The 144,179-nt window shown below is 47.7% G+C and overlaps 1 protein-coding gene and 1 non-coding gene across 37 annotated transcripts; one reads left to right on the plus strand and one right to left on the minus strand.

Moving 5' to 3' along the window:
* Positions 1-1,688: 1,688 nt before the first annotated feature.
* On the minus strand, positions 1,689-106,877 carry Zmynd8 (zinc finger MYND-type containing 8). 36 transcript variants are annotated; one of them, XM_074074916.1, is made up of 25 exons: positions 100,432-101,114; positions 99,981-100,024; positions 98,362-98,577; positions 97,303-97,373; positions 74,733-74,881; positions 66,648-66,866; positions 63,657-63,770; positions 60,728-60,820; positions 59,586-59,673; positions 56,955-57,010; positions 54,814-54,891; positions 53,739-53,854; positions 48,626-49,107; positions 37,251-37,394; positions 28,975-29,127; positions 26,030-26,539; positions 21,536-21,898; positions 19,378-19,568; positions 15,497-15,577; positions 13,591-13,669; positions 11,561-11,800; positions 11,211-11,371; positions 10,573-10,639; positions 4,656-4,739; positions 1,689-3,116 (listed from the first exon to the last, which is right to left on the minus strand). In XM_074074916.1, the coding sequence occupies exons 3-25, from the start codon at positions 98,385-98,387 to the stop codon at positions 2,977-2,979; spliced, it is 3,705 nt and encodes a 1,234-aa protein (XP_073931017.1). In that variant the 5' UTR covers positions 98,388-98,577; positions 99,981-100,024; positions 100,432-101,114; the 3' UTR covers positions 1,689-2,976. The 36 variants fall into 36 exon arrangements, with proteins under 36 accessions (XP_073931017.1, XP_073931018.1, XP_073931022.1 ...); XM_074074917.1 differs by having other exon boundaries at positions 100,422-101,114; XM_074074921.1 differs by lacking the exons at positions 99,981-100,024; positions 100,432-101,114 and adding an exon at positions 105,939-106,877.
* On the plus strand, positions 46,049-46,153 carry LOC141423566 (U6 spliceosomal RNA). Its single transcript, XR_012448411.1, has one exon. It is a non-coding gene; the product is annotated as a U6 spliceosomal RNA (small nuclear RNA).
* Positions 106,878-144,179: the final 37,302 nt, after the last annotated feature.

The following is a 144,179-nucleotide window of genomic DNA, read 5'->3' on the forward strand; positions in this document are numbered from 1 at the left end:
TCTCCAAGAAAGGCTCTGTGCCAGATGCTGATGGCTCACACTTGTAATCCTAGCTACTTGGGGAGGCTGAAATCGGGAGGGTCACAGGTTGACCCAGCAAACTGTGACCCAGCAAAGAGTTCCCAGATCCCTATCTCTAAAATAACCAGAGCAAAATGGACTGGAAGTATGGTTCAAGCAGTAGAGTGCCTGCTTTGCAAGCGTGAAACCAAGTTCAAACCCCAGGCCCACCAAAAAATAAAGGGGGGAAGGGGGTAAGTATGCACAACTCCAGTGGGAAGTCAACTTCACCTCTTGCTTCTGCTCTAAACCATCCCTATTTTGTCCCCACAGCTCTGGTGAACAAACAGCCGACTCCCCAAATCCAGCCCACCCAGCATAAAAGGTCAAATGAGCTAAAAACACTTTCCTTTCTTAGCTGGTTGGAGAAAAAAAGCCAAATTATTGATAACACAAGAAAATTAACTGACATTCAAAGTTCGTTGTCTGTAAAGCCTTACTGGAAGTAGTCCTCACTCACTTCTGTCCCCTCTGTGGCTGCTTCTGTGTCACCAGGCAGAGGGCACAGTGCAGGGCTCACCCACACAAAGCCAGTACTCCTAGGTTACCATGAGATTTACCACATTGGGTCATCTTGGACGTGTGATTTTTTTTCTTAAATCTGTGGGTATTGTCTCCCCACAAGGGTGGTAAGCCCCACATGGAAGGGCTCCTGGACCTCTTGTTCTCCCCACCCTCAGGTACTGAATTGTTCCTAGCACACAGCAGGTCCCCTAGAATTACTTGCTGAGTGGGGTCAGGAGTGGTGGTACCCACCTGTAATCCCAGCTACTTGGAAAGCAAAAGTAGGATGATTATGGTTTGAGGCTGGCCAGGGCAAAATTAGCACAAGACTACCCAAAAAACAAAAGCAAAAAGGACTGGGGCAGGGCTCAAGTGGTAGAGCACTTGCCTAGAAAGGCATGAGTTCAAACTCCAGTATGGGGGGAAAAAAATCAAGTCACCCCCCAGTAGAATGCAAGCTTGGTTAAAGGTAGGGACAGAATTCCTGATGTCACCACAGCATGCCAGCACCTGGACAGCACCCAACGCAAGGCATACTGGTATCGTTCTAAGGAATTTGGTCTCTGCATTTCCACACTCCACAGGCAGGAGGGTGCTGAGGCAGATCTTTACTAGGAAGCCTCGGCCTCTCAGGTCAGCCCAGTCTTGCAGGCTGGAGCCGAGGATGGGACACACCTGGTGGCTGATTCTGTTGGTGCTGGGTGGCTACTGCCCATGTATGTCCCGATAGCTCAGGCCACCACCACCTCAGCCCTAAGACAGCTCAGAGATGGCCACAGAAGGATGGCTGGCTCCCCACCGCTCTGCTGCTCCTCTATGGCCACTCTACAAACACCTGCGGGGCTGCTATTCTGCAAAGTGCCACCCCTACGGCGTCTTAGCCACTCGGGCCCTCCTATTGAGTTTGGGCCCTACAGACCTGAGAAAGCCACCCCAACCCATGGAAAACTGCAAACTGGAGGACGAGTAAGCCATTTTGCCAAAACAGTTTAATAAAAAAAAAAAAAAAAAAAAAAAAAAGATAAAAGAGTCTGAAAAAAAAAATCCGGGTGGGGTGGGGAGAAGAGAACCCAAAAGGCCATGTGGTGTGAGACCACTGGTTCAGCCACAAAGAAACACCATCATCAAAAAGATATTTAAGTTTAATACAAATTTTATACAAAGAAAATGTGAAAAAATACTTCCATATGCTAAAAGCAATTATGCTTCACAAATAAGGCCAGCTAGGCTATTTTTTTTTTTTTGACAACTGCAATTTTCTTCTAGGACCTCTTCTTATTTCTTCTCTATTGTGGGTAACTAGCTGGAAACTGTACAGTTCGAATCCTCTTATCGACAACGAAGAGAAAGGAAACGAGACGAAAACGTACAACGGAATGTACTGGAATGGTAGCGTACATTAATTTTCTCATATAACAACGTCACCTTTGCTTCGAGAGCAATGCCTTTTGTTTCACGCAATACGAAATGAACCTACGGCACACGTAGTGTAACAGACAGCATGGCGGTCTCGTTTCTCTCATACTGCCTCTGTTTCATGCTTACGTAAAAACGCACAACTCCATCCTATAAATAATACATACATGCTTCGGCCCAGGCTCACACGTGCTCTGCGCGCCTCCCGCCTCCGAGTCCTTGCTTTTGTGTGCGTGAGCACATCTGAAGGACACAGAGGGCCGCAGATTGCTCTCGGCTGCAGCGCTGATCGCCCTCCCACGTGCTTCTCCTTGCGTCTGCAGTTGAGTGGCGCGGGGCTTGTTTCCGTGGGTCTTCTGTAAACAAGGAGGCTGCTTTGTCCTTAGAGGAGTCATTGTTCAGATCACACGAAACACGCACTTTGGCACGCGTTCCTCGGGTCCAGTGAGCTCCAAGCGCCCAGCGTAGTCACGTGGCATCTGCGAGGGACTACAGACTCGGTGTGACATGTGCACAGCAGCACAGCCTACATCCACACTCTGCTCCCAACGTGCCTGCCGCTGTCGCTCGTGTGTGTGACTGCGACGCTGGGCCCCGCCCCCACCACCGTGTGACCATTCCTCCAACACCAACATTCTTTTCATTGTTGGGTTCTGTTTTGTTTTTTAATTTGTTTTTCGTCTTTTTTTTTTTTTTATAAGTTAAAGTCAATACAAATATAAAAAGGGAAGGTTGTTTAGGTCGGCGACATCCACAAAGTGTACATTATTTACACTAAAGCATAGGGCTCGTGTGGGCGAGTGACCACAGCCAGGGCTGCCTCTGGACATCGTGTAGTGTAGGCTGCTCTGACACCAGGTGCCCAGGCTGAGTCAGGGGCTCCAGAATTCCCAAGTCTGAAGGTGGCTGTTCTCCTGTCTTCATGGTTTCCTGTTGTCCTGGTTGTCTGGGTTGCTATCCCCAACAGGGTGGGTGGTTTGGGTCACAATGTACCCCCTAGTCCCAGAAGCTGTCCAGCCGAGACTCTTTGGGGATGAGACTCTTTGAACTGGAGCTGGCGTTGTGCTCGGAGCGCGATGACCCTCGCTTCTCCTCACTGCCACTCCAGGAGCTGGACTTACTACTCCGGGAATGGTCTGGAAAGGAAAGCCAACACACTCAGCACACCTGCCACCTAGCTGAGAGCCACCTCCCCCTCCCTGCTCCCCACGACACCCATGGTTACAACACTGCCACCATCTGGAGAAGTGGCCGGAGCCAGCAGGCCAACAAAGCTCACAGGGAGGGAATAATGGCTAGTGAGAAGCAGTGTGCTGCCGAGGAAGGCACTCCCCTGTGCCCTTCCTGGACCATGTACCCTCATGACATGACTGGCCACCACGCACCCAATGCACTTCAGCCTCTGACGTGAGCCCCTGCAGAAAGGCCCCCAGATCGGGCATGCAGTCTACTTACATCAGCAGAGTCCCTCTTTATTTACAGGCAAGTTGAAAAAGGACTCACAACCAAGGCTGTGTCCACCCAAGGAAAAAGATGGTATGTGCACCGGATGGCTAAGCCCACCTGGACACACAAACCCCGCAGCCCTCAGGAAGGACACACAAAGGGGTCAGTAAGTAGTGCAGAGCCAGATAAGACCTGGGATGGCTTTGAGGACACACAGACACAGAGCTAGGTAGTGGCTGAGGAAGAAAGGAGGAAGCTGAAGGAAGAGTCAAACAAGGTGTCCATGAAGAGCGCTTCAACGGGCAGACTGCCCGGGCCTGCAGAGCACTGCTAGCAGCCAGCCACGGCCCAATGTCTCTTACCAAGTTCACAATGTTTTTTATAACTTTTCTTAAGTAGGGGTGGTCACAGGTGGTAAGAAGAAGTTGAGTGTCAAGCTTAGAGACAGAGTTGGGGGTGGGTGAGGGAGGGACATCCCTGGTTCCCTAACAGGACTGCACTTCTGCCTGTCAGCTCCACTTCTGGACAACAGTGCAGACAATGATAAAAGATGCCCCGGTTCAGGCAGGCACTCAGAAAGACTTCCTGCTTGCATCGGTGGCCAAAGAGGGCAACGTGAAGCCAGCATTACGGACAGCCTCAGTCCCAATCGCCCTCTTCTTGAGCACACCTCTCTACTTGCAGTGACCGCTCTTACGGGTTCTTCTGGAAGCCCCCTGGGGGAGGATGCCTCTGGTCTCACCATTCATGAGAATGTCCCCCATTCCCCAAGAAGGTCATCAAACCACACCAAGTCCTTTCAACTCTGGGGTGGGCCCAGAGCAGCTGGGCTGCTAGAAGACCCGGGAGAGGTGAGCTGAGCTAGTATCTCACACAGGGCCAGGTTGGCTGACTGGCGACTTCAGTGCCTGCACCTCACAAGCACAGAACCCAGGGCACTGGCCGACAGAGCCAAGCACAGCAGACAGGGCAGAACTGGGGTTCATCTAAGATCGTGTGTGAAAGAGCAAGGTTGATCCCCTCAAGAAGACAAACCTCCTCTCTCAGGTAAGAAGATACAATGCAAAGACCCATCCCTTGGAAGGACAGGGGGACACGGCCACGAAGAAACACACACACACACACACACACACACACACACACACACACCACACACACACACACAAAACAAGGCTTCTGCATGCCAGGAAGCGCTCCCAACAGCTTCCGTGACGCAGGGTCATACTTACACTTCTGGACTGGGTAGTTGGGGTGCAGCTGGTGGTCTGTGGTGGTTGGGGTATAGGCAGGTTGCTTGTCACACCTTTTGCTAACTGAAGAGACAGTACAGGTAGCCTCAGAGTCCGTCCGAGAGCTCAAATTCCGCACAACCCCAAGAGCTCACTATCTTGTTTATCAATGGGCTTACTGTTACCAAAGCCAGTTGGCTCCTTCATTTATGTCACTTGCTCCAATAAGACTCACTCACAGGGGACCAAGTCTTTTTACAAACACGCATCATACCAGGAACAGGACCGCTGGACATAGCACGGCTTTACAGGTATGAAATCAGGAGTGAATGACAGTCACACAACTCAACATTTTGTACGCCACAAACTCTCAGGATTTTGAAAGCACAATTCTCAGAACCACGAGCTCTGCTCATAGCCAAATCCAACCAGGAGAAACAGAGGCAGGGGGTAGAGCTACACTAGGGTTGAAGACATAGCCCCAATAACCCAGAGATGGCCATCCTCAACTACAATGGCGGGACACCCACAGACCATCTCTGAAATCCAAGAGCCAAAAACCAGTGAGAGAAGCCAGACGTAGGAGAGCACACCAAAGTCCCAGCCCTTGGGAGACCGAGAAAGAAAGAGTGACAGCTCCAGGCCAGCCAGGGCTACATAGCGAGCCCCCGTCTCCAAAAACATAACTGAAATTGAAAGAAAAATAGGAGAAAAAAAGAACAAGAACTGCAGGAAAAAGTTAAAACTAGATGCAAGACTGAGAACTTCATCGCAGGCCACAGGTGATTTGGCAATGAGTGGCGCTCACTCATTAATTGCATTCCAACTTCCTACCCTCGGACACACAGACGCAAGAAGACGTCATTGGTTACAGACAGAACACACATGTTCTCAGCTGTGACGACAGGCAGGTGACAGAGCAGGGGTGCCTGGATCTGATGGAAGGAGAGAGGAGATGGGCTGCCAAGAAGAAGTGTCAGGAGATACAGCCTGTAAGTGAGCACGGGAGTAAAGGTGAAGGTCTCGGTCACAAGGTAACTCAGAGGGCAGAAAATTAGGGAAAAGGAGAGAAGTCACGTGAATGACTGACTCTCACTGTCTTCAAGCTTGAAGGCTACAGAGAATGTCTAAGGTCAAACTCATGCAACAGAGGTCCAGGGAAGGACACCACTGACAAGTCAGGAGGGCAGGAGCAGACTGACCAGAAAAGCAGTGGAGGGAGACGGGGCCTGGGAAGCGCCACCTGTTCTAGCTTGTTCCCTGAGTTATCACATGTACTGCCCTTATCCACCAGACAAGCAAGAGAGCCAGGCCCACCTACTGAGGAACTGGCAACTCCACTGACTTCTCCTTCCTACAGACTCCCATTTACCATCCTGGGACCAGGGGCCCATAACCATTCAGAAACTCAACGTGTCACACCTCATCTCCCGTGTGGCACTCCATGACTCTAAGAGCAAGTGCTGGCAGAGCTTAAGCTGGACATGTGAGGAGGGTAAGGGTCATGGAAATGATTGAGACTTTCTGCTCTGACATGACCAGCCAGGGCTAATGGCCCTGGTGAGAAGACAGGGAAAATCTTGCAGCCTTTGGACTGTACAGACCAGGTCCTGTGCCCACATACCCCCCTGCCTCCCGGTCACAGCCAGAGCACCAGCCAGGGCTCTTTTCCTTCCCTGCCCACAAGCTCCTGCTCTTCTCAAGAGCCTTGGGGGTTTCTGGTGGTTTGGGTAATTTTTTGGGGGGTGGCGGGGGAGGGCTGAGGTTTGAATTCAGGGCTTCCTTGAGCCCTGCCTCCAAGCCTTTCTAATCTGTTATTTGAGACAGGGTTTTGCTTTTTGCCCACATTATCCTGGATGCATCCTTCCCACCATCTAGGATGACAGATGTGCCACCACACCAGCTTTTTTTCGTTGAGATGGGGTCTCACATATTTTTTTTGGGGGGGGAGGGTGCGCTGGAACCATAATCCTACCAAACTCAGCCTCCCAAGTAGCTAGGAATGACAGACAAGTGCCACTGTGCTCAGATATTAAGATAAGGTCTCGAAAACTTTTTGCCCCAGCTGGCTTCAAACCATGATCCTCCCAAGCTAAGACTCCTAAATAGCTAGGATTACAGGCATGAGCCAGCAGGTTTTTGTTTTACTTTTTAATTCTTTTGCAGGGCTGGGGATGGAACCCAGGGCTTTGAATATGCTAGGCAACTGGTCTACCACTGAGCTCCACCCCAGCCCACTAATATGCCTTTGCCTAGGCTCTTCCAAATTCTCATGACACCCAGTCTCCTAACATGTACTCAGGGATCCACCTCACTCTTTAACCCAAGACCTAGGGGCCAGGTATTCTCTGACATGCAAACCCCAGATTTGCACTAGTCAGATCTTCTTCTGAGAGAAGGTATCAAAACATTTAGAGCTGGACATGGTGGCACATGCCTATAATCCAGCTACTTGGGAGGCAGAGACAGGAGGATCAAGAGTTCAAGGCCAGCCTGGGCAAAGTTAGTAAGATCCTACCCAAAAAACAAACTAAATAAATACAAATGTGCTGGGGTATGGCTCAAGTGGTAGGGCTCTTGCCTAGCATGTGTGAGAACCTGGATTGATTCCAGTACCACAGAAAAACAAAAAACAACCCATAATATTTAGAATTTAAAACAGCCTTACAGGTTAGTGGCTTATGGGTTAACAGTGACTATGGAATCACCCATGGTGAAGTACCAGAATGAAGCCAGCTGGATGAGTTGAAGGGTGTGTGAGAAGGGGAAAATGATGCAGGATAAAATGACAAGAGACATCTAACTGAGCCGGGGAAGAAGAGGGGACAGGTTTCAGGCCATGCTGCTCAGTATGGCAGCCACCAGCCACAAGTTACCATTTAAATTGAGTAGAACAAGGACTCAATAGCCACATGTGGCCTCCAGAGTGGACAGTGTACACCTAAGAACATGGCCCTTGCGACTGGAGGTGTGGCCAGTGGTAGAGCACTGGCCCTGCATGCCACCCCGGGCATAGAAAAAGAACAGGAAGGATGGAGGGAGGGAGAGAAAGAGGGAAGGAAGGAAGGAGGGAGGGAGGGAGAGAAGGGAGGAAGGGAGGGAGGGAGGAAGGGAGGGATGAAGGAAGGAAGGAAGGGAGGGAGGAAGGGAGGGAGGAAGGAGGGAAGGTGGAAGGAGGGAGGGAGGGAGGAAGGAGGGAGGGTAGAAGGAAAGAAGGAAGAAAGGAAGGAAGGGCCCTTCCTGCAGAATACCCCACAGAGAGAACGTGGAAGCACAGAACATATTTAAATGTCTGGGGAAGGCGACAACTGAGAGTGGGGTAGTCTGGCTACCAGAAAGGATAGGAATGGAGAGGTTGGTCAGACCACGAAGGCCTACATGACTGGGAGGGACGAGGAGAGGCCTGAAATGGAGCAGAGAACTTGGGACATGGTGGTGGTGGGGCGGAATCAGAGGCTGGTGGAAGAAATTTGGTCAGGTGACCAGGCAGGTGAGTAAGCTTGCTCCCCAAATTAGCAATGAGAGATTTTTGTGTGTGATAAGAGATGAATTTGTGCATGTAGATAATGTTCCCTAGCTGAGACGAGGCTCAGGTGCAGCTGAGTAAAACGTGGAAAGCTGCAGTTTCCCAAGAGGACGTGTTGAGAGACTGGTCTTAGCAAAGCTATTGCTAAAGGACAGGGCATGGAGACAGCCCAGGGGAGAAGGAAAAAGTAGAAAGAGCATTGGTGGAGTTAGACGGGACAAACCAAGGCCAATCTGCAGGCTGACTCCTCAGAGATCAGCATCCTTGCAGTTGAGCCATAGAAAAGTGCTGTTACACAACTATTTCTGACTTTCATCAACAGTGACTTCCTATGGGCCACTGAGCACACTCATAGCACCGGCTGAAGCACTGGCCCAACAATCGTTCACTGACTGACTTGGGCATCCGAGCCAATAGCTCTGGGCCTCAACCTCATCAGTGTTATGGAAATAGTAAGGACTCTCTCACAGAGGATGGGGACACAGAAGGGTGTGGTACTTCCTACTCTCCTGCATGCCTCTGAAGCACCATGGTATACCTGTCCGGTTCACATAAACTCCCAACCCCACCTCCCACCTACCACCAGTGTCTCCCGGGCTTCTTGCCTCCGCTCTCTAATTACAGCCTTCCTCTTCTCTCCCCTAGGACCCAGGATGCTTTAGGCCAAGAGTCAGCAAACCATGTCCCATGGCCCCACCCAGTGCAGTGGGCCCTTGCACACTTCAAGGTTTAACTGGTACCTGGCCATGCATTTGGCCCTGTGTCAGCTGTGCCTGCCTTCTGCCACAGTGGCACGGCACAGCTGGGCAGGGACCACAAAGCTGGCAGTGCTAAACTCCTATTTGGCCTTTACGAAAGGGTCTCCTGGCCCCTGGTCTAGGTGATGCCTCGTCTACCTCAGAAATGAACCCGGTGCATCTCCCAGCCACCTTGCCAAATACTTGCTGGCTTGAATCACTTCACAGTTTCAAAACTTTCACAGCACCCCAGCTGATAATCTTCTATCTTCTAATGGGTTTTTTGTAATACTGGGATTTGAACTCAGTTCTCCCACTTGCTGAGCAGGTGCTCTACCACTTGAGCCTCTAGTCTGCAAAACAGTAATTTCCATTTCGTACCCATCTCATCCCACTTTTACGACTGTGACACATCCATAATTCTCTCATGTACTGCTTTTTTCTTTTACACTTATTTTCTAACTTAAAAAGTGAACTTTTATCATCACCACCAAAAAGGGGAAGCAATTTACCAAGCCGTAAATAGGAGGCAACTCTTCAAATTAACACAATGAAAAACAAACTGTACTACATCCTATGGGGACCACACGGCTATAATGCAAAGTCTGCGCCATCTTTATTAAAAACAGAACTCTAGCCAGACATGGGGGTTCCAGCACTTGGGAAGTAGAGGCAAGAGAATCAAGAGTTCAAGGCCAGCCTGGGCTACAAAAGCGAGACCCTGTCTAAAAAAAACAGAATTAGAATTGATTCCAGATGCTAACAACATCTGTGTAATGACACCATGCCCGTGCTTAGAGGCCCCAGGTGAAGACAAGGAATGAGGGAACAGCTTTCTTTTTTTTCAATCATACTCAACACCAACTTCATAGTCTCCCTAGAGTCAGCTCATGCCCCTCCCTCTCACCTCCCCCATCTAAGTTCAACCACCCGTCAAGGCCTTGCCCCTCAGGAGACCTTCCCCAGACACCCTACCAACGGACTCCCCTTCTTCCTCTACACACTCACTCTAAGGTGCAGAAGTGAAATTAAACTTTCAGTTTTCGGCTGAAGAGAAGAATTAGGCAGAAGAATCCTGAGGCCAAGGTGACAGGAGGGAGCCTCAACTTAAGCAAGACTGTCCTCAACAAGGAAGGCACATCTCTGAACTTCTCTGGAATGACCCAAGATCAGTTTAGAAGAATGAAGGAAAAAGATCCTTAGGGCTAAGAAAGAAGAGTGGCTCAAAGTCCATGGAAAAAGTCCAGAAGCCTCAGAGAATCCCCGAAATCACCTGTTAGAGAAAAGATTCTCCCAGAAAGATCATCTCTCTAAAGACTCAAGTGCCCGCACGGAGACCGTGGGAATAATTTTATGTGGCTTTGTTTACTGTGGTCATTTCTAGAACCCCATGTTCAAATGAAGTTTTACATGGGCTCCCAGTAAATACAGCCAACATAGGTAAATCCTGAGCAGTGTGGAGCGGTGCCTGAAATCCGCCTTGCCCGGCCACACCCTCACCCGCCATGGACTTGCCCAAGGCAACCCCAAGGATGTGTAATAAGAAACACCACTATAAACCTTTGACCTTCTCCCTGACAAACCAGCTCCCCACCTGCCCACCCTCCTGCCCTCAACCATGAAAACACCTTCCACCCACCAGGGAGCAACATACCAGAGCCTTGGTTAGAACCTAAGAGAATGGAAGAAGGCGTCTCTCTGGAGCCAGAAAGGTCAAGACTCTAGAAGGACAAAAAAGATGGACTCAGGACACTGATGGATGGAACCCCGAAGAGCCCTGCAGATGTCCAAGGTGCTTTCCACAGGGCCTCTCAGTGCCGTGGCTGGTGTGGTCTGGAGGGAGCCAGGGCAGGTACAGCAACCACACACCTTGTGCTCCACCTGCCACAATCAACAGGCTGGTACCACCCACTGAGAAATGAGCAGGTACGACCTTGGTGGTTCAACACGGCAGCACAAGCCGCGAGTGGTTACTTACATCTAAATTCACTAAAACTCATTTTTTTTAATGTCAGATCCTTGTTCAGATCATCCACACTTCGGGTGCATATGGCTAGTGGCTGTCACACTGGACGGAACAGATAGAACATCCACCACCACGGAAAGTTCTATTGGACACAGCACTCTGAGCTTTGAGGGGCCCTGGGATCAGCTGCCAATCCCCCACACACCCCAACTCGGGCACCATGTTCCTGTACGTCCACTGGAATCCCAGGCACTGTGGCCAGAAAGAGTCTTTATTAGGACTCCCAGCACTTGTGGGAGTGGTCCATGACACAAGGGAATTCTCACCGAGCCACTGTCCTTGCTTTTCTCGGCTGATGTGTCCTTCTCTTTGGAGGCGCTGGCCGTTTCCGAAGTGGCGGACTGTGTGCTAGAGGAGCTGCCCTGGGATGACTTATTTCCTGTTTCCGTATTTGCCTCCGCATCAGCTTCCTGCTGAGGGGCAGTGGCTGGGGACAAAGGGGAAGAAGCAGCTGTGTGGAAGCCCAGCAAGCTGCTCCAAGCCCCACATGGAATGCTTCAGTGACTGCACAGGAACCATGGCTCGGGTCTTTGCTACAGGTCTGCAGGCAAGCGTGAGTGCAAGGACCTGGGCAAGGGGCAAGCCTCCCTCATTGCCTCAGCAACCTGAGCGTTACCTGACTGGGTGCAGGATTTCATGTGCTCGGGCCAGTGGGCCTGCTGGCAGGGGTAGTCACAATAGCTGGTGTTCCAGCAGCAATAGAAGATGGCTTCCTTCTTGCAGTTGGCACACCACTGCTTCTTTTTGGTTTCATCCACTGCCTGCTGCTTCTCCAGCTCCAGCTGCTTCTTCACCTCAGCGATGAGCCGGTCCCGCTCCTGCTCCAGGCTCTGCCGCATCTCAGCCATGGTCAGCTCTGGCAAAGGAGGACACGAAGACTGCTCACCTGACCCTGGGCCCAGTGGGCAGGGTCATCAGACCCTCAAGAGTCAGACAGACATAGCAGAACACTGACCAGAAAACGCCACCCACAGCTGTGTGAGCCTAGGCTTGTGACACCAGGTCTTCACCTGTAATGGGGTGTCTGTCCATCATTCAGATGTGAGGCAGCCGCTGCCCTCCAGGTGTGGAGGCTCAGGAGCCCCATGGTGACTCTCAAGTTACATTATGGAAACTCTTCACAACAAATGCCACTAACCCTCACTTTCTGTGTCATTAACATAAACCTTTTTCTCTATCAAATACTCACAGCACCACTATACGCAAGCACGATTCTAGGCACTTTATAAACATTAACTCATGTAAACCTGGTCGTAAGTCTATGGGATAAGTACCACCCATAAACCCCTTTCACAGATGAGGAAGCTGAGGCACAAAGCTAGTTAGGGCAGAGGTAGGCCTAGAACCCAGATGCCCTTCCTAGTAGGCATATCTCATGGTACTGGCTCAAACCTATCAGATGGGACACCCTGGATAGTCCTTATGCTAACAGAACAATAAATCATCCTCCCAGCCTAATGAAATTGCTCTAATTTTACTTCAGACTGTAAGTCCATTTGCAGATCATTTCCAAGTGAACTGCACATAGAAATAAAAGAACTGCTGGAGACATGGCCCAAGTAGTAGAGCACCTGCCTAGCAAGTACAAAGCCCAGGGTTCAAATCCCACTAGCACCAAAAGAAAAAGAAGAAATGGTTCCTCAATTCATTACGTCATGCACTTCCTAAAATTTAAAAAAAATAACACAGAAAATTAAGCCCTGGTCAAGAAGAGAAACACAGTGGCCAGACAGAACCTTCCAGTCACTCTAACACCTCACATTAGGAACCTGCAAACCAAAGGAGGTTCTGGCCAGACCCATGTGCAATCTCTGCAAATGTGTGGCCAATGTCTACACATGCACGCACAGTGCATCGAGCTATGATGCCCAGCCTGTACTAGAAAACAGCAATGACACCAGATCCTCCAGCGTGGCAGCCAGCTGAGGAATACGGGGCTCCTCCCAAGGATCTGCAACTGTCACAGAGACCACAGCTGAGCAGATGGGTACACACAGGTATCTAATCAAAAGAAGACATCCCTGGCTTATGGTGCAAGTGCTCTATGACAGTGGGAAAAGCCTTTGCCAATATCTATGCACAATAGCAGAAAGGTCAAAACATGTTGCACTAATCCAGGGACCAACAAAACATCTTTCTCCACAACACACGCAGGAAGTACCCAAGTATGTGTTAAAATACCAACATTCATGATTAACAAGCAAGGAGAGTCCCCAACTTGAATCACAGCTGTGTGACGTGGACAATTTCCAACATGTCTGTGCTTCAGCTTCCTTACCTGACAACTGGGGGTGTAAAAGAACCCGTTCTCATGAGGGTTTCTGTGAGGATTAAGCTAGTAAGGTCATAGAAAAGAATGCACAAGAGATATGTGGCACACACTTCTACTGAGTGTTATGAATTTTGCACAATCTAAATTCAAAGAGTGTTACAATGAACCATCTTAAGTTGGGGGCCATCTGTATCTTGAGTGAGGAAAGCAGGGCTCCCCCAACACCTCTTTCACACCTGGCTCCTCCAAGCCGGACTCTCTAGGGTTCTGTGCTCTCCCTGGAATCCTACAGCCCACCAGTCTAGTGTTGGTTCCATTCACACATGAGCCGAACCCCAACCTCATTCAGTGCAGACCTAGTGGCTGAGCCTCACCCAGGTTGTGTTTCATCTCAGAGAGCTCCTGCTGGTGCAGCCACTGTAGCTTCTCGATCTCGATCCTCAGCCTGCGGATCTGGAATGAGGAGAGGAGGAGTCTGAAAACACCATCAGTGAGCTGTTTCCCAACAGGGCCCGGGAGCTCAGCATTTGCAGTCAGAAGAAGCGCAGATGTTGCATGGCTGGCTCAGGACACAGGCAGCTTGGCTCTGTGCTTCTCACAGCTCAGTTCCAGGGGAAGAGACAGGAACAGGCCAAATTCACTAGAACACTGGTTCTGAAAACCAGTACAAGCAGGCCAGCTTTTCCAAGAAATACGGCACCAGGAAAAGCCTCTTAAAGTGAAGGCAAGGATGGGTGGAAATCTGATTAGGATTTGAATCTTAAAACAAAAACAAACACCTAAAACAACTGAAGACTGTTGTAACCTATCATGTAAGTGGAGTAGATCACCATCTACCTGAAAACCAAAGGTATCGTGTGAGAGGAATAAACCTGGAGCCAAATCCATTTGGAGGGGGGTAAAACACCCAAGGTGATTCCTTATGAAGCTGCTCACGGTGTTTATCACAGTGGCTCTCAATGAGGACAATGTGCCCACCCGTCACAACACAGTGTCTGGAGTCATTGCTGGCTGGCAAAACTGGGGGCTGCTACTGACATCTGGTGGGGAGAGGCCAGCGGTGCTACTGAACACCCTACAACTCACGGGACAGTGCAAATACCAGTGCTGCTGAGGTAGAGAAACCCACACAGCATGAACAGGGACACTTCACTGCAGAAGTGCTACGTCGTCTTGCAGGGGACTGTGTACTACCGAAGAACTCTGGCCCACATCTGCACCTAGGGTTTCAGGTGAGCCACTGCGGACCTGTGCTTTCAGCCACACGCCAATCCTTAGAGGAGGAGGAAGCACGCTGCGACAGGCTTTTCCTAAAACTCCATGCGCTACTTCAACATCCCCAGTCTAATCAGAAAGAGGGCCATATTTGAACAACAACAACAAAAAAGCAGGGGCGAGGAGGGTTTAGACACATAGCTCAGTGGAGGAGCTCTGGCCTAGCATGTGCAAGGCCCTGGGTTTGATCTTCTGCACCAGAGAAAAATGTATAGATTAATCTCTCTAGGTAAATAAAATGTGTGTGGGTATGGGTGCACGTATACACACACTCGTGCATGCATGCAATACACAGATCTATCTTCAATCTCCATGAATTCCTCGCGGGGCCCGTCTTAATCCCTCACATCTGTGTTGTTTTCTGTTGAAGTGAATGCTCTCTTCCTTCTGGAAGAGAGCCCTGCCACCTCCTCAAAGGTTGATGGCTTCTCATGGGAGCGCCAGTCTCCAGCATCACCTCCAATGATCTCAAGAAACCCCGCCACCTACATTTCACCTGGTGACTGCTTGCATCCACCTACCCTGTGCCATCCTCACAGATACCAGCAGGCGCCCCTCTCCAGCCCAAGAGGGAAATTCAGATAAGTACATTTTGTAACGGGTACTTTGTAAGTGGATGACTTGCTGTTTGAACCTTTCTTTTTTAGGCAAACACGTAATCATGGAGACTACATTACTCAAATGCTTGGACAAGGGCAACTTGTATAGAAAAGTTCAGACTTACAGAGAAGACCAAGGTGCCAATTTTACATGAAACAAAAGAATTGGTTTCCAGTTTTGACAGCCAGTTAGCAGGCATGGCTTTTGGCTGATTAGAAATAAATTTATCACACAAAGCACCGAACTCCCCACAGTCCTGCTGTGTGACCAAACGAAGTGAAACGCCACCAACATGGAAAGACTGCAGAGCAAGCAGACCTTTGCAGGTCACCTTTTTGGTGGCACTACCTGCAGAACAGCCCATAAGCACCCTTGGAAAACAGGAATGCACATGATGTCTCTGACCTCAGCTATCGTGCTTCCGGTAGTGTTTTTGGAAAGATCGTTGTATATTTCTGTCATCGTTCCTTTTATTGCATCCATCATCTGAAAGACAAAACAAACAATTCCAGTGATTGCTCTCTATGGCTCTTCCAGGTAACAGGACTACCCGAGTCACTGTGCCTAAGGTGCTGTTTCTCAATTCTGAGCCACTATGTCCCTCCTGAGGTGCTGGGTGTTTCTAGTTATCATGACAGGTGAGGAAACAGGGAAGGAGGCTACTGGCATCTCAGGGGTGGAGGCCAGTGCACAGGACAACCTTCCCCAGCAAAGCCTGACCTGCCAGCCCAAAATGTCAGTAGTGCCAAAGTGGACAAAGCCTGCTATAAAGCAAGGTGAGACTCACCCATGACTTGTCACACATTGTGGAAGGAGCTCACACCTGCAGTGCGAGTTTCTCCCCGCACCATCCCAGGCTGAAACTTGAGAGGCCAGCTGGCTCACCACGTTCAGTTTAGCCAACAGAGCAGGTGTGAGGCGGTGATCAATTTGTTTTTTTACTGCTGTCGCTTCTTTCCCCTTAAAACATATTTTAACAAGCTATAACTCACACACCATCCAAGTCACCAGTTAAGTGCATGATTCAATGGCCTTCCAGGCAGTCGATGTACCTCCGTGGTGGGGTGTGTGCTTAGGCTCTGCGTTCAAGCATCCCTCCACAAATTTCAATGAATTTTAGTTATGCATCCAGCATGAAAATCAATTGTAAAGCACTTTCACTCATTATCTATTAAATAACACTTTCCTTGTCTTCACACCCCCTCACCCCCACCCCCCAACCCCCTGCCAACATTCCCATTTTCTCCATGGGGTCCCCAACAGCCAGTAATCTGCTTTCAGTCTGAATTTGCTTCTTCTGGACATTTCATATAAACGGATTCATGTGAGTCTTCAAGGCTTATCTGAATCACTTGTGAGCGCCTCGTGTGCATATGGTGGCAGCTTTGTCATTTTAATGCCTTCTGTCTGGGCACTGTCTTTCCAGTTCACCTCCTGTCTTCTTTTTCTTTAACTATCAGATTCTTGAAGAGATCACCAAGTTTGTGAAGTCAGGCAAAGGCCGTGCAGCAGCTATCGGGTCTGTGTTGACCCACTCTATATATCCTTACTGCCTACCAGCTGCACCCCCACCCAGGAGAGAGAAGAGGGAACAGGAGGGTAGACTAGGGCTTAGCCTGCTCTGACTATTGCTGCATCCCCCTGTAGTCCCCAGAACACACCTGATCACCACATCTCTACACATTTGTTCCCACTATTAAACTCTTACGTCCACACTCTCTGAGCCTCAGTTTCCCTGTATAAAAACAAGGATAACAACAGTGCCCTCTTGTGTACAAGGATGGACTGAGATAAAACCACACAAAGACTGGCCCTGGAAGAGATACTCACAGAAATACCTGTTGATCTTGTTTTTACAGAAAAATACATTCATATGCAACGCCTAACACGGCCCGAAAAAGCCACCCCATATTCACCCCAAATGGTAGTCCCGTGAATGAAGTATCTGTTGGGAGGACTTCCCCCACCTGCTGCATGGGCCAGCACAAACACTCCGGCCTTCTCAAGCTGTAGGTGGACATTCTCTAAGAGCCAGGAGAAAAGTTACAATGCAACAGCTTTACAAGAAAACTTGAGAAAGTGGGTGAAATTCAACACATCACTAATGCAAGGCTTGCATTCCATTTTAAAGATATCATGAATTTGTGGACTTTTACTTCCAAATATAGCAAAGAACTGAACACTAATGACTAGCACCCTTCTGCCAAGACACACAAATCTGTGCCTTCAACTCCAGGTCACCTTGGAGAAGGCAAAGTTCATCAGCTCTCCCCAAAATGGCACCATGACCATTTTTTTTTTTAACTGCTAAGAAAATATCCATTCAAATGATCGTTTTTCACTTTTGGTATAAAAGAGGGCTATGGAAGGTGAAGGAATTTCAATGGTTGCCAGAGCTTTAAAAAAAAAAAAAAGGTGGGGGGCTTAATGTCAAGCTAGAACCACTAGGCAGCCCTTAGTTTACCCATTTGTAACTGCTTGGACCAAGTCAATAGAGGGTGACACCAGGAGTAACTGAAGATAGAACAAAAGAGCACCTAGCTAATACCAGATACCTCTTTTAATCAATAATGAAAAAAAATCACCAATTCTATTGTGATTTTATAGAACCCTCCAGTAACAAAGGTCTCAGTGTGGAACAACTGTCTTTACCACATTTGTGATCATTTCCAGGGCTTTTTTGGTTTGTTTCATTGGTGGTACTGGGGTTTGAACTCAGGGCTTTGCATTTGCTAGGCAGGCACTCTATCACTCAAGCCACACCTCCATAATCTCCATTTTTAACAAAAGAAAAATGGATTTAGTCTTCACACTTTGACATGGAAAAGGATATGGTGAGATTAAGCTTCATTTTATCTACATTTCTAAGCTAAGTCAACTTAAATAAATCAAGTTTAAATAAAACTATTAAACCAACTCTAGTTTAGAACAGTGACCACTTGAGCCAGGCATGGTGGAGCATGCCTTTAATTCCAGCACGATGGAAGCTGAGGCAGGAGGATTATAAGTTTGAGGCACAAGGTGGCAATGTCTCACAAAAACCAAAAGAGGACTGATGACATTGCTCAGTCACCACCACAGAACCACCAAAAAAAAAACTTCTAGGCCAGATGAGAAACCCAGCTACTCAAGTAGGAGGTGGAGAACCATGGTTCAAGGCCAGCCCAAGTAAAAGGTAAAAGGTTAGTGAGAGATACTGCTATTACCTCCCTACACATACACCCACATTTCAGCCAATAAACCAGGCATAGAGTGCATGCCTGTCATCCCAGCTACATGGAGACATAGGTATGATGACTGAGTTCTGACACCAGCCTGCGCAAAAGGCACAAGACCCTAACCTTAAAAATAACCTAGAGTAAAAAGCCAGTGGCATTGCTCAAGGGGTAGAACGCTTGCCTATCAAGCACGAAGCCTGGCATTAAAACCCCAGTACTGAAAAAGTAAATAAATACATGTAGCAACAGCCTTTCTTCACTATTTTTACCCATTCCCTCTATAAACACGAATTGTTTACTCAACAGTAACCAACCAGTAATTTCCTCACTAGTTGCTTATGTAGTAATTTACTATATACTTAATAGATTATATCACTTGCTAGCTATTAAGTTATTGATAGTATGCCCAACAAAGAAAGCAAGGCTAAAACATTCACTCAGTAACCATGTAGCAAGCACCTATTACATGACTGCACCATTGGAGTGAGCTCACAAACAAGATCCACACTAATGGAGCCGAAGTTCTAGAGGTCATTACCACTCATGAGCGGCCTTCTGATAAAACACACACCACTACAGAGGACGCTTGCTGGGGACAAGAACTGCAGGTTTCGTTCTCCTAAACCCAATGATGAGCACAAAAGCACTTGGTGGATTAAGAGTGAGCGGTGCTGACAGCATGTGGAATTAGCACACAGTGGGCACCTCAGCTTGCCACGCTCATGGGAAGTCTTTGTGCCTCTGCCCCACGTGCCTTCTGGATGCAAACAACCCCCTGATCAGCTGTTCTCGGAAGAATGCTAAGTTGTCCCAGCACTGAAAGACTGTCCTTAAAGAGCAACTGGACCTCTGAAGTGTAATTCTGATTCTCCACTACTTGCATTTATGGACTGACTTTAGCATCCAACCCCTCTTGGAGGAAGACTCAGGTCACTCCATGTTTCTCTGTTAAGAACCAACCAGACCCAATGTACCACCAGTCTTGTCTCCCAAACCCTCCCAATAGCCATCACGGCTCCCATCGGGAAGCTGGTCCTCTGACCACTCATCAGGTGCCCTCCCACTCACTTTGCTTGTGTACTTGGCAATGTCTGCAGCAACATCAGCTGAGGCTGTGGCGATGGGCAGGTCAGCGTTGACTGCAGATGTGAGGGTGCTCGAGGAACCCGAGCTGCTGATCAGGGATGATGGCTGTGTGCTCGTCACCAAGGTGATGGTGGACGTGGATGGGCTCTGTGTGACCTCCTTCTGCTGGACAGCTAGGAAAGCAAATGGATTCTGGTTACCCCCAGAAGCACAGAAAGGGAGTGTCCCAGCATCAAAGCTGGATGAGGACGTAAACACCTCATGGACAGCCAGTGAGTTTTTCTACTTGCAAGTGACCTGGTCTCACCTTGATCAAACTCCAGCCGGGCTCTTCTGAGCTTTCTTCTCAACTAAGCCCCAACCTTGCACTACAAAGACTTGAACAAGCATGAGCCACCTCTAATAGCTAACAGTCTCACTACAGGATGACCTAGGCCCCCTGAGTACATTCCTGAGAAAACTCCAAGCTGCCCAAAGAGCTTGGGGTTGAATGTAGCCAACACCTGAAAATGGGCCCCATCTTCCATCTCTACGGCAGGGCAGGAGCCTAACCATTAGGCACCTGTCAGCAAACCTAGGTATACTGCACACAGACCACCCCTGCTGCTTTTTTAATGTAACTTTCTTGACTCTCCTGAGCCCCACTCAGCCCACTCGATACTCACTCATTCTACCTTTGAAATGAAAACCACCTCTGCCTAAGTCAGAGGCGAGTTCAGTTTATGCCGGACGCCTTTCCCAAATACAGCAGTGTGCTATTGATTAAAATGTTTTCTACCACTTTAACCAGAGGTGCAATAGTTCATTGCTCATTGAAACTGATCCATTCCATTTTTGGGTTTCTTTTGCAATTTGCTTTTGTAAGGCTAGGGATTACAGTGAGAAAGCCCTGCACACCCCAGACAAGTGCATCCCCAGCCATCCTCACCATTCTAACCAGAGGTGCAACAGTGTTACTACTGATTAAAATCCACCCTTACCAATTTAACTAGGCTTTTCCTTGACAAAGACAATCTGAAAACTGAGGATCATACTGTAAACGAATCTCTTTTGACAATACCTAACCCCCTGGTCAGGGGACTCACACATTTCTTGGGCAAGAAGACAGAAGACTGGTCTGGAGGAACCCTGTATTCAGCAGGATAAACCCAACTCCTTTCCACCTTGCTCCCCCTGTCCTCCAATTGTTAAAGGGCTTCCCTGAGGGCCAGCTCAAGACCTGGTGACCTTTCAGCCTTCTACCCAGAGAGATTCACTCAGGAGCCCCACCGCCAAGGGTCTACATGCAAGTTCCCTGGGTGACCGGAGGGGCCTCAGGTCAGTCTGCCCCTCATGTCACCTGCAGGAAGAGCCTCCTGCAAGACAGTGGGAGTTGAGCACTGCCATTTCATTCATCAAGCAGTTCTTGACAGATGATAAGTCCCTAGTTTTTAAGGTATGCTTTGCTGTCCACTTCTCACACTGTACACTTCCCAAAATACCGCCGAGAGGATCACACGGTGCACAAGAAAACTTACGCCAAGGTATATTCACTGCAGCGCTGCTAACGGGAGGAAAAACCTGGAAGCAACCTAAATGCCCACCAGTAGGGGAACATTTTCAGTAATCTATGGAATACTATGCAGCAGTCCAAAAGAATAAGGCAGAGCTATATACACTCACATAGACGGAACTCCAAAACCTGCTGATGGGTGGGGAAAAAACAAGAATGGTACCATTTTTATATTTAAAAAAAAAAGTATTTTATGGTGTTGCATATATACGTGCAAAAATATATATGCAACCATGCATGGGAAAGGGTTTTACAACAGTTGATTGTGGTTGTTGAGGAAGGGAAGAAAATGAAAAGGAAGGTGAATGGCACAACATTCAACATTCAAGTTTTTATATAAATATTTTGTCCCCTATCTAAGGAGAGAATATACACGTGTCATTGATAAAATGAAAAAGAAAAAATTTAAAGCCAAAAAGCAAACCACAAACTAATTTTAAAAAGTCACGCCAAATGGAGGGTATACGGCCTGCAAGACACGGTGGCCAGGACACACACGGGACGGAGAAAATCAAAGTGGTGATGGCTTTTCTCCTGTGGATGTGGCGAAAAGGGGGGGCGCCACGGCGGCCGGAGGGGAGGCGGTACCTTTGACAGCCTGTCTGGTCTGATATCTCGTCCCCTGGGAAGACTGAGGCTGCTGGCTCTGCTGCTGCTGCCGCTGGATCTTCTGCATGTGCCACTTTTGGGAGGACGTTTGAAACTTACTTGAGGAGTTCCACACGACCCGCTGCACGGCCGGGGCAGTCTCCTTCGGCAAGAGCGGCCTCTGCTTTTTCACCGGGCTTCCTGTGACGGCGGTGGCCGGCGCTGTGACCGTGACCGTGGACGTCGTGCTGGTGGTCGCGGGGACACCAGCCGCAGGGGCCTGGGTGGCAGAGCGGGTGAGCACCGGCGTTTCGGGGGGAGACTGGCTGCCCGCCGCAGTGGATGGTGGCACTTTACCTACAACTACAGCCAGGGCGTGGGAACAAACAGAAACTGGATTGGACTCAGGGTCACCTGCAGGGACTTTTTAGCTGGCGGGGGCTGGGTGAAACCGACCACGGGCAGGAATGCTGGAGGCGCTCAGCACACAGTCCCACTCCACGGAGAAGCCCTCACCCACGCATTCTACATCTTCCCCAGCAGCCTCTACCGCACTTGCTTCACTGAGTACTTGTTCCCGTCTGAGACACCGGTGCGACCTCTGGGGGAAAGAGGTGGGTAAAGCCCAGCCCCACCCTCAACCGTGGACCACCAAAGGAACCTGCGAGGCGCAACCCCAAGAACCAGAAGGCTGAACGACGGAGTAACAGAGAATCCCCCAGAAAGAAAAGTATCCTTTTTGCCTCTTCTAGTGCCCTACAGGACAAAGTCACAGGGTGGTGCTCATGACACCTAACACTGAAAGGAATTCAGCCCCAGGGTCAGACTCTCTTCTGGAATCAAAGTTGCCCTGCTTCAGTTTTGACTGTACTTGTTCTACCACTTTGTTTTGTTTTTTGGATTTTTTTTGGGGGGGGGAGGGGAATGGGGGTGGGCAGCACTGGGGTTTGAATGCGGGGCCTCATGTTTGCTAGCCAGGCTCTCTACCATGTGAGCCATGCCCCAGCCTTTTGCTTTTAGTTTCTTTTCCAGATAGGGTCTTGCACTTTTGCCCAGACTGGCCTTAGACTATGATCTTTCTACCTCTGCTAACAGAGTACTTGGGACCCCAGGTGTGCACAGCTGCACCCAGCAAAAGTATCATGAACACCACTGTATCCTCCTCAAGGCTTCAACATTCACAACATTTTACTCCTTCCCCTACTCTCAGTACTAGGGACTGAGCCTGCAGTCAGCTTTTATACATAGACACAATCCTGGTTTCCTATGGTGTTGATGTCAAGTTGAACTTTACAATGAGTTGCCGTAAATAAAATTAGTAAGCCAAGGGCTGAGGATGTGGTACAGAGGTATAGCACTTGACTAGCATGCAGGAACCCTCAATCCTAACACCACAAATGACAATCACCATGATCACAGTCAGTCAGTAATTATACAACATGGCGGGAGAATGTAGGTAACAGTGGATGTCAAGGACTCAAGAATAGGTCTTCCTGGAGGAGGTGGGCTGGGGACTGGGGCTAGATGTCAACAGGCAGAGGTGAGAATTTGGGGGATTGCATTAATGGGAAGGGGGAGCATTTTGGTAAGCACACAGGCAGTGGAGAGTGGCTGGAAGGCAGGTTACAGGTGGAAACACTGAGTGGTACAGAGGGGTGACCATGTGGGTGCTCAGCATAAAAGGGGGGGCTGGTCATTGCTGCAGAGGTCCCAGTCTTGGGTTAGGTGAGCTCGACCCCCCCCCCAACTGATGCCCAAGGAACACAACCCAAACAACTCTTTAATCAGGATTAAGCCTATCTTTTTAAATTCTATTGCTCAGAGAGGAGGTGAGCTTGATTATTCTACGCAAGATTTGCAGTAAGCTGTGGGTTTTAGGAACCAAAGACAAGGAAGGGAAGCAACAGCTGCCTACTCTGACCCCGGGGCTTAGGCCTGGGGAGCCCATCCACGGCTGAGAAGGAGAGTCCTCCCAAGCTGTGAGTCAGAACCGGGTGGGGCTGGGGGGCTCTTCCAATCTCAAGGAGCCCTGGTTCTTCTGGGAGGCCTGCCCAATACTGGACACAGTCCCTGCCTATTCCAGGTACACAGGCCACCTTGAACTGAGACGTTCTAAGAGCCAGGCCGAGATACAGAGCCCAGCAGGGGTGCCTTCGATGCCTCCCTTTTCTGCCAGTGACAAAAATATAAATTACTGTTGACTGGCTAGCCTGGCTCCCCTTTGGGCAGAAGGCAACCTCACAAAGACCATTTCTCTCACTGATTTGCAAAAGCAAACAGACAACTTTATAGAGGAGCAGATGCTCCATGACAGTCATCCTGACGATTCCTTAAAAAAAAAACAAAAAAAGGTGGAGAGGAGTCATATGTACAGTCTGAAAGATTCCAGGTTCAAAGTACTGTTTGGGGCTACCATTAAGATACTAAAATACGTAAATTGCTAGGGAATTCTGCTGGCTGTGGAGAAGAAAAAAAAAGCCATAGGAAATTTCATTTGTCCACTCCCAGGATCTAATCAAACAGCTACAGCCCAAAAGAAAAGTCAACACCCCAGTAGCTACGCCATGAAATTACTGTATTTATTCCCAATTTGTCACTGGTCACACAGTTTTGCATTTTATAAAGGGGGACTCTGTAAGAATTAGTGTCCCTTTGGGGAAGGATGGGAAGACCACTGTGACAAAATAAGCAGAGTCTCTGAGGGAACCTCCCTCACGTTTGAGAAGGCAGCTATAAAAGCCAGGTAAGTTGTCTCAACATTTACCTGCTGGACTCCAAGCTGAGGTCAGCTGGAATTACACAGCACACCCCAAATGCCCTGCACCCCAACTCGGGCTTATCAACTGGGACGCTTTGAACTTTTTAGAAAGTATGAGAGCTTTTAAGGAAATGTTTCCCTTTTTGCTTTCACTGCTAGGACGCTCAGAGACAAAATGGAAACACAATTTCCCTAACTCTAAAAATTGCAACAGCACATATTTTTGTATAAAACCTTTCCCCAGACCCTTTACTATACTACGTTCATTTCCCTTGTACACTGACTTCTTTATTTTCATCCTGTTTCATGATTAATCTGTTCTAAATCCTTTCTGTAAGAGGAGGGGGATAAAATTAATTAAAAGACTTGGTCCAGAAAGAACGGAAAAGAATCAATGCGTCACAGGAGCACTGCCACCTATGCCCAAATATTCCCAGAACTCTCAGGGAATCAATACTCCTCCTACCGTTCTGTGCAGTAACGAGCAGACTATCTCTCAAACTCAAATCCACACCTATGTGAACTTCTGAGGTCATTTGCAAAGCTGAGAAATGGATGGTGTGACATCTGCCACCTCAACTCCACATAGTTCTCTCTCCCCCTCCATGCACGAGTCAGAGGCAGCCCCAGATAACTGAGCTCAGAGAGCCCAGGGGGCCATGTCACCAGAAAGACCCTTAAGGTGCATCAAGGCCTTGCTCTAAGCCATCAGGCTGCAGAGATCCAGAGGACACAAACCTCTCACTCAAGGGTCTGGATGAGTGAAGAGAAAGGCACGGGGACCTGCTATCCCTCATGCTCCCCACGAAGTGTACACGGCCGTAGGGCTTCTACTTCCACTGTGCCCTCTGCAGGGTTTCTCTCAGGCCCTTATGAGTGTGTCATCGTCTTCCTTGGGCAGCTGGAATCCCCTCCTCACCACCCACCTGCCAAGCCAACTGGAAAACATTCTGATGACCTGGTCAGGGTAAGGACACACAGCACGTCACTCAAGTGCCTTTGAGCCTGGCTGCTGGCTCTGAGCAGAACAATGGCACTGGGCAGTCTGAGGAGACTCACACAGTGGTCCTCAACTGGGAGGCTCTGCTGCCCCGGGGACATCTAACACTGAGTAGACATTTTTGATAAGACACAACTGGGCAGGAGCTGCTGTCACCTAGTGGGTAGAGGCCATGGATGCTCCTAGACAACCCCAAATGTGCAAGACAGAATCCTACAGGGTGCACTCCAATGAAAATAGGATGGGCCGTCCACTCAGGTCCTATGGGCACCACCCTTTCTGGGTCCAGCGCCCCAAGCAGCTCTCAGGATTCTGGTACCACCTGCCCAAATGGCACACCGTTCCAGTAACACACCTGGCAATGCTGGGCAGCAGGATGGGAAAGGGGGGAGTTGGTCACCTGTATTCAGACCTTTGACCTGATGCCTAATAACTGCTGGGTCTGGTCAACCACGTACACATTAACCACCAGGAAAACAAGGGCAAATACTGGAAAAGCACTGACTTAGGCTCAGTGACTCAACTAGAAGCAACCATCGTTTTCCAAGGGACTTGTTTGCCGGGCTCATATCAATCATGTTGGGGATTAAGCAGGTGAAAGCCCGTCTAAGTCTTGGTCTCGTTCTCTAACCAGCTAGGGGACCTTAGGATGATCACAGGCTGCTCAAGGTGTCAGGGCCCATCACTCTGATGCCACAAGGTAAATGAAGAACTGGAAACTGAGCCAGTTACTTACCATCCTGTTTGGGAGACGGCTCTTTGGGTTCCTTCTTATTTTTTCGACCCTCCCTCCCTGAATGCTCTTCTCCTAAATCTATGACAAGTTCACTCTCTGAATCAGAGTCCAGGCCCAAGTGCACCATGGGGGAATCCGTCTCGTCTTTTCCCTTCAGTTTGTCCTTTGTGGGGTGGGATAATGGTTTCACTTTCTCTGTAAAGTCCTTCTCCGGCTCAGGGCTGGCCTTGTCCTTGACAGGCCCTGGGTCTGCTTTCTCGCTGACTGGTGACGTGCTTTGCAGCTCCTCTTTGACCTCCACAGGGTTTGCAGGTTTGAGCTTTTTTTTGATAGCAGATGGCTCTTTGTCCATCCGACTCCCCTCCTTGTCCTCTGGCTCTTCCGGTTCGTGCTTGGACTTCTGCTCGTCGTCACTGATATACTCACTATCACTACTATCTGACTTCTCCGAATCCTCTGAGTCGCTGTGCTCTACGGCCGTGTAAACGTCCTCCGAGATCTCATTGATTCCTAAATTCAAAGAGAAAACCCGGTATGTGGCAGCATAGTCACAAAATAAAGAGCAGGGCCAAAAAATCCAAACATTTGCACACCAAATGCTGGAATAAAAGGACACATTTCAAATCCTATCACATCAGCCAGGTGGGATGGGCAGTGAACTAGAGAGCATCAAATGACCACAGCTGACTGGTGGAAGTTTTGTTGGGACAAGGACAGACCTACCTACTGACATACTGCTAAATTTCTGCAGAGCCAGTCTCTGTCTGCCACACTGGATACTAACGGACCTAAAGAACAAGAGCGCTGGAGGAACAGCAGAGGTAAGCTGTTCAAATGGATCCAATTAACACACGAAAAAACAGAGGCCCAGAGAAGTCACTTGCCTAAGACACAGGAAAACTAAGACAGGCAAATCCAGAAGCTCTGGGTCCTGATTCACCACCAGCGCCTTCCACTCTGTCTAGTGCAGAAAGCCTTCCAGCAGGGGTATAGCCCAGGGGACCAGCCTGCAGACACCTGTCATGTGGGAAGAAATGATTTTTCCCACAGGATATCTGCTGTTTGCTTTAGTTTTTAACTTAGAATTTGTTGCCCCAATTCACAAAGGAGAGATTTTACACAGAAACCAAAGGGAGTGGGCTTCTGTTGACAGAGCAGAGGAGGTGGCCTCTTTGGGGCCCAGGTCTACAAGGCAACAGATAGGTGGGGCACAGAAGGCACTGGCCCCTTTAGGATTGAAGAGCACAGGGGTCAGTGACCCTCCCCTCACCCTTACCCCCTGCACTGGGGGGCCCCCAGCACCCATGCCAAGAATGAACTGCTCCTGTGTTCACATTGTTCTTCCTCTCACAAATGGGCAAGATGAAAGCCATCCCTGTCTGTGTCTATAAAGGAAAAAGGTGAAACAGAAGACGTTTCACTGGCTTACCTGGACAAAAGCATATTCCTAACAATACTGCAAGTCACCCTCTTTATGCTTCCTGCTCCCAAGAAAAGGAGCTGAGGGTCATCAGGTTTTAGGCAAATGAATACAATGGCCTAAAATTTTGTAAAGTAGAAAAAAAAACCCACTTGACTCTGGAATGCCTTTACACTAGATTGATGGCCTCAGCGAGCAAAGGTCTGCCTTCACCGGAACACACCAACTTGGCAGAGGACAAGGGCCATGAAAAACAAAGGGCACAGGAAGCAGAGTCACTGCTGAACTATATTCACCTCCTCTGGGCTCCATCAAAAACACAAGCAGGGTATGGTTTTTAGATCCTAGACATGTGCCTCTAGAAGCTAATGGTGAGACACAAGAAGGACAAGTTCAACGACACAAGTGACAGGAAAAGTTTAGGTACTAAACCAAAAGGGTACGAATTCAGATCCTGCTCCTGTTTGTTTATTACCTGTGTCACTCTGAATAAGTGGCCTACCTGAGCCTCAGCTTCTTCATCTGCATAATGGGAAATCAGCATCTATCTCCCAGGATAATCTACGCACAGTGCTTAGCACAGTGCAGACATAAAGGGAGAAGTCAGTAAGTGGAAATACAAAATTCTCACTAGCAATAATGAGGAAGTTACACAGCTGCATGGAAAGACCCAAGAGGGACATTTAAATGACCTGCCAAGTGTCATCCATGGCACTCAATATCCTAACCAAACAGGCACTCCAACAGGAGGAACAATGTCCTGTAGCCACCCAGGGAACCCGAGCTCCTTTCTCCCTTAAAGACCAAAGGCACCCAGAATGGCCTCTCTCCTGGGGTCCCATGGTCCCTCGCTTCTTTATAAGGCCCTCCTCGATCAACTGATTTATTCAGCAAACACCCCAGGGCATGGACTGTGTGCACAAAACCAAGTACCAGAAAGAGGTACCAGGTTGCCTTGTGAGGCAACCTCCCTGCCCTCACAGAGCTTCCAGTCTAGAAAGGGAGGGAGACATCCACCCCAGGACCACTCATGCTTCTGAGCAAGCAGATAGAAAGGCACACAGGGGAGGCTTCCTGGAGAAGAGGAGGCTTCTGCTCAGCCTGAAGGAAGAGCAGGGGCAGGTAGGCAGTGTGAAGGTGGGCAGCACAGGAGAGGAAGGGAGGCCACAGGACAGAAGCAAGTGCTGAGTGGGGAGTAGCCCAGCCTGCAGGGAGGCTCAGTGTTGGACGCTTTCGGTGCACACTCAAGATGGTTGCTGAGACAGCATGCGTGCTGAGAGGGCGCAGAGGTAAACTGAGAGGAACTTTATGCTTTCCCACCTGAGCTTCTATGCTGCCTTTGCCCAAAAAAAAAAAAAAATCAACTCTGGCAAGTTGAACAAGGAGCTACAAAGTCTAAAACACATTGCACGAGTGGAAATACATCTTAGTTCAACAAATAGGTCAAGGTCAAACAGCCGCTAAGGGCAGCCAGGTTTCCGCCCATACTCTATCCAGGTGGCATCCCTCTAGGTCAAAGACTTACCTAACTGGGCTTTGCAACTCTCTATCGTCTTGTCGAGATTGAGCTGGAAGCGGCTTCGAATCTGCCGTTTAGGGGAGATGAGGGGAACAGGGGCCGACTGCTGCTGCACCGACTCACTCAGCTCCTTCAGGTCCATCTCGGCTTTGCTGCGATCTGGAAGACACCCCCATACCTCATCAGACCAGGTACTTGAGGAATGAACAAACAGTGCTCACCCCTCAGCTTCCTACTGGCAAAGTTTCAGCAAAACAGCCAGCACGGGACCTGAGGGGGAGAAAATGTAAAACGTGTTTTGTAGGACAGGCACAGTGGCTCAAGTGGTACAGCGCCTGCCTAGCAAGTGTAAGACCCTGAGTTCATATCCTAGTAATGCCAAAAAACAAAACAAAATGAAAAAGAAAGTGTGTTTAGTCGTTCACCCCAGCAGCATCAACTGCCCAGTGACATCAGAGACCAGCAGATGAGGCAGGTTTACTCCACCCACTGAACAACAGGCCGCAGTGTTCCAATATTTAAAGTGCACAATCCTAGGCAAATGGTTCTCAGGTAAGAACCGAGTTCCACACTCAAGCTCCCCGTCACAGGCTTGTGCCCCAGGTCCCTCTCCTGTCTGTCAAGGGCTCTGATTATGGACCACCAGATTCCAAAGGATCAGTGAGCTTGTATTTCTTGAATTCCTTTCTCATCCCTTCTGCTGTCTCTTCTAGAGTCCCCAAAACAACCTAAGAGAAAAGGAGAAACTTCAGGTAGCCCCAAAGGTCCAGGAAACAATGGGAGACGCCACAGGTGGGTCATATAGCTTTCTCTTGGCCTGCCACCCTCTGGTATCCTTTCTAACCCGCCCCAGCTGATCCAGGCACAGATGAGAAAACAGGTGGCAGCCAATCAACAGGCACGGAGGAGTACCACCTATGCGTGTCTTCCCTACAGCTCAGCGCTGATTCCCTGCCATCTACCATGCCCAAGGTCACCTAGACCTTGGAGAAAATCTAAGAGCTGGACCGGAACACGGTTCAGGTCAGGCCTTCCACCTGCTCCTTTTGTTTCTCAAGAACCATACCCCTTCCCACCACCCAGTAAGGACACTAGCCAACACTGCACACCCAGGAACTGGCTCCTTTAAAGTGACCAGAAGCGACAAACTGATCCAACTCTATTTGTCACCATAATGATGTCCCACCATGATAAGACCAGGAAGGGCTCTTTCTCCAAAACACACCTGAGGGATGTCCCCAACCTGAGATTCTGAAAGTGAGTGCTCAGAACAAGAGACACCATCCTTATAATTCAAGAAAGGTGCTTCAAAAAGTCCAGATGTGTTTGTGTGTGTGCACAGGTATTGCAAGTGTTCATGTTTGTGCAAGTGTGCAAGCACACTGGTGGGAAACCCTTTCAGAAGCTCTCAGAGACAGGGCTCAGCCTCTGGGAAGGGACAACCTTCATTCAAATTTACTGGAAAAGAACTGGAAGACGATTCACCTATGCCCATCTCTGTACGCAGGGAAATCTGAACTGACAGAGAGTTTCTACAGTGAAACAGCAGGAGAAAGGAAATAGGGAAAAGGAAAATGTGGGGGAAAAGTGAAAGACCAGGGTAAGGAGCAGCCAGCACACGAGGGACCCAAGGGCTGTGCAGCTGAGCTGCAAATGTGATGGCAAGGGGGGCAGGAGAAGAGCATATCACCAAGTTTCTAGTTCCAGAAATGCGGGAGCAACCTGGATTCCAGAGAGAAAAGGCAGCCTGTTCAAACACAAAGTTGGAAAGGAAGCTGTATCATGAAAATATTTGCACAGACAGACAGAGGAAGGTGCTGCCCAAGAGACTTGCTCACCAGTGTCCTCAGTAACATTCCTATGTGTTTACCAGATCCCAGTTACTAAAAGGTTCTAGCATCTCAGAGCTCAACACACTTTTTCTAGAAAAGCCCAGAGAGTAAATATTTTAGGCTCTGCAAGTCAGACAGACTCTGCTGCAAAAGCAGCCATAAAGAATATATACACAAATGGGGGTGTGGCTGTGTTCCAATAAAACTTTATTTACAAACACAGCTGGGAGACCAGAATTGGCCCCAAGGCTATAAAAACCTAGCTATCTCCTATGCAAGTTCAGAGACTGCTCACCCTGCCTGCAAACTCAAAACTCTTGTGCAAGGAGTGTTAAAAAACCCTGAAGTCTGGGCTCCGCCCTGGGAGACTCCTGGCAACTGGCCTCAGGGAGGTATGGACATCAGCCTTGTACAAGTTTCCCAGTGCCTCTTCACTGGCCACTGAGGCAGAGACCCCAGAATCAGACCAATCTTCTATGTGAGTAAAGGAAACTGACCATGTGTATTTAACTCCTGTACTCTGTCACAGCGTCACCCTCCAGGGCTCATAAAAAACTGCCTAAGCAATCTGAGTGCATACATCTACGTGTATGCCTATGGTAAATGCAACCCCTTCATCTTACCCTAAAAAGGCTGAACTGTGGGGTCTGGAGGTGCAGCTCAGTAGTGAGACTGCTTGCCTAGCATGCTCAAGGCCCTGGGTTCAATCTCCAGCACTGCAAAAGGGGAAAAAAAAAAAAAAAAAAAAGACTGAACTCTGGAATATTTATCATCAAGAATGGAAAGCACCTCATTTTACAACTTAAGGTTGTCCAAAGGACAAAGCTACTCTTAGTTTCTTCTTCAGGCCTGGAGTGGAATATACTGATCTGTCTCTGAAGTCTTGGCTGCCTTTGGCTTTCCTGTCCTCTGCAGGAGAAAGGATCAGCTCTGCTCTCTTTTCTTGTCTGGCTCCCAGTGCTTATCAGGACTTCCCACCCCTGCCCTTCTGTACAGGCAATCTCACCAGAAGCCTCCCATGCTGCCAGCATTTTGAACTTTTCAGCTGATATGAAGACAGCTCCAGCTATAAATGGAAAGCAGAGATAAAAAACATCCCTGCTGGAGAAAGAGGCACACTCTCACATTTCTGCGGAGCACGAATCAGAAGAACCACTTTACAGGGCAATTTGGCAATCGCTCTCAAAATGTCAGCAGCACGTGGCGTCTGACCCTCTGTGCCACTTCTAGGAATTTATCCTGTGCCCCACCCCACCACCACATGGACAAAAGGTTCCATACAGCTCTTAGAACAGAAAAAAACAAAAAGACAACCATGCCTGAATGAAGTTTAAATGGAATTGGGATACAATTCCAATTTAAGATACAATGGAGGCAGATTTCTATGTGTTGCACATACTGACTTGAAAAGTCAACCTGTTAAATGAAAAAGCAGCAAATGGTGTGAGGAGAAAAGAAGGAAATGCAGTGGAATATGGATGTATGAGCTGGGTGTGGTGCCCACACCTGTAATCCCAGCACTCTGGAGGCAGACAAAGGAGAGTTGAGTTTGAGGTCAGCCGGGGCTATACAGCAAGACCCTGTTTCAAAAAGAAAGAGTATGGATATATGCTTTCTTAGGGGCCTTGGTTTTGGCACTAGTGACAGGGGGCCCTACAAGCCTTTGTTGTGGAAGAGGGTGCAGTAAAGGGCAGACCTATGCCCTACATGTGGCAGTATCCCTGGCCTCAACCTTGCATTATATCCCAGGTGTGACAAAAAGAATGTCTCCCAGTGCTGCCAAATGTCCCCTGGGAAACAAATCTCAGGCTGAGAATTATGGTCTATAATGCAGAAGAGCCCTCGGAGATCAAAAACAGGTAACCAGGTTACAGACAGACTGGCTTTTAACTTAGTGTCCTTCTACAACTTTGAAATTTCTCTCACCCTGTGCATTCATAACTTACAAAAGCAAAATACACATTTTTTTTCTTTTGGTGGTACTGGGATTTGAACTCAATGCCTTACAAGTGATCTATCACTTGAACCCCAGCCCTCAAAGGACATGTTTTGCCAGGCGCCAGTGGCTCATGCCTATAATTCTAGCTACTTAGGAGGCAAAGATCAGGAGGATTGTGGTTCAAAGCCTATCCGGACAAATAGGTTTGTGAGACCCTATCTCGAAAAAAACCATCACAAAAAATGGAATGGCTCGAGGTGTAGGCCCTGAGTTCAAGTCCCAGTGCCAAAAAAAAAATACACATTATAAAAATAAACAATTAGAACTCTCCCCTGCATGCCAACCACCCCCCACCTCTAGTGCTGGAGATCAAAGCCAGAGCCCCATACATGCCAGGCAGGGCTCTGCCACTGTGCTACACTCCCAGCCCTTAAGCACTTCTTTTTAGTTAAAAAAAAAAAAAAAAAAGAGAGAGAGAGAGAGAAATCTCCTTTGTTCCAAAGCTGTAGTAAACTGCAATGGATGACTCTTGGGAGCCGAAAATGGTGGCTCCTTCTGGGGAACAGAAGACGCTCTCTATCAATCAAAATGCAGCAGAGATATTCCCAACTCCTTCACTGTAAAGGAGGCAAAAAAGAAAAAATTGCAGGTAACATCCAGGTAATCTGGGCCCAGCTCTGTGTCCACTCTCCAGGAATTCCTGATGTCCAACTGCCCACTCTATGCACAAAGAAAGGTGGCCACCTGTCAGCTTCCCATGGCCATAGCATCCTCAGCAGAGCATAAGAACACATGTGTGTCGCTCTCGGGAGTACCAAGCTGTGGCTTTGTTCATGGCCTCTGAGAGATCAGAGCAAGCAAACAGGAGTCTGGGAGACAACAAGAATCGGGTGCCCAGTCTCAGGCAAACACATTTGCGTTCATTATTTATAACCATCCCGAAGTCGCGAGGAACCTGTACACACCGGGCAGGCTCAGCTTCTTGTCTGAAAGAGCGGGATGACCTGAAGACATCAAGTAAAGGGCCAGGGAGGAAGCACGAAGGGTGAGAGCCAGCCTCCACACACACTGGAAGATCATTTACCGTAACTGATTAACATCAAATAAGAGCCAGCTGATAACTCATGGGCTCATCTTTGTGTTTTAAGTGGTATTTGGCCCAAATAGAGTTTGGTTTTTGTTTTTAATACAATTGATAGCCAACTTTGAAAAAACTAGGAAAGTTCACAGAAATATTTGGGTTTCTGTTTTCCTTTAAATTCCAAACCTTTGGACAGCCCAGGATGAACTGGGAGGAGTCATTTCCTCTGGAAAGGCCATTGCCCCCCATGCTGCTATTGATCACAAGTAATCTTCACCTATGCCCTACACCTTGCATCTAGGCTGACTTATCCGCCAGGCACAGGGGACATCTTCTGAGGACACTAAAGTCCTAATGTGGCCTGGTCTAGATAGAAGCACTGCAGCTCAGCTACCTCCTATGTTCAATGGGCCCAGCCCCCAAAACCAAACCTACCACAAGCCACGTGTGATGTTGGGCATCTTTGCTACTCTGTGGCCCAGTCCCCACTTCCATGAAACAGGGCAATTACGGACTGGTTGGTGTAATTTTCTCTTCGGTAGTTTTAATTTAGAGAGTAAAATTCACTTGGGAGGTGGAGGGGTGCAGTACTTTTTTGTTTTGTATGTTTGTTTTGCAGTGCTGGGGAGAGAACCCGGGTAGCACTCTCCCACTAAGCCACAGCCCCTGCCTGCGGAGATCAGATCTGCAAAACAACCACTACAGACCACATGCAGGGTGGTTCCTTTCCCCCAGAACCCTCTTCCAATTCAAAGTCAAGTCCTCCTCTGCAACCAAGGCAAGGCAATCACGATCTGTTTCCCATCTCTGTAACTTTGCCTATTCCATGGTACTTTTTAATGAAATCCTACATTACTAAATAATTTCATTACCATCCCTGACACACTGCATCATCTCTGTCTGGTGAAAGTTGTCCCATGGGTAGACACAGCCAGTCCTTATAGATTCGTTCAGCATCCCCGCCCCCGCCCCTGACTTTTCAATCCACCCACAGCTTGCCCACTCGTTCCTAGCAGATCCTCCTTAGTTAGGGAGTGAAATCCCAGCCAACAAAACCAGCCCCACTCCTGATGCTTTTGTTCCCACTGATGACAATGAAGTATATCCTGGGGACTCGAAGAACTATCAGGGGAGACAGGACAGGAGAACTTCAGCTTCGAGTCACCCACTGCTGTGCCCGCTGTGCCCACGCACCAAGATACATGACAGTATGAAACTTTCACTCCCACAGTGCGTCAAGACAAACCGAAAGACCCACAGTGTCACGAGGCTGCCCAGCGGCCACATGGCTTAGAGAAGGAGCTATTCTTGCCAGGCATGACTGGCAGACAGGAAATGTCACTGTGAGAACACCTCCGCACAGCATTTCTGTTCATTTCTGTTCGGGATTGGATGTGGGAGGCAGTCATGAAAAAGGAAACCACGTCTTTGTGAACTATGAGTGTTCCCAAGGCTGCAAATGGGCCCCCTTTCCTTCAAAAGAGGAACCAGTCATTCTGAACTGGAGCCCCTGGGCAACCACCCTGACCCATCCCACTCCATCCGGGCAGTAATAGGTGACCCAGGATGAAGGAGGTCCATGAGGCTCCAGGGAGGAGCAGGCTGAGCTCTAACCTGGCCCCCTCTGGCCCTGCCATCCTGGCCACCTTGAGCCTCCTCTCCAGACCACCATGCCACCATCAGCCATAGCATGGCAAATCTGAGGTGCCTAGTGGGCACTGTGAATTCACATGCAGTGCCACTAAGTAAAAGTGGCTGTACCCTTCCCTCCCCAAAACACTCTGTCTCGGAGGCACTTCCCTAACTTCCTCTGGACCACCACTGCTTTCTGGACTCTGCTGCCCCCTTCTCCTCCTCTTCCTGGCCTCTACACACTCCAGCACCCCAGGGCCCTGGCTTCTTCTGGAGCACTCACCTTTGGCGGTCATGCCTGTGGTGGGACCCTCCTGTGCTCTACAGAGCATTCAGCTGGCCTCCAACCACCAGCACCCATCCATGCCTCATCCGTGGGAACTAATGCTCTCCCCTTTCCTGTGTCCGCAGATTTGCAACTTGCCCAACCTGGTCTCAGGGTACCCTGACCCTGATTCCTGCCTCCAAATGCCTTTTTTTTGGATGGTACTGGGGTTTGAACCCAGGGCCTCAAGCTTGCTAGGGTGGTGCTCCATCACTGGAGCCACTCTGCCAGCAAAACTGAGGTTAGACCCCACCCCTCAGTAGTGGACTTTGAACTCTGGCCCTTAGCAAGGCTGAAATACCCTCTTGACATCTCCACCTAAGGGTCTAACAGGCACCTCAAACTTACAGAATTCAACCTAAACTCTTGGCTCCTACTTTTCCTGCCAAACATGAAGCTGCCAGCACACTGTGGGACGTTCAACACTAACTAGATGCCAGTGGCACTCCCAACCCCAGGCATGAGAACCACAATGTCTCTAGACATTGCCAGGTGTGGGATGTGGACACAGTGCCTGATAGAGACCATTTGAACACAGCGCCCTCAGACATGAAGTTTACTCCCCTCCCTCCCCTGGGGTCTCTGGGACTCTGACTTCATCTGTTTTCAAACCTTTCAAACCTCTGGTTCCTTCTAGAATGTTCTTCCTCCTAATATTGGAATGTCTAGTTTTCCTTGCCATAAAAATCTCAGCTCAAATCTCACCTCCTCCACGGGGCCCTCCTTCACCCTTCCAGCTCAGTGATCCACTACCTCTGGCTCCAACCTGCCCACCCCTCTCATCCTAGCCACACAACTTTATGTTCAAGCCACCCATTGGGGTGAACTGCCTTGCTTCTGACCTTGACTGGTGCCCCTCCCTCTCTGAAACCTAAGCTGTGAGACCCAGGTCCTTAGCTGACTTCTCAGCACCCTATCTTTGTGCCTGCATCAATAAGAGATGCTCAATAAAGATCAGAACTCACAGTGGTATGGTGCAATTAACTGAAAGCCTCATACTTGGTTGTTTAGCATGTCTGGAGCCAGTTTCTGGCCTAACATAGTGTTTTTAAAACAACCAGCAGAAACTCAATGGGTTAGACATTAATACAAGGGATGAAAAGCAGTACCTTAAAAAACTAGAAGAGAATGAAAGCAACAGTATCCCAAGCACAGTGTGCAGAGGAAAGATAATATTGACTCATGAAACTCATCTGTCACATGAGTGACAGACATATTGGAGACCTGGGTACTAGGAGTCAAGGGCAAATAAGCTTGTTAACAATGGCTGAGGTGCTTCAAGATAAAATAACTGCATGCCAATGAGACCCAGAAAATCCCGAACCAGTTCCTTCTTCGTGATGTCCCCACTTCCATCCTCTATACCTTTTACATTTTCTAAACAAAGAGTTCAAGATTGGAGAACCACACCAAAAGACATTACACCTTGCACAAATAGTCCCAGCAAAGACACTTCCAAAAATGCCAACTGACCCAAGTTAAGATTCAGGATGCTCCCAGTGGTGGAGGTTTTGTCCGTTTTTGTCATGATGGGCACTGACGGTGCTTGGGGAGAGAAAGGTTTTGGGCTATCTGACAGACTCCCCGCTTGTCCAGTCTTCATGGAGGCCGGTGAAGCTGAAAAAAGTATGCCACTGTTAGAAGCCAGCTTTATAAACCAGTAAACAAGTCAAATTCACAGGTGTGGAACTGGGGAGGGGAGAGAAGGTGTGAAGTGGACTTCATTTCAGCATTGTGGAGGGGGTGGGCTAGGGAGAGCCAACCGTTTATCTCCAGCAAAGGGCTTTACCCAATGTTAAACCATTAAAGCCACAAGGAAGTCAGCCTCCCAGCTTTTCTGTTAAACACAAAACTCTAAGACAAATCGTCTAAGCTGCCACTGAAATTGGTTTGGCCCATTCTCAGGCGTAAATCTCAAAATAAACAGTGATTGAACCAGCCCCTTGCACTCACGCTTGCATGTGGCATGGCCAAGGGTGGCTCACACATGGCCTACACCTGCTGGTGACCAACCCAGCCACAGGGGAGGTCTCAAAGGCTCTAAGGTTACAGGAAGCTAAACTCAGCACCAGATGGAGTGTGGAGACATTGGTAAATTACCCCTCCTTATTGTGTTTCAAACTTCTACAGGATGACAGAGAACAGTCCCTATGTCAGAGGCTTTTAAACTTACCTTTAAACGACCCACTACCTGCTTGTCCTGACTTCACTGGGTGGGACGAGGAGGATGGAGACCAGAGCATTTGTTTTATAAAAATGAGCACTCAGGGGCCAAGAGCCTCAGAAGGACCCTTCAAATCCTGCCCTGGCCCTGTCCTGCCCTGGTCCCGGCAGGGTTGGGACTGCCCTGCCTCACGCTCCCCAGGCCCTTTTAAAACCAGCTGGGTCTGGGGCCTGGCAAACAATGAAATGACCACCTTGTCTACGGTGAGTGAGAAACATGGATGTTCGGGTGATCTGGTCCTAACAGGAAGCAGTGGGCAGCAAAGGGAATAGGAATCTAGTCACTCAGGGACCTTGAAAGCACTCCATGCCTCAGCTTCCTCACTTCCAAATGGGGCTGCCCTGCACTGGCAGTGAGTTAGACCTGCACCAGTGCAGATGCCAGCAGACACAAGCCTGTCTTGGCCCCAGGGCTAGGATGCTACGTTCCTTTTAATGTAATACTGTGGCAAAAACTAGACGAAGAGGGCCTGGACTCAAGAAGGGTCAGGAGGCAGATGCTGGGGGTTCAAATCCCAGCCATGGCAGCCAGAAGGAGGGGCTCCAATCGTGTGATGACACAGGCACCCCCCTGCCCCACACACACACCCACAGGTTATTGTGACCGGTGTCCTGCGTGTGGGAAGTGCCACAGTGCTGCTGGCTATTCGTGTAGCTTATTTTCCACTTTCCAAGGTTAAGGGTAACCTTGAAGGCTTTGGAGTCACCATCTGAACCAGAGGTTTTCAGCCATAAAATAAGCCACTGCTCCCACCTTGCAATGTGTGCAGGCAATTTTGATTGCTGTGATAGAGGAGAGGGGCGACTACTGCCAAGTGAGCAAGGACACTGATAAATGCCCTAAATTCACAGGACAACCCCCATAAATGGCACAAATGTCACCAGTGCTGAGAAACCTACACAGGAAGCAGACCTGGGAACCCTTCATCTTCTCTAGAAAAGGCAGGGAGAGGGGTTAGACTAGCTAACCCAGGCCCACTAGGGCTTAGCAAGTACACAAAAACATTAGAAACTGTTTTGACAATTAAATCTTAAAAAACACTAAATTTAACCTGTTCTACTGTAGGAATTAGCAGACAGCCTGCACAGAACCCGGCGTGCAAGATCCCTCCACCTGGGGGCTGTTTCAGTTATTATCACCACCACTGCCAATGGGTACTGCTATTATATTATTGCCACCATGGGTATTGGGACAAATAGAACTAGAATACTTGTTACATGAGTAACACTAGTAAATACGGTGTCTTTTGCGAAATATTACCAATGACATCTTTTCTGTGAGGATTTCCCAAATCCTTCATGTCAAACCTGCTTCCAGAAGAGAACTGGTAGCTAAAATCATGCAATGTACTCCCCGTGATGACTAAAGACCAGGGCTTTTCTAACTGCACTCTCTTAAGCAAACTAGCAAAACTACCAGGAGGCCCACTGCACTCTCGAAAGCACTGCTTGGGAACAGAGAACAGAGGGTGCACCCGAGCTGTGAAGTGCAGCAGGAAGGAAAACAAGAAAATACTCAAAGCTGCCGCTGCACATAGAACCCACCCAAGTGAGCCCCGTTTCCCCACTCAAGGGGTCAAGGAAAAGGTGAGGTGTCTAGGAGAGTGGTCCCTACTTGTGCTCCTGCAGGGGACTTCAGCAAGAACCTAAGTAGAGTCTTAATTGTGTGAGCTAGGCACGTGCTCTACCACTGAGCCACCTCTTCACCTCCTAGCTGCTGCTCAGAATCTGCTGGGGCTCTTTCAAATTTCATCAATGAGGCACAGTGGCTCATGCCTGTAATCTTAGTTACTCAGGAGACAGAGACCAGGAGGATTGAGGTTTGAGGCCAGTCCAAGCAAATAGTGCAAGACCCTATCTCAAAGATACCTGACACTAAAAGGGGCTGGCAGAATGACTCAAGTGGTAGAGGGCCTGCCTAGCAAGTGTGAGGTCCCAAGTTCAAACCCCAGTACTACCAAAAAAAAAAAAAAAAAGAAAAAGAAAAAAAGCCTGTTTTAAATTACAAACATTTTTCAAACATTTTTTTAGACATAACACTCAGATATGTCAAGAACAAGGGTGGATGAAGACACTGGTTTCTGTGGAAAGGAGCAGTCCCCATCCCCCACAAGGTATCGGGATGCAAAGCTTCATGGAATCAGTTAAGAGAGTGGCCTTAGGATCACCTGGCCACCCACAGGCCCCACCTGCATCTCCCTGAGAGACAGCTCCCAGGCCCACCCCCCAGTGAGACTGTCCTCCTAGTATCTGTCAACGCTATGACCACCCACCGGATAGTTCAAGGTTGAACACCTCAACTCCTGGCGTGTACTCTGCCTCAATTTACCCAACTCTTCCTCAAGGCCTCTGCACTCCACTTCCAAGACATATCCCAAATCCCTGTGCTCACTACTGCCTCCACTGCTACCACCCTGTCCTTCTCAACTGCAGAGGGTAGGGGGTTCTTAGGGGATGAAGAAAGTCTCAGCACTCCTTTACCTAGAAAGCACAGATGGACTCGCAGTACATAAGCCGATGTGCAATACAGAGCGGCATCCATAATTCGAAAATCCGAAAATGTTCCAAAATGTGAACTTTTTCTTTTCTGGTGCTGGACATGAAACCCAGGGTCTGTGTTCTACCACTGGGCTACACCACCACTCCTACTTGACTCTTACAGTTGTAAGGGGTACATGAAACACAAACGAATTAAGTGTTTAGGTTTGAGTCGCATCTGCAAGAGATCTCATACATATGCAAGTATTATGCAAATCACTTCTGGTCCCAAGCATATCAAATAAGGGATACTCATCAAATCTCACGGGAGGGCACGCCTCCACTCATACCCATAAGGACTCGAAGACAGGTTAGTCAACTCCTCACAACAAATGTTCACTGAAACAAGGTGAGTGTCCAATAGACGGACAGATCGACACAATGGGATGTACTGAGTCATGAAAGGGAATGGTGCTTTCATCTTTGTTGCGATCCTGGAAGCCATCAAGCTAAGTGAAAGAAGCCAGACATGAGCGTTCCAACACAAGAGTCACGCAGCGTGATCCCACGCAAATGACAAGGCCAAGGGGTGATTTGCACAAAGGAGTGTGGACTGCCAGGGGCGGTGATGGGGTGGAAGGTGGTAAGCAACCACCTAGCAGGTGGTAGGTTTTGTTCTAGAGTGATGGAACTGTCACAGAACTACAAAAAGGTGGTGGCTGCGTGGCATGACACCAGGCTCTTTAAAATGGTGAATTTGATTGGTACTGGAGATAGAAGCTGGGGCCTCGGCGTGTTAAGCAAGGGCTCTCCATTACTTCAGCCAGGCCCCTACTCCACTTTGTTTTATATTTTTGTTCTTGAGATACAGTCTTGCTGATTTTGACCAGGCTGTCCAACTGGCAATTCTCTTGCCCCTGCCTCCCCAGTAGCTGAGAGGACAGATGTGAACAGTTATTTTTACGTTACATGAATTTCACCTCTGAAAGAAAAACTCATAGAACGATTAGGGAAAGGTGTCCAATGGCTCCTTGGGGGGAATGCTGGGAAATCAACAGGGAAGCCCTGGGCCTGCCCATTATGTCCCACTGAACCCCTGCCAGCACTTCCCAGGTCCACCACCTGTCGCAGCACCCCACTCCCAGACTGGCTTCCACACAGTAGCCAGGAACAGCTCTCAAACACAGAAGAGAGTACACACATATATGTCGTCTTCCAGAGGTGTCCTGGCCCCCACAATAAGATTTGGGTTACTCTCTGACTTCATATCTGACCTTTCCTGTCTGCTCTGGACTCTCCAGCCACACCAACCTTCAAGCTGGGATCAAGACTGTTGCTACCTCAAGCCTTTTATACCCAACTTCTCCAGGGAGGCTCCACACCCATGCAAGGTGGCATCGGCTCCTCTTCCACCTATTCGGGTCTCAGCTCAAACATCGGTTCCTCAGAGCTCTCCCTTGTGGCACACCTAACAAAGTCAAGGTGACTCCTGTTTACTGACCCCCTCTGGCCATGAGAATGTCAGCTCCATGACATCAGAATCCTTGGGGCTGCCAGGCGTTTGTGTCACCACCTGATATATGCCAGGCACTTAGTCCATTTACTGAATGAGAAAGCATGTGAAATGATTCATTAAAGAACAAGGTCTCCATTTCTCTTCTCAATACTGTAATTGTAACGAACAATGAACGTGGTAACAACCAACAAAAACTGACTAAACTCTTTTCCATACCAACTTAAACAATCTCCTCCATATTATGCAGCTACTATATAACGTGTGCTAAGAGTATGACTAGCAGACCAAAGATAGAAACAGAAAAACATGACAGCCAATAACGTGAAGAGATCACTGAGCGCAACAAAAACCATCCATCCATCCATACATACATACATCCTTAACCCTTTCCACGTGCATGGTAAACTTACTCCAAAAACTAACGCCCAGTGAGGCTGAGGATAGGGAAAGGAGAAACACAAAGTATAAAAGGGAGAACACCTAGGTGTTACTGATAACTAAAAAGCTTTAAAAACTAAAGTTTACAAATCCACAGACCCCCAAGTTTCCGTGCTGGGAACTCTGGGAAAGCAGGCAGAGATGCTGCAGGATACAGTGTACACACAAGAGTCATCACAGAGAAAGAACTGGAAGGAACGCATGTCTGTGTACTCAAGACCAGCTAAGTGAATCATGGAATGGATCCTTAAAAGGAACGGAGCAGAGCTGCTCCACAAAAAGAGAAGGGGAAAAGCAGGTGTGTCCAGAACACTCCTGCATATAACTACTTTTAAAAGCGTGTGCACCTCTTTCCTCAAGTGAAGATGTATCTGTTTTCTTCTAGAAGTATGCTCCATAAAAAGTTAACAGCACTAAATTTTGGAGAAAAACTAGGACCTCATAGCATAGCAGTAATCAGGCTTTTCTCTTTTATATCTATAACTGCTATAATGTTGTTTTTTGTTCATTTTTACCAAGTGCATTCATTACTCCTAACTTGCAAAAAAAAAAAGAAAATCAAGTAGAGGTATTTAGATTACTGTGCTTTTGTTCTACCTAGAACATTCTGCCACTTTGCTCTTCTTAAAATTACTTTTATTCTGGTTTTTTGGGACGCGAACATCTTTGGTTTTTTGGGGTTTTTTTGGCGGTACTGGAGATTGAACTCAGGGCCTACACCTTAAGCCACTCCACCAGCCCTTTTTTGTGTATGCAATGGGTATCTTTGAAGTAGGGTCTCTCTAACTATTTGCCTAGGCTGGCTTTGAACCTCAATCTTCTTGCTCGCTGCCTCCTAAGTAGCTAGGATTATAGGCATGAGCCACCGGTGCCCAGCTAGGAGTGAACATCTTTAAGAGAGGTACAAAAATATATTTAATGTGAAAAAGTGTAAATGAAGGGAAAGGAATTCCTGTAGTTTTGATTCCTCCAGTGAGGTTTGCAAAGCAGGCACTCTATTGCTTGAGCCATACCTCTAGTCCATTCTGTTGTGGTTATTTTGGAGATGGGGTCTTGTGAATTATTTGCCCAAGTCTGGCCTTGAACTACAATCCTCCTGATCTCAGTCTCCAAAGGTAGCTAGGATTACAAGTGTGAGCCACCAGCACCCAGCTTCCTATGGGGCTATCTACAGGGACACATAAAATGTAATGTTTCCAAAAGTGCCTAGTACATTGGGAGTTAGTGTTAACGAGGACATAGCACATTGAAATATGCAGACACAATGACAGAGGAAATTGTCAAAGATTCAAAGAAGCAGCTCAGTACAATCTCGTTCCATAATATAGAATAGCAAAAAAGTTATGAGCCAGGCATGGTGGTACATGCGTGTAATTCAAGCACTCAGGAGGCTCAGGCAGGAGGATCAAGTTTGAGGCCAACCTGGGTAGACACTGTCTCAAAAAACAATCAAAGTTATTACTGTTACCATTATCAACATGATTATCTACAATGAAAAATCTGAAGGTACACCCAACCCTAACAGTCACCTCTAAGAGTGGAATTATGTGCTATTTGTTTTAGAATATTAAATTTTAAAAGGAGTAATTAATGCTCAGGAAAAAATCATACAAAATTCTATATAAATACAGAAGAGCTTCAAAGATGAACATTACACCATTAGAGTTATGACACCAGTGCAAAATTCTAAACCAGGAGACATTAAATCTCTAGTTTTTGTAGGATCTAGAAGAGGTAATTCTGCTCCCAAGGGGACACTTGGCATTTCTATCAGCCACAGTGTGTGTGATGGGGGCTGCTGGCATTCAGTGGGCAGAGGCCAGGGACGCCACTCAACATCAACAGTGCCCAGGGCAGCCCCACAACAGAGAACCTCCCAGCCCAGACATCAATAGCGCTGGGTGGAGACCCACTGCTTTAAATCACTCAGGCATTTGCAAAAGCAGAAAGACATTTGGAAATGTTCATTTCATTAAACTTTGAAATGGGTGCCAATCCTTTTATAAAACCATACATCTTGCCCAAAGGAAGAAATAATTGGCTTTGAAGTCAAATAATTTAATCAGATCTTACATTTTGATGTTCAATTCACCAAGTGTGGGCTAAAGCACATTGTTATCTACATTTACAAAATTTTAGCCTGTGCTAAGTGCTATACCAAGAGCACATGAACCAGGAGGCCAGGAATTCAATCAGAAAAAAGTACTCCTTCCTTCCCACACCGCTCAGCAGTGGGGGGATAGAGAGGCAACGGTTTGAACTTAATTTCCTCAACTTATTAAAGCTGAAAAGGTGCTCCAAGGACCATACTCTGCACAATGCTGAGCAGCGCTGCGTATGGATGAACCACACAGCAGAGCACTTCCCAGACGGCCTAGGATAGTCTAAGAGATGATGGAGAAGAGCTGTTTTGCAGAGTGACTTACTAATATGGAGACCTCAGAAAACAAGCTTACAATGCCAGGTGCAGTCTCAGCTGCTGGGGAGGCCAGGGCAACATAGCAACACCCTGCCTCAAAAAATAGCAAACAAGCTCAAGCTCAAAAAACTCTGCAGTCTACTCCAGGTATCGCCAACAGGCGATGAACTAAGCAGTTCACAGATGCATTTGATGTGGGATAGAGAATTTTTTTTAACTGAGGCCGCACATGGTTGGCACACACCTATTATGTCTGTACTTGGGAGGCTGAGGCAGGAGGTAGCAAGTTTAAGCCTGGGCTATATAGTAAGACTTGTCTCCAAAAAAAAGAAAGAAATTAATTTTTTGAGCCAATATAAAAAAGCTGAGGTATTTGAGGGTTCTTCTGAGATATCAGTACCTGGACATACTGAGCCCTCATTCCCACTTAGCAAGGACCAGCTAGAGGAAAAGGTTTCAATCTCTCTCACTAGCTCAGCATTTTGAGAGTTACAGGTCATTACCCATTAGTGAGTTCCCAGCAGCTCTTTTATAGTAAGATGCAAAGGAACAGAAAGCTAGTTTGCATCCTGTATCACAAGAGGAGTACCATCTGGGGAAGAGTTGGTCAGGTGTGTGCACACAGGCACACATCTGTAACAGATCGTGACAAGGAAATGCTGTTCTGCCTTTCTCCCCACACCCTATCACTGGCCAGCCTCACTCAATTCCATTCCTGCTTGGCCCCTTTGGAACTCAGTAGTATGGCATGTAATTACCCGAGGCCAGGCACAGTGGCTCTCACCTGTAATCCCAGCTACTCAGAAGACAGATCAGGAGGATCACAATTTGAGGCCAGTGGAAGGGTGGGGTGGGGAATTAGTAAGACCCTATGTCAATCAATAAAGCTGGGTGTTGGTGGTGTGCACCTGTCAACATAGCTAAGTGGGAGGCTTAAACACGAAGATGGTAGTCCAGGCCAGCCCAGGCAAAAACTAAGACCCTACCTGAAAAATAACTAAAGGAAAAAGGGTGTGAGTTGGCTCAAATGGTAAAGCATCTGAATTCAAATCCCAGTACTGTTCCCCTTCAAATGGCCCCAAAACAACATCTTCTAGGGAACAACCATAAGAGATGGGATTATTAGTGATGCCAGTTTTCGTAACGAACAATAATTTATGGTGAAAGTATTGACTTCACAGTAAAAAGGAGCACATGGCTCACTTCGGCAGCACATATACTAAAATTGGAGCGATACAGAGAAGATTAGCGTGGCCCCTGCACAAGGATGACACACAAATTCGTGAAACGTTCCCTATTTTAAAAAATAAATAAAATAAAATAAAAAGGAGCACATGAAAAAGCTTACCCTTCTCCCTAATGGGGGCCCCACAGTGGAAGTCAAACACCAAAGGCTCATGAGCTTGGAAGGGGGCAAAAGCCAGGCCCAGGATGTCATCCTAACACATATTAGATCCTGGAAGCAAATATTGCTGAAGCATCCATTCTGGCCAGGTCACATAACAGAGAAAGCAGGAGAATCACTGGGAAGGTAGAGCACTTTGGCATCAAGACGGTAGGATTCCAGCATGCTGTGAGCTTCCAGCTTAGCAAAGTGTTTCTTAAGATAGCTAAATCCAGTCCTAAAGATGACAGGCACAGGACCGAGCTCTCCAGTCCCCAAACAAAAGGCGGCTTTCTAACCAATCGTAGAAGGTTTATGTAGTAACTTATTTCAACTTGTAGGTTCATGCTGCCAGTCACAAAATTTCCACTGCTGAAAACTCCTTACAGGGCTGTTGGAACCTATGACATGACAACTTTTTTTTTTTTTTTTTACACAATTTTGGATAAAGCACAGTTTGTGGCAATTGTATGATACTTCATCATGGGGCTGTTTAATACAGACCCGCTCCTCCTTCCATCAGAAGCTAACATCACTACAAACAGCAGAGGGCAGTAGGGTGCAGTGGAAAGAAAACAGGATTTAGGACCCGGCTGTAGGGACTTGGGCAACCCCATCTCACGCTCTGCCTACCTCTGTAAAACAGAGAAGTGACTAGAGTTCTTTGGTCACGCATGGTCCATGATAGTGGTTGACAAACTTGGGCCCACAGGTCAAAGCTACACCACCTGTTCCTGTGTGGCCAGCAAGCTAAGCTAATGGTTGGGGGAGGAGAGGGCTAGAGCTGCAAAAAAAGGCCTCAAAGGCCTAAAATGTTTACAAATCAGATTAAAATGATCCTGAGTGTTGCCCCTCTTCTTGCACTATGTGACTGACTAACTCATGACTATCAAAATGTCCCCAGTACATGTTGGGGTAAAGGGGTTATATTTTCAGACAGGGACCTTGAAGTATACTGATATAGGGAATCCACTAACTTCTCACCTAAAAATAAGTCACTCAAAGGTGAAGGAACTGTGTCATGAAGTCGGTTGTCCTTTTGTCCCTCCTGAGGAGGTTGATGGAAAGTTAAACGCAAATGCAAGTTCACATGTAAACTGTTTCTTTGAGATGCAGTGCAGGAGAACCAATGGTGGTTTACACACCAACATGTTTTATTTACTGTACCAGTTAGATACTGATTTCACGCGAAGTAAGAAAGAAACTGGGAATGTGGCTCAAGTGGTAGAGTGCCTGCTTAGCAAGTGCGAGACCCCTGGGTTCAGTCCCCAGAACTGCCAAAAAAATTTGTAAAAAAAAATAAAAACACAACCAGCACTCCCCTACACCCCTTCACTGCCCCGTGAGACCTACACCTTGAGACACTCCACCTTAATGGGTTTTTTTTCCCAGATAGGGTCTCACAAACTGTTTGCCTGGGCTGGTTTTACACTACATCCTCCTGATCATACAGGCGTGAGCACAGGCGCTCAAAAACAAGCTAAGTTGCTGGTTTAATATTTAAGTACATAACAAAATATGGTAAAAAGGTCCATCGATGAAAGTTCAGGCAGTGGGTTTGTTTTGTGAACTTCTTTTACATGGAATCATTTCATGGAATAAAAGTAAGGCTGGGCTTTTAAGGACCTGGGTCAGAAACAAAGGGGCAAGGGGGAAGATTTTTCTGAAACTGTGTCAACACAGCTAGGCCAACCCTAAAACAAAGCTGCACAGCTCAACCGTGAACCTGGAGGACCACAGAGCCCCAAGTCAGAACTGCAGCTGTTATCATGAAGAACCAAAAGCCACAGGACCGAGGGCATAGTGTCTGCTCCTCCCCTGAAGTCATGTACAGCAGAAATGGGGTAGCACTGAGTTCACAGCAGTTCACTAAGACTGCCACCCATGGATTTATCTTCAGAACTTGGGAGTCTCTTGAAGCCCTGAGCGGGGAAGAGGGAGGAGAAAGAGAGAGAGAAAACAGGGAGGGAGAGGGAGACTGATGATTTGACCTGTACGTATGCTTTATTCATTCTAGAAAACATCCTAAGATATTTTGATCTGACACTTAACAATTGGAAATTTTACTTCAAATTTAAAAAAAAAAAAACATTATTTTTAAGACAAGAGTCTCACTATACAGCCCAGGCTGGCCTTGAACTCTCAATCTTCCTGCCTCAACCCCTAGAGTGCTGGGACACTTCTAGGAATGACAAATGATCTGCAGCTGGCCTTTTGTGAACACTCTTCCCATCTTTCTGTCCCTAACAGGAAGAATTCCACCTAGCTGCTCATTTAACAGGGGCAAAGCCCCCTGCAGGTCCCTTTCACTTCCACGGTGCTCGCCTGCTTCGACAGTAACCACCCATGGTTCAAGCTGCTCCTGACCCCCTCTCCCACCCAGAGCTGACCTGTGCTCTTATCAAGGAAATCCATGGACTCCTCACTGGCGCTGAAGTGGCTGGATGTGGCCTTCTTCTCTGAGTCCTGCTCCACATCAGAGCCCGTGTGCACAGAAGAGTTTGTGCTCATGGGTGAGCGAGGCATATCCGATAAGGAAATCCTGCGGCCTGTGCCCCCACTCAGCATGGGCTTGCTCATGAGGATCTTGGGGGAGGCCGTCATGTCAAAATTGAGCTTGACCTTTTCCTGCTTATCTATCTTGGCAGTGCCAGCACTGGGGTTGGTGGGATCCAGCAGCATTTGGTACTGGCTATTGGGTGTGTAGGGTGTCCTGAATGGAGAGTAATTAAAAACCCCAAACTTCCTGCGGATGTTGTCCACATACACCTCCATCTCTTGCATGGCGCTGTTGAAGATGCTCTTGGTCTTTTTCACAGAAAAGGGAATTTCTTTGGACATGAGGTAGCAATTATTTATCGGAACCCAGGCCCTAGGAGGGCAAAAGAGAAAGAGAGCTCAAGTCAACTTTAGTAATTTCCAAGATTGTTGTTCTTTCACTCTTAATGCAAACCAAATTAGCCAGGCATGTTTGCCAACATTCTTAAGTGCATACTCCTTTTAAATAAAGGACTTGGTTTGAATGGTTAATTAACGATCCTCTTTAACAGACACGCTCTGCCATAAGGACAACAAAACTGCGTGAAGATATTAAAAGATTCTGCCGACTTAGTCATTTTAATCCATTAAAAACACAGTAAATCCCTTTGGTTTTCAGCTGGTGGAGAATCAGGAAAGAGTCACTGCACCTCCACTGTATGTTATTCCCAGATATCTCCTCACTGCACACGGATAGAGTGTTCTTTGACCTAAACAGGACTGGAGGTAAACTTTGCAAAACTCTATTCCTAGGAGGCAGTACACATTTTTGTTTATTTTTGTTTTGTTTTTGAGACAGGGTCTCACTACTCAGCCCTGGCTGGCCTCAAACTCCAGATCCTCCTGCCTCGGCCTGCTGAGTGTGAGGGTTACAAGTGTGTCCCCCACCCCCTGCAGATGCTTGTTTCTGAACTTGAGATAGTTTGCAAAAGTAGACTTTACCCTGAAGAGTTTGTGCCCTCCACCTCCCTACCCAGTCTTCCCATGCTTATAAGAGAAGTAGAGACAAGGAGGTTCTTCTTTGATGTGGCCTCATTTTCAGAGGAAACAACCCTGAAGAAATAAGGCTCATGCATGGAGAACTCAGCCCACAGGCTGACTATGACTGAACATCCCTAAAACATCTAGCTGCTCTCAGAGTGCTGGAATTACCAGCTTCTCCTATGGCCCAGAGCCACCCTTGTGCTGAGACCTGAGGCCCCCATTGCCAGCCCTGAGGAGGAAGGAGGGGGAAGAATGCGAACAAACTCTTAATCCTGGGAAGAGCAGAGATCCTGGCTAGACAGGGCTAAACAGGACGATCTGAGAAGGAGCCAGGGTCCCCAGGGCTGTCCCGGTCAGAGACATCTCAAGCCAGCCTCAGGAAAACGGAGGATGGTCCCAATCTGGAGGACAGTCAAAAGAAGCCAATACGATGGACTCGAGCCAGTGCCCGGCCCAACCACGGGCTTCTCAGCCAGTGGTCACAGTCTTCTGACCTGGGCTCCCCAGGCTTTTGTCTGACTTCAAGACTGTAACTGCTTCCTCGAAGGTTCTCAAGTGCCTTGAAGGGGACCTTGGCAGGAAAGTGTTTCTTCTCCTAAGAGCAAGCCCAGGAAATACTTGAAGGAAAATTAGATTTGCTTTACCATACAATGCCTCGGGGAGGGACAGGTCACAAGACGTCCCACAGCAGCAGGCCTCAGACGTCCAGTGCTGGAGTCAGACAATCTCAGTTCTAACCGGCCTGGCTGTGTCCCAGCTGAGTGCCCCCGATGGGGCATTGGCTTATTTGGGCCTTAGTTTTCTGGTAAAACTGAGACAAAAGCGGCTTTTGCAAAAGAGCATGTAAAACATTTTCTGTGTATGTTGTAGAGATTTGATTGATGGCAGCTTTCTTCTTGAAGCTCTTAAGCATTTAATAAAATAGTTCCTGTATTTTTACATTAACTGTGCATATGTGTCTAAAATTTTTTTTTAAATCTCTTTTAAAGGACAAAAATGTATGACTGTTCAGAACATGGCTTGAATTGTGCAAGCACCTCCCCAGGCTTAATCTAACATGGATTAACTTGACAACCAGCTCATGGATTCCTGGGACAGTTTTTATCCTGCTGTCCTGACCCAGTTGGCTTACCCAAGTTCAGGCTGACGCTTTGGCTCCACCTCCTGCCACCCACCCCAAGTGAGCTCCCTGAGAAAGGACAGCACACTGCACCTTGATCCTCGCCCACCTCCCTCAGTCTCCACCCTGCGTCTCCAGCCATTGTGCTCCTGGGTCTTAGCAGAGCCTCCTCTGCTTTAAGACTCTGGGGAAGAAGGGCAGTCACCCAGAACCAAGACCTCCTCCGGGGAGGCCTTCACCGAACAACACATGCTAAACTTCTCCAAGGTTCTGTCACCACACCACTGTGCACTGTCTTTAGCAACCCTTCGATGGGACTCCTTACCCCAAGTGAAACCCACAGGGTGGCACAGTCCCCTCCAGAGAACAGAGAACAGGACAGATTCTAAGAGGTCTTAGGAAATGCTCATAAACAAACACAGAGCCCTTCTGCCAGCTCCCAGCCAGAGCCAAGTGCTAAGCTTGGAGGTATGTTTGTTTTTCACAGTACTGAGGATTGAACCCAGGGCCTTCCACAAATGAGGCAAGTTCTCTACTACTTAAGCTGTGCCCCTAGCTCTTTTGTTTGTATTTTAAGACAGTCTCAAGTTACATTTTGCCTTGCTGGCCTCAAACTCTCAATCCTCTTGTTTCCACTGGAATTACAGGCATGCTCCCCCATGCCCTGCCTGGCTAAATGGTTTCGGGAAAGAGCCTCTACATACAGCAATGCTCATGCCTGCCCTTCCTACTACCTAGGCCATCTTTGATGGTTGACCGGCAGGTAAGGAATAAGAGGTGTCTACAGGGTGGTCACAGCAAAGGGAGCGATTCATCAACCCTGAGGGTCTGGATGCATTTGCTGCATGGGGCACTTGGCTTTGTGCCTGCCCCCCAATGATGTCCTACTATCTATACCCACACAATGCTACCCACAGAGAAAGAATCCTAAACCATCAAGATGGTTTACACTTACTGCGCTGATGAAGAGGCAGATGGTGTAGAAACTTCCAATTAAAAACTCTGCCCACCTCCTTGATCCTATCTCCCACATCCTCTCCTTCCTAAACCCAGTTCAAGACACACAGTTTGCCACCATTCCCTGCACACTCGTCCTGGGCCCATCCTGCCTGAGCCTCGACCCAGAAGTGGATTTGCTGGAAGTGGAAGACAGTACCTGCCTACTAACTGCCCAGCACCTACACAGCCTGGGCAGGCACCACATGGGTATTTCTTTAAATGGAGAAATACATGGACTTCAGAGTTGTCAAATCAAAGTGTGATCTGGAAGTCAGCTTTATTCATGGATTTACTACACTCGCTTTTGACCAAGCTGGGCCCCAAAAATGATGATTATTTTTCAAATCAAAAGAAATTTCAAAAACAAAAGAATTTTGAATTCATGCACATACACTTCACAGCTCAGCCGATGCGCAGAAGCTCTCAGTGAGCCCCACATTATCGTCAGCTGTGCCTAAACCATGTACGATCTACTGAGTGCTTCCCTGCCATTAATGTTGTGACACTCTGACTCTCAAAAAGCAGATGGTGCCCAAAAAAACAAGGTAAAAGTTATGCTGATGGTCCTCCCGACCCAAAAAGAGCACGTGACTTGTTAAAATGAATTGAAAAAGTGAAAATTTTTGGATCTGCTGAAAGGCAGCATATTTTTAGTGGAAGTTGGGCAGTACCTGAAGCACTGGATAAGAGGAGCACGGAGTAAGATCTAGTTTCTGACAGTTATTTTTATGGCAGTATCATAGCCTACTCCATGCAGTTTCAAGTTATGGATGTTCAGACCTACTGTGCACACAGAATAGGGAAATTTGAGTACTTTAGAGTCCTGAACTCATTTGCTGTTTTTCCTCAATGGCAGCCTCCTTGGAGCCATAGAGCCGTGGCTAAGAGGGTCTCCTGGACTTCCCACAGACCCCAGTACCACCTCGGCTCATTTGCACTGTGTCTGCAGACAAGGCACTGCGAGGACGCCCAGAAGTTACTCTACAACTCACACTTTTCATCTGCAGGACCTCGAGCACATTTAACAAAGAGAGTGTTATTTAAAAACGTAAGCTGTACTTTCTATTTATTCTGTGTGGGTATATAATTTTAGTTTACATATTTAAACAGTTTCCCCTAGAGCTCACACACTCCAACTGCTCAGGGGGGCTTTGGAAAAGCCCTTGCCTCACTTAATCAAAGCGTAACTTGCTAAGAGGGAGCTGGGATGTTAACTGCTGCTCATCCCCGTCCACCTGTGGTTCTCAGGCATGCAGGGGCTCAGCTCTACAGGGAAGTGCTATTAACTGCAGTAATTCACTGTGCCATGTGCATGTGCATAGGGAAAGGGGAGGGCAGAGGCTCGCATCTGTCAAAACAGCATTCCCTTATAATTTCCCATTTTAACTACAGAGAAAAGGGAACAGGAGGGGAACTACTCCACACAGTGCTGAGAGAGTCATTTACAGGCAATCCAGGAAAACACTTCTGATCCCTGAAAGCATTATTTTGAAAAGCAATTTGCAGAGGTTTAATTTACTCCAGAAAATTCCAAAAAGAAAAAGAACAGCAGCACTTAAAATAGCCACAAAACTCATTCCAACTCTGGTTTCTTCGACAGAATTACTAAAGCAAGATCATTTTCTAATATACATGAAAATTTGAAGCCCACACATTACTAGGCTTACTTAGCACAGCATAGAAAATATTTTATGACTACAAGACCCATGATAGGTATCATAGCCATGCCAGGTACTAAAAGGAGCAATTTACTTTTTAAAAAATTACAGTAAGAGCCATCCCCTCCACCCCTTATCTGATCCAATGAAAGTATGAAAGGTTCAGCAGAAGCAACAAGTTCAAAGATGGTTTTGAACTCCCACCTGTCATGTTGTCCAAAGAAACGGGCATCGACCTGCCCATCCTTATCTCTCAGAGCTTTGGCAGGCCAGAATGGAAAACCCTTCAGCTTTGCCCAGACCAATGGATGTGGATTGCTCTAGAAGAAAAACAAAATCCAGAATTTGCACACATTTAGCAGCAAGATACACAGTGGAGTGTGGTATCTGAGGCTAAGGCAGGGAGCTAGGAATGCAACGAGAACAATTTCAAGCAGGGCTCACCAAATGGTGTGAATTCCCTAGGCAGTGTGTGGCCATGACTCCTGGGCAAAGTTGGGGAGAGACTTAAATAGTGAGATAGAGAAGAATTGAATGCTAACACAACAAGGCTTCGATCCCCACTTTTCTGTGCCCTATGGAGATGTCACAACCACACTCTCTTAAGTTTGAACTAAATGTACATAGCACGTAAGGAATGGCATGAGCTCCCTTGACACCTTAGGGGGCTCCACAGAGCTTTGAAAACTCAGGTGTTTCTCTCCAAGGCAAGAAGAGACCTGAGGTATGTTTGGATTCTCCCCTTGCTCTCTCCAACCCTCTGCCCAGTCTTGCTCTCTCCAACCCTCTGCCCTCACTCCTTCATACAGTCACTCCAGCCCACACCAGTGCACTGCTCTCTGCAAAACACCAGGTCCTGGATTCAATGCCCAACTAGGATGGCTTTCCATGAACCATGGTCTCAAGACACTATAACACTCTTCCAGAAAAACCTTTCCAAACTTCTTAAAACAGACCCATAAACTTATAAATGACACAGCCACTCAAAACTCATCTGGCTTTAGCATGTTCTGTGACATCCCACCTCTCCTGGGCTCATTTGACATGGCATCTTAACAGTTTGCTCTAGCTGATCAACCCAGTAACAGACGCTAGCTCTGTCATGTGACCGTTCTGCCCAAGAGTTTATCCCACCTGAATTACATCCACTTGGCCATATCTTTATCAGTTAAAAAAAAAACAAACATAATTTTAAAACTTTTATCTCATAAGCCCCCTGTATTGGGGCAGCCATCAAAAGCACAGAGTTCAGAAAATGAAATAAGTAAATCCAACTTACACAAGGCTCACAAAACCAGTTGTCTCGTTTTTGGCAAGCAGCTAGATAACATTCTGGACAGACTTCAATTTCATTCATCTGTAAAGCAAAAATACATTAGAATATGTCACCCTGCAGGCCTCACAGCTGGCGGCCCTCAGTAAGCACTTGCTGAATTTTCTTTCTTTAAGTGTCTGTACTTCTATTTGGAAGACTGATTTTTCTTTTTCTTTCCTTCAGGGTCTCACAATATAGCCAAGGCTGGCCTTTAATTTCTGATCCTCCTGCCTTAGCCTCCTGGGATTACAGGTATGTATCACCACGCTGGGCTTACTTGATGGTTTTGAAGAATAAGATTAACTTAAAAAAGCTGGACACTGATGGCTCACGCCTGTAACTCTAGCTACTCAGGAGGCAGAGATCAGAAGATCGTGGTTTGAAGCCAGCCCGAGAAAATGGTTCACAAGACCCTAGCTTGAAAAAAAAAAACACATCACAAAAAAGAGCTAGTGGAGTGGCTCAAGGTACAGGCCCTGAGTTCAAACCCCAGAACCACAAAAAAAAAAATTAACTAAAAAAGTCCCACAGTGGGAAGACCTTGGAGATGCATCCAACCATTACCCATTCCCAAAGTTCCCCCTCATCTAAGCCACCACCACTCTCTAAACCAAGTCAACAGCTGACTCCCCAAGGCATCCCAGCCTCCAGTCTTGCCCACAAAGCACCAGAGCCACCTTTTATAAACAGCACTCTGAGCTTGGCCTTCTCCTGCTAAAAGCTCTCAGTGACTTCCAATCATACAAGTAGTTCTGCCCAACAGGTTCACCCCGTTCCCAACCCTGAGGACCATTTGTCAGCATCTGCAGACATTTTCGGTTGTTACAACCAGGGGGCTGCTACAGGGATCTAGGATGTACACTACAGTCCCCATGAGAAACTAACAGTAAACCCTAAACATCTGGTAAGTTCCTTCAAGGCCATGTGCAAGCTGGTCCAGACCCACCTCTCTGAGCTCATCGTTGGAGCTTTGCTCCCCAACCCTTCCAGCCATTCTGGCCCCACCACAAGCCACATTCAATTCCTATGCCGTACTGTCCAGAGCTATTATTTCATCCCACAGTACCCTACTCTATTTCCACAAGTGACAATCAGAAAACTCAACAACATAGTTAGTCACTGTCCTTTTCCCTTTTAAAATAGTACATGCCCCTAGAGGAAGGAAAGACTTAGAACCAGTGGCTGGAGGCTCCTTGATCTGAATTTGGACAGCACCATTTTTAGCTCAGTGACTCCCCCAGGTCTCCTCCACTTTCTCAGTAGGGCAGGGCTGATGGCAGCACCTACCACGCAGGTAAACATAGAAACTAAATGAGAAAAATGACATGAGAACCTACACAAGTTAACACTTACCAAAGATTCAAAGCATGCTGGGAGCATTCTAAGTGTTCCATAGGATCAACTCACTCCTCGCAGGCCTGCTGTTACCCCCACTTTATGTTACAATGGCAGAAAAAGAGGCCAAAGTCTAGCCTCCAATTTGCAATGATCCTTTTGCCCCTGCCTCCCAAGTGCTGGGTGGGAATATAGGCTTTCTTTACGAATGATGGAGGGAAGGAAGGAATAAAGAAGGAAGAAAGCACACAGGCAGGTCAAACGCTATCATGCCTCCTTTTTATTCATACAATAGGGATTTAATGAAGAAAGCCTCCTTCCCACCATTTTTTTTGCCATCTTGTCCCACAAACACCAGAGCCTCACAGCTCACTAGCCCAACAAGCTCACTGATGACACATACTCCAGGCCATCCCACATTCCTCAAAACCCAAACTTCCTCTGTAAGAAGACCAAAAAGCCACTGACTCCATGCTCCTGTTGTGAGGCCGTGATAAAAAACGATGGGCTCTATCCAGGTAACCAAGAAAACTCAGGATGCTGGGTGCTTGGCCATGACATCAGAGTGAAAGCTAAAACTGAACTACAGCTGAGGTTAAGGGTCTCTTACAACCAGGGTCCCCTCTTTGCTGCTTTCACTGCTTGAACAGTGGGGGTGCTGTCTGTGCTTCAACAAATCCCAAAATCCCCACAGCCACCCACTCAGACACTGCAAGTGGACCGGTCAGCTCCCCACACCTCCACCAGGACAGCGGGCGGGAACCACATACCTCATGCTCACAGATTTTGATGACTACTTTTGCTATCTGCGTCAATTTGTGATTTCCTAGAGGGATAAGAAAATAGGATTAACTCTAGGGAAATACTGTAACACCCCACCTCAGGCCTACGCTTCTGTTAACAACCTTAACTTATTCTCCTCCCCAGTTCAGTGCTTAAAGACTAAAACCCACAAGTGTTAATACTGGTTCAAATTATTGACTTTACTCATCGACATCCAGCTGAAGTTGACACCTCCACATCTCCTCTCTGAAACGAAGCGAGTGGTGTGGGTTCCCTACAGATCATGGGTGAATACGTGAAAAACGCGTTGGCTTTCTACAGGCTCCGATTAGTAGAAAGAAGCCTTAACCCAGACCAAGAGCCAAGAAGAGAAGGGGGTGTCACCGAGTAGCTCTGGTGTACCTGGTCTTCCCACAGCCTCCTCAGGAAGCCATAACCACAAACAGGTAAGGATGCTCACATTTCATTAAGGACTAACATCAAGGTCGGGACTCTGTGCCTCCATGAGAACTCAGCTAATGCAGTGAGCACCGGGCCCCAGGCCTAAAGCTTAACTCCTTTATCTTCAAAATTGTGAAGTTGGCAAGAATAGTTTACACACACACAATACCTAGATTTCTGGCTTGCCTTGAAAACACCTTAGATCTGGAACTCCACAACCAACAAGACATAGGCACCACCAACAGAGGGCCTCTCTAGACCAGGAGTCCCCTGTCCTCCATAATCCACAGCACGGCCAGTAGCCCTCCTGGCCTGAGCTAGGGTTTTCCTTCCACCTAATCCTCTTCATCTGTTTCTAGGATGTGATAATGTGTCATCCTATACATGTGAACTTATAATCTTTCCAGAAATTCTCAGTCTCTAGTGCCTCTGAGCCCTTCTCCCTTCCCCGCCTCTGAGGACTCAATAATGCAGTATGTGTGCTTAAAGCAGATCCGCACAAACTCACACAGTTTTTCTTAAACATTGGCTAAGGTCTATACTAGGGAAGAAGACACTATGCCTGCCCTTGGGGGTTATAATCCTAGTGAGGAACTCAATCAAGTAAAAGCAGCATCATTCAGAAAGTATGATAAACGCTCCCTGGCTGGGCCGTGAGAGAAGGCCTCTCAGAGGACTGAGAGACTCAGAATAAAGTTTTCCTTTAGTAGCCATCAAAGTGAAGAGAGCAAGGGAGTGAGTATGATAGCAGGAAGCACTGAGAACAAGATGCCTGGGAACCAGAACAGGGTGACCAGGATGCTAAAAGATTTACCTGGCTGGAAGGTACACAGAGAAGGCTGCAGGGAAAGATGGGACAGGAGAAAAGAGACCAGAAAGGTGAAATGGAAGTTCTCTTCCATTATCCTCAAAAATACAGCTGGCAAAACTACCCCAAATACAAAGAACTCCTGTAACTCAATGATAAAAAAATACATATACATATATATTATTTTTTATATATTTTATATATATACATACCTATATGTATAGATAGATATATCTATGCCCAGTTTTTGAAATGAGCACAAAGACTAGGATATTTTACCCCTTCTGAAAAAGTAAATTATTAATTACATGAAAAGATAATACCAAAGTCATTGGAGAAAGACAAATTAAAACCACGGTACCATTTTGTACCTTCAAGAATAGTGAAAATCAAAAACACAGGAAACACCAAGTGTTGACAAGGATATAGAGCAACTAGGACTTCACGAACCCATTGGGGAGGGTAAGACGACAACCACTTTGCAAAAACAGTAGGGTACACTAGCCAAGTGGCTCAAGTGGTAGAGCGCCTGCCTAGCAAGCATGAAGTATGAGTTCAAACCCCAGTGCCATGAGAAAAAAAAAGAAAAACCATTAGGCAAAACGTCTTATCAAGTTGAAGATAAACCTATTGATGGTCCAGCACCACTTCTAGGTGTTTATCCAAGAGAAACAAAAATATTATGTCCACAAAAAGTGTACAAAAAGTTCCCAACAGTCCAAAGGTGAAAATAACCTAAATATTCATGAGCTTCAAGGTGAATGGTCAACTGTGGTATGCTGAAAAAATAAAAAGCATTCAGCAATTAAAAAAAAACAAAAAATACTCATACACAGCAACACGGATGAATCCCAGTGATGTGAGTGTGTGAAACCGCCAGACACACAAGAGGATGCTCTCTAGGACAGGTAAAAACTCCATTCCCAGAAAAGCAGAATAGTTCCTTTTAGAGAACTGAGTGAACTGGGCAGGGTCAGGTGAGACTGCACCAAGCCAGACCTTCTTTGGTGCTATGGCTACGATCGGTCAAAGTCACTGGACGTACATGTTACAATAAAGACTTGTAGAGCTAGGAACGTAGCTCAAGGGTAGAGCACTGATTCCACAATAAATGCCTGAATGACAAACAAAATAAGAACTTTCAAAATGACCGCAAGGGACAGTGGCACCACACAGCATGGAGACACTATAGATGTCAGCTCGTGCCTAATGCAGGTGGTCATAGTCTCCTTTCACATGGTAGCAATCTCTGTCCAGGTATCTCAGGCGTGGCTGGTACGTGAGAGCAGAGCCTGGTTTTTAATAAAGGGCAGGGGACGAGCAGCACACACAGCAAGCTCCCTTCCTTCAGAACCGCTCAGCCACTCACCCCCGTTATAAATGATGCAGTTGTGCAAAATCCACTTGGCGTCAGCCAGGAAGGCTTCCGTGCAGCCATACATTTTCTTTTTAGCGTTCTAGGGAGAGAAGCCACGAGCATAATCACCAGTGAGTTGACAGAAGCCCCAGTCAGTAACACCTGAATCCTCGTGTAACCTTCTTGGCAGTCACTGGCCAAATTAATTAATGGTCTATTCGTTTCCCAAGATGCTATTGCTTTTGAGATCTATAACCCGATAAAAATACACCCGTCAAATATATCACAGTGACTCGAAACTTCTCATCTGAAGCTGCTACATTTATCAAGCAGCTCCTCCCAGTGACATGTATTTGCATATTATGTATTAATAGGTCCCAGAGTGTCACATCCTTTATGGAAAGCCAGTGAAGTACTTATGATTGTCTTCACTTTGCACAAGAGGAAACTGAGGCACTGTAATATTCAGGAGCCTATTCCAAGTATGAAGCAAAGGTTATAACCATATCTTTTTGGAATGCTTTCCTCCCTCCCCTCGCCACCCTCTACACCATAACCATGTGTAATTATCAAAAAGACTGGGATGTACTGTTTGGGGGGCTATCCATGCACACAACGTGGAATACTGTTTCCTCTTCCTGCCTGCTTCTCGCTCCCCACACTTTGCGGCTAACAGTTTGCAATCAGAGCTGGGATGAGATACACAAAGTATAATTTCCAGCACATAATTTTAACATGAACTTTCAAAAACACCTTCAGGCAGTAAAGAAAGAGCGCTATGAGTGGAGTAAGTCAAGTCTGAGGAGCCACATCTTAATTTGCTCTTCTTCCCTCCTGCTGCGCCCATTAGCACCTCCAAAAGAACCAGGCAAGCATGACTCCAATCAATCAATAATCAACCTGCTAATTCTCAGAAGCATTCAGGTAAAAAGCCAGAATCGCTCACTGAATTACAGTCAGTGGGTCTCAACGTTTCACTGCAGTCCTTGGAAGAATGTTACAGAGGAAGGAAGTGGAAGGTGGAGAGCTCTTCTAGGCACATAAAAAGGGAGCACACAAATGCATGTGAGCAATCTAACTGGAGACAGGCATGGGAAGTGAGGGAGGACCCTTAGCCATCTCCACAACTATGAGGCTCTTTCATGGACGCCAACCTTTTCCAATGTGCAAAGGTCCATCGGGTGGAAGATATATTCTGCGTAGTCAGGATGCTGCTCCAATGGAACGGGCTTCTGGAATGCATCTGTCTGCAAAACAGAAGATACATGCACAGGCACGGCCCTGTCACTGCTGTGGGAGGCTGAGATCTGATACCAACAAAAGGATTCCAAAAAACGAAAATGCAATTCTAAAGATACCCAGAAAGGATGACCTTGGAAGCTCCCAATTGGTCCACCCTCTAATTCTGGCCTGTTACTGAATATCCTAGGCCCAGTTGAAGTTGGTTTTGTTACTTGTTTGGGTTTTAGCATATACTCAAGTAACAGAACCTGTCCTCATCCATTAAGGTTGACAATGACAACACCATAGTCCTTGACTCTAAAAGAGGTTAGTCTACACCTCACAGAGGCCCAGAAGCAAAACTGAATCGAAGGTGAAATGTGGCTGTAACTGAAGACCCATATAAAGGTTCCTGAATGCCAGCAAGTGTTTTCCATATGGGAGAAAAATCTAGACAGTGAGATTTGGCTCTTCCTTTGAGAAGCCAAACTGCCTTCAACACAGGGACCGTTGAGTTTTTTGGCTTTTGGGTGTTTATTTTTTTTAATTTTAATCCATTTTCTTAACCCCTACTTGAACCAGCTAAAGACTTGTGTTTGTTTGTTATGGATAGGTGGTACTTACTTAGAAACTTTAAAAATCTAGGACTAGAGACATGGCTTAAGTGGTAGAGCTCCTGCCTAGCAAGCAAGAGGTAGCAAGTTCAAACCCCAGTGCCACCAAAACATCAAGAAGATAAATTTTTAAAAAAATTAAAATCTAGAAGATTTAATTACATATTAAGTTATACTCAAGCAAGGCATCTAATCAGGTAACCATTTGCGCGTGAGCCTTCTTTAATGCAGAATAAAAGTTAGTGCACTGCTGGGGGCTGTGGCTCAGCAGTACAGCACTGCCTAGCACATGTGAGGCCCTCAGTTTGGTCCTTAAAAAAAAAAAAGAAAAAGTTTCAACAAAAGACAGATTCTGCTGAGTGATCTCTGCTCTGTTCTGAATACTATGCATGAGAAATCAACACCTTCTATAACTTTTCTTTTTGGTTTGTAATTCTACAGAGTTGGGCTGAGGATGTAGCTCAATGGTACAGCACCTGCCCAGCATAAACCAAAAGGCCCAGGGTTCAATCAAAAGAAGAAAAAAGAAAACGAAAAAGCTCTAATTCTACAAAGTTCACAAGCCCACACAACTCATTTCTTTCGTAAAGTCTTTAGCATATATATATATATTTGTGTGTGTGTGATACTGGGGCTTGAACTCAGGGCCTACACCTTGAGCCACTCCACCAGTCCTTTTCTGTGATGGGTTTTTTTAAGATAAGGTCTCACGAACTATTTGCCCAAGCTGGCTTCAAACCTCAATCCTCCTATCTCTGCCTCTTGAGTAGCTAGGATTACAGGCGTGAGCCACCAGTGCCCAGCCAGCAGATATAATTTAGCCTAAGAGAAGCAGGAAGTAATTCCCTGACACAGTCAACATTTAAAAAAAAACAAAACAAAAAAAAAAAAACACTCCATAGGGGTTGGGGGGCGCGGGTATCTCTCAAGAGGCAGAGAATCTGCCTAGCAAATACAAGGCCCTGAGTATCGCCAAAAAAATTTTATTTTACCTAAACTGAGGCTATACACTTTGCCTCCACTGATTCAGATTTTATTTAAAAAGCAAACAGGTTCTCAATTTAACAACATCTAATTGGCATGCTCAAAGTTTTTTTCATCAGAACATCAAATTTTAAAAGCTTGGGTTTCCTAAAGAACCCAAACCATAGTGATTACTAACACACTGAGAGATTACATTTCTGTATATTCATTTCACTTACAAAGAGTGGACCACAGGGGGCTTTGTGCAAATAAAAAAAGGGAACTGTTCCCTCAAGGTTTAGATTCACCAGCAAGGAAAATGTCACAATATGTCAACTACATTGTCATAATATATATTATGTTTCAACACAAGGTATTTTTCTGCCATTTTCCTGAAAACTCTAATATCTATACCAACCACAACAGCTATGGTAGGCCTGGGACTCTCAGGAGGGCACTGCTGTGACAAAACAACTTGCCAGCTGAATGCAGCAGCCCTGGCTTTTAATTTCCCAAAAGGGACAAAGACTGTTTCAAAATTGAACAGCCCAAGCACATTCTTCCCCTTCATGGAAATCTCACTGGTTGAGTTTTACTTGAAGGTTCCATAATGAGGCCTTGGTTATAAATAAACTGGGCTGTACTCAGTTCTCACTGCAATGGAATTTCACCAACGCCTGAGAAGGAGCACAAAGTTCCTCCTTGACCAATGAGGTATGAGGCTCACTTTAACTTTAACTGAACTTTAACTGTCCCCCCACCCTCACCTTTCTACTATGTGACATTTCCTGACTATACTCCTTAGGGACACGGAGCACTCACTACACAGAATGATAGAGTATCACTGTATCTTATGGGTTTTTACATTTTTTGGCAATACCAGAAGTGCTCTACCACTTAAGCCACTCTGCCAGCCCTTTTCGTGTAGGTTATTTTTGAGATAGGGTCTCGCTTTATGCCCAGGTTGGCCTGGACTGTGATCCACCTATCTGTGCTTTCCACATAGCTGGAACAATGTTAGATCTTGAGAACTCTCCCCCGGGGCTGGCCTCAAACCTCAGTACTCCAGACCTCTATCTAAGTAGCTAGGGCTACAGGTGTGGTCACAGTCCCCAGCCTCTTTTGTTTAATTTACCAATTTTTAAATCTGGATACACAGGAAGGTCCAAAGAGTGTGTACAGGTGCCTGAAAAGGAAAGCCTACAAGGACTACGTAGGACGTTAACAGAACAGAACACAATTACTCTCTTCATTTGCCCTTACACCAGCAGAACTTTCTTCTTACCCCCGGCTGTTTCATTTTCTGAATGGCAAACTTGAGCAGGTAGGACAGCTGTTCAATGGTGAGCATGGTCATGGCTTTACTCTGGGTCTCGATGCATTCTGCTACTGTAATCTTCTACAAGTCAAAATCACACACACAGGTCCCATTAGAAAAAAGACACAACTAGTCACGCACTTCCTCTGCCTCCACTTTCCCATAAAAAGCAATTCCCATCTGAAAGAGAATGGCTGCTTCACCTGGTAACGACTCCAGCCTACTAGACCAACGTGTACTGACTCTGTGGGTAAAATTAAAAAGCTCATCAATCCATGTATTACCATAATTATTACCATAATTACCATGTATTACCTTATTAGGAAGTGTTTTTAGTTCACAAAAACAACATGAGCTGAGCTGAGGAAGGTGTGGGTACACAGGACCTGAAAGAGGGTCTTGATTATAACCTTTGCGTCTCAAGAAAGAGCCATGAAAGGAAAAGCTCCAGAAAGCTCATGAAGGTGACCTCACAGGATGACATTTGCTGTCTGTATAGTCCTGCGGTCCTGAGCTCAGGACCTGGGAAGGGCCTTATTTCAATGGCATGCCTGATGCAAAGGGACAGGGCTCCCTGTAGAAAGAATCTAGGGATGGTAATAGACTAATAAATACTTTATTCCATCCCCTATGGATGTGAACCCATTAAGGACATCCTAGAAACTTCTCGAGGGGCATAACCTCACTGTCTTATCTCCATGAGCAGTAACTGTCATTTCATGACGGAAATTCCCATCAAAGAAGAGACCCGGAGAAAGAACTGAGATCGGATTCTTCTATGTAAATCTAGCACCATAGCTCTGGGAGCCATGTGGCAACAACAACAAAAATAACAATTCTGCTGTCAGGAAAGCTCTCTTGGACCACCCACAAAGGAAAACGAAGAAATTTTCTTCAATTAATTTGGAAGGAAGGAATTCAGTCACCATCCTTCACATCTGCGGGGCCTCCTTGAAGAATGCTCAGATGTGTCTAGCACATCTGGTCACTCAGAAGCTGGAAACAGTGCATGATGCACACATCTGACTGATTGGCTACCAGGGCCTGAAGCATCCAGTCTTCCCAGCTTTCTGCCTTTATCAGCTGGCCCCTTAGAGAGATTTGGGGCCCTGAATTATAGACAAAGAACACATGTTGCTTGAATCCCAGTTTGTTTCCAGGTACTATCCATGGTGGCCACTTGGGTTGCCTGCCCACCTGTCACTTCTCTCCCTCCCATCCCTGGCTCCTGCCTCCTCCCAAACAGTGCCTGGCTCCCACAACACCAAAAATTCCTGTCAGGCATTCTTCAGCCCTTTCTGAAGGGAAACTCGTGGTCCAATGCGGACCAATGAGCCCCCAAGGGCAAATCAGCTGGAGGATGACTTTTGTCTATCCACACCTGATACCTGAGCCCTCAGCAGCCATCTTAAGATTACTGTGAGGGGATACATCACCTCAAGGATGAGATGGAAAGAACCTGGAGCGGTACAAACTCTGGCTGGCCCTGCCTCTGGGCTCTTCCTACATATGGTGATAATATGTCCCCTACTGTGCAGGCCACCTTTCATAAGGAACTGTCACTTGCACAGAAACATCCTTGAGAAGCCTCTACCTTTTCTGCAATATCATTAAAGCACTGGGAAGAATTGCTTAAATCAGTGATGGCTCCAGGGCCCACATTAAAGGTAGCAAAATGAGGTCAGGCCCACACACAGAGAGCAGAGCATCACTGCACAAAGCAGGCGCTGAAATGTCTCAATCGAGAGTAACCCATGAGAACCGGGGACCATCTTCTGCCTTTCCACTGGCAGAACACTACTACAACGCTATAATATGCTTTGATATCTAATTTCTTTTCATGTGCTTCTCATTTTCCTCCTTTCCTTCCTCCACAGTCATTATCCTACAACAAGAGGGGTTTCTTCCCCACTAAAGACATGTGGGTGGTTGTTCCATTCCCCCGCCAGAAAGCATCCTCATTTGAGATCTAATTCCAATGTATCTTGGAATCAAGAGAGATTCTACATTAAATGATTCTGCAAATGGTGCACGTTTCTTGTCAGCACTGGGAAATACATTACTCTTGGGAGTTGCCACAAGCAGAAGCTACCTCAGAATGGTGGAGACCTTTCTGGGTGGCTGAATGGAGAGTGTTTAAGGCTTTGCCGCAAATGACATCCTCGTGCTGCCTTCAGCCCAGTTTGCAGCAGCCCTAAACCTGGCCCTGCAGAGGCTGGACCTCCATCCATCCTGCAGAGGAAACAACAAAGTCTCCCCAGGTGGCTGCAAGGCTCATTATGCCCCCTTCAGGGCTCCCTCCAATCTCCATGGGGACACTGTGCCTCCTGAACTTCCAGTTCCCATCTTCATGTCCCCAGAACACTCTTCAACCTCATTATATGGAACTTTGTTTTGGTTCTTGTCCTCTTCTGCTGAAGAGAAAGTGATCCACGCTGTTCCTGCATAGTGCAGAATCCCCGGCACCTAACAGGCGTTCAAGAAATGCTTGCTGCATGAAAGACAGCATCGGATGGCCACCACACGAACATACACCCAAAATTGGTCTTTCCAGCTTGGCCACTGCTGACGATTCAATGATGCAGCAGGAAAACATCCAAGAAAGGGAGAGATAGCACGAGATCGTTTCGAAACGTGTGAACTGCTACAGATTTCTAAGTTCACTTCCAAGATGTTCACTGCAGAAGAAGTGGAGGCAGCTGCAGATTCCAAAGCAATCCAAAGACTCATGAGGAAGCAGAGACAATATGCAATGCAGTGCAAAGTCTTTCCAAGAGCGGCTGAGCTGCAGCCAGGGCAGATGCTGCTCCAAAAAGAGGGCGGCCAGGAGAGAGCAGGTGGGAAGGCAAGAAATTTCTCTTTCCCCTATTTGGATTATTTGAAAATGTAAAACTAAAAGGAAGAAAGAGAAAGGAGAGGAAACGAGGCAGGTAACGTATTCATTCATCAGGAACTAACCTCACATTCAGGACAAAACCAGTCCCCCTCTGGTTCCGATGTCAGTCTCAGACACTTAGCGTGATAAACCCGGGGACAGAGCTCACAGCAAAGGACTTGACCTTCCCGATGACAAACCCAGCAGTAGAAATCATTCCGTCCGTCCTGCGGTACAACATCAACAGGGTCTGTGGTGAGTGGCTGCTTCATATAGTAAAACGGACCATGTCTTAGTTCTGACTGAAATGTAGGCAAGAAAGACAGGTGTGGTTTCAAAACAAATGTGCAGTCTCAGCAGGAATTTGAACAAGTACATCATTAACAACACAAAAATCACAGCATCTCACACCCCCTCAACAGCCATGCTAGCTTGACTTACTCTACTACACTCGGCACTACAGGTGGGTCATTCAAATGTTCTTCCTTTCTGCTATTTTACAAGGCCAGACATTGAAAGCAAGCATCCGACAGTTACTAGGCAGCCCTAGCATACCTGGGTCCAACTTCTAATTCTACCATTAACCAGCTGCATGACCCTGGACATGTCTCTTCACCCGCTCCTCAATTTTCTCATCTGTAAAATGGAGCCAAGAATACCTAACATCATGGTATTGTATTGGGATTAAAAGGGCTGATAGGAAATCTTGCTAATAAAGTTAAGAGCAAAATACACAGAAGTCCAAATTCACAAAGCTAACAAAAGTACGGCAGTTTACCCCGGGATTCTGTAAACTGTAGGCATTTGAGAATCAAGCAATTGGATTCGGGTTGACAAAACTTGACTGTCCATTTTTACGTCCACTTCCAGCACGTAAAGTACATATGAGTCAAGAAGAGGCTAGTTTCTAAGGCCATGATTCTTAAATGTGACAGGTCCTTGTATTTGCTGTAGAGTCACACCTCTTAATCAGAACCAACAACGACAGAAAGAATTAGCCAATTCAGGGGAAGCAGAACCTTTCCTGTCCCGAAACATCTGGAGAAATGTTTGTCTAGTTAGATACTCTAGAATACAGCAAAGCCAAACTCCGAACACAGAAAACCGCACAGAAGGATCTTATTATAAAAATATTCAAACACCAACAAGAGAGCCCGTCTTAGGAAACCCATAAGAAAATCCAAAGGCTGGTGTCAAACAGTTCGGTGACAACCTGTATGACATTGAGAAAGCTCCTCAACCCATTCAGTCTTGGTTCCTTGACAATCAAACTATGCATTATGACTCAGCCAGGCTATGACAGAAGCTTCTTTTCTGTCCTTCAGTAAAAATTATGATTTCCTCCATAAAGACCTTATAAACTGGTTAGATGCTGCAAATTTTTTGATATTACAGATGGCGATCTTTTGCTAGTTTTATCTATTCCCGTTACTTTTCAGTTTGGGTTTTATTTTTGTTGTTCTTTTGGAGGTGGAAGAGGGTTGAAGCTGTACTAGAACCCAGAGCCTCATGCCTTCTAGGCAAGCACTCTACCACTGACCTACAGCCCTAGCCAATTTTTTTTTCTTAAGATACTGGGATTTGAACCCAAGGCTTGGCAGTTGCTAGGCAGGTGCTCTACTGCTTGATAGGGTCTTGCTTGTGTTTTGTTTTGTTTCCAGAGGCCTAGCCACAGACCTCAATTCTCCTACTTTTGCCTCTAGCATAGCTGGGATCACAGACATGCACCACCATACCTGGTTATTTGTTGAGATGGGGGCCTCACTAATTTTTTGCCAGGACTGGCCTCAAACTGCCAGTCTCCTACACTCTACCTCCCAAGTAGCTGGGTTACAGGCATGAGCCACTGTACCCAGAGACTCGAAGCCCACCTTACTTTAACAGCCAGACTCCAGGCTGTACGTCACCACTGCAAGCAGCCCGTATCTTGTTCCTGGCTTTTATTATGAAGCTTTAAAACTCTCAACATGCCTGCCATTTCTCACCCCTTGCTGAAGAACTTCCTACATGCTCACTTAGCAACCTTCTTAAACAGTCTTTTGAAGCCTCCCTACTCTCATTCCAATCAAGTAAATGGCTAAGCCGTGTACTGCAATATTCCTCAGCTCAGTTCCTATTTCCCTGCTTCAGTTCGACTGTTAAGATGGAGCAGTCAGCCTGGTTTCCAAGAAGTAACATCACTGCTGTGACATTCTTTCCACAGGACGCTTTTCAACATACTGTTGCACACACCATCTTTATTTTATCCTGACAACCACCCAGAGAGGTATGTAAGGTAGGTATTAGCTTTACCTGACAGATGGGAAAACTCAGTTAAAAAGACTTATCTGACATCTGACCCCAGAGCCAGGGCTCAAACCTGGTCTCCAGCAGGCTCTCTCCTCCTTACACTCCACTCAAGACAATGCTTGATGCAAGAGATTGGTGATATGTGAGGGGAGGGGAGAGAGAGAGAGAGAGAGAGAGAGAGAGAGAGAGAACATTCTCTGTAAATCAAAGTACGTTCTACTTAATGCAAAATGTTGAAGGGAAGGAAAAAAAGTCCGCCAGGTGTCGGGACAAACACCTGTAATCCCAATGCTTGGGAAGCCAGGGTAGGAAGACTGCAAGTTCCAAATCAGCTGGGACTAAATAGAAAGACACTGTCTCAAAAATTCAAAATCTGAAACGATGGAAAACTATCAGAAACCTCATAGGAGGTGTCATGAACAGCACCTTGATAGGGACCAGAAGACTTGCAGAGAACTTCCTGTACATTGTAAGATGTGTGGCAGCATACCAGACCAGATGCCAGGGACATCCACACACAAAACTGCGGTAACCCTGCTGGGCACCAGTGGCTCACACCTGTAATCCTAGCTACTCAGGGAGCAGAGATCAGGAAGATCTCAGTTCGAGATCAGCTCAGGCAAACAGTTTGCAAAACCCTTTTCTCAAAAATACCCAACACAAAAAGGGCTGAAGGAGTGGCTCAAGTGGTAGAATGTCTGCCTAGCAAACATGAGGTCCTGAGTTCAAACCTCAGTACTGCCAAAAAGGAAAAAAAAAAAAAAAAAAAACTGTGGTAACCAATCATGTCTCTAGACATTGTCAAACGCCCCTGGCAGGGCAAAACTGCCACAGATCTGCTGTCTGCCTAGGAGAATGGTTGTTTGAGTTCACTTTGGGGGGTGGCAGGGTGAGGAAACCATACATATCAAGTAGGCAGAACTATTTTTCACTTGAATGGGTGTCCTAGGGTGCCACCGTGGGCTCCATAAGATAACAGTAAGCTGTATTTTCAGCGTCTAACTTCCTTTCAGTAAGTTAGTAATAGTACAGTCACTAGCACTTAAGCAAGCACGGGGTGTGGTGGTACACACCCAGTACCCAGGAGGCTGAGGCAGAAGGATACAGAGTTCAAGGTCAGCCTGGGCTACAGGGTGAGCTCAAAGTCAGCCTAGTACATAACAAGTTTCCAAAACACCAAAATGAAAAAGATCCAACAGAAAGTGGAAGAACCAAATATGGCCAGGTCACTGCCTAAAAAGCCACCCAGGCACACTCTGTCTACTAGCTGCAGATGGTTGGTTGGTTTTGTATTTTTGGTTCTGGGGATCACAGAAGAAACCAGTTACGAATCCGTCAGAATGGAGTTTCCCCCAAGCCCCCTCCCTGGTATGGCTGGGGGTAGGCGTCTTCAGAGCCCCATCGTGGAGCAGTGGTGGCTATACAGTTCACTGCTCGGTTAATCTCTTTGTCAATCAGATACATCCTTATCTGCTGTTTGTAAGGGTTTCCTGCTCCATAAAAATAATCTGATAACAGATATGGAACATTGTTTAAAAGAAAAGCAAATAATTTCAGGTAAAAATGAGTTACGGTTTTCTCCCCCTCGCATGCAAGGCCTGTAACCAGCCCAAGAGCAAAGCGGATGGGCTGCAGCTTGCATTACAGTGAGGTAACTTCAGGTTACAGCAGCAAATGTTCTCATTCCCTCATGCCTGCCTCAGGTCGGCTTAACAAGAAAATGGGAAAGACCTGCTCACTCATTTCTGAAATACCTGCATCCACACAGGGAGCCAAGAAAAAAACAAGAGGGTTCTGTAAGAATAATAAACAGATGAGGCTTGACAGGCCATACAGTGTCTACCACAAATTCAGCTCTGCCACTGTAGCGCAAAATCAGACTAAACATCCATGAACAAACGTGGCTGTGTGCTATTGTATTTATAAAAACAAGCTCGTCAGCCAAGTGAGATAGAGCGTATCTATAATCCCAGCAGCCTGTTATCTCAACCCTACTGAGGCTGTGGAAAAAGGATCAAAGAGTTCAAGGCCAGGCTGGGCCTGAAGTAGGAAACACAATGGCAGGGAAAATGGTGGGACAGCAGGGGAAAGCAGAGCCCATGCCCTATTCAACAAGGGCAGTCCCCACTCAGCTAAAGTGAGGAGGCAGCCAGGCTGACCCCCTCTCCCAGTGCAGCCTGACCTTGGGGAGAAGCTGGTCATCCGCATTGTCCCGAGTGTCTCAACTGTTAATCCACTTCCCAGCCTAACAAAGGGCTTCTGTGAAATGTCCCAGTTTGGGGTTTTGTTTTGGGGGTAGTGCTGGGCAGTGAACCCAGAGCCTCCTGCATGCTAGCAAGTGCTCTACGACTAAGCTACGTCCCCAGATCAAAACAAGGTATTTAAAAGCTCTTCTTAAAAGTCTCCTTAGGGGTATAGTGCAATGGCAGAGCACAGGCTTAGTGTGTAAAGCCCTGGGATTGGTACCCAGTAACACACAGACACACTCCAAAAGTACTCAATTCCCAGTATGTGAAAAATGAAACAGGCCAAACTTAAAACTCAACTCATATCTCTACTTGGTAATAAAAGGTCTCCACCAAAAATGAAAACATATAGCTTCCTTGGGTTTTTTTGGTTTTTTGTGGGATTTTTTGGGGAGAGGAGAGGCAGTATTGGGGCTTGAACTCAGACCTCATGATTGCTAGGCAGGCACTCTACCACATGAACCACTACACCAGCCCTATTTTGTGTTGGGTTTTCTCAAGATAGGGTCTCAAACTATTTGCCCGGGGCTGGCCTTGAACCTTGACCCTCCTAATCTCTGCCTCCTGAGTTACAGACGGGAGCCACCAGCACCCAGCATTCCTTGGATCTTATAGGACCGAAACAGCTTTCCAGAAAACTGAACACAGAAGAGAACTGAAGAGACTGGAGAGAGGGCAGGAAGATCAAATGTCAGAGGACAGTGAAGGCCGAGAGAGACAGAGGCAGAGGGAACGAGCAAGGCTGCAGGGAAGGCTGAGGAGTACAGCAACCAAGAAGCCCTGGTCCCTGTATAAAGGGCGGGCTTTCTGAATGCTAGGGTCTGAATGTCTGTGTCCCCCTCAAAATTCACATGCTGAAATCCAGACTCCAAGGTAATGGTATCAAGTGATAACAGTCACTATAGGAAGGGATTAGACCTGGAGGATAGAGTACTCATGGAAGGAGACCTCAGAGACCCCCACCCCTTCCACCCTGTGAGACACAGCAAGAAGTCAGCAGTTTGCAAGCCGGCAGAGAGCCTTAGCAGAAGGCAACCATACCTGCATCCTAAGTCACACTTCCAGCCTCCAGAACTGTGGGAAGCCAGTGTCTGTAGCTTCTAAGGCCCTCAGTCTATGGTATTTTGTCCTAACAGATCAAAGAGACCAAGATGCCAAGTTTTGATGAGAGCACAGAAATGTAAGTTTTACTGTGAAATACCATGGTCCCCAATGCTGGTGATGATAGGAATTATATTGCGTTGGTCAAATGCAGCATTTGGGGGTAGGAAAGGAAAGGTTTCTGGCATAATGTTCTCTGAGTTCCCCTTGAGGAGAAAAATAGGGCATGAAGATTATGCCTTCTCAGCAAACATTACATTCTAAAAGGAACCACGCACGCAGCCAGGGTTGGGCTGCCTTCCCCAAGCCCAGTTAAAGGTACTCCATCTTTGCCCTGGAGTTTTAGATCCAAGAAGCAAACCTACAAGTCAACCTTATGAGGTTGCTTTTCCAAACCCGTTTTATGATATAAGTGAAGGTCAAAGAGAAAGCAACTGACAAGGTCACCCCGCACCCAGCAAGTCTCCCAGAGGCCATGAGCTAGAGTCACATGGGAAGGAGCAGCATCTCTGCCCTCTTCTGTGAATACTGCAGGCAACTGGCCGGGACCCCAGAGCACACACAGACCCTATGCCCTTCCTCTCCTGCCCACCACCATCACCGTGTCCTACACCCCACTGCTATCTGCATCTCTGCACTCCTGCCTGGGCAACAGCAGCAGTGAATGGTGGCCACTTATCTGAAGCTGCAAATCCAGAGGGGGACAGACTTACAGACACATCACTGTGGTCATGAGGCTTCAGTGTTAAGAAAAAAACCTGAACACACAGACAGGGAAGGGAGAGAAGAAAATGCCCAATCAGCTTCCAGAAAAGAGCCTATTTTTAGAGAAAAAGAAGGAACTCACAGGTAGAGGGGGATGCGTGTGTGGATGTGGACAACACCCACTTTCGGGACCTCCTGTTGGTCCAAGAAGTTGAATTACTTCCTAAATTAAGGTTCAGGTCTTCAGGTTTCCTTCTGAGTCTTTAGCCTAGACAATGGGCAGGATGTCACTCACTCCAGGCCAGCCTGGCAGAGCTAAGCTCAAACACAGCTTCTTACTTGCTCTGAGACCCTGAGGAGGCAAACTTAACCTCTCTGGAAAGTGGAGACACTTACAGCCTTCTTCACAGTGTTGTCAAATTAATACAAACAGGGGTGACACACGGCAAAGACTGCTTTTGATATCACCATCGACACTATTACATACTTTTTTTTTTTTTTTTCAAATTGCAGTGCCCCTCAAAATTTATCAGGACTCACTACTTCTCCAGTGGGATTCCTGGCTGACTGGTGCCCTCCAACACACAGCCACAGCCACAGCCACAGCCACAGCCACAGGTAAAAGCTTAACTTCGAATTAAATGGAAGGAAACACTCAGCTCCTCTACCACCCTGGCCACTTCTAAGTGCTCACAAGCCACACATGACTCGTGGCAACCACACCAGACAACATGGGTCTAAAACGCTTTTACAAATATCATTTACTTTACATACCGAGCCTGGCTTAGTTTTCAATTTGTATTATTACTGTTTGTGTAATTGAGTTCAATGAATCGTCACAGAGCCCACGGACTGGGCAGTAGCACCACCATCTCCATTTCAGTAGATGAGAAAATGAGACACGAGGAGGTTAATGTGCCCACAACCACAGGGCAAAGGCCGAGCTGGCATCTCGCTATGTAATTTTGAGAATGAAAATAGATTCACACTCAGGAACGTACAGCTCTCATAGTCCAGGGCATTTAACCGTTGCTAGGTCTCGTCCCATGAAAGCGACTTCTTGTTTAACTCAAGCTGGGCACTCCCCAGAGCCCAGTCCTGCATTCAGCAAAGCAGGAAATGCATGAAGGCATCCCCTTCGTCCCCAGGAAGGGCCACTGAAAACAATGCAAGATCAGATTCCTGATCCACAGAGGACAAGGACACCCGCCAGTGCCTCTCGTGTTTCCGAACCAGAGGACTACGTAGCCTGTACCGGGGAACGTTAAAGCTAGAAGGTTCCTTAGACCAGAACCAAGATGAACGGCTTTCCCTGTCTAGCTGATAGTCCTATTGGCCAAGGAGGGTGGGCCGGTGCTCACTGAGAAGGGATGGTGACTCAGACCAAAGTTGTCCTCTCACCTCAGCCCTGAACCCTTCATTTTACAGATGAGAAAATGAGCCAAGCAAGGGTGCATGGCTCTACCAAGCAAATTCCAAGCAGCTGGGCATCCATCGGAGCTACTAGCCTGGCCCCAGAGGGGAAGCAAATCAGCAGGCCACATGCGGGGAAAACTAAACAGCTTGAGGAGAAAAAAAAAAAAAAAAAAAAAATCAGCCCAGGGGAAAAACCCAGTCCCTTCACCGAACAAAACCCATCTGGGTCACTGCTCTGTCCCCAAAACAGGCCTGATAAGCTGTCTTTTCTGACCTATGCAAATGATAGGCAGGACCAGGCAGCACTTGTTGAAGAAATGCCAAGAACCCTGGGCTCTCAGCCAGGGAGCTGCAATGCTGCTGGCTGGCCTTTGTCCCCCTAGTGGGGAAGCCACTCCCAGTGGCTCTTACCTGCTCCTTACTGTTACTGTTGAGTAAGCCAGGTTTCTTTTTCTTTTTAATAGGGCTTGTTGATGTATCCTGTGGTGAGTGGCCATTGGAAGAATGTGGAGGACTGGGGAACTTTCGTTTCTGGGCTGTTCTCTCCGAAGAGCCAGGATCTGAAAGAGATGCACAGGACCACGCAACTTAAAGCAATCAGAGAGGCCAGGGTCCCACACGGAGGGTGTGACATAGTGTATTTTTTATTTTGTTCACAAACTCCCAAGGTTATTTCGGCACTCCTCCTCCTGTAAGATACGTATCCCCATCTTCATTGCCTGCCTCAGAAGTCACACAGTCTTTATTTGGCCTATGTAACATTTTTATAAAATCTTGATTCATTGGCCAAGTATAAAAAATTGGGAGACTCCAAATAAGTCTCCCTTTAAATAAGAAATCAGGACCCACAGGCCCTCGTGGCAACAGATAAAGCCTGATAACAATCATCCCTTTTAGATGGGAACCTGCCCTGTTTTGTCACAACTGTTACTCTTCCCTACTGTGTGTCTTTGTTAACAAGGCTATGACCAAGTTGCCAAGCGTTGTCAGATGGGCACCAGTATTTCCTTTTCCCAAGAAGTACTTCTTTTCCACGCCCCTGCAAGATGGCAAAAGCAGGACACCATGAAAGGCAGGCAAACAAGGCCACAGACTTCAAAGAAATGAAGCCACCTATGCTTCTCTGTGGAAGGTGACAGCATTTATTCACATTCACTAGGCTAACAACAGCATGTAACTGTGTAAAAAGAAAAGAACCCCACCCACTGGGAAGTTCTCATGGCCAATCACCACTGGAACTTCTATTTGAGACCCTCCTCCAAAGAGATGAATACGAATTACACTTGGATTGATTGTCACCTGAAAAATACAACCCCAGCCTTGTCAGTCCACTCCTTGATTTCATTCTCCAATTATGTCATTTCAACACTCTCCCAGCAATCTTCACAGAGTGGAATGGAGTTTGTTCCATGCCCAATGATGGTCATGTGAGCTTAAGGACAATAACTGAACAGCTTGGTACACCTTACACCCTGAGGAAGGTGTAACACCAGAAGAGGAGGAGTACATCCTGAGCACAGAAGATGACAGTCCGAAGGGCGTTCCTCCGCCCAGCACACAGGCTGCATGTGTATCTGTTGGTCATCTGTCTGCTGGTGGAGGACAACATGGCCTCCATAGCCCTTTGGACACCTCCAATGAATGGCTGATCCACATGATGGGGCTCCCCAGCCTCACCGACAGGCCTCAAAACATCCTGGACAAATACTCAGGAGACCCAGCACTGAGAGGGGAACCAGAGCCCAGGATCTGGGAATCATCCTGCAAACATCAGAACGAAGGCCAAGAGAGCCCAAAAGATTGGTCCAAAGGCACACATCAGCTAGTCAGTCAGGAAGCTCACTAAAAAGATGCAACCTAGGGCAGACTCAGTCCTCATAGCAAACCTCCTCACCCTCAATGGGTGAGTCCTATGTGAAGCTCCCTTCCTCCACAGAACCTTTGAATTCAACAGTTTCCACCTAAAAAGCCATCTGATAGTCAGGGGAACAGGCCAAGACAAGACAGTTCAAGTGCAGGACTGTGTGTGGTAGACAGACAGGACTGGAAACAACTTCAACACCCACAAAAAGGCCTAATTATGTATCACAGTCACTCAGTGAAGTATTCTGAGGCCATTTAAGAATGATGAGGCAGGCCAGCATGTAATCCCAGCTACTCAGAAGGTGTAGGTGGGAGAAGCACAGTCAAGGCAAAAGGGAGAAAGCACAAGACCCTATCTGAAAAGCAAACCAAAAAAGCAAAAAAGGACTGAGGGTATAACTCAAGTGGTAAGAACACTTATCTACCAAGTTCTAGGCCCTGAGTTCAATCCCCAGTATTGCCAAATAAAGAAGAAAAAGGAGGAAAAAAAGATTGAAGAGATAGTGAGACAGACAACTGTATACAGCTCAGTGCTTGCCTAGCCTGCGCCAGGTCCTAAGTTCCAATCCTAGCACTCCCCCACACCAAAAGAAATGACGAGGCACCTAAGGGCTGAGGTATGATGGCTAGCTCCCCCCAACCTTCTATGTCAAGTTAAAAAAGCAACATGTGTCTAGCATCATTAATGGACCAACACACATCGCCCCAAAAAGATGCAACACGTACACATGTCTGCAAAACCTTGAACACTCCTGGCTGAACATAAGTCCAGCAGACTCTACCTGGGGACATCGAGCAGGGACATCAGAAGCACAGTCTGTAGGGAGTAAGCAAGGATTACTTTTCAGTGTATACCCTTGTGTACTACATACGTCATGTGCCTGGGAGACTTTCTCAAAATAAAGAAAATTAAAAGGATTAAGAGCGTTCACTTTCACATTAAAAAAAAAAAAAGCAGTAAGTGTGACCCAAAACCTGTAATGAGGGGGGCCTAACTGGGAATTAAAAAAAAAAAAAAAAGTCAGATAAAAGTTGGGGCTGGACGGCTGCACACCTGGACCACAGGAAGGAGTGTGGGCTTTGTTCTACCTGGATCTGCTACACTCCCCCCACCAGTAGCTCTGCTCATATGTCGGGGTGAGTGCTACTGGCAGGTGTGTGGGGGCCCACAACAAACATATCCTGGAAGAGATGGCAACCTGACCAGGCAAGACCAGAAAGCAACTAGGCCAAGAAGACTGGCAAAAGGAGATGGAGGGGACATTCAGAACAAGACATATGTTTCTCACTGGGATGTTGGAAGAGAGGGCTCTTCCCATTGCAATGACATCAGCTCTCTGCGACGATTCTAATAGGATCTCCAAACATTGTGACAACAAAAAGCAGCCCCACAAACTTCCCAACAGCCTCAGCAGAGAAAGGGCACTACACAGGGACCAGAACAGCCAATGCTCAGCCAGTCTCACAGCCAAACAAGGGCACATGTTCCTCCATGGACAGTTTGGTACCCTGGGGCTGAGATCACCTTGGATGATAGCTTCTGTGACCAGCAGAGCAGCCCCTGAGAACCTGCTAGAAATGCAAATCCTCAGCCCATACCCAGATGTATGGGTATGGGATCAGCAGCCCTGGGCCCCGGGGCCTATTGGAACAGGTTCTCCCAGGGGCTGGGCCATACCAAACTTGAGATGTTCTAGGCTAGCTACTTGGGGGTGGGGTCCCCCAGCCAGACAAACTCCTCCCTCCACTGCCCCACCACTATGTGTTTGGGACTCTGTGAGCAGAAACTGAGTAAGGGAACAGACTAGAAAATGAGGCTAATAGGAGCAGTAAGTCTCTACCTCTGAGGGCCTCATCGCCTCTTGTAAAATCTGAGGGAAAAACAGGGACCAGACCAGAAGTTCCTGCCTGGAGTCCATGTCACTACTTCGGGGATCCATGATTCCATTCTGCACATGGATGCAATTCCTAGGCAGAGGGGCCATGGCTTACTTCACCTTCTCAGAGATATCATAACAATTAAAAGACTACAGTGCCAGACAATTGTAAAGTCCCTTTTGAACTTTAAAATCCTTCACCAGGAAGGAAAGAAAAAAAAAAAAAAAAAAGAAAGAAAGAAACTAATAGACCTGTAAGCAATTTGGGACTAGCAAGGGAGTTTTACCCAAACCTGCCAGAAAACAAAAGGAGAAACCAAGGTCCTGCTTAGTGGAAGGATAGGTCTAGCCCAAGGTTGTCCACACCTTGGAGTATTCCAAACCTTACAAGTCTCAGCAAAATACAAAACCCAATTCTGTTGCTGTTACAAATATAGATTCCCCCCGGAGTTAATGAGTTCAGGGGCTGTATCCAAGGGGTAGATATTTAATAACTTCTGAACAACAGACACATCTGTCAACAGCAGGGGCTTTCCACAGAGGCTCTTAGGAAGAAAAATTGAGAAATGCCTGCTGGCTTCAGCATCCTTCCTAGGATGAGACAGCAGGCCAGCACTAGATCCAGGGGGACCAGGCCTCTCCAGTGACTATAGAATGGTGGGTAGAAACCCAGCTGTCATTGTGGTAACAAAGCCAGCATAAGGAAGGACCTTTTCCAGAAAGTGAGTCAATGTTTTTTCTTTTTCTCTAATGACTGAATTCTGACGGGATGCACTGCTACACGGGTCTTGTAGAGAAAACTTAGAACGGTGACGAACAGCCACTACAGACAGAACTACAGGGAAATGGTCAGCCTTGATCTGCAAGGCTTTTTCTGCAACCTTCTCTGGGGTTCCAAGACCCCGTGATTCTACTGGGATGGTCCAGCAGCCACCCACACAAACATGGGAGTTTGGCTGTGAATACGTCAGTGTGGGTGAGGGAGTAGGGCTGCCTGATGGAGGGACAGAACAATGACTCAGGAAAACAGCTCGGCACAGGGCAGAAAGCAGAATTTCCCCCTCCTCATGACATTTCATTAAGATCTTAATAATGCAAGCATGTGATGAGAACCTTCCAGAACCCATGCCTTTTGAACCACCACAAATAATCCCGTGCAATACTTCCTGGATGTCCCTTGAGTTAATAATAAGGGCACTCTTACTTCAAGACACCCTGAGCTTCCCTGAGCCCCAGGTATCAACAGCTAAGACTTTCCTTTATCACATACAATGGCCAGGCACAGATCAAATGCTTTGCGTGTGGCTCCCTCTCCGCAGCTTACCCAAGACTGCACCGCTACCAAAGTGGTAGGGCTGGGATTTGAACCTAGGCACCGAGGTGACTCGGTGGCCCACCTTCCTACCCACTGCAGTTTTGTGCGTGCAGCAGGGGAGCTCATCCTCAGCTCTGTAGCAAGAGGACTTGCTATTTGAAGGTTGAAGAGCTCAGTCTGCTTTTGCCTTTTTTTCCTCAACTGCAGGTGGAGCCATGGGGCCAGGGAAGGTACAATACAGAGCTCCAAGACCAGGAAAAGGGAAAAGGTGGAAACCGTGCCTGTCACTCACTGATGAGGCCATTCTCTCTCAAAGGCTACTTTGGAGCCTACCCTGTGATACAGGGACACATGCCGCCTCTCCTCCCTTTCCATCTCCACCTAGGCCTAACAGGCAGCCACCTCCACCCACATCCGGTGCCTGAGTCAGAGCACTCTCCGTTCTCCAGGGTCCAGGAAGTGACACACACCACAGGAATAGTCTCTTCCCTCAGGGAAAGGGCCGCAGCTGAAATGCCAGGCGCTTCGTGTGTTTTTGTGGGTGTTAAATTTCCTTAATGATATGACGCAAGTCTGCTGGGACCTGAATGCACAGGGAAGTGGGGCAGGCATGCCAGTCACAGGAGTGGGGGGGACAACCATGTGGCTGGCCAGGTCCCAGGCGAACTGGGAGAAGTTGGTCAGCCTACACAGAAGTCAGGGGCACATGCTCTGATGGAGCAGGTGGCGAAGGACAAAGGCAGAGCACTACAGTGGGCAGAGAAAATGATCTCTGGTGTTAAGCAGCAGACAGAGTCTTCTCAGCAGTGTGACTTTAAGGAAGCCACTTAACCCCTCTGTACCTCTTCTGCAAAATGGAGATTAGGTATCTTACAGTCACCAGGGTATCAAAGAAGTTAATTCAAGTAAAGCTCAACCTAATATTTGGCGAAGAGCTCCTCATCAATAGAGGTTATTTTTTTTTGTTGTTTTGTTTTGAGACAGAGTCTCACTAGGTAGCCTGGGCTGGCCTCAAACTCTCGATTCTCCTGCCTTCAGCCTCAGAGTGCTGGGATTGCAGGAGTACAACACCATACCTGGCTTGAACAGTACATATATTTAAGACCTTCAGTTACTCCTCCGCCTCTTTTCCTTCTTTCTCTCCCTTCTCCCTCACCACCACCTTTCTCCAAAAGCAGAGCATGTTAAGTTAATCCCATAAATTCAAAGTTATTGAAAATGACGCAGAGTAGGATGAGCCCAAGACATGGCTTCTGCATTTCAGTCAGAACCCGGGATTCCTGGGTATAGCACAATCAGGGTCAGCAGTGGCCTGGCACCGAAGGCGCTCACAGGCGGCACTCGCAGGAACCACCAGCCCTTGGGCCAGCCTGGCCTGCCTCTCGGAGGACCACACGCAGTCACCCAACCGGAAGAAACAAAGCAGAGCTCCGTTAATCATTTCCAACATTCCCAAAGACATAGAGCAGGTACCCAAACCAGCCTCCCTCCCCAGGAATCTTGGGGCCCTCCCCAGCCGGTAATTGCATCATAAAGAAACAAAGGCCGGGAATTTCCTCCTGGCAGAGGACAGAAATCCGAAGCAAAGGGTGGGGGCAGGGGGCAAAACCTGTGCTGCTAGCAAAGAATGCCTGAGCCTCGAGGAACAGAACTGTGTGAGTGGAGACAACCCTCCAGCAGGTGATCCTTTGCTCCTGGGCTCTTGGTTTCAGAGCCAGTGAAACTGCACAGCAAGGCCGCTCCTGCCCACGTGGGCCTGCCAGATCTAAAGGCGGGCAGGCTTCCTGGGGTTCAGCCTCGAATCTACTACTGGGCATGGGAGCCTCTCACCCAGAACAAGAAGCCAAGGCATAGGTCACTCAACTTGGGAAAAATGTCATTTAACAGGGAATCCCAGGCATCTGGACAAAAGGCACTGAGGTTCACGTAGCTCGGGGAAGGGCACTTACCTGCCATAGCACCAGCCTGGCTGCTCAGAGGGCCTGGCCTCTCTTTTCCAAAAGAGAACAGAGGCAGGCTCACAGCAGACATTCCTGCTTCCGGCTCCTCAGTGGCCTCTCCCAGGGGGAGGAGGAAGAGGCAGAGAGGACAGGCTGAGAGTCACCACTTACCAGGCCAGCCCCAGTCTTGCATGCATTAGGTCGCGGGGCAAGGACACCGTCACCCCTCTGCAATCAGAGTCTGCGGCACAGACTTGCCTTCGTGTTCCCAGGCTTTCAGCTCTAATTTACCACCCTGGCCAGCAAGGCAACCACACTGGAGTCCTCATGCAATGCGCTCAAGAGCCATTTACTTCAGTGGATGTGAACAAAACCAGGGAACGAGACGTTCTGCTGGCCAGAGTGGTGATGGGAGAAGGAAGCTGGGGGCTTGGGGCTTGCATTTTGAGAGTGTTTTTAATTTTTTAGATAATTATTTAAGTTAACTTTACTTTTGATGGGTGGGCATCCTGGACAGGAGAAAACCTTTCCCATCAAACCAGCTTCCTCCACCTCTTGAGCAGCTGTGGTGATTAACGGGACACATTCATACGTAAAAGGTGGCAGGACAGAAATTGTTCCCACCCAGGGCAAACAGGCTGATTTACAAGTGAATTCTGAGTTCAGCCCACAACCAGCAGAGCCAATTCCCCAAACGGGGATTTCCTGGTTCCAGAATGCCAAGCACTTTGAGCTTTCTCATGGAGAGGCAGGACTCAACTTCCTACCAGAAGCACTGTGCCCCACCCTTGGGCCCAAAGCCTGCGTTCAACATAGATAGATGAATATTTGCCACCTTCAAATTCCGCCACAAAGAGAACTCGAGGCCTCTGGCTAGGAAGTAGGTTCTGGTGCTGAGACCCAGCTGCATTATTTATCTGGGCTGCAGAGACTCAGTGGCCCCCTCCCCCAACAGTGGCTTAGGTCCTGGAAGGCTCAGGTGCCCCAGGCTTTCAAACTACAAAGAACTGCAGCATGGTGGGGGGGGGGGTGGTTACAATTGAGAAACAAAAGGCCAGCTGTGTGTAGGCATCAGCTGAAGCTCACAAGTAGGCTGAGGAGAAAGAAAGGAGCCTCAAAAAGGAGGAAGAGGAAGGAAGAGGAGCTACTGGAAACCACACGACACTCCACACACGCCCTGGAAGGGTCCAACCTCTTCAAAACTCACCCCAATGAGGATGAGAAAAATGGACAGGCCTTTCACAGTCAAGCTTGTCAGATTCCTCATGGGGAAGCAAAGTTTTCAGATTTCAGAAGTCTGTGGGGTGGCGTAAGAATGTATCCTTCCTACTGAGGGCATCTCAGACCTGCAGGAGGTAGACTAGGGTGGTCCCTGGTGTGGCTCATAGAACTACAGGCAGGGGAGCCAAATAAGAGGACAGGAGATGCTGCAGAAAAGCCCAGGGGTAACACCAGAAACAGAGTCCAGTGCAAGGAAAAGGGGCCATGTGGGCTCTGGGTTTGCAAAGACCTGGAGTAACTAACACCCAAGAAGCCAGTACAGGCTGGACACCTCAAACTTCTTTCTGATTTTGTTCACATTTAACTATTAAAGGTTTGGGGATTTTAGTTTTTTGTTTTGAGACAGAAACTTGTTATGTAGCCCAGGCTGGTGTAGGCCTAAAGATCTTCCTGCCTCAGCCTCGGGGGTACTGCAATTACAGGCGTGCTCCACCACACCCAGCTTAAAATATTTTTAAATAGCTACAGGAAATATGAACAATTACAATATTTATAGAACACTCACTACATGCCAGGGACTGCCAGGCCTGGGACCACATCTTTATCTCCAGCCTCCAGTATACAGCAGGCGCTCAGCAAATGCCTTCAACATCAATCAGGTGCCACTTTAAAGGGGTTCAGATGTTTAGAACAGTGCAAAGCAGTTCTCAATGGGGTTCTCTAGAGTACACTTGAAAATGTCTGAAGTCATTTTTAGTAGCCACCACTGAGCAAGGAGAAGAGCTACGACTATATTCAAGGAACAGAGACCAAGGCTGCTAAAGTGACTGGGCCCAAAACATCCACAGCGCCAAGGTTGAGAAACCCTGGTGTCGAGAACCTTCCAGACAGCTCCCTGGAGGTGTAACCATGAGTAAACACGCCACCCATCAGAAGGATGATCACTCCTAAGGACAATTGTTCCTCCATTTCACCTAGCAGCCAACTTCAGATTTCAAAGAGAATGAAACAATGGGAACCAGTCAGTCCATAAATAGTCAGCAGACAACTACCAGACAGCTGGGCAACTAGGTACTGTCAGAGGAAGGCCCAGCCCCATGGGAGGACAGCCAGAAACATATCACATGGCAACAGTGGCCTTTTGTTGAGCACTTATTAACTGTTCTAAAGACCAGTGTCAATTTATTGATACTGAATCAATTTATTTCCAACTCACCACAATTCTGCAAGAAGGCAGGAGGCTCTGAATGGCCTCATTTTATAGATAAGGTAACTGAGGTCCAGAGAAAAAAGGTTCAAAGTGGCTGAGTACAGAATGACTGGGAAACTGATTACACAAGAGCAAGGGGCTGAGCAGGAGAAATGCCAGGTCTTCATGGATATATACAGGAGGCCAGAGCACGGCTATCAAAATCTCTATTTCCTTTTTAAACTTCCATGTTTCACAGCTATTGTTTATTGGGCAGAGCCTGGGTGGTGGCTCAAGCCTGTAATCCTAGTGACTCGAGGGAGGCAGAGGATCAGGAGGATCACAGTTGGGACCCTGCCCAGGGCAGATAGTTCAAAAGACCCTATCTCAGAAATACCCAAACAATAAAGAACTGGTGAGGGGCTCAAACGGTAGAACACCTGCCTAGCAAGCATGAGACCCTGAGTTCAAATCCCATACTGTGAAAGAAAGGAAAGAGGGAGGGAGAGAGGGAAGGAGGGAAGGAGGAAGGGAGGGAGGGAAGGAGAGAATCCTCCCAGAACTGGAATGTGGCCTGTGGTAGAGAGCTTGCCCAACATGCATGAAGCCTTGGGTTCAAGCCCTAGCACCACAAAAAAAAAAAATCGTCCCAAGAACAATGAGATTGTGAAGATGTCTGTGTACCCACTTAAAGGTGAGGCTCACAGAGGCAAAGTCATTTATGTATTGAAAGGTGCACAGATTACCCCAGCCTCCATGGCAGCTGGTACCAGTCCAAAACCCTCAATGGCAAAGGCCAACTGCCTCTCCTAGGGTTGTGAGTGCCACTTTGTCATTCTCCATCAGCCAAGCCACTGACTCTGAATCCAAGCACTGCCACTACCAGCTGTGTGCCCTTGGGCAAGTTACTCATCCTCCCTGAGTTCCAGTTGGTTCAGCTGTAACTATGAGACTCTTTCTAAATGGGTTGTTAGGATTAAATCTAACAATGTGTGCAAAATGAACAGTGACATATCAAAACACCATGAGTGATTGCTATTATTACTAAAGAATCAATCGGCAGAGAAAAGACATTGACCTGGAAACCTCAAAGCAGTTTCCCCAAACCTTTCTGTACCCTTCCCCAATTCACGTAAGACTGCCCCTTCCCAGTAAAACCTCAGCCTGGTATAGTTCAGCAAAGCCAGATCAACATCCTCCAGGGCTCAGGATCCTCTTGCAGAAGAAAGCAAACCTGCCAGGTGGCCCACAATCCCAGCCCTGCCATTCCCATCTGACCTTCTCCCAGGACTCCCAAGGCCCCTGAGCTCGGCAAGCCTGGGAGAGCTGGCCGGCAAGAGTTCCTGGCTCATGTAGCTGTGTGGCCTTGGGCAGGTCAGTTCACCTCTGAGCTCAGAGTCCTGGTTGTCTGCAAAAGGCATCAGGAATGCCAAACCTTGCAGGGCTGAGATGAAAATGCCTATGCAGTGCCTGACTCACAGCAAGATACTCTGCAAAGGGGCTTCTTTTCCTACCCAGCCTCACTTGTCTATTCCCAGTCTAGCCAACCTTCACAGTCACCACCTTGATCAAGTACCACCCTGATTAAGCCCATGCTGATTGGCTGCCAGCCTGTGTCCTTTCTAGCACCCTCCTTGAACAAGCTGGGGACTCCCCTGCTTAAAGGTCTGGGGAGGGGGGCATTTCTGTAGACACAGAACCTCTTACCAAACCTGCAGTGCCCCCAGGGATTGGGCATTCCCCGGTGTGCTCCTTTTCTCCTTTAACTGCAAGGAAAGGCCTTTTTCCTCTCTGTCCTCAGGCAAGCCAAGTTCATCTGACTCAGCTGGTCCCTGCATCTAGAATGCTCTATGCCCAGTCTTCTCCATAGTGGCCAACTTCAGCTTTTGGCTCAAATGTCACCTCCCCAAAGGAGACTTCCCTGACCACCAGCCTGCAGCCTCCTTATCCTATGATCTGGAAGTTGGGGTTTTTTTTTTCCACTCCACTGCAGTCACCTCTGAGAACTGCCAAACATGATTTTCTTCCTCTGCTGGCTCACTTGATCAATGCACCCCCTCCATAATGGGAACACCATTTCAGCATGTCTGTCCTCTGCACTAGTCCAACAGTGGATGCACAGCCTGGCTAACAGGTGCCTGCAAAACACCCATCTGACCAAGGAAGGGACCACAGGGTTAATGACACAATGAGGTATGCCAACGACAAGACTTAAGAAACCCCAGTTTTAATTCCCCAGCTTGAAAATTTCTTCCAGCAAAGCAAGAAGGCAGTAGGGCTATGGAGCCACCAACAGGGACACTGTCACAAAATAAGAGTCCCACCTAGCCATTTCAGGACCCAAAAGGGAACCCTAGAACAGGAAACTCCCTTTTCACCAGGTCCTCTGTCACTCTTTGCTTCTTCCCTTTAAAGGTCCATTGCTCCATAAAGTAGGAAATTAGGTGAGGATTTCTATTCTGGATGTGATGGGGACCAAGAGCTAAACACGATTACTGAAAGAAAACCCAAAGTGGGGAGCCCATGGGGTTTCCTTAGGCCCTACACTCTCCACTTCTCCCTAATGCTTCTGGAGAGAGCTATTGTTTCAGAATGGCTGAGCAGTGAAAAAGGAGGCTCTCTCCTTGCCAGGAGATACTCCCTGCCAGGAGACAGCATGCAGGCACACACACTAGGCCACACATACACACACACACACACAACTGAGATGGCCGGTTAACAGTTTCCGGACACAGTTCTGTCCTTTGCCCTTTGTCTCACAGAGCTCTTTTAAGTCTGAGGATCTCTTTAGCAACTGCTCCACAGAGCCTCAGCCTCTCTGGGATTCTACAATTCCACCCGGCAATGTGAAGCAAGGGCCCATCGCAAACATGCCATGTGCATGCAGCACCATAATGACTTAGACAATAGCTTTCAAGTTCAACTTCTCTCCACCCCAATCAACACGCATGGCTAAGACACTTCCACCTGCTCTTTCCTGTCTCCTTCCCTTGGGCCCATCAGAGTGCAGCATCACCTAGACTGGAGACTAGTCTAGATAGTAAAGATGTGCTATTTTGTCATAGACTACAGCCTCGGCTCTTACCCAACCACTACTGTATCTGGTCTCAACCCAAGAAACAGCAACCTGGTGTGACAGATGATGCCCAAACTGAAGAGTGGGAAGGGACATCCAGCAGTGGAGCTATGGTAAAACCAGGTAGTGGGAGGGAGAGGTCAGGAATAGCCCTAGTGACCACACTGAGAGGAACCAATGATCCAGCAGGGAGCTAGGTACGGGCTCAAGTGGTAGAATGCTTGCCTAGCAAGCACCAGGCCCTGAGTTCAAACCCCAGTAACTGCCAAGAGAAAGAGACAGAGAGAGAAAAGAAAGGAGTAATCTGTAGCCAGATCAGCCTGGGAGAAGCAGGCCATGATCTGACCAGAGATAGCGGCTTTGTCACTGGGACTCAGTCAGTGGAGGGTTTCTGTGTGGAGTATGTATATAAAGTATTTGAAATTTTTCTGCAAAGCACCACAGGTTGAATCCAATCCACCACAGTGGGTGGTAAAGTTGTCAATATTTAAACATGGGCAGAAACTGAATTTTTAAATCCAGGTTTTAATAAAAAAAAAAAATAAAAAAAAAAAATAAATCCAGGTTTCTAGCTTCTCTTAAAAATAAAATAAAATTGTAAGATCAGGTCATACAGGGCCCCCAGTTCCATACTGTGGGATCCTCCAGGCTGCCTGTGGGGGAGGGGTGGAATCCTACTTCTCTGCTTGCTGAGGTCATGTAATGAAAAAAACCACTTAGAGAGCACGAAGAGATAGAAAAAGCAGAGAAGAACAATCAGGTAAAAAAAAAAGACCAGAGAAGATGGATGTAGAGCTTGGGTGGCCTGGTTCTAGAAAGTGCAACCCATTCTACCAACTGTATACATTTGTTTACATACATATGCTTTTTTGCCTGAGGAGGCCTTAGACAGTTCCTCCTACCGATGGCTTCCAGATCCTCCTACCTGTGACCTCCCATTAGCTGGAATAAAAGGCAGGCACCACAGCGTGTGGCTTACTGAATGAGATGGGGTCTCACGGACTTTTCCCCCCAGCTAGCCTCGAATCATTATCCTGCCAAGTGTCTGGGATTACAGAAGTGAGTGCTTGCCTAACAAGTGTGAGGCCCTGAGTTCAAACCTTAGAACAGCCAAGAAAGAAAAAAGAATTTAAAGCAGGAGGGTGGGACACTTGCACTTGTGTTTTAGAAAGAGGCCAGCAGAAGTGCTACATAAGCAGGAAAGAAATCAGAGGGAAGGGGCCTCGTCAAAGAACACATGTCCCTAGAGGGAAGAGAGATGGCCACCCGTCATTTCACACAGAGCAGACATCTGACCCCCAGTAATTATTTCCAGGCACTAGATTAAGTTGGAAACAAAGCCATCCTCTCAGGCCGAGAGGCTGTTTTACTTCATTCTCTGGGATGAAAGTTCTATCCATCAGAAAAGGCCAGCCATTTCTTCATTTGTTCACCAACAAGAACAGACACGGTGGTAGTAAGCCCAGCCCAGAAGGTGAGGACTGGAGGCATGGCTCAAGCAGGAAAGCATTTGCTCTACAAGTACAATCCCCGGAGCCACCAACAGGCAGGACTTGACCTCATTTGGAGTCTTAAAACTTATGAGAGGCAAGGAGAGAAGAGAGGGTCTCCCAGGTATAAGCAAAGACTCTGTGGCCAGAGACAGCTCTGTCAAGGATCTGCAGTCAAGAGTGCATGGAGCAGAAGCAGAGGAGATGCTAGCCAAACAGGCAAGAGCCAGCCTGTGGGAATTTCAGGACTGCGGTCACCCTAAAAACTAAGGAGAGTTTCAATGTTGCTCAGTGGTACAAAGCATGTCCTTAGCTCATGCATGACCCTGGGTTAAACACAGTCACCACCCTATGACCCCACAATCCCATTCCTAGGTCCATACTAAAGAGAAATGAATACATATGTGCACACAAACATTTAGTACAGGAATGGTCACAGCATTACTCAAAATAGCCAAAAACCAGACACACCTCCAATGTCCATCAGCAGACAAAGGGGAAAAAAATGTAGTATGCACGTACAATGGAAGCCTGGTATAGTGACATGGTCTGCAGTCTGAGTTGACACGGCTGCAGTCCCAGTTACTTGGGATCACTCGAGCCCAGGAGTTTGAAGCCAGCCTGGGCAACATGGTGAGCGCTGTCTCAAAGAAAAAGAATCCACTACATGGGGCTGGGAGTGTAGCTCAGCATTCGTGAGGACATGAGTTCAATCCCCAGCACTGCCCCCACCCCCAAAAGGAAGACTCTACTGCCACTACAGTGAACAGAAGACAGGGTGAACATCCCCACTCCAAAACCTTGAAACTCAAAATGTTCTAAAATCGCAAACTTTTTGGGTGCTGATACATCACAAGCGGAAAATTCCACATCTGATCTCAAGTGATGGGTCACAATCAAAATAACAACAACAACAAAAAAAGAAAAAAAACAGTGCTATGGCATGGCTCAAGTGGTAAAAGCATTTGACTAGCAAACACACAACCCCAAACCCCAGTTCTACAAAAAAAAAAAAGCTATTTAATGACCTTCAGCCTATATGTATAACCTGCATATGAAATAATAATTAAGTATGTATTTAAACTCAAGTCCCATCCCCAAGGTACCTCATTGTGTATGCAAATATTCCAAAATTTAAAGAAAAATCTGAAATGCCTAAAATTTCTGGTACCAAGAATTTCAGCTAAGGGATATTCAACCTGGAACTATTATTTGAAACTGTCAGGTGGAAAAAGTGCCAGACCCTCCAACAAGGCATTTGGAAAAAGAAGAGATGGTTCTTTCTAAGGTTGAAAACATTGTATCACAGTCTTCTAGGATCACAACAATCACAAAAACATGTAACATGGGCCAGGCTTCAAAAAGGGGGCAGTGCAAGGTGTCTCCACCCCTCCTTCCAGGGCCCACAAAGACGAAATGCAGGGACAGTCCAACAGGATTCCTCAACAGAAGCACAGAGGCGATGCCTGCCATGAGAAGGTGCAGAGTTCTAGATATTTTATCCCCTCTTAAGAGAGAACAATCTGGTAGTCATCTAACTCAAACTCTTCACTTTCCAGGACGGGGATGGTACTTATTGAGATGTAGAAGAGATAAGAGTTAAAAATCACCAATGTTCATTTCTTGAAAGAAAAATTCTTGGAGCTTGTACATTGCCTTGTCATCTAAAAAAATGTTTATGGCAGTATTTCCTTAAAGAGTTTCCTTGAAAAATGACAGAAGGTCTCTATCTCTCAGCCATCCTAAAAAACAATCCCTTTGTGAAAGTCTTAATTTACATACAACAGTGAGAATGAGGATCTGGTACTAATTAAGGTCTGGGGATGGTTAGCAAATTACTGTAATTGTATATTCTCTAGCGTCCTGTGTCTCTGAACCATACGCACACCCAGGCCCATCTCAGCGAGAATGACACTCTTCAGGATGTTAATATCTTGGGCTTCCGCTGCATCTGTGCCCTGGTTTCCAAGTGGCTCATGCCCTTGTGCCAGTGACTTCACACAGCATTTTTAAAAATGCTTTCAGCTTTGGCAGCCTGGTGTCTGCACACCACAACTACTGCTGCAAAATGCAGACAGCAAGACTGAGATGCAAGCAGAACAAACAGGGAAATCTTTGCATGGAAACGCAAACTAAACTCAGTTCATCACTTTGCAAACATCAAGCCCCTGATCTTCCAGAGGCTCATTCTAACTCAGCCATAGTGGGGCCAAAATCCTGCAAGGAACTGCGCTGTGACCAGTCTGGCGCACAGAATGCAAACTGACAGACCTTGGCCACTTCTGTTCCCAAGATGTGTTTTCTTGAGCTCATGCATGGTCTTTGAGAACGCCAGTCTGCACAGACCACGATTCCAAAGCAGGCTCTGTTAGAGGGAAAAGAAAACAAGTCCCAGCTGGCCAAGCCAAGCGAGCCGGGATTCCTGCTGGCCAGCAGTGAGGTGGAGGCCCCTCCCATGCACCAAAGTCCCAGCATCCCCGGGGCCAGCAACCATCCATGATCTACCTGCAGGTGTTGACCTAAATGAAACCCAGGATGCAGCTCACCAGCATCCTTCACTAATCCATATGAACCTCAGTTTCCTTAACTATAAAATGGCATTTATCATGAGACTCAAGTGAGGTAATTCGCAAGTAACATCTGGCACCTAGAAGTACTCACAAGATGTTACTTGTGCAAACACCCGGGCATCTAGACAATACTCCTGATGGATACTGCAGCACCTTTCAGCAAATCCTCAACCTGCCATCTTGAAATCTCCAAGGCTCTGACTTCCTGGAAGTGAGCACTCTGGAAAGCAGCAAGGCTGGCATGACTGCAATGAAGGACTTGGGAATTACTCAGGGATGTGTGGTGCACAGCAGGGTTTGCAAACTGAAATTTAGTTAGAAAACCTAAAAGGTCATATGGACTACACGTCAGAATAGGGTTAAAGAATTCTGAGCCTAGCTGGGCACCATCAGTGGCTCACGCCTTTAATCCTAGCTACTTGGGAGGCCAAGATTGGGAGGATCATGGTCAGGAGTCAATCCAGGCAAATAGTTTGTGAAACCACATCTCCAATAACCAGAGCAAAATGGAGTAGAGGTGTGGCTCAAGCACTAGAGCACCTGCTTTGCAAGCACTGAAGCCGAGTTCAAACCCTAGTCCCACAAAAAAAAATAAAATTCTGAGCCAGGCACAGTGGTGCACAACTGTAGTCCCAGCTACTCAAGAAGTTGAGGCAGGAGGACCCTAGAGCCCATGAGTTCAAGAACAGCCTCAGCAATATAGTGAGATCTTGGCTGGAAAAAGAAAAGGAGGGAGGGGGCCTATAGTGATAGTGGCTCAAGCTTGTAATCTCAGCTACTCAGGAGGCAGAGTGGGAAGATCATGGTTCAAGGTTAGCCCAGGTAAGAGTTTAAAAGACCCAATCTCAACCAATGTCTGGGCATGGTGACGTGTTACCTGTCACCCCAGCTGTGCAGGGAAGCACAGACATGAGAAGCACGGTCCAGGCCGCCTGACTAGAAAGTAAGACCCTATCTCAAAAATAACACAACAGCTAGGGAAGTGGTTCATGTGATTGAGTGTCTACCCAGCAAGTGTGAGGTCCCCAAAAAAATTAATCGAGTTCTGAGCAAAGGATGTGGCTAAGTGGTTCCCTAGCATGTGCAAGACTCTGGGTTCAACTGATCCCCAGTACCAGGGGGGAGGGATGCAGGGAGGAAGGGAGGAACAGGGAGAGAGAGAAAAGAGAGAAGAGAAGAGAGGGAGGGAGGGAGGGAGGGAGGGAGGGAGAGAAGGAAGGAAGGAAGGAAGGAAGGAAGGAAGGAAGGAAGGAAGGAAGGAAGGAAGGAAAAGAAAAAATCTGCATCAATCCTTGGGTTGGTTTGTTTGGGGCAGTGGGATTTGAACTCTGGGCCTTGTGCTTGCTAAAGCAGGCACTCTACCACTTGAGTCACCCCACCAGCCCCCCTATTGTCAGACCTTCTCTAAGTTTCCAAGTAGAGCTCAGGGCTTGTTTTTCAGCTACAAGTACAGAGCAATGTTGCCAGTTCCTGGAGATGCCAACACTTGCACCTCATCTCCTTCTCTCTTCCCAGTGGGGACGGTGTGGCTGAGTTCAGGTGTCTAGACACCAGCCCTTCTCTGACCAAAGAGCAGACACATGACACGTGGACTATGCCCTGGTGTCCCTGAGGTGACATGGCCTGGTCCACTCCCTAGAGCAGCCTAGACCACCAGCCTTTCCATCCTGGCCAGAAACCAGTGGGCCATCTTCCCCTGGTCCATCTGTTCCTGCCCAAATGAACCAGAGCTGCCTTCAGCTGCTCACAAGCAAAGAACCCTGATGGATGGTATCATTTGGGGACTGAAGCCCTAAATTTCTCAAAGCATATGCAGAACAGGTGAAAGAATTAGTGCTCTCTGAGTTTGGGACACCATGCCATGGACTTTGAGAAAGATAAGACCTTGGCCCAGTCCACCTTCACAAATGTCACATTTGACCATGCAAACTTATTCCTGGGAACCTGAGTGGCCCAAGATCCTAACCCCAGTGGCTCCATCAGAAAGGAGCCCTGGGAACAGAAGCAGCCAGTTAAGACACTTCCCTAGGAGACAGAGCTCAGATCCACACAAGGACAGCCACCAAAGGCACTGTGATGAAAAGAGCAAAGTCCCCTGAAACACAGATTCCCCACCAAAGCAAGGGTCCCCAAGCACCAGAAAAATGGTTCCAAATAGCTGCAGAACAGCTTTCTCTAAATGGTGCAGAGGTCCTGCAGGGGTAAGAGCCCTGAACCTGGTGCTGAGCCTGCCTGCCGGCGGCCTACCCAATCCCTCGCTGACCCCAGTGGAGCTGAGGTCTGTCTGGACAGCTTGCACATCTGCCTCCATTCCCTTGTCTAGAGGCTGCAGGTGGGAAAGTGGGGGGGCGGGGATTTTCCACCCAGCAGACCAACCAGGAAAAGTCCCTCATCTCTCCTACTTGGTTCAAGACATGGCTAGCATTTTCAGGCACACTCATGTCCCAGGAACATGGGGACAGTCATGAGCAGTCAGAGTGAGTCAGTTTCATCTTAACCATAACCCTGTATCTTTATCACCTCCATTTAATGGAAACGGAGCCACAAAGAATGACTCGGCTAGGGTGGAGGCAAGTCAAAACCAGGGAATCTGTCTGGTTCTTGGAGCTGGTTGGTTTTTAAAATCTCTACACCATCCTGCCTCTTGAACAGAGGGAAGGAGTTGAGTATGGAAGGCCAGGCCCACCTAGAAAGCACCTGCATTCTGGTATACCAACAAACAAGGTATAAAAACAAAAATCAGAGTGATCAAAGAGCCTCTGGATGCTGGAAACCTTCTATTTTCTTGACCTGGGTCATGGTCTCATGAGTGCATGTTTAAGATAATGTTGATCGAGCTGTACACTGTAAATCAGACTAAAAAGGTACCAGAATGTAGCACACATAGTGGACAGCAGGAGCTGGCTTTCTCTTTGTTGGAGTGAATAAGGGAAGAAGTAGAATTGTTCCTGCAGTAATGGAAAAGCGTTGGAGCCAGGTGCACAAACTCACGTTTAGCTAATATAGACATAGATGGGAACATGCGGAAATATTTACAGGTAGGTGCACATACACTGGTGAGTAAATACATGTTCCCTTGCTGTCAACTCAGAGAACCTAGAAGCAAAACACCCCATTAGCAATGAACACACCCAGCACCCAGATCTTGGTTTCTAATACCATTCTCCAGTAAACCAACCCAAGGTCCTGAGGAAGTGGCTGATTCTAGGGCTAGGCACAGCACAGACAAGATAAGCCTAGGGCAGAAAGTAAGGAAGCCTCAACAAACAAACAAATCCCACAATGAAGGGGGCTGTCAAAGACACACCAGAGCCAACACACAGAGTTCCCAACTGGCAAACCGCACCAAACTGTAACCCAAAGTTTAAAAAACACTCTATATTTGAGTCTATACTAATACAACGGATTAAATAAATATGGAAGAAGAAACAAATCTCCCATAGAGAATTCTAACTTGTGTAGATGCTCTGCCCTCACAGAGGTAGAGCACAACTCACTGAGCCCGACACGCGGCTCAGGCGCTATGACTTCCTTCCAAAGAATACACTGACAGAAAGGAAAAACTCTACCCTGGTCAAGGTCAACATCAACAGTGTAAGACAGGGTAACAATATATACCCTGGGGATCATGAGGAAAGTGTCACTTTATCCTGGTGAGCTTCATTCCCAAAACCCATAACCCCAGTTTACCTGTCTAATCCTGAGAAACAGCAAACAGATCCCAACTGGGGGAGCATCTACAAAAGACCTGACCAGAACTCAATTGTCAAGGTCACAACTGTCAGGTACACAGAAAACAAGAAAAGTCTGAGAAACTGGAGCAGCAGGCTTGGGAGACATGACAACTAAGTGTAATGCAGTGTCACAGTGGGATCCCAAAATACAGAAGGTTCCTCAGCAGGGAGAATGGAAATTGAAATAAAATATGGGTGTTAATTAGCAGTAACACATGAGTATGGATTCAGAATTATGAATCCAAATGAACAATGGATGGTGGTAACAATTGTGTGTGTGTGTGTGTGTGTGTGTGTGTGTGTAAAATGTGGGAACTCTCAGCACTATCTTCAATACTTTTCTGGAAATCTAAATAAAACTATTCTCTAAAAAGTTTACTTTAGGGCTGGCAGAGTGACTCAAATGGTAGAGCCCCTGCCCAGCAATTGCAAGGTACTGAGTTCCACCCCCAGTACCACCAAACAAAAACAAAAACAAAAAAGTTTGTTTTTCGCTTGTTTGTTTTTGCAATCCTGAGATTTGAACTCCGGGTCTATACCTTGAGCCACTCCACCAGCCCTTTTCTGTGATAGGTTTTTTCAAAATAGGGTTTCTCGAACTATTTGTCCGGCCTGGCTTCAAACCACGATCCCTGATCTCTGCCTACTGAATAGCTAGGATTACAGGCATGAGCCCCTGGTGCCCAGCTAAAAAAATTTTTGGTTTTTTTGGTGGCACTGGGGTTTGAACTCAGGGCCTCACACTTACTAGGCAGACACCAAGTATAACAGAAAATGGCAGAATTACTCCATCAGATGAGGTGACCACCAAAAGGCTCTGTGAGTAACTTGTGCAATAGATATGGGTGAAGACAAACAGGCTGCCAGGACCAGAGACAGCATGTTCCAGGCAAAGGGCACACAGGTTCCAAGGAGGGAACAAGGAGGTTGCAGCGTGGTCAGGGAGAAATAGTTTCAGGTGAGCAGGTTGTCACAGAGGGAAGGGAAGTGAGGGCAGGACGTAGGTCACAGTAACACTGATGTCAGAGACTCAGGGTGCTGGAAAGTCAGCCGAAGGAGTCGGCTGAGTTTTTGAGATGGTGCTGGCTGCTGCAGAGTGAGGCCCAGGTAGGGCAGATGGTCACCCAGAGCAGTCACTATACGCTCTGTGATGGATGAGAACTCCACACTCGAAGAGGAGTCACACATGCAGTGTCACACAGCATCCTGCCTGGAGACAGTCCCTGACTTTACCCTCTTTAGCCTCCATGTGGGGCTGCAGGACTGTGAGTCACATGCAGGAAGGTGGCACCTTCTCAGAGGCAGTCTCAGTCCAGTCTTGCTCTGCCACTGGCCTCAGTTTCCTCACCTGCAAAGTGGGAGGGACAACTACCTACCTCAGAATGGGACTCACTGAGAGAAAGCTATAGGAGGGAGCACCAGCATTCAGAAACACCTCAAGACACAGGTATATTGTTTTTTATAACGGTGTCCTAAATAGGCCATAACCCAACACCTCATTTCATGGATAAGAACCGGGAAGAACAGAGACAGAAAGCAGAACAGAAAAAGGATGGCGCCCCCACACCCCCATCCCCTCTCTGGGCCACCAGAAGCCACCATGCTTCAACCACTCTCATTCGACCCTGACTACAGCAAGGGGCTGGAGGTGGCCACATGGCTGCAGCTCCCTCCTGGTCAGCTGTCTTCAAACACCATTTGGGAAGGTACAGACTTCCTGCTTAAGGTCCCCATGGGGTGCCTTTTTACCGCTGCCAGCAATGAGGCAATGGGACCCCCTGATGGCCCACACGGCTAGGTCTGCTGTGATAAGGGGAGGGTATTAGGCCTGAAGCTCAGCCCTGGCTCCTCCTCCCCTGCTGCTGCTCCCCAGCACTGACCACCCCTAACCATCTGACCCTAGCTGGTGTCATAAAAATCCTCACAACCCCCTTTTGTGACACTCTGGCCAGATTGAGAACCTCCTTCTGGAAGAATCTGTAATAACCCTTCCTGTAGCTCCTCCCACCTCCCCAGGCCCACAGCCAGCTGTAGGAACAAAAACACAGTGGTGTGGCCATTAAGTCTGGAGATGAGCATTTTCTTCAGCTAAACATAGGAAAATGCTCCCGAGGTTTACAGTCCCCCAAGGCAAAAGCGGGGGACTGCTTCCTTCCAGGAAAGAAGCCCCATAAAACCTCTCACCCCCCCAGTGAGAAGGCATGGCAGAGTCCACTACAGGCTCTGAACAAAATATCAACCTGTGAGCACTAAATGCAAACACTGGCCCAGCCTTCCTGAAGGCTCCATGCTTCCTTTTTATCTCCACCCAAAGACACCATCTCCCAATGAAATGGGCCCACGTCATCCCACTTCTGAGACCACTGAGGCCTGCTGCTAAAATCAGGAAGCCAGCAGCAGCTGCAGACTCCAGTGGCTTCATGTAAATTCTGACTCCTGAAACAATCCCCCTGGGGAGAGGCAGCCACCTTTCCTCAATCTGCACACCTAAAATTTACTGTTAAGGGCAGCTCCCAACAAGCCCGCACACCTACACAGCCACACAGGGGAAAGAAACATCCACAGAGCTCTCCGGAAATTCAGCTCATCCATCAAAGAACGTATATCCCATGATCCCTCATTGTCGCAAGGCTGTCTCAGAGTCACAACTCGCTGCTCTACGACAAAAGAAAGTCCCAGGATAGATAATACAGGATTTGTACTCACCTTTGGAGCGAGTAGGAGTGTCCATGCCCTCTACCGCCTCCTGTTCTGTTTTTATTTCCTCTTCAGCCAAGCTGAAACACAGCAAATTATGTTCATGTTTAGGTAGGCTGAGAACCCGCCCCATGGGGCCAGCTGTTGGGGGACTAATCCCCATCCTTATGGAGGGGACACACCTGATTTCAACCAAGTGTTAAACCTCCTAAAGGACTTCTTATGAAACACGAGGTGTTGGGGGAGGGTGTTTTTATTATCATTATCATTCCGATCATTAGACCAAAAGCCTCTCTTTTTAGATACCCTTGGCCCATGAGAACCCAGCCTTCACTCAAACCCCTTGCTCATGCCTAACACCAGGTTCAAAAGGCAGGCAGGTAAGAGGTGTACCGCAGGGTACCAGAGTTCTCATCTGAATTCTGCAAGGCAAACAGTATTTCCCAGGCCCCCCCCCACCCCAAATCTTACACCTCCCTAATGAGGCAGAAACATGAAAAAGATACAGGCTAAATTACAAAGTAGAAAAATATGCCCAGAGTAGAAGCAAGAGCTGGTCTCTAAGCAATCCAAACAACAAGCATTTATCCCAGAAGTTAGGATTGGTGGGGGGTCCCCGCTCCCACACACATCCCCTGCATGCTTTACTTCAGTCCTTGTAGAGCAGGCATGGCTTCCTTTTGAGCTGTAACTAATTAACCCCCACCACAAGTGGAATGAAGAGGGATTTAAAAGACCCAGGCTGGGAGTGGAGGGTTGGGGAAGAAAGGGGGAAAAAAGCAAGGTCCCCTTATCTGGCAAGGTCTGTATTCCAGAACCTTCTCTTTCTCTCTCTCTCTCTCTCTCTCTCTCTCTCTCTCTCTCTCTCTCTCTCTCAGCTGGAACAGAGAGCAGGCCACTTCAGATCTTCCCCCTGCTGACACTCAAAAAGTGCAGTTCTGCAGTTGTGGTGTAAGTGGGTTTGAGGCTCTAGAAGATTCCAAACACTGCCGTGCTGGGAATCTGGGCAATCCCTCTAGATTCAATTCCAACAGACCGTGGTTCAACAAGAAGAAATAGATGCATCACCAATTGATATGGCTGGAATTTTCCATTTGGAAGACTCAAAACCAGGACAGGAAGAAGGCTGGAGAAGAGTGTCCTGTCTGTGTTCCGTGGTCTGGGCCAGTGACCAGGCAAAAGATGAGTCCAAAAGGCAGCCTCAGGCCTGGAACCCCAGGGTAAGATGGAGACGTGTTTAGAAGAGCTCCAGGTTTGTTGGGAGGAGAGAATTCAGGATGGGAGCTAGACAGAAAGGAAAAGATTATAGCTCAGAATTCAATCACAGGAGCTTGGAGTCCTCCGACTTAACCAGTCCCAGCAGAGAAAAGAAAGGAAGGAAGGGAGTTTGGGCTTAAATCAGAATATTAACACATCGAGCATTCTGACATTGAACCCCATTAACAATTTCATTTACACAGCATCTGTACGGAAACCAATGACACACATCTCCAAAGCAACAACTGACATGTTGTCACAAATGGTTTTCATCAGAAGAAAGCAGCCTACTAAATTTAAACCCATCACTAACGTGCAGTAATACAATGGTGGTTTGTTGAAGGTGATTTTAGCACCATTATTTTTCTTCTGCAACTTCAGAGGAAATCATGCTCAACTCAGAAACACACTGCCTGGAACACACACGGGTTATCTAACTGGACACTGAGGATGGGTTAGTTCTGTCTTGGGGTAACTGGAGATCAATTTTAACCAAAAACCCCACACAGCTCTCAGAGATGGGTAGATGGTTAACATCAAAGGAATAAATAGCAACCTTGATCTTTCTAGCAACTAGAATTCTTGTTCCCTCCCTAGGAAGAAGTCTGTGAAATCCTAAACTTCTTGAAACTGATCCCATATTTTGAGTGATGGGGAAAACGCTAATCTGTGCTCCAACTAAAATGTACAGTGCTGAAAGAAACAATTACACATAGCAGAGCCAAAAAAAAAACCCACTTGAAGGATTCTGGTACGATGAAAACATTCAAAGTTGTATTGATCACTGAGGAGGCAAGCATTCAAGAACAATCATTTGGCTTGTAACAGTCTACAGGAGCGGAATACCTCCGCTCAGGAATGCTGCAGGGCGGCTAAGAAGATGCAAACTAGTGAGGTGGCTGTTTGCTGCTGAGTTTAAAATATTCTGAAGCAGAAAAGGGGTAAAAAAAAAAAAAAAAGTTAAGCTGTTTTATCTTTCCTAGTATTACAAGTGGGCGCCACAATCACCTAACTTTAGCAACAGCACCACCAGCTTGAATCCAGGACTGCAAGCACAATTTAAGAAAACCGGTTTTTTCACAGACCAGCAAATCATCCTTTCAAAGACCCCATGCACATATATGCATGTACACATGCAAACACACACACACACAAACACACACACACAAACTTGTATTTGACTAAAGAAAACTGCACTGTCTATGCATTTAACAGGAGAGGGGGAAAAAACTTCATTTACAAAAGCAAAGACCAGAATGCAGAATTAGTCATTTCGAATAGCCACATCTAAAGGGACTTCCTTTTTTCTACACCACTGATCTCGGGTTTTCTGGTTTAGTGTTAAGTACTAGTAGGTTATTAGGGGAGGGAAAAAAAAAAAAAAAACTATGAATATTGCATCAAAAGTAGTGATGAGAAAAGATTTGTACCTGTCTGAATGACCCACAGATCTTGGTCAATTTACGTTTAAGAGCTGTCCAGACATTTGGGAAGAAAACACAGTGAAATAACAATTATTTTAAAAGGCAGCTGTATCTGGAGAAAATACTTTGTACTTCCACCATAAACACATTAAAGTCTTAGAAAATACAAGGCTTCTTCCCTTCCATATCTGCTAACTTCCAGCAACCATGATCATAAAACTCAAAAACAAAGGATGAAGTTCTGGTTTCAAATTACCATTACTTTTCTTTTCCTTTCTTTTTTTTTTTTTAAAGGTCTATTGGAGAGAACAGGGACCCGCTAAAGGAAAGGGTAAAATTAGCTGAAAACCAAACAACAGGCGTTCATCCCAAAAGAAAAAGACACCATCAACCAGTTGTATACATTGTATACACCACACCACCACCACCACCACCTCTTGCACTCACATTTACTTGCCTGTGGATTGCACAAACTGATACATTTCAGGCAATTCAAAGAAGCACCAGCACCTGCAAACACAACCAAGACCATCCCTTCCGAATAAGAGATTTCTCCCCCAGAGCCTGAGCAAGACAGCCTGTGCCTTACTCTTCTTAACCTGCTTGCACTTAAAAAAAAAAAAGCAATTAAAAGTTACAGATGAACTCTGCACCTCCAACCAAGATGCTTTAAACCTTCTGATTATTAATTGTGAGGATTCAGGGCTAGTCCGTAATCCCCAGGAATCTCATCCCTTCAACACTTCCAAAAAGAGAGAGAAAGCATCTAGTTTTGACAGAAAAAAAATGTCTGGATACACACACAATGCCCAGCTATTTCTTTTCCCCCAAGTGCCCATACTATTTGACTTTCAACCAAGAATCTCTAACCCATTTAGAATATACAACCAGCATGCATTCACACGACTGGTTCTCAGAGGCGTCTTCACACAGCAACCCAGGAATCATGCATCATTCCAAAAGACTTTTCCTGTTTTCTACTTTCACTCAAAATACCAAAATGGTCCAGGCTGGAAGAAATAGTTAATCCCCAAGACATAACATCTTCCTCTTCTAGATCACAAAATAGTGAGTATCAAACTAAAAAACCCATGCTTCCCTAAATCTGCAATTAATTTTTCTAAAATTGGGGGAGGGGGAAATGGTTAGCAGAGCAGCCTTATATAAGCACTCACCTAAAACAGGCAGTCATCGGTGGCTAAGCTATTTATGCAGGATTCTTAAAATGGCGTCTGGCAACACTGCCTCATTCCTGTATTGAAGCTAAAATGGTAGCAGTTTGTTCAATAGCTGAGCTCATGTGGAAGCAGCCCTGTTAGTTTCAAAGCCACCTTCCTAAGTATCAGAACCAGGAGAAGCTCAACCAAAGGACACCAACGACCCAACGTTTAGAAGCTTAAAAAAAAAAAAAAAAAGAAAAAGAAAAAAAAACTGCAATGACAGTGAGTTTGTGAAGTCACAGGTTCCTAAGGAAAAGCCTTCCCTTTAGATTCTGAGCCTTCACCAGGATGCTCTGGGATGGGCCCCCTGGCCCTCAAACGAGGTGAATGGAAGGTTAGGAGTTAGGAACCCCCCCCCATGGCATAAGGTGCAGACAGACAGGTGTCTGTGCACACACACAAATGTGGCAGGGAAGCAGGCTGGGGGGTGGGCTGGAGGGGGAGAAAGCCCACTCCCCCCTTCACAGTCCAGGGTACATCAGCTTTGCATCCCTACCACAAAGCCAGGTAAAATACGGCGCTTCCCACTGCGGGCATCTGAAAAGTCAAGCTTTTCAAGACTGAGGCCAAGGTAAAATCAAAAGGCTGCTGAGAAGCCTGAAAACGGCCACCAAATGCAGGAGCCACTAAGACCGTTAACACCAAGGAAAGACAATCCGGGTCTGCAGAGGAGAAACGCAAGTCCAACTTTCCCTACTCCAAGGCAAGAATACTCACAAATTAGATTTTTGTCCACCCCCAACAGAGTCCTGACAATTAACAATAGGTTGTGCAAAACCCGCTCTCACAGGCTTAACTAAAAGCCCCCAATGGCTAATGTCATTTGTGTGAAGGTCTGAGAACTGGCCTTAGGATTCCTCTGGTGCTGGGAGAGGGGAGTTTCAAGGTGACAGCTTTTCAGCTCCAGGGGAGAAAGGAGAGCACAGTGCCCAAGGCCGAGCCAGGCGAGGACGGGCAGCTGGCTCAGCGCCGGCCGGTAGGTAGGTGATGGTGGCAGGGAGGGCCAGCCTGGCAGCGTGCAGGCTGCAGAGCTGGCCTGGCCTCCGCTGCTTGTTTGTCTGTAAGGAGAGTGTGGCGGGGGAAGGGCACCCAGCCTCGGCAACCTGAGGCCAAGGGTGATCCTGACTTGTTTTTGCATTTTAAGAACAACCACAGGATATCTAAATATCCTTTCACATCTGGCTGTGGGGTGGGGAAGGGCCCCTCGAATGTATCTTTCTCTTCTAGGTCAACTAGAGGCAAAACTAGATCTAGGGCTGACAAGTATTTGTTGCCTCTGTCAGAGGAAAAGAAACAAAGACAGCATGCCATCTGAAGTGGTTGCACTTTTCCAAAACCTACCTTTGCCTTCTTGGGTTTCTAAGTGACTATCACCCCCTCTTACTCAATACCTGATGCACACCCCACCACACCACCCCCACCCTGTGCCTCTCCCAGGGAAAAAGGGGAATGTTTTGTTGAAAAGGGGTTACAAGAAAGAAAGGAGAAAAAGCTATTGTTTTCATCCGTAATTTATAATCCAAGAGGCCTCATTGTTTCTTTCTTTCTGACTCAAACCTTTGAGCTGTTAATTATAAAGGTAACTGGACCCGGCTCCAACAGGCTCTCTATGGTCATGCTTAGCAATTAGAAAAACTCTGAAGAAAGTTTACTGAGTGATTATATATAATTAATTCCTAGTTACAGACTGAACACTGACCATTTTCTGGAGCTAATAAAAGCAGTTACTCCCCCTCCCCCACATGAATACCACTTAATTTCCCAAAGCAGAAAGTACAACCATCCTGGAGGGTCTTGAAGAGAGAGAGAAAAAAAAGTGGGGGAGGGGGGAGGAATCAAAAGCTCCAGTGTGTCTGTTTGCTCCTTGCAGCTGTGCGTCCTCTTTGGGGACTGTGGAGGCAGAAGGAAAAGAGAAAACAGCCCATCATTCTGTCCCTCTGCAATTTACACTCTACCTTGATGAGGAAGGAGAGGGGGAGGGGAGGTGCCCTAGGAATGGAATGCAGGGGATGGATTCAGTTGGCAACCTGCTTTTCCTAAAAAGGAACAAAGATGATAGAAATTTCCAGAAGATTCGTTTTCAGCCCAGCCACTCCAATTGTCAATCTTTAACTTTTCCTCCAACTCAATTGGAGAGAGAAAGAACTCCACTGGGCTGTTCTGTGGACCAGCACTGCTGTTCCTACCTACTTCCACTGCAAATGCGGTCATTTTTCCCCTTTAGTAACTGGAAAATAATCCCACTTTGAAAGCAACAGACTTTTTACTGACTGACCAGTGCTTGGTGGTGGCCATAGCACTAGAAGAAAAGTAGCCAACTTGATCCAAGGCTGAGAACTTGCTAGGCCTGAACATTTGGCTTTCCAAACTTGTGGGAGCCATTTTAATGCAAGCTTTTACAGGACAAATGCCTGGCCCTTAACTCTCCTTCCAACCCAACAAACACAGTATTATGCAAACGTCAAAGGCACCAAAGCAGGAGTCTTGTCATTAGATACTGTTTCTGGGGAGGCCACAAGACCTCAATATGGAATATTCATTTACAGCAAAGAGATAAGAAAAAGAAAACAGCCAAGGATCTGAGCTTGTAGAGCAGTGGCACTGTTCAGTTTTCAGTAAACAAACATCAAAAACTACCTTCACTTAAAAATGCTTCTCTACTTAGGATTTGGTGCATGTCTCCTGATTTAATAAGCCTTTTTTTTCCAACTGGTGTCAACAGTTGGGTTGCTGAGAACTAATTCAAAGAAAAAAAAAAAAAATTACAGACTCCATCAAGTTAGCAGAACACATCAACTTAATATAATTCCAGAATTTACAGTCATCCTGTTATGGAGTGACCTTCTAGGGAAATCCTGAAGGTAATTCGAACAAAAAGAAGTCTACCTCTTTTTACTTTTAAATTCTGGAACAGCATCAAGAGCTCAGGGGAAAATGTAGAAAGGTGAGAAAGCCTCAGTAAGGCCAGTGTGCAGAGAGAGGTGGGTCAGGTTTGAAAAACGCCCAATCATTGGTCAGTGAGGCCTGAATCAAACACAAGTTTGATGGTGGATGGAATTTTGTACTCTCTGTAGAAATATGACGCCCCCAGTCTCCCACACATACCACCACCCCCATCTCCCGCCTCTCCACCCCCAAGTTTGTGGGGCTCTGTGACTCTAAGAACAAGAGGCTTCCTTAACATTTCACAAGCAGTTCACCCACCCAGAGTTCTAAGATCCAAACAAACCCAATTAAAGGTTCAGAAGCAAGTGACAATGAACTGAACACTTCTCCCCCCCCCCCCCCCCCCCCCCCCCCCCCCCCGCTAAGGGCAAACAGGAAGTGATATCTTCAATCCTAGCTGCAGGTTATCAAAAAACAGTGGACTCAGTCACCTAAACCCAAGGCACTCTTTTGAAAAAGCCCTTATTTTGTTCCTGCTAATGAAATCCCCAACTGCTTAGCCAAGACACCCTAGTTCAAACAGACCTCAAATGTTCACAAAACTCTTGATACATGGCCACAATGGATTACTCTACTTACCCAACAAATGTTCAAGCAACAGTCTCATTTTTTCCACAGTTAGGAAGAGAGAACAGGCTGTCAGATTTGGGACTTGATCAAAAATTAAATTTTTTTAAACAGTTACATGGTATTAATAAAAACACACCACCACCACAACACACAGCCCAACAACTGGACAGGGAATGCTGTCATGAGCCTCAGACATGGTTTTATTTCCTCTGTACTCTGTATCATACAGGAGGGCAAAGGATACAAAGTTAAAAATGAAAAACAAAAAAGGACAGGAAAATGAAAATAAGGATAAAAGATACATTAGTTCCCTGAAAATCGTACAAGAGGAGAAGGCTAAGGTATTCAGAGTCCTCCCAGGCTGTATTTTTGCAGGATGTTCTCCAAGATCTCTTCCTCCCCACCCCCACCTTGCCTCCCCAACCCCCAGTCCTCATCCCTACTCCAAAAAACTTCCCTCCAGAGCCTAGAAAACACTTGGAGAACATTTGCTGGCTGTAGGCTGACTTGCAGAACTCTCTGTATCCAGCTAAGTCAGGAAAAAAGGCTGAACAATGTAGTTTCAAGGGGAAGGTCTGCAGAGGAAGAGAAAGACATGTACACACACAGCCACCACCCACCTAGGCCCAGGAGCCAGCCTGCTGCTAGCACTGCTCTGTGAGGGCTGGCTTCTGCTTCTAGCACCGTCTCTTGTCAGAACTTCCTCCAGCCATCCCACAACCTCTCTGGAGAGGCAAGCTTGCCTGCTCTGCTGTCTGCCATGAGCCCTCTCTGGAAGCCTGCTTACCTTCCATTTTCTCCCCCCAGCAGGCATGTGACACAAGACAATAGTGCAAGGTGGGGGGGTGGGGAACTGCTCAGAGAGAGAGAGAGAGAGAGAGAGAAAGAGAGGAAGGGGGAAAAAAAAAAAAGGAGAAAAAAAACCAGCTTCTCTTTTGGCATAGCAGGCTCCAGCTTCAAACTACTCCAGAAGCACCATGCTCTGGTGCAAGAGAAGGGGTGCCAGGCCCTTGCCAGTTTGCAAAATCAAGCTATGGCTAATGGCTACTTAGCCATGTGACCCAAGAAAGCCAAAAAAAAAAAAAAAATTCTCTCTAAACAGTTCCAAGTTAACATAAGTGCTCTGGGGGTGAGTGGCACGGCCAGCCACAGAGAAATCACACTGCTCGCCCAAAACTCGGATGTCTCAGAGGGAGGGGGAGAAAGACGGTTAAAAAGCCGAGCTTACCTCTGTGGATGCATTGTTAACACTGTGTAATGTCAATACTTATAAAACATGGAGGACAGGCTCCTAGTTCTCACAGAAAAAGGGTTTGGCACTTCGGCTGATGATCTGGCCGCCTAATAAAAGCTCATCCCCGATTGGCTGCCCCGGCCAATCGGAGTGTAAAGCCGCCCCGGATTGGCTGAAACACTTCCTGAGCGATTATCTTTGTGAGGCTGGGTGAGCAAGAGCTATCCTGTGCATAGAAAGAGACAGGCTAAGCTAGGCCTTTTGCAGCAAGAAGCACTTGGGAAAGGGGCCCCAGAGCACTTCTCCCACACCCTGGCTAGCTTTCCCGGCACTGGCAAACCAGTGCAGCCGGCCTGACCTGCTCCTGCAAAGCCTCAGGCCCGGGTGCCATGGGGAAGAGAGTTTTTGGGGTGGTCTGGAAGGGCTCACCCCTCGCCTGCCCCCACGGCAGTGGCCCCTTTCCTAGAAGGCCGGTCCTTTTCTAGAACAAGTCGAGAGAGTGGCCTCCAAGGAGAAAGGGGAGCTGAGGGTTGGGAAGCCCCAGGGAGGCAGGCAGAGGGACAGGAGGAAAGGGGCTGGATGCAGGCCTCTGAGGAGCTGGGGGAAAACAGGCAGCCCAGGCGGCCCCAAGAAACCAGCAAGGGGCAGCCTGGCTTCTCAGAGGACTGAGGAGTGGCCGCTGGGGGGAGGAGGGGAAGAGTGGTCAAGTTTGCATAGTCATTGTGGAAATGCCTTCTGGAAGAGCAGGCCAGAGAGCCATTTGCCGGGCTGAGAGGCTAACCTCTCACCCCCTCCCTCAGTCCTCAAAGGAAAACCAAAATGGGTTCCTGCCTCCCTGCCAGGATGCCAAGCAGGGGAGGGGGTCCTGTCTGAGCTTACCCTAAGAAAAGCCAAATGTGCTCCTAGCAGGCCACATGCCTTCATCTACAACCTTCCCTTCCCCTCCCGGCCCCCTCCCCCACGCTGAGGCCTGCTAAACCTGTCAGTTAAACAAAAATCTGACTTCCGTATTAGCCTGTGAAGCCTTCAGCTTCCTGCCTGTTAACCCTCTCTCGGACTCCGGGCCTGGCTGGGAAAAACTAGGCCCTGAGATCGCAGAAAAGGCCTGTGGAAAAATACCAGCTGCAGCTCTCCCGGCAGATGCAGAAAGAGAGAGAGAGAGAGAGAGAGCGTGCTGTCTCTCGCCTCTGCTTCCCAAGGAGGCGTGTACCTTCTGAATCAAGGGCACACAGGCAGTGCCTCTCGGTCTGAGAAGCCATTTAATTCCAGAGGGAGAAAGAAAGGTGTCAAACCCAGCCGGGGAACAAGAACCCGCATTATAGTCAGGCCTACACACCCACAGGTGGGCCCTTCCTGCCACAAGCACCCTGTATGTGTGTTCTGGGGGAACTGGGCCCTCCTGGGTGGGCAGGCAAATCCATGAGCTACAAAAGGATTCTTGCCTCAATTTATTTCCACAGAGAACGGCTTCTTTTCGTCCCCTAAGGCAGATGGAGCAGCTACTTCACACACAGCTCTACACTCAGCAGCCCCCCCATCTCTGGCACTGCTCCCCAGTAAAATATTAACTAGTTTTTTGGAGCTGCTTATAATTCCACCCATTTCAATAGGAGGTGAATGCAGGAAAAGGTCTTAATATGCCCAATCTGTCTTCTACTACCCTTTTTCAAAAATTAATTAATTAATTAATTAATTAATTAAGACAAGGTTTAATCAACGAGATTAAAGAAAGGAAAAAAAAAAAAAACAGCAGGCCCAGAACAACAGAAGCTAAATAAACACCTTCCTAAGAGCCTGGAGGACGCAGCCACATGCAAGGATGGAAAACCATGAACCAATAAAGTCTCCCCTCTCCTGAAATTAGGACTGGTGGCCTTTCTTATCCCAAAAGCTGACCGCCTGCTGCCCCTGCCCCACCCAGGACAACAGTTGCCCATAGCCTGTGCATAAGTTCTTCCCAGCAGGGAATCTCACATCAGATGGGCTCAGGATGGAGCTAAAAATCCAAACACTCAGTACTCCAGGGCAGGGCCCTGGCTTTTTGAAAGTGATGGAGGATTTTGTTGTTTTAGGCTGCAGAGGCTGTCAGGCCAGACAAAGCTCCAGCACTGAGGACATAGGCCTCACCAAAAGGGAGGAGCCTGCTCTTCCTGGGGACGGTTATCTGTACAAGGACCAAATGGCCTGAGCCACTCAGACTGCATGCTGTCCTCGCTGTGTGAGCAGCACACTCCACCACCATCCAGATGGAACCCTGCTTGTTTGTGCAGTACTGCTTTGGGGGAACAAATAGGGCTGTGGGGTGGGTGGCAGATGTCGTGTGCACCTAACTCCACGACCCCAAAGAGGAAATAGAAGACGCTGCTGGGGCGCGTGGTGGATTTTACCCAGGGATTAGAGCTTGTTGCATAAGCAGCTGCGGCAGCACCCTTCCTTTCCTCCCTTCTTCCCTCCCTCCCTTCTTCTCTCCCTCCCTTCTTCCCTCCCTCTCTGACCACTTGATCACTTGAAATGTTTTCTAGGGCAAAGAGCAGGAAGCTGCCGGCTTATTCTGGCAGCTCAGCTTGGTTTGAGGAATGCTGCTGCTGGCATTCGAGTAGGTCTGAGGTTATCTGGAAAATGCAATTTGGCTGGGGACAAAGACAAAGGCATGGCGGCAGATAGAATCCTGGGAAGGACGCAGAATGAACAAGAAGCCTAGGACAGGCCTATCGAGTGCCAATCCTGGGCTTGATGGGATGTGGCTAATATGCTGGAAATACAGAAAAACCCAATGTCACAGGCCTCAACCTGGAGAGCCACTTTTAAAGCTTCTAAATCAATGCTGTACATAGACAATTTCATGAGAGCAGGGAACATTGCTAGAGAACCTGAAATGGGCCCAGGGAGGTGAAGTGAGCTGCCCAAGGACACAGAGCTGACAAGTGTCAGAGATCTGCCTTCCAACCCAGTTATGACTCCATATCTCTAGTCACATCTCTAAAGCCCCGTACCTTTACCTGTCTCTATGTACAATCTGGGGGAGGTGATCGAACGTGGGGCCTTGCACATGGCAGGCAAGCCTCTACCATTTGAGCCACAACTCCAGCCCCTCACCCTGCCTCTAAAGAGAAACACAACTGCAAAGCCAAACCAAGCACCGTGGAAACAAAGAGGCTAAATTCTCTGAACAAGAACTGCAATGCCTTTGTCTTAGGAAACCTCCTAAGCACTGGTGGACCTGGGAGATGAGATTGAACTCATCCTGCCCCACTCCGTACAGACTGAAGCACAGAGGAAGCTCCCCTGCCCTTCAAACCTCCAACAAGACCACAAGGCCACCGCCTTGAGGCTATTCTGTCTCTTGAAATCAGTGGCTCTAAGCTAGGGGCAATTTTGCCCCCCACCCTGGAGACATGTGACAGTGGATGGAGACCAGGGATGCTGCAGAGTACCCTCCAGTGTACAGAAGAAGAAGTCTGCTGCAAAATGTCCACTGTGCTGAGGTCAGAAATCCCTAGCTTCAATGAAAGGGAGAAGGAAAAAAAAAAAAAAAAAAAACCCAACCACCCTGCCTCTGGACAGAAAAGCTAGCACAGGCCTGAACAAGTAGGTTCCTCAGTGATATTAATAAGCAATGAGCTAATGAAAATATATTAAAACGTGTCTCTCTTCATATTCCCAAGGGACAGGGAGAATGGGGGGGTGGGGGGGACAGAACCTGGCTGTAGGAAGCCAAGCAGAGTGTCACAGCCATCAGACCAGCCTCCAGGGAGAGGAAGAGGTGGCCCCAGCTCTCTTCCCCAGGTGCCTCGTTCACCGCTCACTGAGGCCTAGTCTCACTGAAATGTCGCTCTGCTGGCTGGCAGCCAGGCAAGCAGTAGCAGCAGCAGTGTAGCCTCGGCAAGCTGCAGCCCGAGATAGCCTGGCTGCCGGGACCAGGAGCGCACTTGGACTTATCTGCCTCAGGCGAGCAGCGGGTGAGCCTCAGCCTGGTGCTCTGGACTGGGGCAGGCCAGTATTTAATGTATCTTGTTTGGTTTTGTTACTTTTTGACCAATTAGAACCAAGGCCAACTTTGGGCATGGTGACAAAATGAGTTCTCAAGCATGGAACTGACCACATCACATTACAGCCACGAAGAAGCCAGGACGACTTATCCCTGGGAGAAGATTCTACCCTGGGCCGGCTGTGCACATGTGATATTTTACTTCTTTCTGGAAGGCACCAGCAGCATCAGGCAAATGCAAATAGCAATGACTTGAGGAAAAACATAAAAAGCAGGTGGTGGATGGATGTCTGTCCCAGCAGCCAGATGGCCCCAACACAGGTGGGGAGGGAGGATGTGAGGGACAGGGGCATACCGAAAACCCAAAGGAGGAAATTCAAGACCTCCCGAACCTGCTTTTTTCCTTCTTCTAGGAGGAAGAGCACCGCACACACCTTGCTCTGCTTCCCACTGCACCAGTGGCTCTCAGTGGGGGAGATCTGGCCTCCCAAGAGACATATGAGGGGGATATTAGAGGTTGTCACATCTAGGAGGGGAGCATGGGGTGCTCCTGGCATCAAGTGGGTAGAGTCTTAAGAATGCTGATAACCCTTTCACAATGCACAGGACACCTCCACCACAGAGAACTGTCCAGAACCATATCAGCAGTGCTAAGGCAGGAACCCCTGCACCAGTCTGACCTTCAGCAAGGTCAGGGCCTCCTCTCAATCCTTTGTCATCCTGCCTGAGTGGAACACAGTGCTGGTGTGGTCTGGAGCCCAACAGAGCAGCACCCAGAGCTGGGACTTATGGTTCAGTGGCACGAGGTCCTGAGTTCCATTCCAGCAAGACAATAGGCAGACAGATAAAGCAACTGCCACTTGTGCGCCTGCAGCTCTCTCCAATGTGAGCCTCTGCTAAGGCCCTTGCAAAAGCTGTACACGTGAGGCATACCACAGGCCACAGATGCTGCCTTGGTGCTGGTAAAACTCAACTCTGCTCAGACTCCATCCATGAGTCCCACCTTGCTCAGAGGGAAAGCCCAGGTCCTAAAAACAGGCCTGCCGCCCCTCCTGCTCAGTGTCCTTCCAGACTCTGATCTCCTTCCACCCTCCCACGGCTCACTCTGCTCCGGCCCCTCCGCATGTCCATCTGTTCTGCCCACCTGCTAGCTTGTTCCCATCCTCCTCCGGGCCTTTGCACTTGGTCTCCAGATCTGCTCTGCACCTCATCCTCTCACCCCTCTCCCCACTTTCCCAGCCCACCTAATGGCTAGCCATTTCCTCCTCCACGCCCGCCCGTTGTGTCTGCCTCTTCTTGCTTCTAAAAGGATTCCCCAGAGGCAAAGACACACACACACACACACACACACACACACACACACACACACACATACACACACATCATCTCTCCCCTCCACCCCGCCCCTGCCCCCTGCACCAGCCGCCTTCCCATCTGAGCCATCCTTTTCCTTTCTTCCCCACATCAAGAGGCAGAACCCTTCAGCGGTTGAGCATGTGGCTGTCTGTGCCAGATTGTCAGTGTGAATCCCAGCTGCCCCACTTGCCAGCTGTGAGGCCTTGCTTGAGGTACACGAGTCCATGCCTTGATGTCCTCTTCTGTACAATGGGTGCAATAACAACTACCTGGAGGCTCCGGATGCATCGTCTCTGTCCAGCTCTGGGCTGCACCGCAGAGCTGACACCCATTGAGGCATGGTTACTGTGCCTTCAGCTCATGCTCAGAAAGGTACTTTCCACGTGCTTCTAATTCAGCTTCCCTCCTCTTCTCACCATTACCTCTCCAAAGGGGAGTCATCGTAAATACTGTGTCAGGGACTGTTGAAATTGTTACACTAATGAGGCCCAGCATAGTGGCTCACACCTATAATTTCAGCTAAATCGGAAGCCTAGGTCAGAGGATCATGCTCCCAGGCTGGCCCCTGGCCAAAACTCCAGAGCCTACCTGAAAAATAACCTAAAGCAAAAAAAAAGGGTTGGGGAGAGGCTCAAGTGGTGAGAGTGCCTGCCTAGCAAGGGTAAGGCCTTGAATTCAAACTCCATACCCACCCCCCACCCCCCAAAAAAAGTTACATAAATGAACTATTGTCCTCCCAGCTCTTCGGAGTAAACACCATTATGATCACCAAGCCCATTTCCTAGATGAGGAAACAGAGGTCAAACTATTAAAGGCCTTGTTCTCCTAGAAAGCTCTGACAGCCTCCTCTGCCTCTCCACCCACCTGCTCCTTCCACGCCACCACTCAGGGACCCGGTAGACAGATGTCGCCCTGCCACCACCATACAGCGCCGTGTGGCTGTGCTAAAGGAATCCGAACTCTTTCATGTATTGATGTGGCTCGATCTCTAAGGCATATTTTGAGTTGAGGAGAAGGACCCTGAGAGGCACTTGGAATACAGGGCCATTTGTTGTTGTTTTTAGTGGTCAAGCCAGTGTGTGGAGTGTGTGGTGTGTATGAATGTTGGTGTGTGTTCCTCTTTTACTGGTACATGCACTTTCTTGGAAGCATGCCTAAGAAACAGAGGTGCTAACAATGGTGGCCTCCCAGGAACACTGGGTGGCAGGAGGACTTTTCACCATTACCTTTTATATTTCAACTATGTGAACGTACTTACTTTGTCAAGCAAACGTTAATAAATGTAGAAATAGGAGAGAGAGAGAGAGACTATCATGCATTCTGTCTGCCTTACCCACTGGGTTACTTGGCCTTTTTTCAGTGCTAGGGATAAACCCAGGGTCCCCGATATGCTAGGCAAGGACTCTAGCACTGAGCTGCACCCCTTTTTTGTGGTACTGAGAATAGAACCCAGGACCATACTACTGAACTTTATCCTCTGCCCACCTCTCACTAGCTTTTGTTTTCTTGTTTGAGACAGGGTCTCACTTTTTGTGTGAATAGTGGCTGTACTGCGTGAGCCACTCTACCACCCCTTTTATGGGATGGGTATTTTCGAGATAGAGTCTTCAGAACCATTTGCCTGAGCTGGCTTCGAACCACGATCCTCCTCATCTCTGCCTCCTGAGTAGCTAGGATTACAGGCTTGAGCGACCAGCGCCCAGCTGTTCCTGCTTTGAAGAAGCTGTCAGGTGAGCCAAGGAGGCAAAAAAGCAAATACAGAAATACAAGAACAAGATAAAATGTCTAATTGGGATGGTTTGCTATAAAGAACAGCAGGGCTGGCGGAGTGGCTCAAGAGGTGAGAGTGCCTACCTAGCAAACAAGGCCCTGAGTTCAAAATGCAGTGCAATCCAAAAAATTGAGAACAGCAGGGAGAAGGGACAGGCGAGGGACATGGGGGTGTGAAGGAAGGGTCTGCTTGAGACAGTGAGGAAGGTTCCAGAGACTGCATCACTGGAGGCCTGAAGCTTCTCCAAGTGCAGGAAACGCATGCAAAAAGGCCCTGGGGCAGGCCTGAGCTGCGCAGCCAATGTTCAGAGGAACAAAAGAGTCCAGTGAATGAGATACAGAAGGCCCAGGATGGAGAAAAGGTTAGAGACAAGATTACTATTTCTGCCAGGCACCAGTGGCTCACGCCTATAATCCTAGCAACTCAGGAGGCAGAGATCTGGAGGATACCGATTCAAAGTCAGCCAGGGCAAGTAATTCCCTATCTCAAAAAAAAAAAGTCAAAAACTTTAAAAATCTGGTGGACTGTCTCAAGTAGTAGAATGCCTGCGTGGCAAGCTGAGGCCGAGTTCAAATCCCAGTACTGCAAAAATGAAAAAAAAAAAAAAGGCCACAAGTAAGGTCTCCTTTCTCTCACTCCAGATCTGAATTTCCTGTTTCCCTGCCCTCTGCTTTCAGGAGCGAGATGGCCCCCCCCATTCCCAGGGATGACCACTGGACTGATTCTCCCTGTTCTTTGGGGCTCAGCCCATGTGCCTCCATCCCTGATTCCCACCTGGAGGGCTCTTGGCAGATGTGGCCCTGCGTGGGACTTCTCTATATGCATTGGACTCCATGCTGAACAAGGCACACCCAAATTCACTCCGGCCAACCAGCTCCTCCCCTCTGTCTGTGTGTCACCCTCCACCTTCCCCCTGTTGCTCCAGCCCTCACGTCCATCATCAGAAGCCTGGGGACTGGGCCTCAAGCCCCATTCTTTTCCCTCTGAAGGACCTGAGATTCTGTTCCAGTTCTGTGGCCAGCAGAACTGGAACAGCACTCTGCAGTCAAGGCTGAGAAGCCAGCTCTCTCTGGGTTCTGCTGCACACAGTCGTCACAGTGATGCTGTTCACAAGGTATGACACCTGCCTGCTCAAAACCTCCGATGGACAGCACCATCCACAGAACACAAAAGTAGGAATGGCCAGATACAGCTGAACAGATACACAAACGTGGCAAGTCCACACAGTGAGACCTTTCTCAGCCATAAAAGGGAAGTTCTGATCTAGACACCTCCTAAGTATTTTGCTGCGTAAAAGAAGCCAGACACGGCAGGGCGCCAGTGCTCACCCTGTAATCCTAACTTCTTAGGAGGCTGAGATCACGAGGTTCATATTTCAAGGCCAGCCCTGGGAAATAGTTCTTGAGACCCCCATCTCCAAAATAACCAGAGCAGGATGGGGGATGAAGCTCAGTGATAGAGAATTTACTGAAAATGTGCAAGGCCCTGGATTCTAGCCTCAGCACTGCAAAAAGAAAATAACCAGAGCAAAACGGCCTGGTGCTGTGGCTCAAGCAGTTGAGTGTCTGTTTTGCAAGTGTGAAGTCCCGAGTTCAAAACTTCAGTCCCACAAAAAAAAGGTCAGACACAAAATGATACACATGGTGTAACCCCCCCCCCCAAAAAAAACTAGGGCATATATTCAAACAAGCAAATCCATAGGGACAGAGAGCAGATCAAAGGTCACCAGGAATGGGGGAGATACAGACTGGGGTACAGTGTTTTCCTTTATGGTGATGAAAAATTTTCAAACGAGAGGATGGCAGTGGTTGCCTACCATTGTGAAGGATTTTAATGCCACTGGATGGTACACTATTTTAAATGGTCATTTTAGCCAGGCACGGTGACGTTCACCTGTAGTTCCAGTTACTCAGAGGCTGAGTGAGGCAGGAGATTGCTTAAGCCCAAGAGACTAAAACCAGCCCAGGCAACATAGCCAGACCCCCATTACCAAAACCAAAACAAAACCAGGAGCAATGGCCACACCTGTAATCCTGACCTGGAAGGCCAAGATCAGGAGGATGGATGTTCGAAGCCAGCCAGGGCAGATAGTTCACAACCCATCTCAATTAATGGTGGTGGGAGTGGGAAGCAGAAATGGGAGGAACACAGTCCAGACTGACGTAGGCATAAAGTGAGGCCCCATCTCAAAAATAAGCAACATGAAAAGGGCCGGAGTGTCTTAAATGATGAGCACTCAATCGTCAGTACCATTAAAAAACCTGAAATTTCAACTATGAGTATTTTACCATAACTGGACTTTGTTGTTTTTTGGGGCACTGGGGCTTGAACTCAGGACCTCATGCTTGCTAGGCAGGTGCTCTACACTTGAGCCAAGCCCTGAAATACCCATCCCCCCCTTAAGTTATTTTTCAGGTAGGGTCTTGCAAGTTCCCCTACAGTGCCTCCTACATAGCTGGGAGTGAGCCACTGTGTGCTGCAGCCTGCTCAAAACACAAAATTCCAGCTCTGCCCTGGGCTACTCACTTGCCTGGGCCACGGCCTGCCAGTACCAGTCACAACCCCAGCCTCCTCTACCCCACCCATCTGCCTGCCCTCTAGCAGCTAGTAGATACAAGTTTTGCTTTTTTCTCTCTCTTTTGGTCTTAAAGTTTGTAGACATTTCTACAAACTTTCTTTCTCCAGTCTATTCTGCTGTCTTGTTACAAAGTCCACGGTGTGAAGCTGTGTCTTCACACAGCTTGGGTATTACAGGAGTTCAGGAAGTGTTTGTTGAGTAACTAACCGACTGCCAGTCACTTTCAGGCACCAGGCCAGGTCCTCACACTTTCCTACACATTCCTTCCCCTGCTCAGAACACTTGATTGTTCACACTAGAGGGGCGCTGGTGGCTCACGCCTATAATCCCAGCTACTCAAGAGGCAGAGATCAGATCAGGAGGATTGGGGTTCAAAGCCAGCATGGGCAAATAGTTCACAAGACCCTATCTTGAAAATACTCAACACAAAAAACTGGTGGAGTGGCTCAAGTGGTAGAGCGCCTGCCTAGCAAGTGTGAGGCCCTGAGTTCAAACCCCAGTGCTGCCACAAAAGAAAGGTTGAAAAAAATCAAAACTCAATTTGTAGCCTGTATGAAGAACAGGAAATCCAAAGTTCAGTGTCCCTAAATGTATTCATTTACTTAGGGCCTATGGCTGCCTTTATTCTATGGTAGGAGGGTCAAGAGCCTGCAAAAGACCATAGGTGACTCACACCTAAAGTGTTTACTGTGCGGCCATTTACAAAACCGTCTGCAATCCTCAAGTTAGCAGGAACCCCACACCCTGTACACAGCCCTCTCTGGGCCTCCCTCAGATCTCAACTCAGAGACTCCCCCTCCCTCCTCTGTCCCCAGCCATGGCCTCCTTACTCAGCTGCAGGCCTCTCCAGCTTGTTCCTACCTCAGGTCCTTGGTACCTGCCGTCCCCTCTCCCACAGCCTGGAATATCTTCATTCACATGGGGAATCCCATGACTTAGCTCACAGCACCACGTTACTTCCTTCTTAGGACCTAGCACAATCTCTCAGCACCTTTGTTTAGCCACTCTGTATCTGTTACAAAGGCAAGGACTTTGTGTACCCCACTGACCAGGTCCCCAGGACAGCACAAGCCTCAGGCACAGTCATTGCTCAATAAAGATTCGTCCAGTGGCTGCCCGGCTCCTTGCAAGAAGTAGCTTCTGCATAGGATCCCCAGGAGAACAGCCCTAACGTGGGTTCCGCACCTGCCTGCTCAGCGTATTGACTTGAACCACACAATATGAATAAAACATCACCTAAACAGGTGCACTCCAACTTCCCAGACCTCAAAATTGTGCCAATTGTCTCCTCCCAAATAGTTCCCAGCCTTTATGGAAATTTGCACTGATTCCTTTTCTCCTGCTTCAGATCCAGGACCAAATGCCACCTCTTCCAGGGGGCCCTCTCAGATTGCCTCATGTCACACCCAGCAGTTTCATTTTCTTCTGTCTTCTCAAGTTGTGTGTTGCATTTGATTTTCAGGGAAATTTATCATTCATAAACTCTGCTGAATCTCCTGAGTAGTCCCCATCAGGAGTCTCAATGTCTGTGGATTTGAGAGAATGTAATCTCCCTGAAGAGTTACATACCTTTTTTGTTTTTGTTTTTGGTGACAGGTTTGAACTCAAGGCCATGTACTTGGTAGGCAGGCACTCTACCACTTGAGTCACTTTCCAGCCCTTTTTTCTTTAGTTGTCTCTCAAATAAGGTCTCATACTTTTGCTCAGGCTGACCTTGGACCTCAATCCTCCTACCTCTGCCTCCCTCCAGTATGAGTAGCTGGGATTACAGCTACGAACCACATATCCAGCCCTCAACATACTTTTTATTTGGCGGTACTGGGGTTTGAACTCAGGGCCTCACACTTGCTAAGCAGGCACTCTATCACTTGAACCACTCCACCAGCCCTTTTCAGTGATGGTTTTTTTTTGAGATAGGGTCTTGGGAACTATCTGCCCAGGCTGGCTTTGAACAGAGATCCTTCTGATCTCTGCCTCCTGAGTAACAGGATTACAGACGTGAGCCACCAGCGCCCAAATACTTTTTAAGGAACAGTCACCTGTTCCTGGGTCCAATAACTTAATGTGGACTTGTTGAGTAGCTGGAGGACTTTCTGTGGGCTTTTGCTTCCTGCAGCCACCTCTGGCTCTTCCAGCTCCCTCCTTGTTGTCATGACAACAATGTCTGTCAGCAATATCTTTACCATATGCCGGGCACTGTTCTCTCTCTCTCTCTCTCTCTCTCTCTCTCTCTCTCTCTCTCTCTCTCTCTCTTTTTCTCTGGGGCTCACTATGTAGCCGTCACTAGGTGAGATTATGGATTATAGGCCAGCACCGCCATGCTCACCAATTTAATCCTCCCAGCAACCCCATGAATCAGGGACAATCATGTCTCCTTTTCAGGTGAGAAAACAGGCCGGAGCAAGAAAGGCAGACAAACCTAAGAAAAGTGAAGTGTGAGGCCGCCCTCTAAAATTCCAAGGAAGTTACACTGCAGAAAAAGGGAAGCAAAGCGGGCAGGAAGCACTAGAAGGCAATCAGGAGCCAGTTTACCAACAAGAACAACACCACAGCCAAGACAGCGGAAATCCAGACACAGCCATTCGGTCAAACTCAACTTGCAAAGCAAACAAAACATCAAAAGAACCTCGATTTGTGCTCTCTGGCCCCCAAGTCACAGTAGTTCCCATCCAGCAGATCTGGACGTCCGCCTTGGGCTCTCCCCCCGACCTCCCATCCCCAACTCTGCGGGATTTACCTGGGGACGTCTTCCTCTGTGGCCTCCTGGAAGCTCCACTCACAGTGCGGTACCCTGCCCCAGAGTCACTGCTATCTGAGATGGGGCTGGAAGGGAGCAGCCTCCCATCCCCCACCCATTCCAGCCCAGGAAGCTTTTGAAATTTCGATTTGGACCAGGTAGCTTCCCCATCTCCATGTCCCCCACTTCCAACACCCCTTTTAGTTCCCATTGTTTTCACGTTCTTAACTGAACCTCGGGGGGCCACCAGGGTTCCCTACTCCAGCTTCAGCTGCTGGAGCTGAGCTCCCAGCAGCTTGGAAGGCTCTGAAGGTGGGCTGCCTGGACTACTCCTTGTTTTTGTCAGCTTTCAACTCCTACTCACCCTTTAAAACCCAACACAAAATCCATTTTTCCAGGACATCCTTCCCAGACCTGCTTCCCAATAAATCAAATATTCCTGGCATGTTATCCTCGGGGGTGCTGACGGGAATTATAACTTAACGTCTGATAACTAAATACAAGTTCTGGCCTAGGGGTGTAGCTCAGTAGGTAGATTGCTCATTTGCAAGCATAAGGCCCTGAGTTTTATCTCCAAGCACAGAAAAAAAAAAGAAAATATATATACACACACACACACACGTGCATACATACGTATGTGTGTGTATAAATTCTTATTGATTTCTTGTTCAGTCGTCTGGCTCAATTCTGTATCTCCGTGGCACACAGTAGGTATCTCGGGAATGATCTGGTGAATGCTGGCTCAATGACCATCCAGGTGTCCAAGTGCCCAATTTGCTGGTCACAGACGCAGGAAAGTGAGTCGTGCTGAGGATGCTGGGAGGCTGAGCTCCCTGTGAGGGAAAGGGGGAGTGTAACCCGGTTACAAAAGGAAGCTGCCATGTGGTGGGTGCAAAGCAAACCTGAGAGCAGAGCGTGGCCAGAGGGAGCTGTGTGCTGGGGCGGGTGGCCTCCAAGCTGACCCCCTTTGTGACAACATGCTGGAGAAACGGGGGTTACCCCTGACCCCTCCCCACCCTCTCCTATGCAAACTCCCTCCTGGCCCCTGCTCCCGGGCCTCTGGATCTGTGGCTTGCCAGGATTCCTCCTGTCCCAGCCACCAGGCATCAGGGCCTGTCTAGGACGACCAGGCTTAGCAAACACTAATGCTCGGGGCCCACTTTCAGCTAAACAAGGAGTGATAAGGAAAGTATATCCCGTGCTTCATCTGGCACCCCTAAGTCTCTGGCCTCATCGAGCCCTTCTGGGACAGTGTCTCTTCACAGCTTTCTGCCTTGGAGCCCTGAGGTGCTGGCAGTGTGTCTCACACCCTTTAACCTCTGGGTAAGTAAGAGACACACCCCCAGCAGTCAGTTAGGGTGGGGAAGCCCACAGAGACAATGGTCTACTCCGTTTTCCTGCGTGCTATCTCCTGGGGCATTCTCACAAGTCCTTCTGAACACATTTTGCAGAGGAGGAATACTGAGAACCTACTATTCAGTGGGAAGTCCAAGACCATCAGTGTCCCCAATCCTTGGGACCCTCTTGCTGAAGCTCTTTCTGAGTCTGTCTCTGGTGTGAACATGCAGTCAGCTGTCAATTACAGGGGACAACTTTTTTTAGCCTCTGAAAGGACTCTGAGAGCCTGGCACAGTGCCATTACACACTGTCATCAGGGACCCGTGGACACGGACATGGGGACTAGAGACTCAAAATTGGTTGCAGGTTCTTTCCACAGCAAGCTCCCCAAGAGAGGAAGAACTGAATGAACTCGAGGTAAAACAGGTGATTTTTCTATGAGAAGAGGCCCATATCACAGACTCCCTGAGAGGACCCCATCTGGTACTTCTCACCACTTTAGAGTGGACTCGAACTCACAATCCTCACCCCACTCAGGCACTGACTCCTGAGTACAAATCCATGTGGACTTCAGAGAACCTGGGTGATAGTCCTCTCAGTCCAAGTCGACAGTCCGGAGCCCCAGCTCCCCCTCACAACTTCCCTCCCAGCTGCTTTTATTTTAAATACTTATTTTTTTTTAAGTGGGACTGGGGTTTGAACTCAAGCCTTTACAATTGCAAAACAGGCGCTCTACTGCCTGAGCCACACCTCCAGTCCATTTTCCTCCGAATATTTTGGAAATGAGGGTCTCAAGAACTATCTTCCTGGGCTAGCCTAGCACTTCAGTCTTCCCAATCTCAGCCCCCAAATAGCTAGGATTACAGGTGTGAGCCATTGATGCCTGCATTTGTGTTGGTTATTTTTGAGATGGGGTCTCACTTTATGCCCCAGCCACCTGGAACACTCCATCCTCCTATTTTTGCTTCCCTGAATAGCTGAAATGACAGCCATCCACCACCCTGGCCAGCCACTGGTTAAGATGGGGTCTTACTGAACTTTTTGCCTGGGCTACCCCGGAATTGTGAGCCTCCCAATCTCCATCTCCTGAGTAACTAGGATTACAGGCATGACCACCCTGCCCAGCTATGAATCATGCATTTGTTGAAACTTTGAGGTCACAGAAACCTCTTATTCTCTTTGAACTGCTTTGTTATGTTTAGAAAAATTCAAACTTTATACTACTCCCACAGAATAATTCTGTCATTATTTGGTAATTTTTTTTTTTTGCAATACTAGGGTTTGAAATCAAGCCCTACACCTTGAGCCACTCCACCAGCCCTTTTTGTGATGAGTTTTTTCAAGAGAGTCTCGTGAACTATTTGCTCAGGCTGGCTTCGAACCTTGATCTTCCTGATCTCTGCCTCCTGAGTAGCTAGGATTATAGGCATGAGCCACCAGCTCCTGGCCTATTTTTCTTTTTAGAGTTTAATGATACAACTTAAATGAAGAAAAAATTCAGGTATTAGACTGGCAAAGCTCAACTTTAAATCTACCAAAAGGAATGCCCTTTTTGGTATGTATCTATTTCAGATTCCAGACAAAGCAACAGAACATCTTTCTGCTAAGCAAAAGGAGAAACAATAACCAGGTCCAACCAATGGGCTTGCCGTCCTGTCATTGACACTGGAGAGCATAAATTCCTGGACAGACCACCTGCCTGAGTCTTCTGCCTCAGCACAGCCTGTCCTCATGACTATCTGCCCTGCGACTGTGGCTGGGTACATCTTGGAACACAGCCATCACACACATGAACCCCAATTTATAGAAGTAACTTGGGGGGACACAAATCTCAGATACTATAAATAATACCATCAGGGACTGAGGATGTGTCTTAGTGACAGAGTGCTTGCTTAGCGTACGTAAGACCCTGGGTTCTATCCTCGCCACGGAAAACAAACATGCAAACAAGCTACCATCAGACCCAGAGGCTCTGAGAAGGCCTAGGATGTACCTCAGAATCACTTCCAGCATATTGTTTTCAGATTTGTTTGGGTTTTTTTTGCTGATGGTATTGGTATTTGAACTCAGAGCCTTGTGCTTGGTAGTGGGTGCTCTACCACTTGAAGCAAGCCCCTTCAGCTGCTTCTGCCCTTGTCTTTTCTTTTCTTTTCTTTTTTGCTTTTGCCTTTTAGTTATTTTTTAGGTAGGTCCCACATTTTTGCACAGTGCTGGATTCAAACTGTGATCCTCCCAATCTCCACCTTTCCAGAGTAGCTGGGATTACATACAACACACCCAGCTATATTGAGTCTTGGAGGGGACACTCAGAGATTTTGGGTTGACTCTTTTTATTGGATTACACAAAAATGATTACTCTCCAGTGGCAGCAACATTCATGGTGTGTTCACCAAAAGAGGCCAAATGCTAGAACCAAGAGGCCTCACTGTAGGTGCAGTAGGGATTTTAGGACTAACTGAATTTCCTGTAAATGAAGAAAGCTACGCCTTAGAAGAGGATTTGCTTTCAAAAATAGGACATATGGAGGGAATGTTATTTCAGGAGGAGGGAAAAGGTTGGGAAAGTCTTTGAAAAGCAAACGATGCATTCAAGAATGGATAAAAACTGTTAAGACTCTTCCTGAACTCAAAGGTGGGAAAAGCCTACTCTAACTCAGTAATCATTATTGACAGATGGAATGTGAAGCAGCCACGGGACAATGGCCTACACTTCTTACTGCTAAAGATCTATGGAAAACCTCAATCGTGGAAATAATGGGTTTGATTCCTGGTGGTAGGGATCAAGCCCATGGCCTCACATGTGCTAGACAACCGCTCTACCTCTGAGCTACACGCCCAGTGCAATAGGGGAGACTCATAATCTATGACACTGCACCTTAAGACCACATGTTCAAGCTGGGTGCTGGTGGCTCACGCCTGTAATCCTCAAGAGAAGAGTTCAGGAGGATTGGAGTTTGAAGCCAGCCCCTAGGGAAATAGTTCCTAAGATCCTATCTCAAAAAAACCCTACACAAAAAAGGATGGCGGAGTGGCTCTAGTGGTAGAGCACCTACCTAACAAGTGTGAGGCCTGAGTTCAAGCTCCGGTACTACTCCCTACCAAAAAAAAGAGGACACATCAAATTATCAGCAATGAATCAGAGTTACAATAATTTGGATGTTGACCAATCTCTCTTAGAATCAGGATGAGCCAGTCCACATGAGGTTATACATTGGAGTAAAGTTAGCCAGGAGAAAAGTTAGAATTAGGAAATAATGAATTATTTCAAATACTCCAAATATCAAATAAATACTTCATAGAGTGCGTGTAACTGCACTCTATGATAAAGAGTATGATGACACACTCAGGGTTGGTGCTTTTTTTTGTTCTTTGTTTTTTGGTTTTTTTTGAGACAGGGTCTTACTATGTGGCCCACGCTGGTCTTGAACTTGAGAGCCTCCTGCCTCAGTTTCCCAAGTACTGGGATTACTTTAACATTTGTATCTGACCTGACATTCTCATGACTGTTAGGTAAACCTCTCAGAATGTTATCATTAAGCTTAGCAGACCTCTAACCTCCACCAACCCTAAAACTAATGATGCCATAACAGCTCTGCACACCGGTAATCTCAGCTACACGCGACACATAAATAGGAGGACTGTAGTCCAAAGCCAGCCTGGGGCAAAGAGCTCCAGACCCTATCCATAAGTATAACTAAAGCAAAAAGGGGCTGAGAGCATGGCTCAAGTGGTAGAGCCTCTATCTAGGAAGTGCAAGACCCTGAGTTCAAAACCTTAATACTGCCAAAAAGGTAAGGTAACATCTGAAATCTGCAGAAAAAATTTTCCTTTTGCTGTAGCCTGCCTATCTAATGCCCTACCAACACATGGCGTCAAACGTATTGATTTTATGTCTTTCTTTGTGGTTTGGCTGTAAAAGTTCTTGTAACCTCTTCCACTTTGGAGCACATCACTCAGGGTAATTGAAGCCGTGCTCACAGATCTTGGTCACTCATACTTGGTGCAGAATAAACTATTCCTTGTTACCTTTAAAGCCTACTTGTTATTCTACATCGACAGTAGGCACTGCCGAAATAGTGGCAAAATCAGCGAACACAAAGCCACCAGAGTCGTGTGGCCTGCTAAGAGTACACTCTGTGGCCAGGCTCTTTCTCCCTCTCCCTGTTCCATATTCTGTGACTTGAACCCAGATCTCTCTTCCTGTGCTTTCTCCATAGCTCCAGTAACATGGGGGAGGAGAAATGAAATTTAAGGTAGATTTCTGGCCTTCCTCTGCAAATGAAGCAAAATAAAAAGTGTGGCTTCAAAAGGAAAGAAATGTAGCTGGGCGCTAGCTACTCAGGAGGCAGAGATCAGGAGGACTGAGGTTCAAAGCCAGCCTGGGGCAAACAGTTCGTGAAACCCTATCTCAAAAATATGGTACACAAAAAAGGGCTGGTGGCGTGGCTCACATGGTGGAGTGCCTGCCTAGCAAGCATGGGGCTCTGTGTTCAAATCCTAGTCCCACCAAAAGGAAAGAAATGTGACCATGGGAATGTCAAGACAGTTTTACTCTTTTTTTTTTTTTTTTGGCAGTATCAAGGTTTGAACTCGGGGACTCATGCTTGCCAAGTAGGCGCTTTACCACTTGAGGCACTCCACTAGCCCAGCTGCATTCTTTTATAAGAAGACAGAGGGGACTGCATCGAACTTGGAACTCGATAAGAGTTGCTTTCAAGGGTCCTTACACACCTACCATTTTCTCCCAATTGTTGGCAGATGGCCCTGAAACAATTAGGAGATGAAATAATGAAAAAAGATTATCTAGGGTATTTTAAGAGATGTGTTGAACACATCCCAGAGGACCTTTCAGAATATGGTCACTGGTCCTCATGCTGATTGACCATGAGAGCAGAGAGTCTCCCAGAAGGTAAGTGAGGACCTCCATTGTGCCTGTGATTGCTTCTGCCTGGACCCAAGGTCAGAAATGAACATTGGGGTCTGACCTGAAAAGCTCTTTCACTTGTGTGTGTGTGTGTGTGCGCGCGTGTGTTGTTGTTGTTTTTTTTGTGGGACTGGGGTTTGAACTCAGGGCTTTGCACTTGCAATCAGGTACTCTAGCACTTGAGTGAGCCACACCTCCAGTCCATTTTTCTCTGATTATTTTGGAGATGGGGGTCTCTTGAATTATTTCATTCTGGCTGGTCTCAAACTGCAATCCTCCCTATCTCAGCCTCCCAAGTAGCTAGAATTATAGGTGTGAGCCACCAGCCTGGCTCTCACTTGTGTTTCCTTTACTCTGTAGTCAGGAGGGGGTGTAAGAATGGTAAAGGAAGTTTGGACATGAAGACCAATTTGACTGGCCCAGGTTCTTTCTAATTAACAGGAAGTGACTTGCAGGTGGCATTTTTTAGGCTCATTAGGTTCTCACCTTTGGGGCACCTCCCCCATGGCCCTTTCTCCTAACTCGCTCATCTGGGAAGATCCATCAGCTCCAAGGTCACCTCCTCAGAGGAGCCCTCATTGATTTCCTTATCTAAAGGAGACCCTCGGCCCCACCCAGGTCACCCTCTATGACGTCACCTTGTATTGTCCTACTAGCACTGGCTGTCAGGAATCACACCCTGAGCTTTATTTGTTGACCCTGTGGTCTCTTGATCTTCCCCCAACTAGTTTGTGGATACCACAAGACAGGATGCTGCCTGGATTTTCATTCTGGGTCCCCAGCATCCACAAAGCTAGCAGGCCACACTAGACACCAAGTCAGAACCTTTGTCAAAAAAGGATGAAGCATGGTAAGTCAGCTTACATTAACTGTCTGCTAATCTGAATCCGTACAGTGTGATGCACTAGTATCTTGGTTTTATGGCTTTATACTTGACCTTCCCTCTTCCTGGAACATTGCACAAGCCTCTGCTCAAATGTCACCCATCCAGAGAGGCCATGCTTGACCCCTCCAGAAATCCACACCCAGCATTACTCTCTAATCCCATTCCTTGCTGTTAGAGGTCAATTTATGTCCCCACAAAAAAACAAAGATGAAGTCCTGACCTTCTGATATACAAGAACGTGACTTTCTTTGGAAAGGGGTCTTTACAGAAGTAAGTTAGAACGGGGATGTTAGGGAGGACCTCCCTCCAGTAGGATTGATCCTTTACAAAGGGGAAATCTGGACAGAGATACTCCCAAAAGGAAGAGCATGTGAGAAGGGAGGCTGGGTGACATTGCAGCCACTGCACGCCACCCAGAGCTGGGACAGGCAGGAAGAATCATCCCCAGCAGGGTTCCAAGAGGAATGGCTCTGCTGCACCTTGATTTCCAACTCAGCCTCCAGAGCAGAGATGAAACTGTCCAGTTGTTTCTAATTTCCAGTGCGGTGCTTAGCTAGTTTGTTAGTTTCCTTGGAAACGAATACACCCTCCTCCTTATCCTTCTTGCTCCGATAACCACCGGCCATCATGTCCACTTTTAGTCCACTGTGCTGTCCCAGTACCCACATTGGAGGGCACCTCTCTCAAGGCCAAGGTGTCCCATTCACGCATCTGTTACAGGGCTGGCATTCTTTCGCTCTATAAGAACTATTTACTGAGTGTCTACTATGCCAGGCCCTGCTGTCAAGTGCTGCAGATGGAGCCAAGGTCCTTGACTTCTGGAAGCCAGAATTGTAGTAAGTGGAGACAGTGTCAACACAACAAAACAGGCGCTGGCTAAATGGAGCTGAGTGCTGCAGAGAAAAGCAGAAGGAAGAGAGGTGGTTGCCATAGCTCTCCTGTGGGCAGCAGTGGTCCTCAGAGCATACAGGGGCCTCTAGGAGGGGACAGCTGAGCCAAGACCTGGGTGGACAAGGCTGGAGATGTCTGGGGAATGGCATTACAAGTTGGGCATGGTTCCCAGTAAGGTGATTTTGCCCTGCAGGGGACATAAACAGTGTCTGCAGATACTGGTTGGGGGTCTGCTTTCATCTGTGGGTGGTGGGCCAAGGGACGCTGCTAAAAGTTCTGCCATGCCCAGGACAGCTCCCAATACCAAGAATGACACTGCCTAGGGCTGGGGGTGTGACTCGAGCAGTGGAGCACCTGCCTAGCAAGCACAAGGCCCTGAGTTCAAACCCCAGTGTCACCCCCTAAAAAAGAAAAAAGAACGATACCATCCAAAGGGTCTCCAGGGTTGAGAAGCCCTGGACTGGAGGGAAGAGGGCTCCCCTACAACCTGCCCCCACGGTACCCCCCATGGACCAGGTGTTGGAGCAACAGGCAGATCACTGTGCTGAGACGGTTTGTGCCCTGGGTGGAAAGAATTGAGGATGAGGCCAGAAAGTGCAGAAGAAGGGGCAGAACAGGAAGATGTTTTAGGGCATTGTAAAGAATTAAGTTTTGGGGGCCGAGAGCATGGCTCAAGTGGTAGAGCAAGTACCTGCCTAGCAAGTGCAAAGCCCTGAGTTCAAACCCCTGTACCACCCCCCCAAAAAATAATTCAGTTTTTACTCTGAAAGAGACAAACTCCCTGGAGGTGTTTCAGCAGAGAACACTTTAAATTAAAGGTTAACTGTGGTCAGGAGCTGAATAGAGACTAAAGGGGACTGGGGCAGATGGAAAGACAGCGGTGGGAGGTTGCTGAAACAGTCCAGGCCTGAGATGAAGGTGGCTGGGACTAGGGTGGAGACTGTGGAGGTGGACAGAAAGGGTGGGATTCTGGATCTTCTTGGAAACCCAGCTGACAGGGTGTCTCAGGGTGGGAGAGAGACAGAGGGAGCAGCATGACTTCAAGGTCCTCAGCTGTCAGGAGGCTGGAGCTGGTGAAAGCTGAGATGGGGCAGTGGTGGGAGAAGCTTTGGGGGAGGTATAGGAGAGGGATGAGAAAAACTATTAGTCATCCAAGTGGAAATGTCTCTGAGGTGGCAGGATGACAGGAGGTAGCAGGAAGATAGAAGCTGGGGAGCTTTGGGCTGGAGGTACCACTGAGGGCGTTAGCTAGCACTGAAGGTTGACCAGAGTGAGATCACTCAGGGTGGGGAGATGGAAAAGAACCAGTTCAATGGCCAATCCCTGGGGTTCTCCACAGCTGGACAGTTCTGCTATGACAATGAACAGCAAAGATGACAAGAAGTTTCTAGAGAGATGGGAGCAGAGCCAAGCCACAGGGTATCCGAGCACCCTGGGGAAGAGATCCATCTGAAGAGAAAGGAGCAGGCCACCAAGTCAAGGGTTCCTGAAGCCTCAAGTTAGCCAGGCCTGAGAACCAACCGCTGAAGTTAGCTACATGGTGGTCACAGGCCAGTGGCCTAAAGTCACACTCAACCATAGTCTCAAAAGATTGCCTCTTCAACTTACTCAGAAAGAGCAGAGTAAGCATGTGAGCTCAAGCCTGGCAGGGTAACTTCTACTTCTGTGTCCTTGAACAAGTTCCTGCCGGCCCAGTGACTCCAACCCTTGTCAGAGCAGATGAGCTCACAGCAAACTGTGAAGTGCCTTTTAAGGACCCTGGGTCACAGTTGCTGACTGAGCACTTAGGTAAAGACACCGCGTCTGACATATGCTCTCCAGGTCACACAGCTTCTGCTGCCATCAGAGAACAAAGAATTTTCAACCTCCAGACCTTTCCAGGGTTGGGCACGCTGCTAGCCTGAGGTTCAAGACCTGACCGCCTCCCGACAAAGCACATCACGTAGTACGTATTCATTTGAAAAAATTCTTTTGACCAGGAAATGTATCCACTGGGGTGTGCAGCTCAGTGGTAAAGCACTCACCTACAGGGTACAAGGCCATGGACTCCGTCCCCAGTACTGAGAAAAGGAGAGAAGAAGAAATGTGTCTAGTAAGTCTCCCTCCCATCCCTGACCCTCAGTGGCCTCCCTGGGGACAGGGACTGTACCAGTTACCAGAAAGCCTATTGGTCTACAAGCACATTAACTCCCCTCTCCACATTGTGCTGACTTTTTTTTGGTTTTGTTTATTTGTGGTACTGGGGCTGATCTCAAAGCCTTCACCTTGAACCACTCCACCAGCCCTATTTTTATGAAGGGTTTTTCAGCATAGGGTCTTGCAGAACTATTTGCCCAGGCTGGCTTCAAACAGGGATCTTCCTGATCTCTGCTTCCTGGGTAGCTGGGATTACAGGCGTGAGCCACTGGTGTCCAGCTCACATTGTGCTTCTGCATTTTTTTTTTTTTTCCCTTTTAACAAGGTCTTACTACGTTGCCCAGGTTTGAGCTCTCAATCTTTGTGTCTCAGCCTCCTGAGTGCTGGGATTGCAGGCGCGCACCATCATGCCCAACCACTACTTGCCTTTTTGCATCATTCTGTCTTCAACATTGCGCTTTATCAATACACATAAGCCTGTTTTATTCTTTTTAAATAATAAGTCTGAGTCACCAGGCAGCTGTATCATAATTTATTTAACTATCTCTTACTGATGAGCATTTGAGTTGTTTCCTGTTTTTGGCTAGTATGAACAAAGCAAAAATAAATCTCCTTATTCATCTGTCTAGAGCAAGGATTATCAATAGGAAAAATTCCTAGAGTGGAACAGCCAGGTCAGTGGGTCTCTGTGTATTCAAGCTGTGGTGTAAATCCATGGAAGGGTGTGTGCACAGAGCGCTGGGTGTTGTTGCTGCATCACGCGTGCACTTCTTGGCTGTGTACACAAAGGTCAATTTTTAAGAACTTCATTTTGTGTATGCTGGGGAGCACAGACTTTGGGTAACAATCCCCAAGACCTGATGTCGCAGGGGACTTTGGGGAAGTAGACTCCTGGCCTGGGGCTGGTCATTTTAAGAAACAAGTGCTGTCACTCTGATAGAGCTAGGCTGGCCAGCTTGGAAGGCAGAAGAAAGGATGGAATGTAACCATACACAAGTGGAACTGATATCATCAAACCCATACTGTTGGAGCCCTCAGCACCAATCTGCCTAGCCCGCTCCAGGCCCTGGGTTCCATCACCAGCACCAAAAGACAAACACCTGGAGTCCAGGGGAAGGAGAAAACTCAAGCTGGAGAGAAGTCAAATGCCATAGAATCCAGTTTCAAACCCAGAGAACAGCATGGATACCTGTATGCTAAGTGCTCGTGGGTAGCAGATACTGAAGGACATGTTGGGTAAGTTTGGCTGTCCAGGCTGACAGTAGAAGGTAATATTTGCTCAACTGTCTTTGTGCTGGGCAAGTAATGTCATGCAAATGTCGGAAAAACATCCTAGATTAGGGTGATCCTTGTCTCTACTGATGACTGAGACTTAGAGAGCTTCTCCCTCCCACTCTGTGTCACCCAGCAAGTAATCAGCAGAATCAGCATCAGGGCTTCCTGATACGAAAACCCACTTAAAATCCAGCACTCTGAGCCTAGGAGAGCTTCCAGACTTGAGCTGGGAAGGACAGAGCAGACCTAGAAAAACAAGGAGGCCACTGTGGGGAAGGGGACAAGTAAGTGATCACTCTAGGAAGTGGCAATATTAACTTCCCATGCATCAGAGCGTCTACATGTCACAACACAGGTGGACCTTCAAGACCTTACGCTTTGTGGGAGGGCACTGGGTGACTCCACCTATGTCAGGTACCTACAGTAGGAGGATGCGTAGACAGGGCGTAGAAAGTGGCCCAGATGTAGCTCAGTGGTAGAGCACTTGCCTAGCATGCCCTGGGCCCAGCCCTGCGTCCTCCCCAGCACCCCTCCCCCTCCCCACCACACAATTAGCAAGGGCTGGGGAGGAGGGAATGGGGAGCCAGTGTTTGAGGGGGACAGAGCTTCAGTTTGGGAAGATGAAATATTCTGGAGATGGCTGGTGGTAGTGGTCGCCCCACAACGTGAACTCACTTCGTACCCCTGAGCCGTGCAAAAGAAGTGGCTACAGTGGAAAATTTCATGCTGCATTTGTTTACCACAGTCAAAAAAAACTCTGAGGAGCCTGGCACCAGTGGCTCCCATCTATAATCCTGGCTACTGGATCAGGAGGTCACGGTTTGAAGCCAGCCCAGGCAAATAGTTCGTGAGACCCTATTTTGGAAAAACCCATCACAAAAAGTGGCTCAAGTGGTAGACCTTTCTTTTTGAGGTACTGGGATTTGAACTCAGGGCCTTGTGTTTGCTAGGTAATACTATTTCAAGTTTTTTTATTTCCTAGCACTGGGGTTTGAAGTCAGGGCCTCACACTTGCTGGGCAGGCACTCTACCACTTGAGCCCCTCCACCAGCCCTTTTTTGTGATGGGTTTTGGGCTGGCTTTGACCCTTGATCCTCCTGACCTCTGCCTCCTAAGTAGCTAGGGTTACAGGTGTGAGCCACTGGTGCCTGGCTATTTTTTTAATTTTTTAAAGGACTGGGGATGTAGCTCAGTAGTAGAGTACTTGCCTAGCATGTTTTGGGTTCTATCCCTAGCACCACAAGAAAAAAAATGTTTTAAACTTGGTTGCAGTCAGGCATGGTGGTACAGGTCTATAATCCCAGCTCTTAAGAGGTGGAGGCAGTGCTGGGTATTGAGGGGGTGGGGGGGAGAGGGAGGGGGTAGAGTGGGTGGCAAGGGAGGGGGTGGGGGCAGGGGGGAGAAATGAACCAAGCCTTGTATGCACATTGAATAATAAAAGAAAAAGAAAAAAAAATAAATTTTTCAGACCATTTCAAAAAAAAAAAAGAGGTGGAGGCAGGAGGACCTCAAGGCCAGACTGGACAACATAGTGAGACCCTGTGTCAAAAAAAAAAAAAAAAAAAAAACCCAAAACCCTAAAACCAAACCAAACAACCTGATTGCAGCTGGATATGGTGATACACACCTGTAATCCTATCTCTCAGGAGGCTGAAGCAAGGCAGGCAGTAGGGCCTCACACCTGTAATCCCATCTACTCTGGAAGCAGAGATCAGGAGGATTGTGGGTCAAAGCCAGTCCTGGACATATCGTTCAAAACCCTATCTATCTCAAAAAAAACCATCCCAAAAAAGGGCTGTTGGAGTGGTTCAAGGTGTAGGCCCTGAATTCAAATCCCAGTACTGCAAAAAAAAAAAAAAAAAAAAAAGGGAGGCAGAAGCAGCAGGATCAGGAGTTCAAGGCCAGCCTGGGCTACAAAGTGAGACCCTGTCTCAAGTTAAAAAGAAAAAGCTGTTGCTGTCCAACTTAAACACTGAAAAGGGAGCCAGTGAATTTGTGACCTAGAGAGGACCAGTGAGAATACATCCCTCCAATGATAACTTTGTACTAGCTTTTAAAACCCACGAAGGGCACCTTTACCCTGACCCCAGGCCCTGGGAGGTCCATCCTCCAACCTGACCTCATTTCCACCCTGGCCTGGCTCGCCTCCCTCCCACCATGCCGCACCTCCATCTGTTTTTTCTTCACATCAGAACCCCCAGGGCCCTTGCACCTGCCTTGTGCTCTCCCTGGAAGGGGCTTCCCACACATCCCTGCCAACCTGCTCCTCACTTCTGTGACTGTCTTCCCAGGGGTCCTGTCCATGACCACGCCACAGCCCCAAGCCATCCCATTTTCCTATCCTGCGTTGCTTTTCTCAATTTATCTTTCTTTATTTTTGAGGCAGGGTCTGACTATGTACCCAGGCTGTCCTCAAACCCTGAGATCTTTCTGCCTCAGCTCCTGAGTACTGGGATTACAGGTATGAGGCACAATGCCTGGCTACTTTTCTTAAGCACTATTATGGGCTTGGTGGCGCCCCTCCAAAGCTCCTGTGTTAAAGTCTGAGCCCCCAAAACCCTTGCTTCCTTGTCCACTCTCATCTGCCCTCCCCATACCTACCCTCCTCCCTCAAGTACAGCCCCCACCCCACACTTAGGGCAACCCGGTGAGGGCTACACTGCAGCTTGGCCAAATCCTGTCCCAAGCTTCTCATTGCTCTCTTCCAAAATTCTTTTTTTTTCTCTTTTTCCCTGTAAATGGAATAAAATCTTCCAAAATCCTTGACATAGCCCATAAGATCCAGTGTAGGGGGTCAAGAACTCAAATGCAAAACCAGGTGCCAGTGGCTCATGCCTGTAATCCTACCAATTTGGGAGGCTGAGATTGGGAGGATCACTGTTAGAGGCCAGTCAGGGCAAATAGTTTGCAAGACTCCATCTCCAAAACAGAGTGCCTGCTTTGCAAGCTCAATATCCTGAATTCAAACTCTAGTCCTACCAAAAAACAACAATTAAAAACAAAAGAACTAAGAAAGGGAGTCTAGGGTGTGGCTCAGTGCTGGAACACTTGCCCAGCATACAGGAAGCCCTGGGTTCCATTCCCAGCACAGGATGGGAAGAGCACGGTGACTCATGCCTGTGGTCCCAGCCTCTCAGGAGACTGAGGTAGGAGGATTGCCGTCCGAGGCTGTCCTCAGCAAAAATGTGCGACCCTGCCTAAAAAATAACTGAACGAAAAGGGCTGGGGGATGGCCCAATTCCCAGGACTCCAACTGGAGGACTGCTAGTTAACAACTGGTTAATTCACAGCAACCAAAACCCTGAATGTGGAGGTGCCCTGTGCTATCTGGCCCTGACAGCAGCCTATTCAAAACAGCAAAAAAACACACTGTGCAGACAACTGAAAGAGGCCTGGGCCTGAGCAGCACAGGACACAGGCCTGAAATCTTCTGGCCCTGCTAGGGCGGAAAGGCTGTCGCTGTCTGAGAGGGGTACGGGCTCGAAGTCCTGTGGCCCAGCCTGTAATCAGGGTGCTCCAAGACACGAAAAGCATGGGTCAAGTTGGCACTTGCCCTCGGGATGGAGGCTGAGGTGAGGGTCACTTGAGTCCAGGAATTCAAGACCAGCCTGGACAGTGTAGCCAGACCTCGTCTCCTTTGAAAAAAAAAAAAAAAAAAGGCTGGTGTGGTGGAGTGGCTCAAGTGGTAGTTCAAGCCCCAGTACCACCAAAAAAAAAAAAAGTTTCTGATTGGGGGTGGGGGGAAGGTGGCCCAAACAATGTATCACATGTGGGTAAAGGTAAAAGTATCAAAACACAAAACAAAAACAAACACTGGTGCTTGGCATGGTGCTGTAATCCAGCCATGGTGGTTGGAGGAGGTGTGGAACCTTGTCTCAAGCAAAATAAAACAGAACAGAAGAAAATGGCTTTCTCAAGACCCGGGTTCCCCTCGGCCCACTGGGCCCACCAGCCCAAAGCTGTTACCTCACAAAGCTAATGGAACCAGTTCCCTCCCCAGCCAGGCCTGTTTGCAAAGCACCCACTTGAGGCCATAAAACCTCCTCAGCTCCTCCCTCCCCTCCCACTTCTGAGGAACCAGACTGCCGCAGGTGCTGTTGCTGGAGCAGCAGGTTTTTCTGGTGATTGTTTTGGGCAGCAGAAGCTGATGTTGAACCCCCCTCCCGCCTCCCCTTTATGAGAGTTTAGCTTTTATTCTAACAATCCACTGACTGATGCAGAAAGAAAGCTACTTGGGTGATTTTCTTCCTTTCTTTTCTTCTCTTTCTTTCTTTGTGGGACTGGAGTTTGAACTCAGGGCTTTGAACTGGCAAAGCAGGTGCTCTACCGCTTGAGCCACACCTCACTCTATTTTGCTCTGGTTATTTTGGAGATTGGGTCTCGAGAATATTTGCCTGGGCTGGCCTCAAACTGTGATCCTCCTGACTGCAGCCTCCTAAGTAGCTGGAATAACAGGCGTGAGCCACTACTGCCTGGCTTTTTTTTTTTTTTTTTTCCGGTGGTGGTACTGGGTTTGAACTCAGGGCCATGTGCTTGCTAGGCAGACCACTTGAGCCACAGGTCCAGCCCTCTTTCTTTCTTTCTGTTCTGGAGATGGAACCCAGGCCCCCATGCATGCTAGGGAAGTGCTCTACCACTTAGGTCACACTCACATCCCCACCCCATAGACTTTTACATAAACAAATTAAGCATACATCATATTCTGTAAAGTTGTCCTTGAACCCCTTCTGCTCCGCAGCTGAGATGAGGTACTCCCTCTCGGTTCAACTCGACCAACTCCACTGCTGGAACAAAACAGCTGTTTCTTTGAGGTCTGGGTGAAACAGTTTGGTTGTGTGCAAGACACACATTTTCATGTGTTAGAGCCACACTTACTGAGAAGTGGACCAGGATGACCATTGCCTCCTGGTTTGCTTGGGTTGTCCCAGTTTTAAAACTGAAAATCCCACATGCTTGAACTGCAAGTCCCAGCAATCAGAAAGTTCTGTCACCCTGGAAGAGAGGCTCACTGGCTCCAAGGCTGATCCAGGGACTAGTGGGGACAAGTGGCTAGGTTACTTTCCTCAGAACCACAAGCACAAAAGTGGGGAGTGAGCAGACTCAGCTCCAAAAAGTGCGTTAGTAAAGAGTGAGGCAGGGCTGGGTGTGGCTCAGTGGCAGAGCACCTGCCTAGCAGGTGCCAGGCCCTGGTTCATCAAGACAGTACGGTGGCTCACACCTATAATCCTAGCTATTTAGGAGGCAAAGATCAGGAGGATCAAAGTTTGAAGCCAGGCCCTGGCAAATAACTTGTGAGACCCTATCTCAAAAATACCCAACACAAAAAAGGGCTGGTGGAGTAATTCAAGTGGTAGAGTGGCTACTTAGCAAGCATGAGGCCCTAAGTTCAAATCCCAGTACTACCAAGAAGAACAAAAAAAGAAAAGAGGCAAAGTGAACAGAATCCAGAGCACTGCTGACAGCTGAGGCTGCCTCTGAGGAGGAGAGCCAGAGCTGGGGTTCGTGGGTGGCAGGGAGAATTCACTATTTGCCCTTCTGAACTCTTTGATTTGTACTGTGTACTGCATTACCTAGTTTAAAAATACAGCCATTAAAAAACAAAATGCAGATGGAGGCATGGCTCAAGTGGTAGAGTATTTGCCTAGCAAGGCTCTGGGTTCAAATCCTAGTACCACACATACTTACACACAAAAGTTACTGAATATACTTGGGCTTCTTTTTCTTTCTGTTTTCAGGCAGTACTGACCTTTGAACTCAGGGCCTCAGTTTCCCTCAGGCACACTACTACTTGAGCCAGGCCCCTGCCTTTTTGCTCTAGATTATTTTTTCAGATAGGATGTCACACTTTTTGCTGGTCTATGTCCTCCATCCTCCTACTTTTATTTAGCTGGGATGATGGATGCAAACCATGACGCCCGGCTTATTGAGATGGGATCTCCCTAACTTTCTTGTCTGGGCTGGTCTGGAACCAGAATCCTCTCAATCTTGGCCATCTGAGTAGCAGAGTTTACTGGTACAAGCCACCAAGCCTGGCTTCTAAATTTTTCTTTTTTTCTTTCTTTGGCAGAAGTTGGGATTTGAACTCATGGCCTCACACTTGCAAGTCAGGCACTCTACCACTTGAGCCACTCCACCAGCCCTTTTTTGTGAAGGGTTTTTTTTGAGATAGGGTCTCTTGAACTATTTACCAGGGCTGGCTTCAAACCGTGATCCTCCTGATCTCTGCCTCCTGAGTAGCCAGGATTGCAGGCGTGAGCCACTGTGCCTGGTCGGTCTACATCTCTTCACCATGGGACTCCTTTGCTGCCTCCATAGTCCCTCCATGGTACTTGTGAAGATGTTTGGTAAAGGTTCATTTGTTCCCTCACTCATTCACTCATCCCAGGGGCAGCAGGAAGAGGACTTTGAAAAATTTTCCTTGAAGGCTCAGAATTTCCCCTTCTCTCAGTAGCTACACTACAGCCCCCTACAAGCTGTCAATTAATTATTAACTCACCTGGTGGTAGTCCTTTGCTTAAGAGGAAGAAAATTCTGTCACACTAGAAGGCCATCTGAGCCAGGCCCCTCCCTTCTCAGAAGTTCCCTAGTGACTTAGAACGCCTTAAGAAGGCGCTGGCTTGCAGGTGCCCACCTTACACTTTCTGGGGCCCAGAGCCAGTGCCTCCTTAACTTGCTACTCCACTCAGTAGCTTTCCAGGCCAGAGTTCAGGAGCCCAGGCTCTGACAATTTAATGTCCCCAAGTCTCAGGGGATCTTGGCGAGGACTAGGGAGATGGTGGCCTGTGCCCCATCAGCACTTTCTGTAGCGACCCAAGCTGGGGTTCCACACCTGGAGAACCAGTCTCCCTGAAGTAAAGATGTCGCACCAAGTCGCCCAAGATTGCAGTCCCAGCATGGGCTCTGAGTCCTGGGTCTGGTGCCAGCACCTTCCTGCCTGTCTGCACTTTTCAGGGTCTTGCTATGTAGCCTGGGCTGGCCTGGAACTCAGGATCCTCCTGCTTCAGTCTCCCGAGCTCTTGCAGGTTTTATTGCAGGCACAGTGAGGGTCTCCCACCTCAGGGCTGGGGGTTTGAACTTAGGGCTTTAAGCTTGTGAGAGGCAGGCCCTGTACCACTTGAGCCACTCTGCCTGCTCTACCTGAGGAATTACAAAACAAAGATGCCTCCAGAAATTCTGCACTCCTTGCTCTGGGGAGAGGACCAAGCAGTGACAGAATCTTTTGTTTTGTTATTTTTGGTTTTTGGTGGTGCTGGGGATTAAATTTAGGGCCTCACAAATGCTAGGCAAGTGTGCTACCACTGAGCTACACCCCAATCCCCTCCACCTTTTTTTTAACTTTTTACTTTTTTGGGGACAGGACTTGCCCAGGTTGGCCTTGAACTCAAAATGCTTAGCCTCAGCTTCTCTGGACTAGCTGGGATCACAGGTGTGTACCATGCCCTGCTCATCGATGTAAGTTTTTTTTTTTTTTTTTTTGGTGGTACTAGAATTTGAACTCAGGGCCTTTGCCACTCTGTCAATCCTTTTTTGTGTTGGGTGTTTTTGAAATAGGATCTCAGAAAACTGTTTGCCCAGACTGACTTTGAAGGGAGAGCCTCCTAATTTCTGCATTCTGAGTGACTGTGATTACAGATGTGAGCCACCGGCACCTGGCTTCATTTCTGTAATTTTGAAAGAGCCCCAGCAGATCGTGAGGAATGGCTGGGGGCTGGAGATGTGGCTCAGTGGCAGAGCGCTTACCTAGCACACAGCAAGCAGGCCCTGGGGTGGATCCCTAGCTCCCCAAAGGAATGAAATCTAATATGCAGCCAGGACTGAGTGCAGAGCTCTAGAAAACTAAATTTTCCACTAGCTCTAAGGAGAGCTACATACACACACACACACACAATGGGCCATAGTTTTGCAGTCAGTAAGAAGGAAAATATTTTCAATTTCACCCTCAATGCCATCAGCTATGATTTAGGGATACAGGGAGAAAAAGTAACCTTTTCCTCACCCATTGTGAGGTTTCTGGTTGACACCCCAGAACAAAGACAGGTGAACAATTAAGAGGAGAAAATAAGTTGATTTAACCAAAACTTCAAAGGCGAAGAACCCAAGGCTGGGGAAGACTGAGTTCTTATGGACAGTGGACAGAAATCACAAGAGGACAAAGATCTGATCAGTGTACTGACCTGGGGGACACAGAAAGGTCTGTTTGTTCAGATTCTTCTTGGCCTCTGGGTATAGGGCAGGGGCCCTGTGGTATGAGGTCATATGACCTGCTTTAGGTCAGAGAGTTTTTTTATGGCCTGCTTCAAAGGAGGAAGAGAAGGTCAGAGTGCATCCTTCATGCTTCTGTGGCTTCCTGGCCTTCTGCAGCTTATAGTACTTAAGACGCCCAAGTGCTATATTTTTGGGTGCTTTCTTCTGAGCCCCTACAAGAGAAGACAAATCCTTTTACCTCTCTCTCTAAGCACATTTATGACTACATCTGAAGCAAGTAGAGTTGGGTGCAGTGGCCCATGCCTGAAATCCTAGCTACTCAGGAGGATTGTGGTTTGAAGCCAGCCTGGGCAAATAGTTTGCGAGACCCTGTCTCCAAAATACCAAACACACACACACACACACACACACACACACACACACAAGAAAACAAAATACCCAAAATAAAAAATACCTTGAGTGGCTCAAGGTGTAGGCCCTGAGTTCAAGCCCCAGTATTGCAAAAAAAAAACGAAGCAAATAGAGGACTTACTAAATGCTGAGGACAAGTGGGTGCACCCCCTCCCCCAAGAGTTTCCTAGTCCAAAGGTCTAGGTTGTGGCTGAGAATTTCATTCTGCTGGAGCTCACCAGGTGGCTCAGGGGACCCGTGGAGAAGCACTGCAGTGAGCTGATGACTGACCACTTCTGATCTTGTCACCGCTCCCATTTCAGATCAGCCCTGGTCCCTGGAGCTTTCATGTCAGCGTCCTCCCACAGCCCAGTGGGGTCCAGCGAGGCTCCTATATGTGAGAGTATTGGCCAGGCTTGCACAGCTGCAAAGTAGCTGGTCTGGGTCTGGGCACTGGTCTTCACCAGGCAGGGAACTTGTGCAATCAATTTCTTTTGGGGCATGGAAACTTGAGTCCACCCAAGCCTCACTACACCCCCAAGCCAGCCCAGCAAAGCCTTTTTTGCCTCTGCTCAGAAAGCAGTTTTGTGCAGGGCAGCCCGAGCCAGATCCATGGAGAAAAGGCGCCCCCTGGTGGCTGTTGGGAGTAGCACTTTGCTCCCTGGCTGGATGTCCGGCCTGGTGAGTCAGCTGCATTCTTGTGCCTCCTTAGGATCAGGGAAAATACTCTCCCTTAGACACAGCTAAGGGTGTTGAAAGGGGGTGGGGACTTTGGAGCTGAGGAATGTAAGGGAAGGGCGTGGACATGCCCTGGGGACCTTAGGGGCTGGGGTGGCAGAAAGCATAGCTGAAAACAATCCAGCCTCTCACCTTTGACCTTCCCAAAGATTCTGCTGAGGAATCCAGGACCCAGCCCTGTTGTCCACTTGTTTTCTGAATGCCAGCGTCAGCTCTGTGCATTGAGCCAGTGTTCATAGGTTTTTCACTCAGCAGATATTATTTGAGGGTCTACCATGTGCCAGCTCTGCTCCAGCTGCTGGTGACATGGAATAAACAGGACAGACTCCTTGCCTCATGACCCTCTGGCTTCCTGTCTGGCCATGTGATCCTTTTAAGCCTGCTCTGCTGTGATCCATGAGGCCATCAATGGAGATCTTGATGGCTCACACCTGCAATCTGGGAGGCTGAGATCAGGAGGATTGTGGTTTGAGGCCAGCCAGGGCAAATAGAGACCTTCCCATCTTTAAAATAACCAGAGGGAAATGGACTGGAGATGTTGTTGTCCACGGGGGGTGGAGTCTGTGATCAGAAGACTTCCACATTCTTTGTGTCCTGAGGACTTTATCAAAAGTTAGGGATGGGTGCATGGTGGGTGCAGGTGGAATCAGAAGGTAGAGAGAGCTGCTTTCCTTCTCCAAGTACTTTTTATCTTTTTTTTTTTTTTTTTTTTAGTACTAGGGTTTGAATTCAGGGCCTTCACCTTGAGCCATTCCACCAGTCCTTTTTTTCTTTTTTTTTTTTTTGTGAAGGGTTTTTTCCATATAGGGTCTGGAGATAGGGCTGGCTTGCAACCTCAATCCTCCTGATCTCTGCCCCTGAGTAGATAGGATTATAGGTGTGAACCACTAGCACCTGGTTTATTTTAGGCTTATTTTTTATTTTTCGAGGTAGGGTCTCCTATGTAGTCCAGGCTGGACTTGATCCTCCTGCCTCTGCCTCCAGTGTGCTGGGGTTATAGGCTTCCAGGTGGCTTTGATAAGCCCAAGAGTAAGGCATGGGCCTTGTCTCTTCCCTATTTCTGCATCCAGGCATGAGTAGCACAATGGGTACCGACACCAGCATCCTCCCATGCTCCGCTCCCTGCCTGCACCCTTTCCCACCACACTCTGCAGCAGTCAAGTCAAACCCATCCTCTACTTAAAAACTCCTGTTCTGTTCTTTCCCACATCTTTGCCTGGGGTCTGGGGTTCCTCTGGGGTCTTTGCTGGCCTCTGATTTCCCCTCCAGAATTCTCAGCCTCCTTCAGACTCCAGGGACTCCAGACACCCTTCTGTTTCTCTAAGACTCCCTTCCCTGCTTAAATGCCACACTGGGGTGCCTTTGTGCAAAGGCCCCTCTCCAACAGTCCAGCTCCAGGCTAATTGGTCCGGGCTTCCAGAAGTCCTGTTCTTCAGGGCTTCCTTCCAGGTTCTACCAAGCAATCCCCTTTTCCTGGAATGAGCCTGAAGGGCACCACCACTGGCTCCTGAGGAGCCCTGAGGGTTACAGCTGTTATTGTCACAGAAGCTTCAGGTCCATGATCACGATGACAAAGGCAACACGATAACAGTAATGTTACATGCCCAGCTCTGGATTTACACAGTCCCCCTTGTCCATGGGGAGGGAGCCCAACACCCCTGTGGAGGCCTGGAACCATGGGAAGGACCAAGACCTACGTATACTGCAGGCCCACTGGCCAGACAAAAAATGGAGTCACCCATGCTAAGTGTCTATCACCAAAGCAAAGGTGAACCTTTTGAGAACTCAGGAAAAGTCTAGGTGTGTCTAGTTCAGTGGTAGAGCACTTGCCTAGCATGTGCGAGGTTCTGGCTTTCATCCCCAGAACCCTACAGGGGAAAAAAAAAGGCAGGACAGACAGAGGTGACTGTCCACCTTCCCAAACAAGCCAGTTTCAATGGGCAGAAAAAGAGAAGGGGAAGTAACCCGGCTTTAATGGGTCAGTTTTATTTTTTTTAATCCTCTGTCTGCTGGACTCTGCCTCACAGGAAAGCAACTGTGAAATGCCAAAGAATGCCTTTTGTTCTATTTCTGCCTCTTTCAGCTCTTCTCTAAGGAGGTCTGTAAAACTAACCTCTTAGCTTGGTGTAGTGGCTTACAGCTGTAATCCCAGCACTTTCGAGGTGGAAGGAGTGTTGGCAGCGGTGGAGTCTGATTAGTAGACGTCCAAATTCTTTGTGTCCCTCAGAAAGAATCCATGGCAGGACACGTGGGTGTAAATGGAGTTTATTAAAAGTTAGAGAAGGGAAATAAAGAGGGAGCAGGTGGGATCTGGAGGCAGAGAGAGACGTCTCCTCTCCAGGTGCTTTTAAAACCTACGCTAACCAGGTGATTGCATCCAGTAATCACTGAGTGGGGAGGGGCACAGGTGTGTCATTGTGTCATTACCCGGCTCCATTGACCTTTGAGCCAGGGAGAGGAGCTGGGTGGATCTATGTTAATTCCCAGGTGTCCCACCCAGGAGGGACGAAGTTCCCAGAATGGAATTTAATTGGAGCTCTTAAGGTGAGTCCTAGAGGGGTCTTAGTCCCAAATTTTCCCCAGTTCTAATCGGCTTCAGGAGGATCTCACGGTCCAGGCAGCTTGGGCTACATAGCAAGACTCTGTCTCAAAAACCAGAGCCAGGGCTGGCGGAGTGGCTCAAGTGGTAGAGTGTCTGCCCAGCAACTGTGAGGTCCTGAGTTCAAACTCCGGTACCGAGGGCTGGGATGTAGCTCGGTGGTACAGCGCTTGCCTAGCATGCGTGAGGCCCTGGGTTCAATCCCAGCACCAAAAAAGAAAAGACAAACAAAACAAAACTCTCCCCAAACTCCGGTACCGAAAACAAAACAACCAAACCAAACCCAAAGGAAAAACCCAAACCGCCTTTCTGCTTGGCCCAGCAGAACATTTACTCTATTTTAAAGAATGAATGGGTACTAAGTGACAGAGAAAGAAGCTCGGGTTTCTGTTGCTCCAGTGTGATTAAAGGTAATGCATAAAGAAGGGATTCTGAGACAGCCATTAGCTCACCCTGTAGTCCTACCTGCTTGGGAGGCTGAGACCAGGAGGATCACTGTTGGAGGCCACCCCATGTAAGTAGTTCAAGAGATGCCCCCCCCGATCTCCAAAATAACCACAGCAAAATGGACTGGAGGTTTGGTTCAAGTGGTAGAGAGCCTGCTTTGCAAGTGTGAAGCCTTGAGTTCAAACCCCAGTCCCACCAAAAAAAAATAAATAAATAAAAATAAAATAATAAAAAAAACCAGAACAAGTGTTCCCTGATTCTAAGCAAGTCCTCCCTGTATTGCTTGAGCCACACCCCAGTCCTGCCTCTTCAGATCAAATTATATAGTGAGAACTTAGTAGTTGCAAAATTTTCAGGTTTCTTTTGCATGCCTGAAAGCATATTTTGTATCTATTCTAAATAATTTAACAAAGTTTACAATTCTAAGTTGACATTTATTTTTCTCAAAAGTTTAAATAAATTATACCCCATTATTAAAAAAATAAATAAATGAAGCTGGGTGCAACCCTACCTTGAAAAAAACCCATCACAAAAAATAGGACTGGTGGAGTGGCTTAAGGTGAAGGCCACAGTTCAAGCCCCTGTACAACACACAAAAAACTAACTAAATAAATAAAATAAACGAAATTATACTTTTGCCCCTTGGCAATGCATATCTGTGATAAAGTTTAGTTTATAAATTGGGCACAATGAGAGATTACAACAATAAGTAATAAGATAGAATTATAAGATAGTAATAAGATAGTAATTATACAATACTGTGATAAAAGTTATTGAAAACTTATAAATTATGTCTGAAAATGTCCATTTCTTGTCTTTGGGCTGGGTGGACCCCAAAACTGAAACCTGGGGTGCTGAGCTGGCCATATTCCCAGAAGAAACTCAACCTTGATCATGGCTGCACAGGTGGGCCTTGTACCCATAATGGCCTGTGTCACAGAGGTCATTGGGTGTCTTTTTTCATTCTGGGTTTTTTGTTTGTGTGTTTGTTTGTTTTTGGGTGGGACTGGGGTTTGAACTCAGGGCTTTGAACTGGTAAAGCAGGAGGTCTACCGCTTGAGCCATGTCCACAATCCCTTTTGCTCTGCTTGTTTTGGAGATGAGGTCTCCAGGACTATTTGCCAGGCCTGGTCTTAGAGGGCCATCCTCTTGGCTGGGCACTGGTGGCTCACGCCTGTAATCCTAGCTACTCAGGAGGCAAAGATCAGGGGGAGCGAGGTTTGAAGCCAGCCTGGGCAAACAGTTCACAAGACCTTTCAGAATTATTTGCCTGGGCTGGCTTTGACAGCTGGCTTTGAACTACGATCCTCCTGATCTCTGCCTCCTGAGCAGTTAGGATTACAGGTGTGAGCTACTGGTACCGGGCTAGAGTTTGTTTTTTGAGACAGGGTCTCACCATGTAGCCCAGGTGGGCCTCAAACTCTTTAGCCTCCTTCCTCAGTCCCCCGAGTGCAGGGATTACACCACCATGCCTGGTCTCATCTGGTTTTAAGACCCACTTGTGTCTCTGTGAACATCTAGTCCTTTTCTCCTACTGCTTCTTCCTTTTACCAAGGCACCCTCCTAACCATGGGCCCTGTGTCCCTGCCTTCTCTGGTCCCCATCCAGCCTCCCAGGGAGTCAGTGCCAGAGCCCCGGGGCCATGGGTCTGGGCTCCCACATGCACACACACGTGGGAGGGTCTGCAGCCCTGGGATGGCGTCTCATTCACCCGGTGCCTTGTCCTCACATGGCCGGCATCCATTCTTCCTTTGGGGACTTCCTGATCCTCACGGGGTTCTTGGGACTAGCCCAGCTCTCCTATGTCCTGCTTTAGCCATGCGACTGACCAACCAGCATCTAGCACCTTCCCTCTCGCTCCAGTGAAAGCACTGGACTCAAACTGGGCCACCTTGGCACTGACTGAGGACTTTGGGCCTGGGAGAGACTGAGGCTTTTCCTTTCCCGGTTGGTGGCCCAGCCACTAGAGGCCATCAT

This window comes from Castor canadensis, chromosome 5, assembly GCF_047511655.1.
Source record: "Castor canadensis chromosome 5, mCasCan1.hap1v2, whole genome shotgun sequence".
Taxonomy (NCBI): Eukaryota; Metazoa; Chordata; class Mammalia; order Rodentia; family Castoridae; genus Castor; species Castor canadensis.

Bases quoted from the DNA above. Each gene is read 5' to 3' on its own strand.
- Zmynd8 (XM_074074912.1), bottom strand. From the start codon at position 105,652: ATGCCAAAAGAGAAGCTGGTTTTTTTTCTCCTTTTTTTTTTTTCCCCC. The intron at 60,821-63,656 runs GTAAGAAGAAAG...TCTGTTTTGCAG, and splicing joins AGAAAATGAAACAGCCGGGG to ACAGATGCATTCCAGAAGCC. The intron at 26,540-28,974 runs GTAAGTCTTTGA...CTTTGAATTTAG, and splicing joins GAGTTGCAAAGCCCAGTTAG to GAATCAATGAGATCTCGGAG.